At 39.4% G+C, this 121,896-nt stretch overlaps 3 protein-coding genes across 8 annotated transcripts; all 3 read right to left on the reverse strand.

Annotated features, from left to right (window-relative positions):
• Nucleotides 1-14,596: 14,596 nt before the first annotated feature.
• On the reverse strand, nt 14,597-34,630 carry RBM46 (RNA binding motif protein 46). The gene is made up of 5 exons (XM_087736703.1): nt 34,604-34,630; nt 31,363-31,524; nt 25,674-26,141; nt 23,501-24,283; nt 14,597-15,898 (listed from the first exon to the last, which is right to left on the reverse strand). The coding sequence occupies exons 2-5, from the start codon at nt 31,511-31,513 to the stop codon at nt 15,873-15,875; spliced, it is 1,428 nt and encodes a 475-aa protein (XP_087592829.1). The 5' UTR covers nt 31,514-31,524; nt 34,604-34,630; the 3' UTR covers nt 14,597-15,872.
• Nucleotides 34,631-47,318: 12,688 nt separating this feature from the next.
• LRAT (lecithin retinol acyltransferase) lies at nt 47,319-52,063 on the reverse strand. The gene is made up of 2 exons (XM_087736779.1): nt 51,411-52,063; nt 47,319-50,816 (listed from the first exon to the last, which is right to left on the reverse strand). The coding sequence occupies exons 1-2, from the start codon at nt 51,951-51,953 to the stop codon at nt 50,664-50,666; spliced, it is 696 nt and encodes a 231-aa protein (XP_087592905.1). The 5' UTR covers nt 51,954-52,063; the 3' UTR covers nt 47,319-50,663.
• Nucleotides 52,064-55,894: 3,831 nt separating this feature from the next.
• LOC104021354 (uncharacterized) lies at nt 55,895-121,605 on the reverse strand. Of its 6 annotated transcripts, XM_087736979.1 has the most exons (21): nt 121,402-121,605; nt 120,890-120,990; nt 120,428-120,497; nt 119,402-119,532; nt 117,598-117,686; nt 114,767-114,866; nt 113,354-113,397; nt 112,085-112,162; nt 102,323-102,519; nt 99,944-100,008; nt 97,072-97,178; nt 93,755-93,866; nt 87,556-87,658; nt 75,611-75,650; nt 74,507-74,558; nt 71,126-71,237; nt 65,956-66,039; nt 64,303-64,426; nt 58,988-59,078; nt 57,784-57,861; nt 55,895-56,875 (listed from the first exon to the last, which is right to left on the reverse strand). In XM_087736979.1, exons 1-20 carry the CDS (start codon nt 121,565-121,567, stop codon nt 57,787-57,789), a joined length of 1,941 nt encoding a protein of 646 aa, XP_087593105.1. In that variant the 5' UTR covers nt 121,568-121,605; the 3' UTR covers nt 55,895-56,875; nt 57,784-57,786. The 6 variants fall into 6 exon arrangements, 4 of the variants coding, with proteins under 4 accessions (XP_087593105.1, XP_087593106.1, XP_087593104.1 ...); XM_087736980.1 differs by lacking the exon at nt 55,895-56,875 and having other exon boundaries at nt 57,726-57,861; nt 87,556-87,655; XM_087736978.1 differs by lacking the exon at nt 55,895-56,875 and having other exon boundaries at nt 57,726-57,861.
• Nucleotides 121,606-121,896: the final 291 nt, after the last annotated feature.

Consider the following 121,896-nt stretch of genomic DNA (forward strand, 5'->3'; position numbering starts at 1 on the left):
CACCACATTACCAACTCCTCACCCCCCAGAGCAGTTAGGAAGGGATGCAAATAATAACTTTTTGGATACATTAGGAGGAGCACACAGATGTGATTTTACGTGCTGTCTTTAGATTTTAAAGATTGTGAAACTCACTTTAATTCAAGCCAGGTTAAGCTTAAAGCAAACAAAAATATTTTATTTGTGGAATTCAAACAGAGCTTACGGAGGTCTTTGAAGATGCAGGACAGAAAGGAAAGGAAAGGAAACTGCATGCAGTCAAGATGTTACATGATGGAATCTTTAAAGGCTTTTCTTACCGCATCTCGGAGAAGCCGACTTACCTGACATGCATTGCTGGGACTCCCGCTGTGCTGAACATCCTCTGCCCTCGGGCAGCAACCACAGGAGGTATGCTCGGATGGCGGGCAGGGGGAGGCCAGATAGATTCCCATCCCTTTGGTTCATGGCTTGATGGGAGAGAGGGACGCAAGGGTGTCCTTCAAACTTCTTGCCCTCACAAATGTTATATTTCCTGACTTAAGTTACCCTCTGGAAATGCTGGTGACGCTGGGCATGGCCAGCCATTACCATTTCCCATCCAGGCAACTAACAGATTTTGTCTGGCTTACCCCATGAGCTTTCTAGTTTCATGGTCTCATTCAAGTCAGATGGGACCTCTGGGGGTCTCTAGTCCGACACCTGCTCCAGCAAGACCAACATCTAAGTCGGATCAAGCACTGGGGATCTTGTCCAGGGGAGTTCCGAGCATCTGCAAGGACAGAGATTCAACATCCTCTCCAGGCATCCTTTTGCAGTGCTTAACAACCTTCATGAGGGATTAGTTGGAATTTCCCTTGCTCCTACATATGACCATTGCTTCTTGTACTCTCACCATGCGCTTCCAAGAAGGATCTGACTGTCTTCTGCCCAGTCCTCCCCACCCTAGCAAGTAGTGTCAGCCCACCATCAGATCCTCCCTCAGCCTGCACTTTTGCGGGCTGAGAATGCTCAGCTCCCTCTGTGGCTCCTCGTGCATCGTGTGCTCCAGCTCCTGACCACCACAGTAACTCTCCACTGAGCTCCCTCTCTCCTGTGCTGGGGGAGACACAGCTGGTCACTGTTCCAGGTGTGGCTTTCAGTGATGGCTAGCAGGGGAAAAATACTTCCCTTGACCTGTTGGCTAATTCTTACCTAACCCCCCATGTAGCTAGCCTTCATTGTCACAAGGATATACTGTTAACCTGCCTGTCTGCCTGCGCTCTTCTGCAGAGCTGGTCCCCAGCAGATCCTGTGCTGCATGCAGAGCCAGCATGCTGCAGCTACCCAGTAGGACAGAGTTTGCCTTCCAATTTACCACGTAATCCCTTTCCCCACATGCTGAATCCCATTTTGCATGAACCACGTTTTCATCAATCACGTACTACATCACTGTGTAGTTAAGATTAGTGCCTACCTCTTGCTAAGGACGACACTTGACAGTAAAGAAGTACTCCAGAGTGATACTGGGTGATTTGGGATGACTGAGCTCCTCCATCCTCTTGCTGGCATGCTATGTGTAAATAATATCCATTTGACACAGTATTCTTGTATACAGTGGTTTGATAGCATTCCCTCAGTAGATCAAAAAGCTGCGACTTAATCCTTTTCCTAATGTAGCAAATATTTGACAAGTTATTGCTGAAGCTGAGTACTATTTATAGGTTGTTTTACTATGTAGTTCTAAACTCATGGTGATTAATGATAAAAATGATACTGTACAGCCATCAAGTACTTTTAAATACTCTCTGGTAGGTCCCTCCTAATGCTTTACTTTGATTTTTTTTTTCATGAAGTAAGGAGGGGGGAAAGTTTAACACAGTTGTTCTTTTCCCTTTTGGGGGGAAAAAAACACCAAAGAGCAGATTTCTAATCCAGTGCCTCTTTAAAAAAATATTGCATAATAAAATTTCAACACTAAAATATCAGCTCACTGAAGTCAATGGGATTTTTGCCAGGAATTTTGTTGCTGAGCTTTCTTTACACCCTTTTTCTGCTGAGGGAAGAAGGTTGAATCGGTCAGAAATGCAAGTGCGCTGCCTGTGGGGAATTCAGTTTGTTATAATTCAGTGAAATTCTTCTCCGAGCCAGAACAAGTCACTGTCTGCCTTGCCTCCTGTTTTGAACCCTATTTTTAGCCTATTTTAATTGCATAAATAGATTGAAGTTGTGCAGGTGTGATACCAGAGGAGTACCTCGACAGTGGCAATATTTTTTAGACTATAAGATGATTGTCACCACTGGGATGCAGCCATCAGGCTGGGAGGACCTTTCCCAATTTCCTTAACAAATTAGTGGGGGGTGGGAGGTAGAGAAATACCACAGGATGGGCCCTGCCACAAAAAGCTGTATTACCCCCCTTTCCTTGCTGCTTGCATCTCACGAGTAAACTTCTCCACGCTACAGCGGCAGCTGTCCTCTTCCACAGCTGGAGGTATTTCAAGCCTGAGGAGAGTGGACTGCGAAGCAGGGAAAGGAAAAGAAGGAGGGACAGGCTTTACACCTCAGGGTACAACAGCTTGGATAGGTCTCCAGTAATTCATTTATGGCAGACTAAACATGTAGGAGGGGAGGCAAGTTATTAAGGGCACAGAGCTAGGACTCAGCAAGCTTACTCACATCAAAAGGCTGAATTTGCAGTACCTGTGCTAAAACCTATCCATCGAATCTTTTTGGCTTGTGTAAGTATTCCTGGTGAAATCTGAGGGGCAAGAGAAGTGGGAGATGCTGCTGCTGCTGCTGTACGGGCGGCCCCTTGGGAGCTGCTTCCTTCTCCCTGCCTGGCACAAGCTGGCACTCGGAGCCCAAGGGTGCCCCACAGCACCCACGCGTGCCTTGTTTTTCACATCACATGCTACTGCAGAATTATAAATTAAGTCAGATAATTAACTCTTAGCCATAGTGTTAGAATTAAGACTTTTTTTTTATTCATCTTTTAAAAACTCATTTTCTGTGCCTGTGTGTTGAGACCCCAGCTCAAAATAACAGCAGTGTAACAAAGAAAGCCAAGCTGTTCCTGCTGGAGAGAAGCCAGGGGAGTTATTCAAAACATAGTGAGAACTGATAGGATCTGGCTGCCTTAGTGCCTTGAAAGGCATTCTTAATTTCTTTTAAAACTGGAAGTTAGCCAAATCCCTACCTTTTGGGCATGCTGAAATTTATTGTATGGCTGGAAGGGGAGCTTTTGCATATTTACAGCCCTTTGTTGCCCCTGGGGTTCCCCACTAAAGCAGGCATGCCCACAGAGCTGCCCTTGGCTCCCCGGGGACCTGGCAGTGGCAGCACCCCCAGCCCCTGCTGAGGAGGGCAGCACCCTTCTCCATGCCCCGGGTTTCACCTGCGTAGGTTCAGATATTGCTGGCACTGTCCTGTCCCTCGGCTTTCTCCGTTAAATTTGTCTTCAACAGCAGCAAAAAAAAAATTCTTCAACCCAAGCCTTGCTTCTTTCCCCTTTGCCTCTTCTCTACCCTGCCTGGATATTTCAGGATATGAAAATAAAAGCATATGTCTGAGGTTTATTAGGTGTGCACACCTTTCAAAACCAGCTGTTATTTTAAATGTTTGATACTGAGTTTTGGCTGCGGAGGTGTTATACTGAAAGCAGGCTCTGGTCCATCACAGCTGAACAAAGCCAAGGCAGACTTGGGACTGATCTTGTCAACCTTCTGTGGTACACATTCACTTGTAAAAAACAATGAATTAGTTGCAGTACAGAGGCTTTGTTCAGTGAAAATCTGTTCTGAAAAGTTGTTATCGCAGTAAGTGTCTTTGATTATGATAGCATGAATAAGTGCTTTGGAAAAAAAAAGGAATATTAAATAAGAAGCTCATATTCACACAAGAATGTTTCTTGAAAGCCTCTAAAATTCTTCACTTATTATCAGGTATTGTAAAGTTGGAGATAAAAGTAACCAACATTAAAAAAATTAGAATATGTTTCATTTCATAAAGCTGTAGGTTAATTTAATAATGAGAGCCTTCGTTGTCTCAGTAATTCAAATTACCATTAGTTGTCTTGTCATCATAGGCTGATATTAATAATGACTGTTACATATTGCTTTCCATCTGGTACCTTGCACGTACAAGGATTCATTGTGATACCACATTTCATCTTTCATGTAAGTGCTGCTATTAGTGCTACTACTGAGCTCGGCTGCCTTCAAAGCCTGACTTGAGCCACTGACTTTGTTCCCCTGATTTCCATTAGGATTTAGTCCGATAGGGATAGCGCAGTCATATCAGAAATTCAGTTTAATGATAACGATGTTTGGAAAGCAGTGTTGGTTGAAAAGTAGAAGATGGGTCTTTCCCTTGTCAGGCTTGTGCTCATGTTCTTCCCAGCCAAAGTGTAACGTGCCTCTCCAGCGCAAGTCAGCATGTGGTGTGAAACTTCTAGTACCAAATAAACCAGGAGTAGAAATTTCTAGAAGAACCTAACGCAAATCACAAGCAAGCCTCCACTTTCTTCCCTCATGTTGTAGTTTAATTGCTCAAGACTTTAAGATCTGCTTCAGATAGGATTTGATTAAGAACTGGTTTTAACATTTCGATGGGATGTTTAAGAAATCAGTGTCTTCATGTTGCTCTCCAAAATGTTGATGTGTATCTACTGGAAAATAAACTTCTCAGTGCTTTAAAAAAAAAAAAAAAAGTCTGCTTCACCAATGACATTAACATTCTATGAATTAAAGTTGCAGATTTATCTCTTGATCCCTTATTAAATTAGTGCTTAGCCAAATATTCAAGTTTAGTTTTCATAATCTTTCCTCAAACGTTTGTCCCCCCAGAACCACAGTCTCTTTGACGCTTTTCTTTGAGCTCCGTGTGAATGCCTTGTTTTGGATTATTTTCTCCCAGAGGTAATAGTTTTCATATTTTCAAGCCAAAAAATCATGTTACTGTCTGTCCTGGAACTGTACATTTTTCTCATCGATGACTGGAATGTTTCCAGGTTGAGGACACTTTGTAACTCTAATAATGTATTTATTTTCTCCTATAGGTCAGGGCTTAAGACACGTGTGTAGGCAAATACATGCACCAAATATTTCTTTCTGGTTTAGATTGGTGTTTGCTTTAAATGTTACTTGTTTACAGCCCTTTTGGTTCTCCACCGGTAACTTACTTAGCAGAACAATTACAGAGGCTGATCTACCTTGAGGGCTGGTAAGGGCTTTGCAGGGCCTCTGTTATCTCCCTCAGCAGGGGATCTGGGATTATCCCAGCTCCTCAGCACCCTGCCATTCCTGCAGTCAGATGTTTGAAACCTCTCTCTTCCCTTCTTTGAACTCGGTGCATCAGGGACTGTGTTTAACCAGGTCCAGGTAGCCTAACCTAACGCCTCTGGGCGTTGGGGAGCATCAGACAGGTCCAAAAAGATTGGAAGCTATAAACGAATGAAAAGGCAGAGGCAAATAAATGCATGTCTTAATGTGTACTGACTTGTTAATTTGTACATTAAAAATAAAAATCCAACTCTGCCTAGTTGGACATCATGCAGGAATGTACATGAAATAGTTCGGAGATGGTGCTGCTGCTCTTGCCCAGGCGAAGCAAGAGACTGGCAGGGGCATTTACAGTGCCGTGGGGTCAGCTCAGGCAGGTGAAACTCTGCAGGATGGAAGGGAAATCACCATTAAGCTTTCCCTCTTCCATAAACAAGAAAGATCTTGCCCGACTGTCATAACCCTGTGTCTACTTTTGAAAAACTTTGATTGAATATCACTTAGCCACTGATTATACAGGAACGAAGTTTACAATACCAAAACTAAATAGCTGTTCCTTTCTGTTTGTTAGTACGGATGGTTCTTCATTAAAATAGTTCTCTGGAAAACGGATTCCCAATGTGCTGCAAAAGCTTTTTGATGAGAGCAGCTAACGTGGATGTTGTGGAAATCTGGGTACGTCCTGGGTTAGGGAATCCATCCTGGGAGCGTTAGCAGTGAACTGGGCTTGTGCAATCTGTGTCTTTCTGCACCCCTTCCTCAAAATCTCATTTCAGAAAGCTGTTCTTCGCTTTGGGGATTTTTACCCCATATACCTCTGCCACCTGGAGACCAACTGAACTATCAATTTTCAAATACTTCATCTGTACTTCGCTTCTAACTTCCCCTTGCGACCCCCTAGTTCGTTTTCAGTAGAGAATTTGGCTGCCATGGCCCGAGTTTGTTTTATCCATCCTCCACTCCCTGTATCTCCCAGAATGGACCAGATAATGAACACTGAAAGTTTGCCAGGTGCTTAGCGAATTGTGTTTGCACACTTGAAATGATCCTATGAAGATACTGTACTACCACAGTACCTGTTTATTGGATATATTAACATAAAATACACGCAATGACCATTTTTCCATTGAGTAGGTATCTTCTTGCCAAAGAATTAGAGATGTGGTAGATGCATTGAACTCTCCCTTTGTAGAACAACATCTGTAAAGGATTACTCATCATGAAAAGGACTGAGATTATATTTGATACTTAGCAGAAGTCTGTAATGTAAGCTTCCAACAGCACTCTGTTGCAGGCTCTGTTAAGGATATGCGAAAACATAACCAGTGACAGACGCAGCTGAGCTGGCAGGTGCCTGTGTGCTAGTGATGCTGAATCCATACTCAAAGGGATATTCTGGTACCTTATCCCAAAAGCACCCTTAAAGATGGACATAGTCTATTTGGAAACAGACAAGAGGAGAATACTTTGATACCAGTGTAACTGAGAGCAGGCAGACATGTTTTAAGTAAAAGAATCAGACTAGATAAGCTTGAGGAGTGTGCTGGGTTTTGGATTTCTTTTTGAAGAAAAATCAACGTCAGCTGACAAGGAAAAAGCAGCAAATAGTTTTCACTTAAATACAGTAGTAGACTGAAGCCTATTGTGGAAGGATAATCGATGACCAAGGTCAGGTCGGATGGGGCTCTGAGCAACCTGATTGAGTTGAAAATGTCCCTGCTCATTGCAGGAGGGTTGGACTAGATGACTTTTAAAGCTCCCTTCCATCCCAAACCATTCTATGACATTGAAAAATATTTGAGGGAGGAAAAATGCCAAGCAAGGTCCACAAAATGATGAAGTAGCAATGAAGCAATGAGAATCTAAAGAGAGCCTGATGAGAAAGGCAGTACAGTTTGAGATACAGCTTGCTGAACTGTCTTGGAAATTAGGCCAAAACCAGCAAACGTACGATATAGTAAAAAGTTGATCATAGTTAACTTTCAGGAGTTGTAATACATCTAAGTCTTATCTACACTGACTAAGATTGTTTGGGTAGGATATTCTCATTTATAGTCAAACATCTGCTTATCCTAGCATTATGAAACCTAATAATCCAACAAGTTTTTCAAAAGTTATGAAACAGTTATCCATGTAATGCAATTAAAAATGTCTGCTGGTACTTAGATCTTTATCCCTACTTTTCTCATCGTCTCTGCAACTCCTTCCCATGCAACAGTAATTAATTTGCCCTTTTTTTAATGAACTGTTAAACTGCCAAGAGTATGAGTAAATTTAACTTAAAGTGGAATTTTTAAAATGTTTCTCAAAAATCCTTCATAAACTCTTTCATAGACTTTCAAACAAGATACTGACATGATGCTTCCTTGAGTTATACTGTTCCTCTTCTTCAGGCTGCTGGTACATTCTTCCTTCATTAGATGCCTCTCCTTTCTTTGCTGGCTCCTGTTTGACAAACAGTGCACTAGGATGTAAGCACATAAAATATGAATCTCTCTACTTTGGCTGGCAAAAAAAAAAAAAAAGAAAGAAAGAGGTTTTTAAATTACTGCTGGCTAGCTTGTAATAATGAGGCTGTTAAAACTCTGGAGGAGTTTCTGATCAGGTTATCCTCTGCACCAAAGGCTATCACTATCCAGAAGTTTCCAACATCTTGGAAGTCCAACATGTATTCACTTCTTCCTGAAGTAGAAAAGCTGCAGAACTAGTACAGAGCGAGGAAGGGATGGGGCAGGCTTAGCGCCAAAATAAGAACCCTCAAAATACGTGATTTTTTTCAGTTTTCTTCCCCTAATACAGTATTCTCCCCATCCCAGTGGATTACTAAAAATTTAAGGAAGAATAGCTTAGAAAAAGTCAAGTCACACCTATACAGGAGAGCAGCTTCTTTCCATTATGAAACACTGGTATATCGTGCAATTGAAATGGATTTAACAAGTGCAAATCCAGTATGAAATGGAAAAACTGCTTTTCTGGAAAATAATTCTGGAGTAGGAGAGCAAAAGTTGGGCAGATACTCTACTACAGCAGGATTCTTGTGCCAGCCTTTCACCAGCCCTTAAAGCAGCTACGCCTGCTTGCTTTTATCGGGGTTTGAAGTTTGGGGGAGGAAAACAGGAAGCTGAGCTTCCAAAAGACGGCAGCGTTTTTCTGTTAACTGGCATTTGAGAGTTCACTGAACTCCTGCCCTAACTGCTGCAGCACGCGCTATACATCCCTTACTCCGAGCATTAGAAGAGCCTAAATAAGCATTAGTAGAATTGTTTACAAATATGACAAGATCTGATGCTCTTGAAGAATTCCTGTTCTACGTTAGGATGAAAATATTTCACATGTTGTTAGATTTTTAAATACCCGTATTCATCCAGATGATCCCCGAAAGACTTTCTCTGACAGACAGACGTACTGTCCTTCTGTAGACACTTGCATCCGCATTTGCCCCCAAACTCTCCAGTGAGAGCACCTAGCTCCAGCTCCTCCCAGAAACTCAAGACCTGTGCTTCACCAGCAGCTCAGCTCCAGGGGCCCCATGAATTGGAGGCCGTGTCCCTCCTCCAGATCGGATAAACCAGAATGAGGGGAGTGAGCTCTGCTCATGCACAGCTCTCACCAGTTCAGCTGTGGAACAGGACCAGATCATGGGCTCTGGTGTGCAGGTTCACCAGAGCTAAATATGGTTGAACTCCATATGCTTCACAGCTCACTGGAGTCCTCCTATAGTGCTATTCACACAGTTATTCAGTAGTTACTGAAATATTAGACAAACTTCACGTAAGGTTGTGAAAGAGAAGCAGGAAAATATAGCTGACAGCTATTAATAGCGACAAGCTGTTACCAGTATATAGAGCTGATAGGTAGCTTTGAAAATTTCTTGAGCTCAAAGCAAGAGGAGATATCAAGAGCTTAGGAAATACCCTCTGTGTGCGGGAGAAATCAAGTGTTTCTGCAATGAAGAAGTACTGCATCTGCTCAAAGTTAGGAAACCCTGATCCAATTTATGTTGCAAGAGTCGGCACCTTGTGGACTTTGATGCCTTTCTGGAAGGTGTGCTTTCATCAGCTGTTACTGGGCTTGCTCCAGCGGCATGTAATGAAATTCAGTGATGTCTTTGGACTGCTGGACAAACTGGGTGATATGACTGTTTCCTCTGGTCTTAATCTACCACTTTCATAGCTTAAATCCTTGACTAGGATGAATGGATAAAATAAATATGATTTCATGGTAGCTGAAAACTGTATGCTTTTTTTAAGGAAAAATATGTAGTGAAACTTTCATCAGAATACATGCCTTAGTGTTAAAGAGAGTCCAGGTAGCTTTCTCTCATGAATGCTGCTTTAGATAGTGGAGGTGGGGGTGTTTTTCTGTTGGTTTTTTTTCTTTTTTTACAGTTTTTTTCTAGTTTAGAAGAAAAAAAAACAAAAACAAAAACAACACATTAATCAGTGTTTCTAAGATTGCAGTTTTCCCCATAAGACTTCATGTGTGAAAGATGCTCACCATCTCCCCTTAGAAAGCTAGTGCTACAAATGAGCTGTCACCCATCTTCCAACATACCTCTGCTCCCTGTGTGAAAATAACATACTAACAACCAAACATCTCCTTGGATTCTATGAAGAATTTCAGCTTTAGTCTTAGTTGTCTAAAGCAAGAGAGAACTGAAATTGGGCAAGTTAGACATTTTTGTGTGGTCCTCGAAATCTACGTCATCTCGCAGGCATCCTGACTTGATTTTTTTGCATGCACCCAAGCCTTCCCTTGCTATTGAAGTTTCTGAGGAACCTGAACAACTCCTCCTCATCCAAAACCTCTTAATTCCTGAAAGATCGTGACAGCTTCCTGCTCTGAGCCCAGTACGACCTTCCCAAAAGATGTTATTGTGCCTAATCTTCCTGAGGCCGTTTCACCTATGCTAAAGGTGCATGTTAAAGTGCGTACCTACAATACAATGATCACTGCCAATTTTAGGTTAAAAAAAAAAAAAAAAGGAGGAGGGGGCATCAAGGGCCTCTTCCTCCATCAGTCTGAATCCAGCTTACTACTCCGTCTTCTCCAGGAGTGTGCTGCAAAGTTCTGCCCGTGAAAAGGTACTGGGAAATCAGAAGAAATGTTCTTCCCCTCCCTTGCTGTTGAATCTGTAGAGCAGAGCAAGGGAGACATCAGGATTTGGGACAGAAGGGCCCTGTTGCTGCACAGACCAGCTGAGGTACTTGGCACAGGTAGGTAAGGTCCCACATGCTGCTTCAGGAATGCCTGCCCACCTCAGGACAGCCTGGGATCCAGGAGTTACGTCCTCTCTTCAAACACAAGAGGCAGAAGTCAGTTTTGGCAGAAATAAGTACAGAGCTGAGACGGAAGCACACATCCAGGGAAAAATAGGAACCTCCAAGGCCGCCATTCTTAAAACAGTCGTCTTTTTTTTTTTTCTTCACTAGAGTAAGAACATCGGTATCGCAGTGCAGAGGTAGGCTCCTAAATCACAAAGGGGCAAGATTTAAGATGCCCCTTTTGTACTTGCCACTGATTTGGTAAGTTTCCTTTGCTCAGAGAGCTGTTTTATCACTTGAAATGTTTTGACTTCTCCTTAAAAGCTGTGTAACCCAGTGAATGCCGTTCTTGACATTCTAGACTTTTGCTTTGCTTACATATAGAGACATTTCCAGCTTTGATAAAGATCATTTGACTCAGTATTTGTTTTTCATACACTAGTGAATACTTCCCTCTGCAGGAAACTGTAAGTCAATAGCAGCCATAGCCTGTGGCAGTGTAGAAAAAACATTCAAGGCCTGAAGTGGTAACTCGTATAGTTAAATTTACTGAAATGCGTACTTGTTTCTTGGCAAGCTGCCCTAGTGGTATGGTCACGTTTTACCTTAAGTTTTCCATCAAGGTATTTCCATTGACTTTCACATAGATTTCCCGCCCCCCCCCCCAGTGGATTTTGACAGCAAATAAATAATCTGCCACTATCCACGCAGAATATTCTAACACTAGTGCTTACCCTCTTCAGATTGTCAGAGGAGAGAGAGTCATCTTTCATGTCAGTCATACTCTGCCATGGCTTTCTAAAGGAACTTGACTTCCTGCCTAAACTGAGCTGTACCAGCAGACCAGCCCCCATGAGCTACAATCTGCCTTTGTAGGTGCTTCTGGTTCCTGCACTGCCTAACTTCATTTTCTGGGTCAATCATTTTGTGACAGTCATAAATTCCCATACCTCAGTGCTTTCCCCTCTCCATCTAAAAATGGCAGTATTATGCCTTCCTTCTGAAGCACGACAAGTTTTAAAATGCAGAGTACGATCACTACTGTTTGATCTACCAGCCAGTACTCTACTCAGTTGTTATTACCCTGGATTATTCACCTCTTTCAAGTCTAAAACTTTATCTGGTAGCTTAGTTAAAAGTATCACTGCATTCTCAAAATGTAAGACTGGAACAAGCTTGGTTTTGCAGCCTTCTTTTTGAAGATATTTAAGTGTCCTTACACTTCTTGAAATTTCACCCACCTTCAAGCAGTATGTAAGATTTTCTTTAAATTCCCATGAGCAGGTATTTGCACTCTAAGGTCCTAAAAATTCCACCTGGTTTGAAAGTGGTTGCATCGTTTAATTGTTCTATGGCTGTTGTTCACATTTTTGGAGAAAAGCTTCAAGAAAAGGACCAGCCTTACAAAAATTAAGCCCTTCTGCAGTAAGGCCAAAGCTATGCCAGTTGGAAGGAAGACCATCTAAATAAAAATTAAGCTATTATTGGGGTATACTTAGATAATTCTTGTCAATTAATGCTTCTCCATGGTAGTTTTGCAGTGCCTGTACCTTTGGAAAAGGGCTGCCTTCATCCCAGTCTCATATGCCTGGTGCCATTCCTGATACCTGGTGCCATTCCTGGTGGCTTGAGCGCTGCTTTCACGAGGCAACTGCCTCCTGAGGAGGTTAAGGGTGACAGTTACTGACGCAGCCTGTGACGTAGTGAGGAGGGCAAGCCTTTTTACTCTTTCTTTTCTTTTCTCTTAAGCTGAATAGTTCAGCCACAGATAACTTGGAACAACGATTTCAAGTTGTGGTGGGCTGGTAACAGCCTTGTTAGCATGGTGAAAAGCTATCAGGAAGGAGCTCTAAATGACTGCTCTAAACCTTCCCCTTTCTTGGCTATTTTGGGGCCTATTAGGGCTCTTCTAACTGCAGGAAAGTTATATTTAAGACTGCTGAATCATTACCTCTTTTCCTTCCTCTGGTTGTCCATTAAGTTGAACATTAAATAGCGTGAAGAGATGCTAAACTGGTCATTCTTTGTTATACGCAGCACCTGTGCTAAGAAATTCACTGAAAGAGACGACTTGTAACAACTGACTTCTTGGGGGTTGCTTTTACCTCAAGAGCATGTGTTAACCTAGTAACTCCCAGCTGACTTGCGCTTTAATACTGTTTCCTATTTTAAACAAATTTCCATTAATTTAGTAACTCTTGTTCGTGTTATTAAATAGGATGCTAGCTGTTGGTGACCAGCAGCCGTAGTTCCCCCCCGCATCTACTGTTTTCTTCCCATGAAAAAACAGGGGTTGGAAGACAGAGACTGCTGCCCACAACATGCTTGCTCCATAACATTGGCTTTGCCATCTGTCACCAACCGCAAGGTAGTAATAATAATATTTAAAAAAAAAAAAGCAGCAAGCAAGCAGATGAAAAAGATAACTGTAAGAATAAGGACCACCTTTTCTTATTTAGGGCAAGTTTTTAATGTGGTGGGTTTAGTGCAAAGGAACAAACTTTGTTTCACTAAAGTCAGTGACCTCTACGTTCAGAGGGACTTTTAGTTTCTACACCAATTATAGAACATCATGGTATACAGATTTATCAGTTATACAATAGTAACGTAAAAAATATGCAACACCACGTTCTTCCTTTGTCACAACATTTTTAGAAGAAATACATGGGGTTTTTTTTCCAAAAGTTAATAAGCTCCAGTGAGACTTTTCTAAATATGAAAAATATGCTTGCAATTTTGCACACTGATTAGAGACTTTTAATTATGTGTTCTAAATAAACTTCAAAAACCCTGAATTACAGCTACTGAGTGCTACTGCTGCTTCAGCTGCTTATTCCTTACACCTTTATTCTTATCTGCAAAACAAAGACCAAATTCTGTCTGAGGGCTGTATTTGGCTTACATCCACCCAGTACTCATTACATGCAAACGTTTGATCATGGTTTTGTACAGTCACACTTGTTGGGAATACTGAAAATAATTGCCAATACATGCTCATGTTAATAATGGTGGGAGCTGCTAGTTTGTAGCAAAACTTTTTGCACAAGACTACTTCAAAGATGGGACATGGTTAGAAATCTGAACGAGGAGGATGTTACCCACCTGAAAAATACAATCCCGTAGCTTTCTACGGTACTGGTCAGTACCTCCTTTTGTTCACTGGGTAAGTCACCTCTCCTACAGGTATTCATTTCAATGCTATGCAATCTTTGTACAGCTCATCACACAGTTCCCTTAAGTGCTAACAATACCAATTCTACCTAGGTTTGGTTGGCCCAGATTTCCATTGGAAGTACTACAGAATATTGTTTTATCAAATGTTTCTTGCACATGCAAAAAGTCTACTGTATCTTCAAGGTGTCACTAAAGATGCCTATATAAAAAACTTGCAATAAAAAAGTGAGTCAATCAAGACACCTGAAAAATAAAAATAAAGCTCATTTCAGCACTCTGTAGACTCGCATGTCAGGCTGCCGGACACGAATACTTTTAAATTTGTTCCCCCATATCTTATCAGCATTATACTGTATTATTCGATCTCAAGCATTGACTTTTGTCTTGGCCTCAGGGACCACTTAGTTTAAACATGAAGTAAAGCAAACCCCTTCTTCTTTCCTCCCAACAGTTTTTCTTAGGAAATCGTAACAGTTTAACAACTTTCAAATGTGACAGACACTACTAAGCAAACTTGCTTTTTAAGAATTACCTTTATTTTTCAAGGTTTCACTAAGCCATTTAACTACCCTTCCTCTTGTTCAGCAAAGCACCTGCACTGGAGCCTCTTGTCAAAGCTTGCTAGTAGAGAAAGCAAAGTGAATCCTGCAAAGTTAGTCTGTGAAAGTACCATGTGTAAAATAAGTATTTTTTACACACACCAAATACTAACAGCATAAATTTAATATAAGTGTGAATTCAAGTACAGAAGTCAAACACATGATTTCAACATTAAAAATTACAACACTTAAAACTACTACGTAGCTAATATCAAATGCAAATAAAATTAAACTGCTATAACTGCACCTAAATGAACACCAAAAGGCTATTTAATATGCTGATGAAACACGTTTAACTAAAATATGTAACAGACCACAATAGTTGACTGTTTTTAAGAAAAATTATTCAACTTTAAATCTTTCCGTTGCATTGTTTTCTGTCTACATAATATTCCTTTTTGACAAGCACTTTTCAGACAAAACAGCTTACATCCAATACTTGCATAGGTCAGGCCCTTAGACTCTTCACATATCCTACTTGGCCCATTCCTTGACCAGGAACTGAAACTATATACCAAATTCAAGAAGCCGGATGATCTACTGCATTAGTTTGAGATTTTAAAAAAGAAAAAAGGCCTTTATTTTTTGTCTTTCAATAAATAAAGCACTTTACTGAGAAATGCTAAATAGTCACAGTAAAAATAAAGATGGCTCATTCAAAATTAATTACATATACCCGATTTAAAAACTTGAAAACTATTTTCAGTTTAATGCTAAACGATGTTTTTTTAAGAAGAACATGGCCTGATTAGAAAGTGAGCAAGCTGATGTTCAACATGGCTACCACAAACAAGTAGAAGTGCTGGTTATAAGGGATAGCCTGGATAAGAGTAAAGCATCTGTGAATACAGAAGCACACGTCCCAGCAGAAAGGTGCTAACAACAGGAAATGCACCTTAGTGAGCTGTATATAAAACTACATGTAATTGTATGTGTCAAGATTTTTTCTTGCCATTTTTTGTCTCAAAGAATTATCTAAGGTATTGAACTTCAATGTTATGACTACAGCAATATATCTCATGTAGCCTGATGGTACGTTGACATAAAGCCCTTCAAAATACCACTCCTCCACTGATGTAACGCTATACCAGAAGCAAAGATTTTATTGGACATGTTCTTCCTACAAAATTTTGCATCAAGTTACAGAAACAAATCTGAGTGTGGTATTTAAGTTTCATATTATGTATGTTTATGTATGAAAAGGCACAGTTGCCAGGGTGGTGTGTTTTTGATTGTTTGTTTTTTTTTTTTAATGTTTGCTTAAGATCTGCTACTTACAATAGAAGCTGTAAAAATTCTGTGTGAAACTCAAAATACAAGAGTAGGAATTGTAGCAAATTATTTCAACACTAAAAATAAGCTACTGCTGTATAAACTATTCCAGGTAATAAAAATCTTCTAAACAAATTATCTTTTCAAAACAAATTTAATCAAGCTAACCAAAATAATTTAACATTCAATTTCACTAGTCTTTAAAGACTAGTCTTCAATAAACATGTAATGTGAATTTCTGGTAATTATCACTGTGGTGGTGTTCTTTCTTTCATGGCAAGATCCAAAGCAACAAATTCCAAACTTTTTTTCTTCAGGGCAATTCAAGCCAAATAGGGAGTACAGTTGGCTGCAGAAAAAGAGGGGAAAGGGGAAAGAAAGAGAATTTTGATTTCAGCAAGCATATTGCATTACCTATTCCAAGATGGACTTAACTATTAAGGAACTTAAGATAATGGCATAAAGAAAGCATTCACAGTCTTTATGCCAATGCTGCATTCTTCCCTTTCCTCTGCACCCCTAATACTAACTCAAATCATTAAGAAATTATTTAGTCAGCAGTTCAAGCAACATCAGAAAGGACCTAGTAAAAAAGAGAAATGAAAAATAAGAACTTATTACTATCAGGGTTGTTTTTTTTTCCTAAAAGCCTTATACTTTTAAAAAAAACATTCTTCGGTACTGACCATAAGTATTTTCTCAGCCTATATATATATGTATATTTAACCAAACTTTACAATAATGACCCTTTGTTTCACCTCCACTGAACACAAAATATTAATGAAGACAACTTTGCTGTGCATATTAGATCACTGTTCTGAGTTGTATTAATTTATTACACATATCATACGTATCATAGCAGCATATTTAATGCTCTAGAACAGGGTGTACTCTAACTAAGTACCAAGTTCTGCCAGACACACACAGCATAAACAAAATCCAGCTTCACTGTGGTCATCAATGGACTAGAAAAGGGCAGTGAATTCAGTCCTGTTTTGAAGTGACTGACTCTACTGAAGTCAGTCAAGTTATTTTATGGATAAACATAGTCCAACATTGTTGTATCTTTCTTACTTATTTTTCTCCAAGTTCTTTTACACAGGCCCAGATTTACAAATTTATGTTCCCTGTCCATAAGCAGCAGCAGCAACAGAAAAATAGCTGAATCTTCAGGACAAATCCTGGGTGACTCAGATTAGAAGCTTCCAGCAGTAAAGTTAACACCCAACATGGATTTAATGCTATTTTCAAACTGCCTTATAAGCTTTTAAAAACCAATCTCATGACACTCTGAGAAGATGGTAATCCCCATTTTAAAAAATGAAAAAGGCCTCAGAAGTGACAAACATCCACACTTAAATTCATCCACAATAGCATATTCAAAAAAAGAGAACATTTACCCTTGTAGTGTAAAACGAAGGAAGTTAAAAAATAACACTTTTTGCAAATCAGGAGACATTAGTCTATTTCTTTTACATGAAACTGACTACCCAAAGAAATAGTCCAAGTCACCAGTGTAGTAACAGTTCCACTTCTGAACATAAATTTAAACCCAAGCAGGAAATGCAAATAATTCAGAAATGACTGAAAAATGACTCAAGAGTCATTTTAGGAGTAAAAACCATAACCTTTCTTTGTCCTGCACAATCCACGTGAACATCAGACGGGGTGATCCATCAGCAGGTCTACAGCAGTAGAGCTATGGTCTCCTTTGAAAAAAAAAACCTGGACAGAATATTTCTACAAGCCTTCTCAGAGGTGTGTATGTGGAGAAATAACCTTGAAACCAACTTCTCTAACAAACAGCCCGAACAGTGCAGCTAAGACAATGTCTTTGAGGGGGCGAAAACCTGCACCAAACACAATCCTGGGAGGTTCACTCACCTCTACTATCCCACTATGCTGCATTCAGGGACAGCAAAGTTATATACGCTTGCTCGGGGGCTGTGATAAAAATCATTGTGTGTAAGTCATCTGATAAGTATTTAAGACTTCTAAATTCATACTGATAAAGAACATCTTATACTACATTCTGAGCCTTTCTAAAAATCACTAAGCCGCCCCCCCCCAGCAATCACCACTTACCATTTGTATTTGCTAAACAAAGCCAGCAATTTCTGTATTTTTTTTAAACATCTTTCTTTCTGTACCAGGCTGTTGCTTGTTCCAACAGCAAGACAGTTAATTTTGATAAGGCAAACCAACGCAGTGTTGAAGTAAAGAAAATCCTTATAATGAAACAGTAAAATAAAACATTTTACTTGAACTGTGACACCTTTAAGTTTAATGTCCAAAATCTAGGACAGCAGTCTACTGATACGCTTGTTCCAAGACCCAGATGCTGAGTACAGACTCTTAAACTAGTTTATACAAGTTTTATCCTTGACTTGTAAATTGCTACTGCATGCAGTATTTAAGAAGCTTAAACAAGTGAATTCATAGTAGTAAGATGTAATGCTTGCTCCGCATGTTTCAGTACAGTTTACTATATACATTCTATGTGGTGAACTGGAATTAAACTGTTATTTACATGGTATAGTTAGTTATTAAAATGCTTTTCTTTGATTCAGAGACTTATCAGTATATTTTTCTTTTAAATACTTTCTGTTAAGTATTTTAAAATACTCTTTTTCTACCTAAAAAATAATTTCTTAAATTGTGTCTCAGTGAGACACCACATGCAATAGCATATGTGAGTGAACAAAGAATACCCTACTGTGGAATACATGTCTAAAGCCTGGCAGATCTCCAAAACTGAGGAAACTACCGAAGCTTCTTCCCTTCTTCCCCATCACCCTTAAGTCAGACTCAGTAGGGAGAGAACTCCCTAGGACTCAGTCTTTGCTACAGACAGTGTTATCTTAAGGACTAGAAAGAGCTTCTGACATCTTCTGGTATTTCCTTAAAGCAATGGAATTCCACCAGCAGTAAGTGAAAACAAACAAACAAAACCCCCAAACACCCCCCCCGCCATCATTCTCAGAAGAATGTTCTGCTTTTCCAGGGTTCAGATGTCTACTCTTACTAAAGAGGTGGAAGTTCTCCTAACATTCAGAGCACATCCATGCAACTTCAAGTTCTCTTCTGCCTATAATTCGAAGTCACCTGGATAAGCCAGCTTGATTCCGTAAGATACAAAGCTAAATTACTGATGCAGAGGACCTGAATGATAAATAACACCACCTATTTTGGGATTGACTCTGCACTAACACTGCTTCTGGACCAGAGGTGGAATACAGAGTCCGTGTTAATTAGCACAACTATACCATCTCCAAATTGGAGCTGCCTTACATCTAGTCAACCTCCAGGACAGGCAAGAGTAGGAAGTCTCCCATGTTTTTCTAACTGGATACCACATTTAACAGCCAAGCACCATTTTGCAAACAACACCAAGGTGTTGTGTAACTTCTAAAGACACAGATCTATTTGTGTTGAAATGAGATTCAAATTAATGGAAAAGGTATTAATTTCTTCTATGGGGCATTCAGGTTTTTTCCTATTCTGTTCCCCCCCGCCCCCAAACATTCACCTTCTGGAACTTCAACATGTCGCTCTGCTCCCTTCTCACAAATGGGCATCCAGACATGTAATTTCCATATATTTAAACAAGTCTGAGTTTTTTCACTTCCTTGATCTGTTCATGATTTACCTAGTAACATTAAAATATGGCTTATTCATCTTTCAGTGAAATCATAGCTTTCTGTATTTTCTCCAAGCATCGTTTTCAAAATATTCAGGTGACCCCAAGTGGTTAACTGTTGTACTGCTGTCTGTTCAGGACTACTGTATGCAGTAACAACCAAGTATTCTGTTATGAGAAAGTACATACAGAAATACATATCACCAAGAAAAGCCAACAGAGTGCTTTGAGATTATTAATCACAACAGTCCAATTTAAAAATTCTATCAAAACAGCCCTTTCTCATTCGCTTACCTTAGTCTGTTTATATGCTTTAAAAAGAAAAAACCCTGTACACATCATCAAAAGTTAAGTGGGGAAAAAAAAATTAAGTTCCTGTAAGAGAGGTTACTTACCAGAAGGAATTATTCCCTGTGTCTTCTTTGTACACTCATGCTTATAGAAAGTTGCTTCCAAGAAGAAACACACAGACTTTTCTCAAAATCACTGCTACTTATTAAAAGAAAAAAAAAAAAACCAAAACCAAACACAACAAAAAACCCCACAACACATGCATCCATGCTGCATCATTCAACATGCCAAGCCATACAACAGACACTCCAGTCAGAAGGAGGGATCCTCTGTCACATCTAGCAACCCTTCTTTAGCTTCAGATGTTTCTTTCAACAGTGTATATATATTAAGTTGGAACAAAAACAACTTCTGTAGATTAGATAGGGAAAAGAAATTCTGTTTCTAGACTCCTTAGGGCTATGTTTCAGTATCACGACAATGCCAACATCAAAAAGAAGGTTTTCATCAACGTGAAAGAGGTGTATCTTTCAAAAGTCAGCCATGTATGTCTGCTTTGAAATAGGGCTCTGCATGGTCTACACAGGGCCAAATCCTCAGAAACAAGAATGCACAGAGGCTATCAAAAGAAAAGTTTTACAGTTCAAAGATAACAAGACAGCATTACTGGCACTAGGCTGTTAGGTGGACAGTTTTTAAAAAACAAACCTGGGATTTGGGAATTCTGCTAAGTAAGAATTCACATTAATTGTGATCATACGGCACATTGAAGTGCTAAAAAGCTTTAAAATACTGTTAATTTAAATTCACCTTAAAATGTTTTCCCTATAGCACTTGTAACTATAATTGCAGAGATGAAAATCTCAACACATACTTTCTTCTTCTTTTTTTTTTAAACTTGTTTGCACTCTGGATTTGACCACAGCTGTGAATAATCATTCTTAGTCTAACTTTTTTTAATTGTTCTGCTGATTCTTTCCCAAAGAAGTATAGATGAGAAAATATTATTTTTAGATAACTCTATCTGTAAGCCACAAAATGGGCAGGTATGCATGGTCAAGCATAGAACCTGAAGCTGTCTTCATTCTTCTTTAAAGAAGGAGAGGCTCACACCACTATTCTGAGTTCAGCGTCCTTTTTATCTTTTGTGTGCAGGATTACACAGGTTATAAAGGTATGGCCCTAATTTTCATAGCTAGAAAAAAGATGGAAACAGACGCTCAACCAGTAAAATGCCCCCTACAATGCATACAAAACCAGGCACAGATACTTAGCTGTTTTATTATTAAAAATAAATAATTCTGATCACTTCGACCACCTGAAAGTATCAAGAGGTGACCTACTAAGGCAAACCAAACATATCACTGCTAAAGCGAAGACAATGTATAAGGCTTTGCGTTTTGGAGATTCTTCTTCCTCTAAGACCTTCTGGGCATGCAAAAACAAAACCAAAGAGAAGCAAGATTCTAAGGAAGAAGAAAAAGCTTGTTTACATTTCAGTCATGCATTGCAAACAAAGGCATCACAGTCAAGCCTGAAATAAGTCTGCTACAAACTGCATCCAAAAGAAAAATCTCACCACAGCCTAAGTATCAAGAGACTTCCAGAACAAGTGCTAAGTAGCAGTATTAGGAGGAGAAGGATGGCAACACTATTTTAACAGTTTGCTATCAGCAGTAGCTTTTCCAATCCACCAATACTGTAACAGGTGAGGAAAAAAAAAGGGGGGGGAAAGAACGGGGAAAAAAAAAGAAGAGGGAAATAGAGGGGAACAGGAAAGTCTTTCTTAAAGCATTTCTCAGGAACAGAAGCAGTCATCATTAACACAAGACTCCACTTAACCTTTCAGTTACTCTTTCTGCTTCCATTTCCCTGAAAATTTAGTTTCACTGGGCCAAAATTATTAAGTAAAAGCATTTTAATAAACACTTCTTTATCTGCTCTCATTTCTCCTCCTTCCACTCCTAAAGCAAAATCAAGCTTTAAATCTTGTGGATGCAGTCCTGGGCCCTGTACGCATGCACAGCTAATCAGAAAAGGATAATTTACTGTATTGTATGATCTCATTGTGCTTCTATCCAGAGCTGCACTATACACAAATCACCAAGTCTGATGCCTCAGACATCGCTGGGCCCACACACAGTAGGCACTATCCACAGAGAATGCCACTCCTTTCAAACCTGGAAGTCCATGGCTTAAGAAGGCCGATATTCTAAACTAGAATGTGAAAAAACACAGCAGTCTATTAATAAACTGAAATAATAGTAATTCATAGAATCATAGAATGCTTTGGGATGGAAGGGACGTTTAAAGGTCATCTAGTCCATCCCCCCTGCAACTGGCAGGGACATCTACAACTAGATCAGGTTGCTCAGAGCCCCATCCAGCCTGGCCTTGAATGTCTCCAAGGATGGGAACGTTTGAAGCACAACCTGTTTGAATTTGCTCTAATACTGAATTTTAAAAACAAACAAACAAACAAACAACAAAACAAACCCAAAACAAACCAAACAACAAGAACCCCACAACCCAAAAATTCCCCAACTTTCTACACACAATTAGACAAGAAACTAGTTTGTATTATTTAACGAGCCTACCATCTCCAACGTAATTCTTCACAAAAAGAATTCTACACAGAAAGAAAGAAAAAAAAACAAAAACAAAAAGAAAACTAAACACCACAGACCTCTCGCTCTAGGATTCATTAGAATAATTTTTTTTGTAATGACAAAAATATTCATGTTGTTCTACAAAAGACTAGCAAGAATTCATTTCATGATACAGCATCTACTGATCTAGTCATGCTGAAAGAAACCATGCAACAAATACACAAGAATGTTACTCAGGAGATCAGAGAAATTACGTGATGATTCATAATACTTGAAAAATTACGAAGATCAGTCCTATCTCATCTTCAAATATACCAGGATGCAAAGGCCCAAAAGAGAAAAAGCTAACTAAGCAGAAGAGAAACTGTTCAAAAGAACAAGTGGAATAAATTATACAAAGTTCTGCCTGAAGTATGAGGAGTTTTCAAACTATTACGGTATGGCTCTGTAACAGCCTTCAAGTCTGAGCACCGAAGAGCCAAAATTCTCATTTCTTTGAGGATGAAGTTTGATCAGATGATGACTACAATTACTAATGAAACAATCTGGTACTAGAAATCAGTTCTGTGTTCTGAATGTTCTGAAAAATGCTGGGCAGGAACTTGAAGGCAAGTGTGTTACATTTTGTATTATTTATGTATTTCACTTTACAGAGCAACAGGGATAACACTGTCAGAACTGCAGTGATCCGTCTTCTTAGTTATGAAAAGAACAGATTTTACCATAGCTTTTTATAATATAAAAACTTTCCTTTTCCAGTAGCTGCATTGTAATTTTAAGAAATGGAATATATATAAATGAAGATGCTAGACTTAGGAAGTAATTAAGAATAACTGTATCCCTATTTTCTCCCATTTTCTGGTTAAAAAAAAAAAAAGAACGAACACTAAATGACAGCACTCTTTACCCAAAGATAACAGATGTAGAGCCATGTAATGATACTCTGCTATAGCCTTAAGAATGTCCATAAAGAGGAATCAAAAAAACTTCCCAAAACTACTTGTTCATCTCAATATGGATCTACCACTTCTGTTTTCCCTATTGATAATAAATCAAGAACACAGACAGCCTTTCAAATAGATTTTCAGCACCATAATCATCACACAGATGACCTTATACCTAAGTCACTTAACATGTCATCTAGTTCTTCCTTATAAATCATTATGGTAGATAAATGAAAGGAAAAATGACCGTAGCATTGCACTGAATAGATGTTTACACAGTGTTTCTTCAGTGCTCTCACCTGATGGTCCAGACTCAGCTGACTATACAAGAAACAACGCTTCTGTAGACTAACTTATACTTTATATAAAGATACACACACAAGCCAAGATATATACACAAAGAACAGTTTTAAAGTAACTTTTCTAGCTTCAGTTCTTAAGAACTAATTGAAATCATTTATGCTTACCTAGATGTAGAAGTGTGAACTGTGCTGCCAATTCCTTTGCACCTTCTACTGTTGTGCAGAGTTTGTCTGGCATGAAATAACTCTGGGAACCATCTGCAATACTAGGAATAAGCACCTTGTATACCAAGAGTATTTTCCCATCCTGACTTGTGGTTGAATACAAGTAGTATTCTGGTGGTGCCCAGTTATTTTTATTGCAAAAATAATCCAGATGCATTGCTGCAGAACTGAAGTGACTGGATTTTAAAGAATACATGCTAATTGGAGTAAGCTTTATTCCTGGAAAAAACGGGTATGTACATCTTTCAACTTCAGGAGGGCCTGGACTGTGCTGACCATTAAGACGGACTGAAAGACTTGCTGGTTTCCCTAAGGATTTTTGATGACCATCTTCTTTGGTAGGAAACCCTAAGAGATGTTCAGAACCGGGAGCTATGTGACCATTAAAATGTTGCTTCCAAGTACTTTCTTTGTTAACTGGCTTTGCCAGTGTCACCTCAATACTAGCTCCATCAATGCACTTTCCATTCATTACAGACATAGCAGCAACTGCATCTTCTCGGTGGAAAAAATGAACAAAAGCATAGTCTCTCAGCTTCTTCACACGTTCAACTACTCCTGGCTTGAATTTGTTGAATTCAGCTTTAATTGTGTCCTCTGTAGTAGATATCATTAAATTTCTTACATATAATACTTTAACTCTCTGCATTGTTTCTTCATCAACTTCTTTCTCTGGGTCTGCCCAGTCTACTTGAATAGTATGACCCCAGAGTTGGAATGTTCCTACAGCAAAGAAGCATTACATCAATAAGAAACATGCAAAGGAAAACAAAATCATTCTTATCAACTACCTCTAGAAAAAGCAAACATGATGCATGCCACTTGAAACTGGTTTTTGTTGCCTGCATCTACTTAAGCAAAATACGTAAAATATTACTACTTGGAATTATTAAAGAAAATAAGACTCTGCAAAAATTAAAAATGTTCTATCTGTACACCCTTTGGGTTCATTAAGCACCATAAATGTCAAAACACAGACTTCGTGATTTTATGACATGCATATGCACACGTGTATAAAGAAACCAGAAGCAACATATGATTTTACTAGCTAGTAAACACAGCATCTTCAATACTACCACCTTAAAAAGTAAGGTCAACACCTGGAAAAAGTCATCTAAACGTATATGCACTAGTACAAGCCTTACTCTATGTTGCAGCAGACACTGAAACCATAAACTAAAATAAAAACCCACCTTGTTACTCATTTCAAGCCAAGATTTTGAGCATCACAAAACTAGTTTATTTTACATTCAGTGATCTGGCCATGTTTCTCCCATTCCTTTGCAAGGCCTATATAAGTCTTAAGTAACGCTCCTTCCTAAGACTCTGTCAGCGATTTATGCAAGACTTGCCTAAATCTTAGCCTTAATAAATACAGGGAGTTTTGCCATTCATTTCAGCAAGGCCAATGCTGTATTATCTGTTTTAATGACTTTGCTTCTCCAACTATATTGTTTCATTTCCTCTCTATTTAATCTCTCTTCCTTTCTCTTCCAGGATTTCCCTTTTTAACTGTACCTTTACCTATTCCCTCCTCTTTTGGTATATTTAATTCCTTCTGCTTTCCCTCCCTCAAAAGGTAGAAAATAAGGTGCAAAGAAAAAGTTGTCTTCTACTTGTTAAACTCTTAAAATTATTTTCTAGTAAAACATTAAAGACCTACTTTCAAACATTTTTAAAGTACAAGACATCAACATCACTCACAACACTCAAAGAAAATAAGGGACACATTCCAAGCATTGTATTTTCTAAGCTCAGGTTTAAGACAACTCATGGGCAGGGACTAGTGCATGCAAGTGAAAACTGGATGTGTGCCCAAGCAAATACATATCTTGGTGTAAATTACAGTAACTTGTGTTTATAAAGATGTCTGCTCTTTCATTCTCAGAACTGCTTAAATTTCAGCTTCTTTAAAAAAACAAAAACAAAACAAAACAAAACCCTCCAATTCATGACCAAAAAAAAAAAAAATCCTCTTTAGCTGAAAGGCACTACTGTAGTTTTGTAACTCTCAAAATACCTTAAAGAAAGGAAAGCAGGGATGATCCACCACCTCCCGCAAAATGGAGACATGGTCCCCCAAAAAACTCAATTTAATTACAAAAAGGTTTACCTGGGATTAGCCGCCGTCTAGCCATCGCAGCTGCTCTGTGAGATTCGTATTCTACAAAAGCAAAGCCACGATTTTTAGTTTTGTCAGTGGCATTTGGATAAACAATGACATCCACGACTCCTTCTGTAACTTTTTTCATTTCATTCAGTATTTCTTCTTTCTTCTTTTCTTTTGGAATTGCTCCAATAAATAGTCTGCAGTTGTCCAAGCTTACGCAGACACCAATAAATTTCCCTGGACGAATTTCGTAATTATTAAGAATCTTGATGGCTAGCTGGGCTTCCTCTTTAGTAGTGTACATCACAAAAGCATAGCCTCGATTCTCACCACTGAATTCCATCATCAGTCTGAACTCATAGATCTTCCCAGCTCTCTCGAAAACAGGAACTAATTCATCTTCGTACATATCACGAGGAATCTTACCCACAAAAACTTCACATCCACGAGGTGGTGGAGGACCTTCCCAACCTTAAAAGAAATTGTTCAACAACAATCTTAGTACAAATGCCAGACAGGTACACCTTCCCCCCCATAATTTGGAGGTGGAAGCTATTTATTTTTAGTCTCAATTTAGAACTGGCATATTCTCATCCATTATTTAATTCTTGGTTTTGTTATGTTTAAATATAAATTGTGGGCTTATGGCATTTTTTAATTTCTTTTAATTCTGTCTTCTGTTTCTTTCACTGGAATCTGTACAACAACCCACTGAACCTGGCATTATTTAAAACAGTGATAAGTTCACTCTAAGAGTCTACATTTCAATCATTTTTTGCCCCTTAAAATTATATGTCAGTTATTAATACAACTGATAGGTGATAACAGAGGAAGAACCTAAGATGTATTATTTTCTACTCTAACTTTTCAAAGTTGCAAATGTTTCTCTGTACATCTTGCCCATATTTTAAGACATTTTGGTCAGGATCCCCAGTGCAGTATTTTTTTTCCTTGATGTCATTAAAAAGGTCCAAATATTTTGCTTCCACCTTCTCCATTCATCCACTAAAATAGGACTCCCTAAGGAAGGCAGGATACAGAGCCATCCTTTCTTCAATAGCCAAAAAGATTGAACACTTTTCCTGTAAAAACAGGCCACAGTTTTCACGGGCTGGAGCTGGATGGTAGGAAAAAAGAAATAAAATAAAAATCCAGAGAACAAGTAAGTCCCTAGTTCACATCTGAAAGTTACAAGAAGATCCATGCTTCTGTCCTTAAGCCAAGGACATTCACACACTCTTTTGTATCTCTGCCATATACGCTGAAAGGTATGTTCAACAGATAATGTAAAAAGGCATACGTACATTTAAAAATATGGAGTTATGGTCTGCAAAAATGGTGCTCCATTTTCCCAAAATATGCATTTTAAAAACAAAAAAAGTTTGGTTGTTTTTTTAAAACAAATGAGGCAAACGAATCAGGCAGAAGCTTCAAAGGCAGCCAAACAGTTAAATCACAACTAACAACTTTTTCTAAAGCTTTGACAAGAACGGTTCTCTGCAGGAGAGAAATCAAGGAGTACAAAGCTGGTATAAAAAATAATACAAAATTTGGTAAGCAAATACTAGTATGAAATTACAAAGCATAAGATGGCAAGGTGAAAAAAAATTACTGTTGACAAGTTAAAACAAGATAATTAACTATTTTACTTTGGCATGAAGTTCAGAATAATTATATTTAGGTGATTTTGTAATTAACTTAAACCTTTTTCCTTCATGTAAGTATCATCAAAGAGCACATAATTTACTCGTGAAAAAAATTTTTAACACAATTGGGAAATTTTTGCCTTCTCACAGAATAGATTTTCATCTATAAGCTGTACACTAAGAACTATATGGTACACAAAGAAACTACCAAGGCATTAGAATTGACATGCATTTGGAGCCACACTGCCATGGCTTATCTAGGAAAAAGTTTGGCTCTGTTCCACACAACATTCAACATCTTTATCATTTTCAGCTTCTAAACATTTATGACCACTTCAGCTGAGGTCTGACAGGACATGGCAAGTAACACAGTTTGCAAGCTAGTATTGCCATAACTCACACTGTGCCAGTCAGTTGCCCACATGAAAAAGCATAAACCAACAGTACACCATTTAGGAGCTCCAAAGACAAAAGCAACTGCACACCCTAATCAGGAAAAAAGGGAGATGGCTTTGCTTGATTGTGCAGGGAAGTCATGAAATGAAATAACAGTATTCATTTATTAACTAGACAAACTTTTACCATCATCCTCAGCGTGGTAACTGATTAAACAGTCATTCTCAGTAAGTAAAAACCATCTATCATTCAAAAAGCCCACCTTCTAATTTTAAAGCTGCATACTAACTTAGCATTACAGCACATTACTGCCAACTGGGAGTAAGTTATGACTCCCGACTTAAAGAAAACCTGGTCTGTGGCATATTTGCCAATGAGCGACACGTATTTAACAGAGCAAACATGGAAACAGTTCACCAAAAGCACAATGCCTCAAGTGGTTACCAACTGACCAGAGAGTTTCCTTGACTGCGTACTTGATTCATCACTGGACGACAGATTATGGGATTCCTTTTTTTGCAGCAGTTCAAGTAATCAAACTGCAATCAACATTATAGTTATAATCCTCCAACCGTTAGTGAGATCCATGCCATCTCAAATTTTCTTCCATGTAATTCTAACGGTTTACATACCTAATGTAATTCTAACAGCTTACATACCTAATGACATCATTATGTCTGCAGCAATCTAAGCAGAGGACCCAACCAAAGCACTGAAAATTCGCTTTAATTCCCCCCGCCCCAGCCTCTGCAGATAACGTTTTCCACGAGTGGCATAAGTTGAACAAGAGCCGTGCTGCTGCCAATTGAGGTGGGGGGAAAAAAAAAAAAATTAGGGTAATTTTGAGCCAGTTCAGCTGCTTGCTCTGGATAATGTGCCAGTCAGATAAACAAGACAGTAACAGGAAAACAGAGCTGACAGTGAGACTATGTCCTTTGGCAGCAACACAAGTTTATAGAAACCACATTTTAAAGAAGCAAAATTCCCAGTGAAAGTCTTCATTTACAAACAGTAATTGTAATTTCTTACAAGCCATGTCAAACATTCAAGTCTAATCTGGCCTAGGAAACCATTTATAGTAACTTAAGGTAATTTCCAGCCTAAGCAAGTATGAAAATACATAAGAGTTAAAGGCGAGGTGTATAATTAATGTCAATGAACAGATTTATGGAAGATACACCTTGTCAAACACATCTAGTTTCAGAAAAAATTAACAAATTTCATTAATAAAAGTAACTTTACCAAACAAATACACTTAATACTGTCCAATGTTCTAACTAATTGTAATTATAGTGTAAAAAAAGTATTAAAATAATTTAAGAACAGGCTGAGCCCTCAGATAGTCACTGATGCCCTGTAGTTGTTTTTTCAGTGTCATTTTCAAGACAATTTCACGAGGTTTCATTTGCATATTTTATATAGGCTAGTAAAAGTATGTACATAATTTTAGATGGGAAAAACCTCTGAAGAGAAATAATTTTGATGCAGCTGTATCTTAAACTACATATAGCAACAAGCAATACAGCTCATGCTTACGAGCATGACTTACAAAGATACAGGAACACAGGCAACAAGTGAGAACAAACTGAAACAGCAGCACAAAGAATGTTCCTTTCTGCTTGTGTAAGTGCATAATCTGACTCAAAAAGAAGAGTTCTTGTACCCCGTGTGATACAATCAGGACTAATGGCGACGTTCCGGTACATTGCTGATGTCAACACCACCACTGGAAAAATTATTCAAAGTAAAAGAAATGCTTCATAAAGATTTAAGGCATTTGATCCATTTCATCAGAATAACAAGAAATGTTAAGATAAAGGTAACTGACACAGGGTTATTACACAGAATTACAGGTACAAGGCATCTCATCAAGAAAATTCAAAAAAACTATTTCAGACTAGAAATAAAGCCCAAATTCAGCAGGAGAGGTGGTATCCATCGTAACAAGCTAAGTGTAGGAGTAGATAATCCCACGTTTTAGAGTTCTCAAAATCAAACCAAGATACTTTTCTGAAAATGTGTCTTAGCCAAAGTCATAAGGCTCAACACAATAGTAACTGAGCAGGAAGTAAATGTGTAAGATATGCAGAAGTTCAAACTAAATGATCTAGAAGCCACTTATTTTCTTAACCTAAGTTTTAACTCTTGAATAGGTGAATAATGACAAAAAAAAGAGAAGTAGGAAAAAAAATATAGACCTACTAAACTATTCCTCTTCCTCTGTTCAAGTGTCTTCACTCAAAACAATAACAATCATTTGAGTTTTATCCATTTATTTCACAAACTTTCGGCCTTTGCAGCACGAGATAAACCCACTAGTTTCCAGCATTCGTGTAAGCATGAATTAAAGTTGAACGATCTTGCAACATCTTCAAACAAAAACACCCTTTATCAGTTGTACTTAAAACTAAAAGCCATTTAACTTTGTTTTGCAAAGCAAATTTAAAGTGCTGAACAGAGGCTTTTCTTTGCACTACCTGTGAGTGTCACTCGTTTTCTATAAACTAAATCCACAGCAGCAGTTTCAGCATAAGTATTGTAGCAGGGGATAGGGCTATTACAAGAGATTTATTATTGCTAAGTTACTTAATCACAGTATCAGACATGTTTTTGAAATAGCATTTAATACACAAGAAAAAATTAAGTCTTCCAATGCAGTAACATCCTGAAAAGTGTTTACTAAATACAATACCCACTGTTTTCAAATTGCAATGTACATATTTCATATACCACAAGACTTAATGCTACTTTCTTTTTTTGTCACTGACTTCAGTGGAAATATAATTGGGCATACAGAAAAACATTTTAGTGACAAAGTTTGTTTTCATTGCAGCAGTAACTTTTCAGTTCAAGTGCATAAGTCTTCCATTTGCATCACTACAATACATCCCAAACCACCATAAATTAACCAAGATGATTGTAGGTTTTTTTTGCAGCATCAGTAAAATCTCTCTTATTCTCTGGGACTTTTATCAACTGTTATTATCTGCTTACACACGGATACATACTCAAAAATTTCTGTTTTCCAGTGTATTAAGTGGAAGAACAATAATACATGAATGATAAACTCCAACTGTTGTACTTCACTGTTAAAAATACATCCAATGAATGCTAAAAGCTCCAGAACCTCAGCATTTATAAATTTTTCTTCTCAGAATGAAGGGGGGGGGGGTGAGGTTATACAGAGAACAGATTAGTCAACTCTGAAAACGAGTTAGATTATCTTCACTGGTACAAGTGGTAAAACAAGAAATGAAGTAGATTATGCCTGCTATCACCAACATGTTTGTCCCTTGTGTGCCACGAAACATTTCCAAGTGTGTTCTCAGTCATACGGAACACACTCAATTTTTTCAACTCCACATTTGTTTTGCTGTCAACTTTAGCTGCTTTTAAAGCTGTGACTTCTTAAATCCAGCAAGAGCAAACGTTCAACATAGTCTAGCACAAGAAATCTTAAACTGCTGGAAACTGCAAAGCATATCAGGACCCTGTACGTGTTGTGTTGCTTAGACTCTTTCCCTAAGCACCTACTACTGGTTACTGTCAAGATACAGGACATGGGGTTACACACATTTTCAGTCTGATTCAGCATAGCTCTCCTTACAGAAAATAAACTCCACCTTCGTAATCTCAAAAGAAATGCTCACCTGGTGGAGGACCACCAAATTTTCTTTGCCCATTTTCTTGAACCATGCTGTATCCAGTCTTCTCCATCAAGGCCAGTAAAGCAGCCTCATTCTGAGTGCCACTTCGGATTTTGCCACATCCATTTGCTGCAGCTTTATTTTCCTCATGCATATCTGCAATAGCTTCAACAGAACATAGCAGATATTTCAAGTCAGATAATTCTAAATTGTTATATGTATACAGAAGCTACCAAAGCACAGAAAAACAACTTATGCTATGCTTGCCTATTTGCTGTGACTTTGTTTAGCATAAGGCTTCAATCCTACATCCAACTACTATCATCTATATATTTGCTTTCAAAACACTGTTCTGTAGCTGTCATAATCTTGAACTTTAAATTCTACCTGCAAACTTTCATAAGTGGTATCACAACTATTTTCAAAGTATGCTGCCCTTCAAGTACAATAATGAAATCTTTCATAAATCATGTTATCACAGTTGTGTAGAGACCTATATGCTACTCAGTGACAAGTTCCACTTTCTTATTACTACATTTCCTAGAAATACCAATGATTTTAACACTGTATTTTAGTACAAAAATACTTAAAAATGCATTAAGTCCATGCCTAATTAATATAAAGAATTCAAATAATTCAGGAACAAAAGTAATTTAATTAAAACCAATATATAATAAAACTAGGCAGAACTGCCTGGCAAAAGTAAGGGGTTGAAATAATCCCACATCTGGGGTCCTTACTTTCATGCCTTTATCCATTTTCACAATTTCCAAAACTAAAAAAAGTTTATCAGTACAGTTTTTGCAGCTCTATTCACTATTTCCCTGGCATGCCAAGATCTCATACAACAGCTTTAGGTTTCCGTCATCTAGGTGATGGGAAACAATCACACCAAGGAGCCCATTTGGTAATTACCAACTTTACTAGTCAAGCATCTAAAAAAAATTAACTTTTCAAGTCAGATTTTTTTTTTCACTGCCTCTTTTTCCTTCCCCACTTTATGTCTTCTTTTCTCAAGATTTTATACCTTAAAGTCTGCAATACTTAGACAAACAATCTTCAACACTTCAATCCTTTCCCCAAATGCTATGTCCACGTGCTATGCCACTCATTCTCCAAAAGAAATGCTGCCCAAAAAATCACCACCAGAAAAATAAGCTACAACTCCTGCTTGTTCTTTAATGTCCCTTATTTTCAGCTTGTTTTTTCTTCAGGATCAGGCTCCAATAAATAATGTCCTGAGACCTCAGCAGTTTATTTTTTCCAAGAAAAGCAGTTAAAACCAGCTTCAATTTCACGCAAATGTTTCTTGTCAACTCACTATTATTTGCTGAACAATGAGGCTTCCTAGTTAAGGCCTCAATTAATGAAGTATCTGGAAAGCAGAGAATAAAGGAAACTAAATCAAGGACAGTAAAGAGTGCATAAGCATTCATGTGTCTGTCTCTTCATTAGACTTCCACTACTCAAGATCCCAAGAAACCAATTATCTCAAGCACTGCAGTAAACTCAAACTTGTTGCACTGAACACTGCCAAAAAGGAGGGAAGAAGAGTTCAAAAACAGTTACAACTGCACCCTTTTTCTACAGTCTTAAGCCACCTTCTCCTCTTCAGCTTGTCACTTCTGGTGCTTTTGTACAAACAAAACTATTACTTTTATCTTGACTATCCAAATGAGCACAATCATGTACACAAATTATTTATTTCACCTGACAGCTGACTGTGTAACTCCCTACCACTAGCAGGAACAAGAATTAGTAAAAATAAAGCCATACATAATAGTTAATGCAGCAAATGTTATCCCATCCATCTTTACAGATAAAGGTTTTCAGATGATTGCTGGTCACACTAAGCAAGCTTTTGCCTCCACACTCAAAACATTAGCCATCCCCATGGTTCTACTCCTTTTATTCTTCACTTACACGTTCCACTGAAACTATGCCAGTATCTCAAATTAAAATGATTTTGTAGAAATTGAAGTTTTTCAAAAGGTTATACACTGTATTTATGGAGTGATTAAGCCCTTTCCACTGCCACATTTATGGATGTTATGCAATCTTATTACTGTCCAGCAGTGGACTTTCCCCTTCCCCAGCAACTTAGTCATTTCAATGTGCTTTGATTCTGAATCAAAGTAATAATGAAACTAATCTTCAGTACATTCTTGTCACAACAGCCTTCGTATCACGTGATAACAGACTCTACGCATCCCATAATTAGAATGGTAATAGAATAAACACAACTGGAATTTTTTCCATCCTACAAAAAAAACCAAAAAACAACTACTTTTGGTGGAGATGTATGTATTTTATCTTTTCTATCAAGCTGCTATTCATTTTGGGACAGGAATCCATGCAAGCAACTACTCTGGAGAAGATAAGTTTATATGACACCCATCACTGGTCATTAAAAAAGCCAATCCCCAAACAACTCCTGGCTTCATCAAAACGAGATTCCAGAAAGGAAACAGGGCAGAGCACAAAAAAATCCCCAAAAGACAACAGCAGTAACAGCATGACTCCTATCTGCTACAAACGGCATCCCATCTCCTTTCAGCAAGTGAATTACATTTACTGTGTTTCACAGCCTACAAGCTCCATGAAAATTCCGTCATCAGGAAATCTCTCGGCAGTTTCAGGCCTAACAAGGTATGGAAATAGACAACAACAAAGTTGGGGCAAAGGAGAGGTAAATTAATTTTCCCTTTATCTTAGTGAGTTCAAACATGCAGCCAAGAACGTTATCTGTAAGAGCAGCAACGGGACACCAGATTAAAAATAGTGGGAGTTGATGAGGGTGCCTACAGTGCTCCCAGAGAGGTGAAGAAGCATGGAGTAACGAGTTAGGACAAAGGACCAGTGGAGATATCAAGCGGACCAGGGGCGGAGCCCAGGGCGACAACGCCACCTGAGGAGGCAAGACAGGCATGTGGGACACCGAGCGAAAAGAAAGGGAAACTGCAGCCCCGGAAATACCCTGCGCTACTCCCGCCGGCTTGCACGTTGAGGGCGGCCGCCGCGACCCCTTCTCCTCACGCCCTCGTCCCTCACGCTGCCTCCGCCTTTCCCCACGGCACAGCAAGGGCCCGAACCCGCCGCTCTCCCCAGGGAGGCGAGGCCGCGGCGCGACTTCCCGCTCTCCCGCAGGAGCTCTGCGCCACACCGGGAGAACAGGCCGGAGGAAAACACCCCCACCCGCCCCTGACCCCGATCCCGATCCCGACACCTCCACCAGCCGCCTCACCCGCCTGGCCCCGCCGCCACAGCTTTCCCTCGCTCTGCCCCCGTCTAGCCAATCACAGGGCGGCCAGGGTGGGCACGGGCATAATTGACAGGCGACGCCAGCCAATCATAGCAAGGGAAAGGGCGGTGCCCGGCACGCGAGCTCTTTTAAAACAGGCGACCGTTGGAGGAGTGAATACTGCCGGTGCGCGTGGCGAAGCGGCATGGGGCGGGGCGGCGCGGCGTGGGCGCCGCCGCCGCCGCCAAACCTGTTGGAACGTCGCGTGCTGGCGGCGCCGCGTGACCGCTCTGAGAGCGGGGGTAGCGCCGCCGCCTCAGCGCCCCGCCTGAGGGAGGGCTGCGGGCTGCCCGCCGCCGCAGCATCTCCCTCCCTCCCTTCCCTCTCTCCCTCCCTCCCTCCCTCCCTTCCCTGCCGAAGGAGGGCCCGTCGGTGCGCTCACCCTTAGCTCTTCAAAACCTGGCTGGCGTGTTGTATCTTCTGGCTTATGCCCGCTCTTAAAGGGCGCGTTTGGGCTTTTAGGATGTGCTCCAGTGTGCGCTTGTGCTTTAGGGAGCGTTTATGGGCATGCAGGTCCGTGTTGACCAGTAGTACCTAAGTGAAGTAGGTCTGTTTTCAATCCCTACTGTTTTAGTTGGAATTTCAGTTTCTTAAAAATGAACCACATTAGCTTAACAACAGGTGCGCTTGCAGCCAGTTGGGCTGGAGGCCTTACAGTTTTAGCACTGCTCCTGAGCTGCCATCGAACCTCCTCAGGGGTCACAGCTGTGCAGCTGCAGCGTGGCCCTTTGATGGGCCCACATCAAATGCACCAGGCTCAATAAAGAGTATGGGATCAGTTTGCAAGTTCTTCAATTTGTTTTTATCAAAGTGACGTGGCCCATTTTCCCCACCTAGCAAATGAAAGTTTCTCCAGGCCAAAACGCTTTCACCACAGGCTTCTTCCCCTCCCTTTTCCTAAGATTTAAATGCTCAACTGTACTTGTTAACAAGGCAGAGAAATTTTAACTTAGGGACATGCAAATTCATCTTTATGATGAATATGTTCCAGAGCTTTTAGCAATCTAGTTTTAAATATGTACTGTCATAAAATTGTCGCATCATATTAGACGTTCACCTAGTCAAGTTTGCTTATTTTTCAAAGAGAAGGCTTATCCTTTTATTAATAATGGCATGATACACTAATCATGTATTTTACAAATGATACGTCTCCATTTAAAAGTTCTGAACGGCCAATGTACCAAAGCTGTTGCCTTCAGGATTGAATTTCACCACCTTTTCATTTCAGGCGTCTGCTTGGTTTTTTGATCGCATCTAAATCAGCCACAAAGCCTCTAACAGAAATGAATTTGGGGTACGTTAAGTAAAGTTTGGGGCATTTTGACTGCAGCTCAGTGTCACTGTTACCTTGGAGACTGCTCGCTCCCTGGCAGAGCGCTCCACGCATCTCAGCTGTTATTGCTGGTGGGAAGTACTGAAAGAATACGGACAATCTCTTCTAAGTGGGGAAAATAAAAAAAAAAAAGCAGCTCACAACTCCTCAGCATTTTCTTCGTATTTCATGTAAGTGACATCTTACTGGATGGGTTACCACGTGCAGCCATTTCTGGAGTACAAATGACTCTTTGCTGCTCTAGGATAGAGGAGCTGAACAGCTGCTCAGCTGGAAATGTTAACCGGTTCCAGCACTTAACAGCAGCAGGTCTCAAGGAAAACATTCAAATTTGCTATCAGGTTTGTCACTTTATGACATGACATGAATGAAAGAGAAAATCAAAATAACCTGAAAGTATTCAACGGCTACCTTATTATCTCTTATTAAACATCAAAGTCAGACGTAGGAACTAAAGACTCATTTGGTTTGCTCGCTGACCCCTGCCTCTCTAATAGAAATTAATGGTCCTTTTCTTCCTTTGTTCCCCACGTGCTAATTGGGTATCAGAGTTCTCACTACCCCTTGCCCACAGGTGCTAGCTGCTTTTTTCTCTCTTGACAGTCTAATTGTTCAGTATAATTAGGTTTTACTAAGAACAACTGTTTCTAACCTGTATTTGTCTTGGATTTTGCTGTGAGTCGTGATGAAGTCTGAGCTGAATATTTCTTTTCTAATAAGACAAGATTTACAGGGGAATACAATATTTTTATTAAATCAAGCAGTATATCTGATAACTTCAGGTCTCCAGAAAAGAATTTGCACACCTGAAAGCTTTTCAGGGCTAAAGCAAAACTATTTATTCGCCTCAGCACTCTCTGAAACGTTGCTTTTCTTGTACTACGACAAGCAGAACCCTCACCAAGCACACCCCTCGGTCAATCTCCCTTATTAAAAAGTTAGGCTGAGTTACTTTTAACCTTCAACACAACGTGTAATTCCATCAAGTTGGAACGGTTGTAGGGAATAAGCCGCCTCTCTCCTCCTCCAGGTAGGCACTGCCCCCAGTGAATTCCACCTTCTTTTAATTTCTTCCTCTTTCTCTCACATAGTACTTGATTGCATTGTGCGTTCAAAAGACATACCTCGCTCAGTTATCAGTAGCCACTGTTTGCAGAAGTGTGGTAGAAGGAGAAGGACGATTAACATTTTAATTCCCATTTCTAGTGACAACTGTTCACAGCAAAGGGACAGTTTGTCACAGCTGTAATTTCTTTCTCTCTCCCCATATATATATAAACACCACTCATCCAAATTAATGCCGTATTTTAATTCACTTATTTTTAATGAAGATTTACTAAAGGATGGGGAAGAAGTCCAGACCCAGAACAATGACTGTTATTTATCAGGGTATTTAGTTTTTTACTGCTTTATTGAATCAGTACCTTAGTACCATAACTGTTTAACTTTTAAACCTGATAAATAGAAACTTACTTTAGGATTATTTTACAAGAGTTACAGGATAATTTACAAAAAGCATTTGGCACAAATTCTGGTTAGAAAATTACTTTAAATTGCAAATAATGTGCTATTTGCCCTCAAGCTTTATACGGTTCCTATTAACACTGTGTGAGTTTCTGCACAAATATCTTTCTTTTTGAAACTGTCACAAATCTGATGGATGAGGAATGAGGGCAGAGTCCTGCCAAGATTATGACATTTATTCCTTTGGCTAAATTTGAAAATGTGAAAGAGGTCTTTTTCTTACATGTTTTATTTTATAGCACTGCACCAGACAGTTGCTTTTCTTTTCCTTCTAAGTTATTTTAGGTAGCTGTAACACAGAAGTCCTTGATGTTTTTTAACTTCTGTTTCATTGGAACGCTAGCAAGCCCCAGCATATATATTCCTGGAGTGGGCTATTACGGCAGTCGTAATATACTTTAATAGAAGCAGAAGCTTTTTTTGCCAGTGTAAATTTTACTGTAGCCTGGAGCGGGAAAAGAGGGTATGTAGTATTTCTGCACTCTGACAGGTTTGATATGTAGGTAGTGGAAATACTTTAAAAGGAAGCAGACATCCTTTGAAGTTTAGACAAAGGTCTCTGTAGAAAACCTAGACATAATATGATTGTAAATCTAATTATAGTAAGCTGTCTAGAAAGACTTCATTTCAGTCAATCAGTCCATTTTATTCTGGGTTTCATTTTATCAAGTAGCTGCAATGCCTGTTTAGTAGGATCCTCCTAACCAGGCATCCTAATGTCTAAAGGGTCTTTTTTCTTGAAAGGTGCTGTTTGCTCTCGTTCAGCTTTCTGCCTTAAAAGAACTGGAATCTTTTTTAATTATAAAATTACAAAATCTGATATTGCTGGAATAAGCATTTGGAGGAATAGAATATTAATTGTAGAGAAAACATCATACAGAATTGCTTTCTTTTTTTTGTAAACCACTTTGAGACACACATACCACATGATTTTAACATGCAGATATGCAATGAATGTGAAAAAATGGATCCTGAAGCACGTTCTGTCTTCACTTAGATATGAATAGCAACAATTTCACCGATGTAAAGTGAATTAAATCAACTTCAAGCCAATATTGCTGAGTGCAGAGTGATGTAAAATGTGCATAATGAAGTGTATAAAATCTCTTTGCTTGTTTTTCCCCTCATTACCTCCAGAACTATTGCTTTCTGCTCCCTCTGTATCTCACAACTGGGACCCTGTGCGACAGAGCCATACCTTTAATCACTGAGCGAAACGGCAGAGCCGTACCTTCAATCACTGAGCGAAACGGCTGCTTTCTGGCAATACAGCTAACCCCCAGAGGGAAGGAGCAGATGGGAATTGCTGAAAAAAAGTAACACCGCAAAGGGTTGGTGGAAGAAGAGGTGAATGTCAGAGAAGGGAAGAAAGGACGGGAAGGAGGGAAGGGCCAAGGGAGATGGAGAATCCTGTCCTGTGGTACTGCGGTCTTTTGACGCTCCGCCGTTACAGAATGCTTTCCCATCTGCTTTTTAGGCAGACCTTTTAAATGAATTCTGAAATGGCGGTATAGCCTCCGCACGTCTGTACAGGGGCAATTAAAGAGGTCTGGCGTTTTTAGTGCTTCTGAAAGTGGCTACTGCCCCAACAACCCTGAAACCAAAGTCTTCTTTCCACAAGGATGTGAAGCACAAAGAGCTGCGGAGCGGGCTTCCTTTCATCACACCGCTGGCGGCTCAGTCCTCACCAGAGGGCTCGGAAAGATGGCAGACAGTCCCCTCTCAGTCACTGCTCAGTTTTTTATTTCTCTGCAAATATTGTCAGAAAGTATTTGAATTTATGGTAGCTTCTGTGGAAGTCTTAGAGCATGTTTCAGCACTGGAACCAGAGAGGCATCAGACATCAAACTGTAAAGTCTTTGGTCATACTTCATCTGACGTGGACATTAACTGGAAGTTTACCAGGGAGGCTAAATATTTTTATGTCACATTACCTTCTGAATATCTAATAATTCTGGAAATAAATTACATTGAGTGCAACAGTGGAGAGCAAGATTTAATTTTTACTTTTTCTAGATTTAAATATTTAAAATACCGTAACTGTAGTCTGAAAAGTGGAAAGAGTCCACTCTTTCTTTAGGCGGTTCATACTTGGCTTCAAATTCCAGCTTCTTCTGAGAATCCTAAAAGGCATCGATTTATCAAGCTCATATCCTTTTAATTTATAATCTAGCTGCTGTGAGCTGCTAACTGGCTTTTAAGTCAGGAGACTCTGGACTGTCAATACCAATTACAGTTAAACAACTGTCCTGGTTTCAGCTGGGATAGAGTTAATTTTCCTCCTAGTAGCTGGTATAGTGCAGTGTTTTGGATTTAGGATGAGCATACTGTTGATAATACACTGATGTTTTGCTTGTTATTAGGCAGTGCTTATACTAAGTCAAGGACTTTTCAGCTTCCCATGCCCTGCCGGCAAAGAGGTGCACGAGAAGCTGGGAGAGGGCACAGCCAGGACAGCTGACCCAGGCTGGCCAATCATAGAATCATAGAATCGTTAAGGTTGGAAAAGACCCTTAACATCATCGAGTCCAACCGTTAACCCAGCACTGCCAAGTCCACCACTAAACCATCTCCTCAAGCACCATGTCTACCCTTCTTTTAGATACCTCCAGGGATGGAGACTCAACCACTTAAAAGGTGGTTCCATTCCAAAGGGCCATTCCATACCGTATGACGTCATGCCCCGTATGTAACCTGGGGGGAGTTGGCCGGAGGGCAGCAGTTGCTGCTCGGGGATGGGCTGGGCATCGGTCAGCGGGTGGTGAGTGCTTGCATCACTTGTTTTTCCCGGGTTTTGTCTCTCTCTCTCTCTCTTTTTGTTTTTTGTTTCTTTTAATTACAATTGTTATAATATTATTATTGTTATTATTACTATTTTATTTTATTTCAGTCATTCAACCGTTCTTATCTCAATCCACGAATTTTCTTACTTTTGCCCTTCCGATTCTCTCCCCCATCCCACGGGGGGTCAGGGAGGGTGAGCGAGCGGCTGTGTGGTGCTTGGTTGCTGACTGGGGTTAAACCACGACACAACTTAGAAGGCTTCCATGTAATTTTCTTTATATTTTTCCTGAGGCTTTAAGGATATAGTGCTATGCTTGGAGACACAATTAAGAAAGTCTGAAGCAATGTAACCCGTGGTTTTGTGTGTTTCTTTCATTTACACACACACGCACACACACGCGCACACACGCACACACACGCGCGCGCGCGCTCTCTCTCTCTCTCTCTCTCTCTCTCTCTCTCTCTGATATATATTTGTATATTATACACACATAGAATTCCATGACTTATCTTTGGGTTTTTTTGTGGTATTCATTATGTACAGCTACCAGAATGATTTTTAAATGCTTTTCTGTATCTAGCTATTGTCTTTCCTACAAAACCGAGTGACACAACCAAAACTGCAATGAAAAACTAAAACAAGAACCACTACGTTGTAGGCAACTATAAACAAAATCAGTGTTACGCAGTTTAACTGTTCCTGATTTCTGGTTAGATGTTACAACAGTGAAACTGGAATTCTAAATCAGCATTTCTAAACCTACTGAGCAGTCACATCGACTTAGTAAATATCTGATTTACCCATTCTTTACGTGCGAGTTTCATAGTTGACTTCCCCGTTTGCTGGAGACAGTGCATTTTCCGGAATGTACGAGAACCACTAGGTGGGAGTATGTTATCTTAAAAGAAGGTTTGTCAGCCCCGGCTGTTTTTATTTTTTTATTTTGAAGGGGCTCCGCACCTCCCTTTTCCCAGCATCCCGGAGATGCTGCAACACTGCCCACGCCACGTCGAGTTGGTGACCCATCAGGGATTTTTGGATGCTCGTGTCCACACTGGAGGCTGGGGAGACACCGCCCGCCGTCCTGCTCCTTCGGCCCAAGGAGGACGCGAGCTGGGGCACGCAAGGCCAAGGCTCACCAGAAGTGCCACCCTTCAGAAAGCGGATCTCTTACCCAAACAAGGAGCGCAAGCACTCTGCATAAGCTAGTTACACAGGAAGCCCCAAGGACCCAAGCTCAAATAGATTCAGGTGATCACCTTGCTAACATAAAAGCTAATAATAATTAAAAAAAAAAAAGCCATGTTAAAATATATCAAAAGCGTGGCATTTGCCAGAGAGAGAACCGAGAGATGATATAGAAAGGGCCTTTTGAGGAATTAGGCTGGGGGGGGAGTTTGTTGTAGCAATATTCAACACAAAAACAACAGATAAGTTTTCAAAGTAAGCAAGTAAGCCAGCTCTTTTTTACAGGCAATAGAGCTTCACATTAGTCCTAAACTGCAGGGTCAATAAAAGGCATTTTAGGACAGATGAGTAAACTCAAAGTAACAAGCTGACAAGGCTGGGTGTATTCAAGTCTAAAGAAACTGCAGGATTATATTGTTGGATTGAAAGGTGTAACGTGTAATAAATTTCTGAGGGCAGCTGTGGTACTAGAAGGATGGTGCCAAATGAGCCGCTTTCCAAAGAATTTCAGCACAAATTTGTGGGAACTGCAAAAACTCTGACTTCCACATCAGGAATATCTGAGTAGTAAGACTGTAAGTGGAAAAAATGAACACAAAATGATTATTCATTGTTCCCTGTAGTACAAGAAGGGGAGGGACAGCTAATGTAATCATCGGGCAGCCAATTTAAAATAAAGTGCTTTTTCATATGTCATCATTAATTTTGCCATAGTACCTTTCAGAGGCCAGACAGATAAGCTAAAAAAGGAGTAAGACAAGTTCACATAGGGTACAGGTATTAAACATGATGAAATGAATGCAAGCATTAAAGCTGGAAGATCGTGAATTGTTGCTTACAGAAATTTTTGAGAATATATCAAGACTCTGTCTGTACCCATACCCTGTCCCTAAGTGCTCACTGGTGGAGAATGGTACGGGGCTAAACTGACCTTCGGATATTGCCAGGTTCATTCCTGTGTTCCTGTGATGCTGAAAAATTTGGCCCTCATCTATAAGCTCAAGGCTCTCAAAGGTAGTTAAGTTGTTAACAGTCTCTGGTTGACTTGCTGCAGCTCTGGATTGAGAGTCCAGTTTTCCTAAAAATTAATGGCAGTAGTTGTGTTCACAGAAAAAGATCTCAGAAGCTGAAGAGTGCATTGCCTAGACCAGCAAAAAAAAAAGTAGGTAGAAACACTGGTGGCAGTGCAGAAAAAACATCTGTAGGCAGCTGTCTGAATAGATCTGAAAAACTACAAAAAACTAAAAAAGCTGCACAGTTTATGACCTGTAAGATTCTTCAAATCATAATTCAGTGTAAAGTTCATAGTGATCGAGAGTTCATTTCTGAACATCGTTTTTAAGTTTCCACAGGTACAGGATTTTGGAGAGATCAGGGAATGGGTGGAAATACTTCATACTTAATCTTGCTCCCTATGAAGACAGCGACAAAGCTCCTGTTGATTTTAGCTGGAAGAAACGTAACCCAGTGATGCTGTTGCAGTAAAGAAGCTTGTAGTACTACATACTCAATGGTAGATCTGGTGAATGACTGAGAACCTGCCCTAATGGGATAAATTTCAAATATGCAGTGCTCGTAAAGTGATTTTTTTAAGTAACTTCTCTATTTTTTTTTATTAGGATCAAATGGTTTTTGTATAAACCGATGTCTTGCTCACATCTTGTGTTCCCTTCCTGCTCAATTATACAGTGAGCTCACAATTTATATCATAAATCCAGTGCCTTTCCCATAAGAACAGACTGTCGTTGCAAGCACAAATTTGTGTTTAATTGCAGGACTGAGTACTGTCTGTAAGAGAGCTTTTAACACAAACATTCCCCTAACTGAAAAATGCAAACTAGAAAGGTACTGAGGGAAAGTAATTTCTATAACTGGTTTGGGTGGATATTTTCAGTTTGCTTGTAAAAAAGCTCTTTGCAAGTCGTAAAATCCTCATTATAATTTTGAAACACATTTCATGACTATGCATCAGGTCTACTGCCTGTGCAATTCTCAATGCTTTAACAGTATTAGAGTTACTGTAATTGCTCAAAGACATCAGAAATAGAAATGCTCCATTCCTCACTGGAATTTCAGTTCATTGGCCAAGCAGAATTACTGCTTTCTCCAGGCAAGTTTTTGAAAAGACATTATTCCCAGTCTACACCCTGTCTGTCAATACGTGATCAAATTGTCGTTCTAAAATAGTTACTTGTACAACAGAGTGGTTCTGTCTTACATACAGCATGACCAAACCTACTTGCTGGCAGAAAGTGGTTGTAAGGACTAAAGGAAAGTAAAAAGCTGTCTTTACCATGTGATTATCAGTACTAAACAGCTGATGTACTGGATGAAGAGATGTTACTTTTGCCTCTATTTGTCAAGTCCACGTCCTGGTTTATTACACATTTGGATTTCCAGAGGAGCTGAGTTTTGTGCACATCCTGAGCTTGATGAAAGACTGAGGAATGGGACGTGGCAACGTGACTGTGGGTATCATGGGCTACATCTTCTCGTATACGGTAGGCATTGCAGCCTTACACACTTGCCAGTCTGGAGTGATTCTCAGCCTTGAGTGAGGCCTTCAGGCTCCTCTTCCAAAGCTTGGGAAGAGTTAGATACCTCGGGAAGGACTCCTCAGGAACCGGCAGAGCTGGCACCTGCGTAAAGTAACCCGTGAATAAAACGAGGCTTGGGGTGGAATTTAAACAGTCTGGGGCATATCTGCATGATTCAAAGCTCTTGCTTCGGGGGAGGTGGTATGACTGCAAATCAGGACAGGATCATGAGGTGCTCTCTGTTCAGGCTCCAAAAGTGACGGAGGTGTAATAGTGTGACGCTGACCCAAACAGCCTTACTTCCCCTAGGGCTAAATGCAGTTCTATGTTTTTCACAGCTATGCTGTTTCCGGTTCTGGAGGCAACCAAGTCATCGTTGGCTCCAGGCTACTTACACAGCGCACTACCATGTTGTTTAGACAGACTCTAAATGAATGTGGTTGAAACCAGCTGCCTCCCTCCTCCTGAGCATTTGCTTGGAGCTACGTACAATCTCGTCTGCAAACAAAAGTGGCAAAAGTTACTCTGTTTAATGTCTAACTCTAATCTTTCCACCAGGGGTGCAGGAGACCTGTCATTATCTTCACACCCACATTTCTTCACTTTTGATGAGAATTAATTACTAACTTTTTACCTACTGTGTGGCAGTAGCAGATCCACCCCTCCCTGTGTTTCTATGCAGTGCTAAATGGAAATGTGCAGGTACTTTCTCCAAAATTGCGAGGAACACAGGTGCAATCTGAGTCAGGTCTAAGACTACGCAGAAGCAGAAGATAAGGTGGCTTGGCAAGTTTAGCAGAGCATAACCCTTCATTTGCATGCATTCTTAATTATATAAAATAGTATACCTCCTTAGCCTCACAGAAAACTCTGGGTTCACAGGCAGGGAAGTTGCCTTCTGGTAAGGAACCATGCATTTTATTTATTTGGTGTGTCCAACCCAAGGAACCCACAACCTTATGCAAACATTAACCAAGTCTTGCAGCTGGCCAGAAAAAAAGAGAGATGATTATTGTCCCAGTTGTAGAAATGGGAAAGAAGTAAAAAAGAGAAACTATAGGCAATAGTTAGAGAGGTATCTGCTTTAACTAAAAGCATTTGCTTTAACTAAAATAACACTGCAGCAAAGCAGCAAACCTTTGATCTAACCTGATAGTTTCTCCCTTATTGTTACCTGAAAGTTTTCTGAATGGCTGCAGTTTGTGTCGTGTCAAAGTCAGAAATGTCCCAATCTTACCATTTCTAGTTCCTGGCTGCACCTAGGGATCTGGTTCCCACTCAGAACCTCACTGAGGCCCATAGACCATGAGAAGCAACACCCGCCTTGGAGGAGGCAAATAGATGGAGCCCAAACAGAGCCTGTTCCAACACAGAATGGCCAAAAAGCCATTTTCTGCTTCTAACTCAAAGCCACAGGTGTTGCCCGACTTAATTAAAAAATTCAATAATCACTGTCCTAACCATGAGACAGAATTAGAAAAGGTGAAGGGTAGCCACCTCATAGCCTTATCCAAAGTCTGGTGAGTCTCCTGCAGGATGGACTGAGAAGGTCATAGAATCACAGAATCATTTAGGTTGGAAAAGACCTTTACAATCTCAAGCCCAACCATTAACCTAGCGCTATCAAGTCCCCCAAATCCCCAGAAATGCTGTAACCATCACATTTTTGCACTCTTTGTAAAATGGTATTGATATTTTCATTCAAAGTGCTGCTCAGTCAGCAAGGGGCTCAAGATTTTGGGTAACAAATGGAGATGCCTGCCTTAAAATTCTGGCCAGGTTAATCAGCTAAACAAGGTTACAGAATAGGTTCATATATTTGTACGTGGTCATCCATACTTCTGTTTGCGTGATCCCAGATGCAGCTCCTGGTAAGCAGCGCTCTCTTGGAGCATGCCTTGGCACCAGGCAGGCCAGGGAACACTACCAGTAGCCACTAGAAGCGAAGCTACGCTGTACTGGTGAGGGAGTTCAGCTCCAAGATGAGTCGTAGCGTACCACCACATAGTCAAAAGATGGACCCTAGCCTATTTGATTTAATGGATTAGATTACAGTTTGTGACATGAATGGCGTACCTCTCAATTTAAGGGAAGGCCAGTTAATCTGTTTAATCTCAGCCCTAACATGCAACCCCATCTCAGGCCCCCTAAACTCCAGCCGGGGACAGGAGAGCAGGCACATCACTGTGCCCAGCGTGCCCAACTCAGCAGCACCCGAGTCTTCGCAGGCACACGCCTCTGCATTCCCTGACTGGTTCTTCAGCACACTTAATACGCCCTGCCCTTGCAAGTAAAAGAAACCTACGTTATCTACCTCCCCCACTTCCACAGCCTCGTTCAGACCAAGCACCTAGTTGTAAGTGTTGTGATGTGGTTGTAGGGGACTACGCAGCCGATTTGCTCCAAATCACACTATCACAGAGCAGCCAGCGACTGTTCCCCAATTTGCAGATATGCTATAGAGAAGAGGCAACTACTAACACAAGGTCACAGGGCTAAATAAAGTTCCCTAATAAACAGGGAAAACAGTAAAAAGCTACAGAAGATCTCACAGAAAGGTTTCTACCCTATGAGACACAGGAAACATAAATCACCAGTTTTGTCACAGACAGAACTGCGGTACTGCAATCAATGTAATTCCGATTTAAGTCTCCTAAAGATCACGCCGCTTCCCCCCTTTCTCCCACAGTCTCTGAGCACTCAGGACCATATCTTAAATGTTCCCCTGGCTTCAGAAGCAAAGCTATGCCATGGAACACAGCCCAAAATCAATTTTTGAGAAATTATGTCAAAAAATAGCCCTCAAATACTTTTAGTGGTATATTCCTACCGCAGAGGAAATAATTTATTTTACCAGCACAGTGTTTTGAAAGATTTCTGTAAGGCTTACAGGAGAGTGCAATGCACTACAGCAAAGAGCCTCAAAACTAGTAAGCTAGTATCTTCATTTCCCATCAGTAAGCCCATTTGTGACAGTTCAGTGCGCAGAGGGATCAGGTCGTAAGCTATTACAAAGCATAAGGAGCAAATGGCTCCTAAAGTCACCTGAGAACTTTAAAAAAAAAAAAATAAAAATCAATGGAGAAAGGAGATGCTAACTAATGACTGTCTAACACAGTTCTGTATCATTCAGTGGTGTGTGGTGCTTTATTTAATGTGAGAACATGCAATAAATAATACAACACCATATCATTTCTAGAGATCACAGTTCTAATGTTTCTTGTTGCTGCAGCTTGCTTTCTAAAACCTGTCTGGACGATGTCAAGTCACACACGAGTTTAATTCCCTCTTCCCCATCCCCTCAGACTTTAACAAGTACTGCTATGATTTTGTTTTCATTAAAAGCCTCTATGGTATTTATATGTAGCATTCTCCTTCAGCACAGGAGGACCCAAAGGTGAAATCAAGAAGCAGATGACCGTTCACCACAAAATGAGTAATCATTTATGTTCCAAGCTAAAATAAATACAAACAGAAAGCTCACTGTTCTAATGTCTTCATTTAGCAACTTACTTTTTTTTTTTTTCTTTTAAACACAGGTTTTGTAAAAACACTTAGAGCCTTGTGAATGGTCGTTTTATTTTTGTTTTCTTTGGAAAGCCTGAAGTGAAACATCTAACCTTTTAACTTGATGTCTTCACTACTTGCTTTTCCCAGTGGCACAGGGGTGATGGTTATACTCCTCCATTAGATATTCTGGTTTAACCACACAACTTTTCAAAACAGCCCCACCACTAAAATGAGCTGCAGCTCTAGATTTACACTCCCCATCACCATCACTTACAGTTACCGATGAACAATTTCACTTCTAAGCACACCCATTTCCGAACGGCTGAACTGCTCTACAGTTTTCTGGGTTTTTCTTATTATAACTAGCTCATTCATTTCGATGGCATCACAGTTGAGCTCAAGCCTGAAATGCAATGCTCCACCTAGGGCAAGTGCTTATTTTTACTCAAGTAATTACAGAAAAAAAGTTGACACTGACATTTACCAAAATATTTCAGAGCACAACCACCACCCGCTGAGCTGAACATGAGAATTCATGCCTGCTAGTCTTGTTTTTCCCTTCAGAGTACAACTGATCAGGCTCATGCCTGACTTCAACAAAATTTCCAGATCTCTGCTAGAATTATAGTTGGTAGGAAAAACTCCTAAACATGCAGTTGAATTTCTCTTCCCATGCCCATGTTATTACTTGTCTCTGATGAAAGGATACAGCAGGACGTTCTCGACCATTTCATAAGCTTAAAACTTTACACTTTGAAGGAAAATTCTCTACTAATACAGATGAAAGTCTGCAAGGAACTGCCTTCATTTCTATCATAGGCAACCCTACAAAAATCCCAGCTTAGTCCCCCAATCTAATCTAGATGCTTCATGCTCAACAGCATTAGCAAAGCAGGAACATTGGCCCTTTGATACTGAAGCTAGAGCAGGAACGTTTCTCTGCCTTCCAACAGTCCCACTTACGATTTGGTTACTGGTCATGACCCTGTTGTTTATTGTGTAAGTTAATCATAAGAATTACTGGAATTCTTATAAATCCCAAGTAAATAAAGGGGGAAAGAAAAGCCCACCTGTAATCAGACACCATGTAACTACATGTTAATGGACTGTTCAGTGCCCTACTGGGATATGTTAGAGAAATGCTATAGCATTATACTCAATTTCAAGAGGCCGGTAGATGTTTTTAAATGAATAAATTCTATTTATATAATTACAGTAATGACTACAGTTCATACCTTATGCACAGCAAGTAAAAAAAAAACACACTGGAATTTATGTAAATATTACTAATGTGTACACTACGAAAACGCTATTCACGTTAATTAAAAAACACCTTAATTTTAAAAGTTTACCAGAAACAGTTACATGGAGCGTTGCAATCTTTGAAAGCAGAACAGAAGCTATTTAGAAGGATCCAAGAGTAACTGATATCCAGCTGCTTTGGGGCTGGGCTGGAGGCTGAACACGTACTGAAAGCTGGGCTGAAATCCCCTCTCGGTTGATGGCAGCAGCGGTCATGCTGTTGTTTTCTATGAGCCTGGAATTTCACCCCAGTCTTTACATTCTTCGTCGGTTATAGTGGAGCAGCCAGAAGAAAGATTATTAGAGAGCAGCCAAGTAGACTCACAGTTCAAGAATCCAATCTTCAGGCGGCTGTAAGGTCAAGGGGAAGGAGAAGGGGGTTTACAGCACAGTCAAAATGAGTCTCTCTCTAAAAATGGGGAAAAGTGGCCACTTCAGTAGCAGAGCTGATGACGTACACATGACATACGATACTGAACACCTGAGGTTCAGTCCTTAGCGAAGACACCATCGTATTCGCCTTTGACTAGAAAGGAAGGCAAGCATAGTGCGCGAACGCGCAAGTGCACGTATCACGTGCAAGGCATTCCAGGAGCTGAACAATTTCTCTGCGTACATCAAGACATTGCTAAGAAAAAAAATGGCAAAGGTTTTTAGCACTCCAACAATTGGCTAGATGACCTTGATTTCAAATCCAACTTCACGCATTCTTGATAAAACAGAAAGGCCTCAACGTTGAAGACAAAACATTTTTAGCACCAACTGCTGGCTTGCAAGTGAATACTTATTTGCAAGAGACGAGTATACAAAGACGTGTCATCTTTCACCAAAAGGCATCTTGTTTTAAGGCAATATCCAAAATGACAATATAGCCACCACAGAAACTGCTCTAATGACCCCTGATGCTTTATGGCACCCACATGGGTCCCATTGCTGAGGGAAGATAGGAACTAAATTGGCATCTGTCCTCCTCCTCCCCGCCGTGTGCCCTGGAACGCTGGAAATTTCCAACGTTTCTATGTCACTAGTTGTCATAAAGCAAGCTAATTTCTTCCTGTATCCCCTAAAACCCTCTGTAGCCATTTATATTAGTCATACTAACCACTATTAGTAGCACACTAAATGCTGAAGAATCGCTGTATTTCCTTACCTCTAACCCAATCAAGATGTTGTTCGATACGGTAGCAAGTGTTTACGCAATTAATACAAATGAGAGATTTGTGAGCATTTCCCAGAAGGGAACTCAGAGGACTGTAGCCAATCCAGCCAGACATGCTACTGCAGCACAGAGCACCCAGCCCAGGGCTGTTTTTTCTTCTTTGCTATCAAAAAGAGTCAGTTTACATACTTGTATCTCCACTAAAGAGTATTTTAGGAATGGAGACAGTAACTTCTGAATGTACACTATATCTATCAAAGAGGTAGGCATTTTGTTCTCAATACCTATCACTTTGTGGTACTCCATCATCAATTTTTCTTAATAGCTAGGGCAGCCAGGTATGCAGCTTAGAAACTGAAGAACATAAAGGATATTACCAGAATCACTTATGGCTAAAGGCAAGGAGCAGAACTGCATCGCAACCCTACTTTTTCATGATTTAAAGGCGTGTTAAAATAGTACCAACTGAGATTTTCAGGAAATCTATTATTTGGCTTACACAGTAAGCTATGCCTTGTGCACTGTGCTCTAGACAAAGTTGTACTTAAAAATGGCACACAAGGTTAAGAAACTTTACATGACGCCAATGAGTAATCTGTGCTTTCATAAATACAGTAGTATACATCCTATATACAGCTGCTGGCCGCGAGCCTCCGGGAAGGCTGTTAGCCAGCCATCCACAGAAAGAAGGGAATAAAGATAGTGGGGAGCGTGGTGGAGGGTGCCAAACCCAGGCAGACTATTGATGCTAATCCCACAAGCGCTGAAGCAAGAACGCTCCTCTGGTCCCGAATAATCATCTTCACAGTCTCACAGAACTGGGGAGAGGAAAAAAAAAAAAAAAAAAAAAAGAAGATCAAGGTTAAAGAGGAAGGCTTTAACCGGACAGCTGGAGACGCCCGCTCCCCATGACAGAGCAGCAGTGACACCCCAGCTCTCCGGCGGGCTCTCCGCAGCACGGGACGGGGCGAAAAGCGAGTCGGGCACTGGCTCACGGCCTGGGCTGTAGCCCCGGTACGGCCGCCGCCTGCGGCAGGCACCAACAGCCTCAGGGCGCTGTAAGAGCACGGTCATTGCCTTACGAATTCAGCCTCGCTCTCCTCGCCGCTCGGAGCCGTCAGAGGCCGGGCTGCCCGCCGCTCCCAGCGGCTCCGCACCCGCGGCAGCGCCCGCTGCGGGCAGAGCGGCCCTCCGCTGCGGCCGGTGCCGGGCAGCGGCTCCCGGGGGGCCGCCGCGGCGGCAGACCCGGTTTCGGGGAGCGGAGGGCTCGGCGGGGCCGCCGCCGCCAGGCAGGGCCGGGCCGGGCCGGGCAGGGCCGCCCCAGGCGCCCCGGCCGCCGCCTCTCCCGCAGCTGCGCGCCCTCCCGGCGGGGCGGCTCCCGCGGGGCTCCCAGCGCCCGCCGGCGGCGGTACCTTGTCGGTCTGGAAGCTGACGGGGGCTCCGTATCGGCAGTAGGTGACGAAGTGCTCGCAGTTGTTCCAGAGCAGGCTGTAGGCCGTGGCGCCCACCAGCTTCTCCGCCCGGCGGGCCGCCTCCTCGCTGCCCAGCACCTGGTCCTCGAAGAGCCGGTCCATGTGGTTGACCAGGATGCTGCCGCCGTAGGCGAAGTCCTCCACCGTGTCCACGCGGATGCTGGCCGTTTTGGTGATGACGCCCAGGATGAGCCGCTTGTTCGTCACCACCTGCTGGATCTGCCGGCGGTCGCCGGTGAAGGCGGGCAGGATGTCGGGCATCAGGTGGGCGACGCGGTTCTCGCCCAGGTAGATGCCGAAGTGGATGAAGAGGGTGCGGGGCACCTCCAGCAGGTCGCCCCGCTTGAAGCAGCTGGTGTCGTAGTAGCCGGGGGCCGGCGGCGGCGGCTCCCCGCCGGAGCCCGCGGGCAGGGGCCGGACGTGGACGAGGAGCAGCAGCTTCTCCAGCAGCAGCGAGGCCGCCTGCGGCATCGGGTTCTTCATGGTCGACGGGGGGAGCCCTCGCTGCCGCCGAGGAGGCCCCGCCGCCCGGCCCCGCTTTTCTAGGCTACCGGGCGGGGCGGGGCGGGCACCCGGGCCAGCCCACCGGCTGAGCGGCCTGCGGGCAGCGCCCGCCCCGAGGAGCGGCCGCGCTTTATTGAGGCGCGCACCCAGCCCGGCCGGCGGCCCCGGCCCCGGCCCCGGCTCGGCCGAGGGGCGGGCGCGGTGCCCGCAGCCCGGGCGCAGGGCCGGGTGCGACCCGCAGCTCTCCCCCGCCTCCCCCCGGCGCTGCCCAGGTAGCAGGGCAAGAAGCAGCGCGTCCGGAGCCCTCCATCCGCCCCAGGAGCGCAGCGGGAGGCTCCCGGGGCCGCAGCCGCTTTCCGTCACCTTTCCCCGCCGGTGGGAGCTGAGGGGCTCCCTCCCGGCCGGAGGCTGCCGCCCCCCTCGCTCGGCGGCGGGGCAGAGCTGCTCAGCGCGCCTTTCTCCCGCGGAAGAAAACAGGTCCCCGAGGAAGAGGGGGGAAGTCACAGTTGCAAATTAGCTCGCCCGAAGGGTCCGCCAGCTGAGAAAGAGCGGGAAAAGGCGGAGAGGCATTCCCGTGCGTTTTGTTTCATGCTAATCCATTATGTAAATGGATAAATCCTGGCAACAGAGCCCACAAAAGAGCAGCCCTGTCAGGTCAACAAAGCCGCCCCGTCTGAGGCTAATAAGTTTCAGTAGCCGAGCAAACTCCCGCCCCCCCGGGGCCTGCGGGATGATGGATGGGCCAGACATTCATCTCACCTGGAAGATGACAGGGCCCGGAGAGCGGCAGGGGAGGGGGCCGCCCGCCGCGGCTGCAGCCTCGCACCGAGCCCCGCCGCCGCCGCCGCCTTTTGTTGGTGCCGCAGCCGCTGCGGCGGTAGGGGGAAGCTTTCGCCTCTGAGGGTGGCAGGGAAGCAACGCCGGAGTAGTTGTTTGTTAGGGCATCTTCCCCCAAACCCGGGCTCTGAAGCTGCCAGCTTGCCTGATCTGTCTTCTTGCAGGTTGTGGGTGCTCAGGCAAACACTGCAACGGACCCGAGACCAAGTACAAAAGCAAGAAGTGCTAGTGCACAGGAAAGATGAGGCTTATCAGTGAGCCAAAGCAAGTTTTCCTCTCCTCAGCGAAGAAAGTATTTCAGGGGAGCGGGTTACCTCACTGCTCGCCAACAAGAACCGACGGCTGGTGTTGCCCTCCTATTTCCTCCTGCTCGGGGCAGAGAGCGGCCTCCCGGGGAACTGAGGGTTACCCTCACCTTGCTTCACCTGCAAAGAGAGGCCCCCAGTAACCTCTCGTTTGGTCACTGATTACAGGTCAGAGCCCCAGCACTTCTTACCAGAGTGATCAGGCATTTGGGATTTTCTCTGGAGAGTCTTAGCCAAATTTTTACACAACAGAGGCTTAGTCCGCTCAAGACCCCTGCTTCAAATCGCATCACTTACAAAAGAGAAAATACCTTATAGATGCAGGTCATGATGCTGGTAGGAACCCTGTGGATTAGCCACCAGCCACATGTAATTATACAATTAAACTAGCATCTTTTCAAATCCAGATGTTTAAATGTTATCTATGTATTTAAATGTATGTAAGCTTTTGCTTATGCTTATTAGTAAATAAAAACAGGGGGAGAAGGGGGAGCTTTTCTCATTTTTAACTAGTGCATTATTTTTAAGGGACAGGGGAAAAAGAAAAAATTAAAACCCCTCATCATGGTAAAGGGTCTCACCCGTTTGGTGATAGTCACAGCAGCTGGTGCAGAGCTGAAGCACAGTGCCACAGCCAGGAGGTTATCAAAGGCTGCACAGAAAGTCCTGGCACCGAAAGGTTCCCGTCACCCTCCTTCAAGGATAAGCACTGGTCCTGCCCTGTGCTGCCATCGGAAGACCCCCCCTCTCCTCTCCCAAAGCTGTCAAGGGAGCGTCTGGATGGTCTTTGTTGAAATAGGTGTTAGAGATGCTTCAGTCCCACAGTTCGGGTTTCTCTCCCCTGCCCAAAGGAAGGTAGAGGAATTCAGCTGAACTCCCTGGCAGGAACAGACATTTCCCAACAGGGCCTTTTAGTGGAGGCATCCTTTGTTTGCTTTCTTAATGCCAGTTACCTTTAATCCCAAAATCACCGGGGTCCATTTCAAGTAAATCCGGAAAGGAAACCAAGATGAAACCGAAGAAGAGGAATTGCAATGAGGAGACTCCAAGTCTTAGTGCATGGGAGGCTTTCAAAGAAACGAGGTGAGAGGTGTGACATTTCTGCAGTGTCATTTCCTCATACCTGAGGCACCAAGGAGCCTCCTTCTCTGCCCCCCTCCCCAAACCACTCGCTCACTCTCAGGCCTGGAAACCCCAGGGAACAAGCACAAAATGCGTTACACAGCAGACGCGTCTGTGAGACGGCTTCGCTCCTCCAGCCAGCGCACACAGCCAGTGCAGCAAGTGAAATCCCCCCAGGTGATGCTTTCCCCACTACCTCGCAACTGTTGTGAGCCTTACCGTATGCAAAGCGCTTAATACAACATATCAAAGTCATTTCTGAATGAAACCATTCATATTCTTGAAAGGCAATCTGCAACCCTACATTTTCTGCTTTCAGACCTTAAGGGCTGCACTCCTATTACTTTCAAACTGCCATGATGCAAAACAAAATTTAAAAGGTAGACTTACAATTATTTTTCCTCTGCTCTGAAGGGGAAAACACACCCCTGTTTTAGTGGAAAAATGCCTTCATTGGAGATGGCTAAACTGAAAATACACTTCGTGCCTCAAACACTCTGGCACATTCTTTATCTTGGGTCGCTTTTGTATATTAACTTTTGTACCTTTAATACACAAATTGCAGTGGGAAAACACACTTTGAAAGATTAAATATAACACAGCGAATGCTGAAAAAGTATTTGTTTGGACTGTTAGCTGCTATAGAATAATTTCATGATAAAACCCATGATTTAGTTTCAAGAGTTGGGGGAGACGCAGTAAGAAAGCTGCGAGAGGCAAGAGAATGCAGCCTTTGTTCTGCAGCGCGGATGAGCCACAGCACAAAAACTTGCCAGGTAAGAGGTGTGAGCCAGTTTCCATTACACCGAAACGCTGGTATATTAGATGGATCCTTCTTTTATACGCTAGGCATTACTACTGCCATCCTGCCTGCGCAGCTAACACAGTAGGGAAAAAGCAGGAAAGAAAGGCAACTGGAAGGCTAAGTTCTTGCCTATCTGAGGAACAGCCCTGGTTTAACAAGCAGACAAAATGCATTTTTTAACTGACTGAAGTTAAACCAATGCTGACTGCATACACGCTTACCTTCGAGTACAATTTACATTTTACCAAACTTTTCTCCATTACTGAATCTCTACCGTAGATTAAGAAACAAATGCAGCTTTAACAAGCTTTCAGGTCAGCTGGGATTGCTGGAACAAGTACAGGTTCATGAATGCAAAACATGTTAAGGAGGTCAAGGAGGATAAAATCTTTGGACAGGGATTTCTGGAGGCTATAATTTGCGAGACAAGTATCTGAAAAGCAATGCCACTTGGTTTTAGCTGGTGCACTGAAAGAAATAGTGGACAGAAAACATGTTTGTGAAGGATGGTTTCACAGCATCCAAAAGGGCAATTCCAGAGATAAAAAATAACGGCTTTGTATTCCCATATCCAATCCATTTGAACACTATACCGTTCTTTTCGGCAAATTACAGATTCCATTGTAGACCTGTAAATGACCAGCTCTCTGGAAAATAGTATCATTTACTTTTTCAGTTTTTGTATTTAACAAAGACCAGGGACAGAAGAGAAAAAATCTGAAGGAAGAAGGGAACCAGCACAACAATGCACGAAATCGCAGGCAAGTGTAACAGCCTCAGAACAAAAGAACCTTTGAACTACAGATCACACTCTTTCAATAGAAGAAACAACATAATTGACTAAATTTTATACTTTATAAATGTTCACTTTTATTCAAAAATTATTGCATATGCATTTACAGAGTCACTTAAGCAGCATATTGAGTGAACTGCAATTATTTACTGTAGCCTTTTTATCCTTGTAGGTTTGCTACTGCGGTCTACCACTTTTTTTTTTTTTTTTATTTCCTCTCAAGACCTTTGTCTGTTTTGCTAAACTGACAGGCTTCCAAATTATTAACAACAGTTTTCTAATGAACAATGACTGTAAACATGATAAAACCAGCATGCTATTTCCCCTTTAAAGTTACAAAGTTGGACATTTTTCTGCACTGAAGTAATGACTCAGTTTTTGACAACTAGACTGAACCACGTATACACAGATAGTACTTATGACTCCCTAAGAGAATAACATGTTTAGATGGTTAAAGTGTTCACTTATGATACCTTCAATTCGAATGAACAAAAACATAGAAAAGGTGGGAACAATTCGTTGTACAGTCCTCAATAGCAAGCAAGAGGCTAGGAAATTAGTAATAACAGGAGCACAGATGGAGATTTAGGAACAATTAACAGATAGGTATTTTGTAACTGTCACCAAAACTACTTTCATCATTTTATCTGATAGTAGAAATGTCTCATTTTGTCAGCACTAAACAATTAATACAGTCTCCCCAAAATAAAGGAAAAGATTAACTTCTGAATGTAAAATGTCTGAACAGGTAGAGTAATATTTATATGGCTTCTGTGGAGGAAATACAGACAGTTACTGGGCCAGAACTTCCACCCTGATATTGTCCCAGCAAGCATGATATGGATTTTTAAGTCTCTGCTTAATCAGGTGAAGAAGTTTAGGAGTATCCTAATTTGAACAGGCTAGTAATATTGTGCAGGAAGGGAGATGGGGAAGTGCTAACTGGGAGTCGGAAGAGAGACGGAGCATGCTGCATTCAACAACAGTATTCCTTCACAGCAAGAGACGAGACTTTCCTGTGGAAAGTTTGTGGACCTTTCTGTGGGAAGGGCAATGCAAACGACAGTCAAATGAACTTAATCCAGGCAGGGCCGTGCTGCACAAAAGGAGGACTTAGCAGCCCTGAAACAAAAAACGAGGTATCCCTCCACCGCCTGGCCCTGCTTCCTCCCTGCCAGGATTGCACCATCCCAAGAGCGAGCGAGCAGGCGGACCAGCTCACAGCACTCTCCTTATCTTCAAATTTATTCCCACACCAAGATCTGCGATTTACTGCTAGTCAGTGCTTTCAACCGACGCGTTAATTAGTAATTAACAATTGTAATAATAAAGTCTGTCACTAATTGGACGAAGTGCTGGAAGTTTGGTGGATCACCACCAAAGGTCAGCATTTACTACCAGTCACTCTATAACAGTAACGATTACTACTTTTCTTTATTGCGCAACGGGGAAAGCTGTTCCCCAGTACCAGACGTGCTGGCTTCATAGCGATGCACGGCAGGTTACCCAGCCTCGCTCTATGCACAGGACAAACACAGCGGACAGAAGCTCAACTGTATCAGTCCAGTTTGCTTTCAAATAAAGATTGAGAGAAGGGAAAGAGATATGGACTGAACAGGAGGTAATTTCCATCTTTGTTCTAAGATTATCTTGTCTCATAATTAAATGTTATGTTGCAATTTGATTAATTCTATTTTACAGGAAATAAATTAATTCTTCATCCAATGTATTATCTAAACAGGAAATGTTATCAGTCACAGACAAAGCTATTAGTCTGGTATTACTCAAAACATTTGCTAATCTGTGCCATATAGCTAAGCCTCCGAGAGATAACTGTCGCTAATTTCTACTCTTTGACTTTAAAAAAAAAATCTCACTCAAGAAGCCAGTTCTTGTTTATAACATGTTTTTATGCCACTCAGTGATAAAAGCATATGTATTAAACACCTGTTACTCTATCAGTGATTTTAAATCAGGAACATTTTTAATCTGGAAATCCAACAGCATCTGTCCAAGTGCTTTGCCCTGTAAGAAACAAACAAACAAACATTTCATTTTACTATCTAAATATACCACCTTTGTAAATTAAGTTTTTAAAAATGGTTCAATAGGGTATTTTTCCTATAATCAGTGTAAGAATTCAGTATGCTTTCTAAGTTTTATGAGCATTTATCTCTACATATGCTTATATGTAAACGTTGGGTGAGTTTCATCAAGCCTTGGATTGTAGGTTATCCAAAGTTATATTTACCTTTTCCAATTCTTTGGCTTTCTCACTTGTGAATCAACATAATTAAGTACAGAAAGCTATACAGTTCCAGTTTCAAGCATCTAAACCAGAACAGATTGAATAGTTTCTTCAATTTATTTGGTACCTAGTGCTAAAATCAATTTGTTTTGGCTTCAATTCTGCTATCAGATTCATACATAGCATCATCTTATTTTGTGAACAGTCTTCTTGACTACGCTGAGATTATTTGTACACTTAAGCATTTCTCAGCCTATGGTGGCAGAACTGTGCTTTGCTGTAGCCATCGGATTGCCACATTAAGGGATCTCATCTCCAGGTTTAGAGGTTTCAAATATTTAATACTCAAATTGTACACTTGCAAAAAATATTAGTTTCAGATTCACATAATGTGGTCAACACAGAAGATCTCCTATCCATCTATTTTTCTCTTTCAGATTTATATTAATTGTCAGTATTTTAACTATAGAAGTCATAGGCCAAGCTAGAGGAGTTGTCGTAGAGTTAATGGTTCCTGTATGTACTAGGAAACACTTAATCAGAATTCTCTACCAAATCTGCATTCTCCAAAACATGACAGCCTTTTTGAGAAGCTAATTTTGCTGGTCCATCTAAAAACACAGGTAGCACACCATAAAGAACATAACTGATTTGAAGACTCTCTTACTAGTTTCTTGTGCACGTCTTTTTCAGCAAATATTCTAAATCAACTTTCTACTTCTCTGTATTGTTTTCAAACCTTGAAACAATTAAGTAGATAATGTATATTAACAGGAAATTAAAAGGAACTAATGAGTCAAAACCAAAAGCTTACAGTTCCAGCCCAATAGCTGTTTATAAAGAGACCGTGTAATACATCGTTATAAAAGACAACTACATTAAAATCAATGCTTTGATACATGCCTGTGGGTCACTTCTTAGGGATGCTATGCCACCACCACCAAGGGAATTCTTCAGAACAAAATTTAATCCATGGATGCCTGGCAACTCGTATCTGTAAAGTAAAATCTACACGTTGTTTCTCAGAAGATTTTGAAAGAAACACTTGTACAGAACATCAAGCAAAAGACAGCATGCAAAAACTTTGTGCTGGTGATGGCACCCCCCACTGCCGAGTCAAGTCTAAAAGATAACTGAAGATTAACCTATGGCCTGCCCCGCCTTCTTGTTCCTTTCTCTTACTCCAAATCAACAGTCCTTAATAGTTTTAAAGTAGGACCATAAAGTAATCATTCTCCTCTTACTCAACTTCAAAACTCCTTCATTTCTAATGAGGTTGTTCTCTACATTTTTTTTGGTAAGAGTTAAAGCCCATATAGAAAGCTCCATAGGCAAGAGGTTCAAGATCCAATATGAACACACTGGGCAGAGGGAAGTATTTTCAATATTTCCTAGTTCTGATACTGAAAAATACAATCGCTTGATTCCTGGAACTCACTTTTGCTAACAAAAGCTGCCAGCTAATTGGGCAGGCATCCTCTTTATCGCTGAGAAATAACTATGAGTCACTAGATCAAACTCTTACGACCAACTATAGATAACAAATGAGAAGTAGAGATACATTTCAATGCTTTCTTCGAGCCATGTACTTTGTTCAGATAATTTATTTTAGTGTGACAGGCCTATTTTTCTGTTCCATTGCCTCCGTACTTCCATTTGCCTCTCCTTGCACAGTTTTTCAGTGTTTTGTCATCTTCCTTGTATTCTTCTTGTTTTATTTGGTTTTTGCTTTCCTCCAGTATTTTCTTTGTCTAAGGACTTGATAGCTTTCCTTTTTCCTACAGAAAAAGGATTTAATCAGAACATCAGCAAGACATGAGGAATAACAGAAAGATGATATCCAATTCTTGCTCTGTCTCCAGATGTTTGACTGCTGCAATTTAAATCATGCTTCCTCTAACACCACCTATTTTTCTTTAGTCATCTATCTGATCTTCATCTGTTTGGGACAGATTCTTCAAATCTGTCCTCCGAAATAGCTGGTATTTCTTGCAGTGCTCTTGTACTGCTGATTTTGTCATCCTGAGGTTTATCTTTTTCAGCTCCTTCTTAGCATTGTGAAAATTATGGCTGTTGCTGATATTCACAGCTCTGTATGCCCTTGTGTCTTGGGCATATGACCCAAACCTTTCATGGAAGATGTGGTCAGCCTATGATTCTGCTGAGCGGCCTGGCAAATACTTTAGTTCTCGTTATGCTCTTGCAAGCAGTAGTCGTGGGGTGTGTGCGCCCGTCTCCCAGGTGAGGAGTTTTCACTGCTCCTTCTACTCTTTCATTACCACGCTCTACTTTAGTATTAACATTAGTAGTTGTTATTCAGAAGAAAACGGGTGTTAGCATTCTGTTGACCTTCCTTGAAAACTAGTTGCCAGGCAACATTATCACGCTTAAACGCAAATCCATTGCGAAGTCAGGAAAGTTTATTAATCCAACAGTGCTCTACTAGACAACAGGAATATGGAAGATAAAGCCATTTCCACAATTTCATCTATATAATTTACGAAATTTAATAGCATAAATCAACTACATAGCAGGATCACAGGACCCCACAAAATTTTCAACTAAAATCTCAATATAAAATACCAGTAACCACATACCATGAGAGCTAGAGGTCTACCAAAATACTACATTGTAAATTTTATCCTGAAAAACTGGCAGAGACTTCCAGCCAGCAAGCAACTTCAACTGACAGATCTCTCCATGAGAACTAGTCTAATGGAATATGTATTCTGGAAGCCAATACCTCAGCTCTCAAAAGAATTTTCATTGAAATCAATTATTAAAAAAAAAAAAATCAGGAGAGAAATTGAAGAGTGTACAAAAGCAGAAGCAAATGACAGAAAGAGTAGAAGAATTTCATTTCACTTTCTGCAGTAATTCTGGCAGAGGGAGTATGTAATGCAAGCAACAGATCTTAATTTCGAACATCACAGAATGGCACATTCACTTCACGTACTTTGAGGAAATCTTTTCAGTGAGATACTCTAGCTAAAACTAGGATTACGAAATAATATACAAAGAGCAGCATTTTCAATATTTTAAGGCCTGTTTGAAGCATCTGAGCATCCAAAATATTTCTGCACAAAAAATACACTCCCACAATTAGAAAAGAAAACCCACTAAAACCATAGTCTTAAGCGGCAGCAATACGTCAACCAAAATATTGGCATGCATTTACCCAGCATAATTAAACAATGTAAGTTTAATTAACTGAGATCTAAAAGGAAGAAAATATTAACTAATTGTACAATTCAATCAAAAGTTTTAAGAGCTGCTTTTAAAAAGCACAGAAAACAAATAAACCCTTCAAAGAATACTAAGGCTGGAACAGCAACCAATAAAACAAGGAAAATTCACTGTTCTAGCTGAACTCCTATGCTTATGCACAATGGGGTGCCTGCTTAACTACTTCCGTTAAAGTGCTCTCAGTACATATTCAAAGAAGTCAGGTTTCCCTGTGAATTTCCTGTTAAAAATGCATGGAAATAATAATGGTCCAAAAATTTAGTGCATTTAAATCAAGAAAAAGATAGTATTCCTCCCATCAGAGGAAAGCAGGAACCGAACTCATAGGCTAAAAGAGGTATTTACATATGCTGTAAAGTAGTAATTTTTTTCCCCCATGATAAATATACATTTAAAAAAAAAAAAGGAATCTAGAAGCATCGTATCCAGATTTCTTGTTCTTCAGCTTTCAGTAAAAGTATCCCATAAGAAGAAATCAGCTGTCATTTTTATTTCTGAACACTGGAATGCTCTCAAAACATAAAGAAGATAACCATATTTCAGAAGATGAAACCAGCAAATTCTCACAGGATAATTTTACTATCCTTCTTAAATGACTGACCTAATACCACTAAATGAAAAGTTTCTTATTCCATTTCTTAAGATTACTAGATCTCAATTTATAAAAGTCTTGTATACAAACACCATACAGATAACCTAATAGTAACACAGAGGGCAAGATGGCTAAAGGAAAAAAAAAAACCCAAACATTAAAAAAAAATCTTTCACATGCAGTATGATCTTCTAGCTACTCATCTTACTACAGCATTGATGCTATTTTCAACAATGGTACCAGTCAGAACTCAAGAAACTGACATCCTTTTCTAAACTTTGAGCAAATTTCTGTCTGAGTAATGCTATCTCTTCCTTACCCTCACTTAGATTGCTCTGACCTTTCATGTTGAGCTTGTGCATCACTCCTATGGCCAAGAAAAACTGTGATTAACTGTTAAGAACGTACTCTACGTAGTGGGGGAAGCAATCACATAGGCTTGGGGTATGGAGGGAGGGGTTTGAAAGACCATCTTTTGTTATGATGTTACCTGAAAATCCAGAAGTTTGAGTTCTCAGTGTTCTCTATCAAAATAATCCCATCTTTTCTGTTTAGTATACCTATTTAATCCCTTTAATGAAAAAGAATGAAAGGCAACTGGCTGACAGTCTCAGTTCTGTAGTGAGGCAGAGCCATGGTTGGTATGATTTTAGTAGCAAAACTAATACATCTTTTTTAACCAGTGACAACTGGTTAAAGGAAATGAAGGAAAATGAAAGAGTAAGATAGCTCTTTTTATGACAGGTAAACAAAAAAACCCCCCAAAAAAACAAGTAATTTAAAAAGAAACTATACAATCTGAAGCACATGAGCATAATCCTTATAATCCTAAATATTTCCACAAAAGGACTTATTCTTTTTCCCCAGTAGTTTTTCAATTCACTCACAGAGCTCCATTATCACATCATTAAAGGAAGCCAAACCCAGGAACAGATAATCTAATTAATCAGAATAATTGGCTTCATCCAGACACAGCAAATTTCAACTTTTATTTATGAACATAAACAGCATTAAGGAACAACAATGAATCAATTTCTAAAAGTATCATTAGGAGGCATGACATTTTTTATTTCTTCCCTTCTCTGCTCTGTTTCAGAGGAAATTCAATTACATTTCTTGGTATCACAATTTATTAGATACATAGATTTGTTAGCACTTATGAAACAGTGGGTGAGATCTGCACTGAGCCACTTATGAAGACAAAGAACGGCACTTACAGCACAAAGATCAAGGGTTAAAATAACTCCAAGATATCTCTGAGCTTTGAGCTGCACTTTTCTGACTCAAGCTCTTTGAACAAGCAAAAAGACACTTAACAGTTTATCCATCACCCACGGAAATACATAATGATTTTGGCAGAATCTCCGTATTTGCAGAATAACTGACTTCATATCAAAACAGGTTTTAGAAGACTGAATGGTCTGTTGCAATATTAAGCTTTTGTTTGTTTTTAAAGAGAGACGAAGATTTAAAATCTCTTGACTGTTTTACTGGACATCCTTAGAAGAATGAGCCCTATTAACTCATGCTACAAGAACAGTATATGTCTCATTTGCCAGTCCCCAGGAAGGACCCTGAGCATCTGCCAAAGATACCATGAAAACAAAAACGTATGCTGTCTGCTGGCAGAGGATATTCTTTTGTAGATGAATACCAGGTGAAAGTGTCCTGTTCAGGATGTATTCTCTTTCATATTTTAAAAAGGGAAATTAGCTGTGTTTTTTTCTTTAAATTCTGGCTTGGTATACGTGGCAAAAAAAGTGGGTGAGAGTGGGGTACTCAGAGAATACTTTAGAGAAAGTGAGTGAACTTCATAAAGATTAAAACGTTTTGAAGAGATAGGGATAGGATGAGGCATGTTTCTGATGGAAGATCAGGTAAGTTTGGGCTCCAGTCTATACTGGCTGTGTGAATGTCTTTCAGGTAGTGTTTTAGGGATTTCAAATTCCCAGATCTGCAGTGGCTCTGAGGCTTGGGAAGCTTCATTTGCTAAGGCTCCTGCAGTCTCCAAATAGTTCAAAACCACTGGAAAGATACATGTCTCAAAAGGACACTGGAAGTTATTTCTATTTTGTAGAGATATTCTGTACTGTAACAAAAACCACAGAAATAGCCCCAACACTAGTACGCTAATTCTGGGAATTTAAATGCCTTCACTAAACTGATTCACTGCCTTTGTCCCGACTTCAGGAGAGGCCCAAGTTCACATTCTTTTTCAAGGACTACTGCTCAAGTTGCTATTTTAAAAGGCAAAGAAAGATACATAAAAATATCGAAGACAATACACACAGGTATGCAATATTTACGTTAACATACTTTAAGATAACTTCTGATATATGTATCTACCATACAACTGTGGACTGAGCAGCAAGCTACTCACCTTGTTACTAGTTCTTCTTCAGGTTTTTCTCGCTCTAAAAGGTGTTGGAAGTAATTCTCCAGGGCTTGAGCAGTTAAAGTTTTCTTTAGGTATGGATAGTAGAGGGGATGCCGTGCTATCACACCTGTTAGGTATAACTGCTGTTAGTTGGAATACGAGCTGTTAAAACCAATTTGTATTTATCCTTTCAAAACTGATTTTGAGATCCTCCTCTCAACTGAAACTGTATATATGGATCCTCTTTAATGAGCTCCTGAATAAAAAACAATAGTAAGACAGATTTCCCTCTGTCAATAGAGAGGTAGTGTGGAGCATGACACAAAAGAACGCTCCCAGACTAAGTGATTCTTGGACTTTTTCTGGCTGCAAAAGTCCCTGCCACTGAAAGACACCTAAAGAACAACAACAACATCACAACAAAAACCCACATGCAGTTCTCTTCCCCTAAATGGTTTGCAAGACTTAGACAAGTAATTGCAATTAACCATAACCAGGCATGATCAGTGACTGAAGGTTTGATCCCTGCCCCACTCCTTGCATGAGATCCTGACGTAAGTGTAGGAAATCACAATTACATTTTTATTGCTGTAAATATACTTTCATAAGCTTCAGGTGACTTTATGCTGAAGCTGAGGTTCCACAGCAGGATCAGGAAAGCAGATTTGTGTCACAGGGATCTTTTTATCTGTGGACTTCAAAGCTAAATTAATCTTAGAGGTCAAGTTTGTTGCTGTTATTGTTGTTCCTTAATAAAGCTGTAGTGTCTTTATATCTGAGGAAGCCTATTAGAAATCATTCATGATTTGGCAACAGTACAACAATGGTCAACCATGGGGAAAGGGGGGGGGGGGGAGGGAAATCAAAATTCGTTCATTCTTCAAACCAAAAAACAGTTTCACAAACAAGGACAAGAAAACTATATTCCTAAATATAAATGAACAAAATTCATCAGTTTTAGCACGACAGCTAATAGCAAATCAAATCCCAAACGCACCTTTAATTCATACTGAGCTTTGAACACCACACGCTCTCATCTTCCAACAAGAGAGCCAATTGTTGCATGCAGAAGTAAGGAATAGAAGGAATTATTAAACAATGCAAGAAGCAGCACAATCAATGTAAAGAGACTGCACACTGAAATATACCATTTGGATTAACAATTAAAAACGTTCTCTTACATGCAAAAACAACTTCGATATTTCCTAACACTGTCAATGTTTCAGCCATATACATGTTACAAAATTCATGTATGGAAATATTATACATGACCAGACAACCAAGAGATTATATTACATAACACACACACATGAAGGAGTAGCAACTAATGTGTAAAGGAAACCATAAAAAGGCATTTCTTAATTTTGGGGAGCTCGACTTTGCAACCCTAAACAAAGAGCTTTCTTCATAGTATGACATGCAAGAATTTTTTTCTTAGTACCTCAGATTTCAACAGCTGCTCAACAGAAAACTACAGATATTTCATTAGTAAATCCTTGTTCTACATGGATTATTTTTTGTTTCAGCACAGAGATAATAAAAAAAAAAAAAATCAAGTGATGTGAGAGATTTCAAAAAAATTAAGAAGAGCACTTGATACGTAACTCTTATTTAAGAATCTTGCATCACTTCAGAAAGCAAGAAAAAGAAAAATACCTATGTTTGCAGAGTTGCCTTTGTCTCCACTTCTAGTGTAGGCAAGATCTTCTAAGCGATAAGTATGTGGACCACTTGGCAGATCTATACAATATAAAAATGAATACATTTTAATGATAGCTACAAATAATAATGCATTTTGAAGAAGTAACCGTCATTTCAAGTGTATACTTTCTGCATTGTTTGTAGTACTCCTGAAAACATTTCCAAAGCTTTCTTCCCACAGGAATACCTAGAGAACGAGAGGTGAGGCTGAGGGCCAAAATTATGAAACTGATCCCTCCTGCTCCGTCTCCCAAATCCTTTTTACCTTTTTATAGCCCAATACTATGGCAGGCATTTAATATGAAATATTCAGATGAATATGAAAATTCATCTTGGCCTTAGCAATGTGGTATCTCTGAAGGAGGCATAGCAGCTACCTGTCGTTTCTTGACTAGCTGACAACTTTTGTCGCCTTAACACACAGACCCCTCTGCTTCCAGTGCAGGTGGAAAATACATGTAGCTGCTACTGTCCTGATAATTCCATAATGTCTGTAGAAAACAGTTACAATCTAAAATTCCTTTTCAATATAACATGTCTCTCCCTTTCATATGCACTGTTATAACAGTTATTTATTCAGCTGCATAGAAGAAACACGAGATTTCTTTTACAAATTACTAATTTTGTAAATATCAGTATTATATAAGAAAAGGTCATAAATGGTCATAAATGCATGCTCTATAGAAAGCCAATCTTAATTTTTTAACTTGTTGATGTCTGAGTATTGGACTTTGAAGCCTTTAGGAACATAAAGGTTGTTGCACTTCATTGAACAAAGTTCACATTAAGTATTATTTTTATCCATTTACATACAAAAAAAGCAAACCCACTCCTGCCCAAATCCAGAAATTCAGTCTTGTGGGATCCATACAGTTTATATATGAGGTTTGATGGTTAAGTTACATGGCACAGACCTCTTGCAATCATTGATTATTAAGAGTAGTAGACTGTCACCATCTAGTTTCTGTTCCCCAAAGCGAGAGACGAAGCACTCACTTTGCCACCGAGTTTCAGTTATTCGCTGATAGCAGCATAATACTGAAACTTGAAGCGTAGGTTATATCCCAGTTTTCAGATGGTAAGAATCTAGTAATTTCCAGCCAGTTTTGCTTCTGATCCAACTTTTCTATGGCCATATCAGCTCTCCCGGCACCCCTGGCTTTTCAATCCCAGCATCTCTAACAGACTCATCTATGCTCCCGACTCGCAGTAGTCTTCTCACCCCTCAGTTGCCCTCTCCTCTGTCCCCTTCCTGTCGTTTTCTCATCCTTCTGCACTCAAGTGGCAGCTCTTCCCCTCCCTGCTCCTCGGACACCAGCAGGGGGAACATTCAGAGCAGGGAAGCCACAGCCTGCCTGCTTTGCTTTCTGTCGCAGCTGCTGCTGCTACAGCTACTGCTGGCAGCCACTGGAAGCAACTGACAAATGGCCAAAATACATATATCTATATATTTTTTAAACATCAAACAGTTCAGCCCTGGGCACATGCTTGTCACAGAAACCTTCAGTCTAACATGTTAAAAACTGTCAGATTTTAAGGAATTGAAGAGACGGTCTTGTAAACCAATTATGTTGGACAAACTTCATGTTGCAAGATACAATGCAATTTGAAAATGCAGTCCACCTTTTCTGTATTGTTATTACTTCTCCTGAGGATATAAAACTGTGCCGTTTAGGTTTTTTTTGTTGTTGTTGTTGTTTTTTTTTTTATTATTTTAGTGAGTAGAAGACACAACACTAAAGATATTATCCTCTAGATGTGCCAGGTATGGAATGCCAGCGAAAGGCAGACTATATTAAAAAGTGCAACTACACTGATTTAAATTCAACCACAACATACCAATGAAAGTCTAAATTACACTTAAAATCAAAATTAACACTGTGCTAAGTTCCAGTATGATTTAAATTAAAGTGCACCTACTATTAACACATGGATAGATAGCACTTTGTGAACTGTGTCAAGTGATGAGGTAAACCCAGCCCTAGCCAAATCACCTTTACCTTCAATTCCTTTCTGTCCCCAGAGAATTGCTAACCCTCAGACACGAGCCAGGCTGACATAAAGAGCTTTAGCAAAGCTGGGTAAGAGAGAAACTATGTCCAAGTCCTACTAGCTGCAGCTTTTACTGTCTCTATCAGAAAAGGAGGCTGCAAGTCTATGGCAGTGGCAGCTGGACAAATCCCAAAAGTTAATTTGGGTATAGGGTGGTAGATACTGTGAATGACCAAAATGCCTCACTACAACATTGACACATAATTTGTACAGTGTGTCTTAGTTTATGGTACTTATTTGGTTGAAACAGATCAGGCAACACTTACAAGAGTAGCTTTACTGGCACATTTGAGTGACAATAACAACGAAAACAATAACGAACAACTGGGGGCTCACCACGCAATTTCTGCTGCTGGCATAGCTGGATCAGATCTTTCTGATCCATCTACTCACACCCCAAACACCAACGTATCCATGTTAAACTGCTTTAAGACTTAAATTTTATAATGTAGATCAGGTCGCTGTCAAAGATGAGCTGAAAGACTGATTATAGATTAGTCTCACACAGTGGTTCTTCAGTGTTAGTCATGATAGCATGAAATTTGAAACGGTGAAAGCATGCAATGAAGGAGTTAACACAGGAGGTTTGAGCTTGATGCTCAGTCTTTTCCATGTTCACTTCCATGAAAAATGCAAGCAGAAATGTGCCATGAAAACTGGCAGAAAATATTAAAGGTTGTATTTATTTATTTGGGGAATATTATTTTTGATTAAACAGCTCCATCAGGAGAGGATCTGAAAAAGTCAATCTAAAGTTCATTGTTCATTTTGGACAAGACTACCACACTTCATGCACCACAGAAATCGCCTTATTCTTTAAGAGTTGTTCTTTCAATATGATTCAAGAAAAAAAAACGTAGTGTTTCTTCAAAGGCTGAAGTATGACACCGCTTAAACTGTGTAAGCTGTAGAAGTCTCTTCTCCATCAGATATTTTACACAGGCAGTCTTTGACAGTCTCCCTTTAAACAAAACCAGTTCAAGACAGTGTTCTGGTGTTCCCATTTATTATTACCCTAATTGATTTATCCTTCATGATCTGTTTATCAGGAAATTGTTTTCATTTAATAAACATCTTAAATAAATCTACAAAAGAATTCCCTTCAAAGCTAGGGCAAATGGTAAATTCAAATTCCACCCTCCCAGAACCACATCTAGCAGCATTTTTGAAATCCGTTTTTGCATATTTCTCTTATCTGTTCAAAGACAACTAACAGTCCCTCACACTTGGAGATAACCATGAAACTAAGAAAAATACTTCCCTCCTTACTAAATGCTGACAGAAAGCGTTTTAGCAGAAGTTACTCCTTTTACAATCTAACCCATTTGTCTATTTCTCATCCATGCTGTCCATGCATTAAGCCACAGAAGTAGGTATTTAGTCACATACAGAAAACATTTCTATTCACAACTAAGGGCAAAAGTTTAGAGACCCTTCTCAGGGGAAACAACCAGAGGAGCTCTGCTGTTCCTCAAAAGTGGGGTTTTGCCTGAATAAAGCCTGAAGAATTCAGTACTTAAATGCTGATGCCAGGCACCTCAGAAAGTTTTCTCAAATGATAAAGGCAACAGGGAGTCTAATAGCATTTTGTTTCTCCAGCATTTAGCACTGTAGTCACCTTTGGGAAGAAAAAAAAAAAAAAAAATACCAGGACCTTTGCTACCCCCTTTCTTAAACAGAACGATGACTTCCTATTCCGTAACTCGCCCAGTCTGGTGGTGCAAATCCCCCACTGCCCTCCTGGGAACTCCCAGGTATCAGAGAGATTCTGCTGCGACATTAGATTTGCAACAGACATAAGACCTGAAAATATACTTAAAGAGTTTAACTTGTTTCTGTGAGACACATAAATCATTGCACTGAAGAGAGGTTTGAATAGATGGGGAAAATCAGGCATCCAGTATCAGTGACTTTCAAATGGCAATAAACACAGTCATATGTGTATTTCAAAATTTCTCTACATGATACAGAACATTCCCTACTGACTTATGATTAGTTGTTACACTATTCTATTACCAGTTTTGTGAAATACTGCTCACCTATACCTGGAATCCAGAATAAATCTTAACATACTGGTGCCTTCACGGCATTAATTTTTTGAGTATACACAGATTTCAATACCTGAATTACTCTTTCAGCATTAGTATTATTTTTAGAAATATTTCTAACAAGTAAACTTTAGGTACAGTCACTTGATTTATATTTGAAAATATCTATCCACAGCTTTAAATTAATTCTCTCATTTCTCCGGTGAGCAGCAATAAGGTAATAAAGATTCTGTTTAGACCAAAAGGGAATTATGAAGTGTGCTATACCTTAAGAAATGCTGTATATAGTTCTGCCATTAGAAAGAATATAAAAATTTTCAAGTGCCTAGCACTTTGAATAATCCGTAACCTAGTACCTAGCTTGTATGAAAAACTGATTGAACATTTCCTTTTCATTGCAGACATCCTGACCTGCTCCATTCAGCTCACTGGTTTGCCCTTCTCAAGTTTCTTCTTTTCTCTCTGCAGAGAATTTAGTTAGGCGAGTCTAACAACAACACAGCAATTATCATGCTGGATCATTAGGCTAGTGTGTTTTCTTTAAAAGCCACCAGTTCCAGGTTGATCCCACTCTTGTTCATTCTGTGAAGGCTGCCATATGGAATAGGGACAAATTTTAATTATCTAAATGCTAAGCATTCTGTAAGTCCGTCCTCCATTCTGAACACAACTATTTTGATGTAAGGTAAAACCAACTATTTCCATGATTAACAAAGTAAGATTGCAGTATACTTTGAAACCATGTTTCAATTTCAAGCCAGTGTTTAACTGTCTTCAGTTGTGTCTAAGGCTTAGTTTTTTTGAATCACAATTTAATTACATACTTGTTATAGTCTCAAATACATTTTATGCTGTGCGATGCTAACCTCCTTCCTTCCAAGACAATAGCTTAAGTGTTTTGCAAGGGATTTTAAAAATAAATAGTATAAAGAGGTAAAATATATTTCACAGACAAAATCTAGCACATGATTTTCCAGGAAAAAGACAGCAAATGATACATTCACAAATAAAAAAGATGAACATACCTTTCAATTCACTGCTAATCTTAGGTGGATCAAACGAAACAACCTCATCTGATGTAAACGTGAGATCCTCCTCAAGTGTCTCAACATGCTGCCCATTTAAAAATAGGCTGATCTGGAAAAAAAATACCCATTTTCAAACTGTCAAATTACAAATCCTGTGTGACATGAATAAATAAAGCATATTTCTAATTAAGTATTGATCTAGCACATTTTCAGTAACGGCTTTACGGATAAGGTGCTCTTTTTCTCTTTTTTTAAAAGTCACAATAGCGATCCATTATAAACCTAAAAGAAATCTTTGTGTACGAAAAAAGCCTAAAAATCAAAGGAATGCTCTATCCAGTTGGCTATGTTTTAAGGGAAGACAAATCTCTCTCTTTCCATCTCTCTCGATATACAGCAGCACTACATGGAATTTTGTGTCACAACCCTTGACAGCAGTTGGATCCCAAAACTTGAAAGCTTCCAGCTCTTCCGTGATATAACCCCCTTTTCTTCCTAATGTCACTGTCTGTATTAAATGACAAACTTCTCTTTGGATCCTATATTCATCTTCAAATAAATTTTGTGAAAGCAACTTATAAAAAATAAATTAATACTGGATATTTTGTGTTTATGTTGAGATGAAAATATGAAATAAAAAAATGCCATGCTGTTCATCTCGCATGATGAGCTCTCCCTATCCCCTCTCCCCAAAGAAATCTGAAAAAATACAGTCTCAAGTGTGCTATTTCATTAGCTGATTGGGCTATTCACTTAAGATGTAAGCAAAGGTTTCTCTGGTTAAATCATATAGCACAATCGTGTAGAAAAATCAACTGCATCCATTTCATCTGCACTGCAGGACTCCCAGTACTAAAGACTCAGACATACCATCAGGTTACACTGCCACAACAAAAAAATATACACCAACTTAGCTGCAGCAGTTACCAGTGTTCAGTTGTCAGCCAATGCAAGCTAATTCTACTCAGCCCTCTTTCTTGATTATTCTTAGAGAATAGCTAATAGTGACAAAGGCCTCCAATGCTTATGCAAGAAGATGATTTAAAAAAAATAAAAATATTTCAGAAACGCTCTTCTTGCCTTCAGGGGGTTTGCTAGAATTTTTCTCCCTAGAGAAAAGTTTTCGGTTACTTTTTAAACATGAAAAAGTACACATGGAAAATAACTACTGTTTGCACCGTAAAACTACTGGTGATCTATGATAAAACCGGGACAATTGCATAAGAGCAGTGGAAGCAACAAACGAGACATTGAATCCAAACTGACACCCAGAAAGGTGTTATCAAACACAAAACAAAAGAACCCACTGTGGCAATGGTAACATATCTGAAAATCTCCTTATGGAGTTTTTTGGGGGTTTAGGTCAAATGCTGAGCTAGAGCAACTAGACTCTTTGTAACTGAACTTCCAGTCTAGAAAAGTAGTTAATTCATACCTTACTTACTCTGTAATCTCTAGCTAGACCATTGTTGTTAATACATGGCTAAAACTTTGACTCCAGGACTTGAATCACTTACACCACACTTTTACGTAACCTTTAGTATTACTGCAGTACAGCAGTGATAGGTCACATGGCATTTTGTTAATAGCTTATCACTGCATTCATCAGGTTAGTTACCTAGATCAAGGATTTTGATTTTCTGTATTGAAAGGGGTAGACGAGACACTGTTTGCTTTCCCTGCTAAATTAGGTTACTATTTAATCTCAACAGCATTTTACCAAACCTGGAACACAGTGCTAATTAGCAAGTTTACATTTAATTTGATGAACAAAACAGTGGTAGGCTAAACTTCCATAAAGATAATAATTTCATATTAAACTTGGCAAAGACAAGCCATTTGTATACAGCAAGATGTAAGTGACAATAAAAATAAGTACTTGAACTTCTTTAAACAACAAAAAAGGCGTCTGGGGGTTTTAATGCTTTTCCACTATGCAGAGTTTATAAACTTAAGTTTTAATAACTAAATAGCATCTCCTCTGTAAAATTAATCTTAAATTATTTCCCACTAACGCAGAGTACTACTCAAAGAAAAATGTAACATTTGGGCTTATTTGTGCTAAGCACTGCATGCATGTTAAAAATGCAAATGAAACAGTCCTTTTCCGAAATGCTTAGAACACTTAAAGTGATTACTGATAATCATTTTACAAAGTTGCTTTTTTGATCAATTAGTTTTTGTTTGTTTTCTCTGCCCCCCCTTCACTTGCTGCCTGTGCTCCTAAGGCTTCCCTTCACCACCCTAAGCAGAAGCCTGCCACAATACCTGTGGTCTAACACAGAGCAACGTTCTGGCCTTTGGCCACTTTCCTGATGGTGAATGAGTGAGAAAGCTCTCACTGAGTGAGAAGCATCGTTATTAGGATGCCTTGGCATGAGATGCACGCAACAGCTATAAGTCAGTTAAAGGTCTCTGAAAAAGAAGGCCGTATATGCAGTTTTGTCTGCAGTCTCCAAAGGATAAATTAAGTATCTGATGGCATTCAGAAAAGCAGAGACCAACATTCATAAATCTAAACATTTCACGTTTTCAGTAAAACCAGTTTCTTCAAGTTTATCTTGAAGACTTCAATCTACACAGAGGTACATGCTTAACAAAAGCAGGGCTCTACCTCAACATTTCATCTTACACCATAATTTCTCACCTCGGACTGCCTACTCATCTGAACCATAACTTGTCAGACTGAAAGAAACTATTGTTATGAACTGAATAGGGCCACAGAGACAGATCTCATCCACAGGCTCCGCCATGATACTCATCACAGTAGTCTCACAGGCTTTCATAATTTTACAGCTTTTGTAATATAGTTAAGAGCAGAAATTACTACTCCCATTTTCATAGACAGGGTATTTGGAAGGAAAAGGCCAAACTCTCTGTTAAGGCAAAACAGAATCAGAGGAAATTCACTGATTTTAATAGTTATTTCCAGTAGTATATATAAGAAAGTAGACTCCCCAAAAGTCAGAAGATGTGTCCAGGTTCACAATATTAACGTTCAACTCTCTGAACACCCAATTGCCTTCTCTTAAAAGAGGGACCATTAACTTTCAAAAAATACATCATTTTCATAAGGACTCTCTGCAAATGCAGTAAATGTAACTCAAACCTACAATTCTAGGAACACAAAAAGAAAGGTTGAGTTTTGATGCAAGATATTTCAAAATTCACAGCAATTAAAATGCAAGGTTGACAAGTTCAGCTGTTGTAAGACATTCTCTGTGAATAACATTAGTCTCTGGGAAAATATTTTTTAATCAAAGTTACCAGAATACTTTGCAGCTTTAGGACTCAAAGTCACTGAAAAATGCTAGAGTCAGCAGTATTTTTCAAATTACTTCAAAGAGAACAGAGCAGGCTTTAAGCAGTAAGTCTTACCTGAACATTGCTTTTGGGATAATAGAAGAAAAATGGCTTCAAAACTGGAGACCTAGACACACAAAACAACAAGCATCAATACATTTAACCAGAAATTAATGAAAATGTCAGATCATGCATCTTTAGACTATTCACACATCATATACCTGGGAAATTAAAAGCTATTTAGCCATGATTAACAATGGTTTTCCAAACAATTTTGGAAAGCCTGAGAAGTGCAGAAATTCCTTAAATTTCATTATTAAGAAAGGAAGATTTTGTTTTAAAAAAAATAAATTTTGTAGGGGGGGAGCAGCCAAAATAGCGAAAATATTTTCTTGAAAAAGGATGCACTTCATGACATTGAAGTCTGTGCATTTGCACATTGCACTGTGATTAGCCCCACATTGATACCTAGGCTAGTTATACAGAGCTACTGGAAATATATTTACAGTTTCTTCCCACATCTCCATATGCAAGACAGACATATCAAAGTACTTGCTTAGGGACAGGAAAGTTTTAGATGCTCTCATGAATCCGCATGGAAAGGTGAGCATATAAGTCACCAGCAGATTTTAGCCATATCTAGAAAAACACTGAATCAAACCAGGATATTTTTTTTTTTTTTTTAATATGCTCAACATTATTCTGTTTGGCTCGCTCACATAATGGATTCATACTAACATTCTGTGTGACACTTGACCTCACATTTGTAAGTGAAGTGGGCTGGTACAGACCTAAGTTTGCTGTGCCCAAATTCCAAACCAACAGGTACAAGAAATCTGGTCCAGAAATCTGCATGCATTGCCACATGTTTGAGCTACTGCCCTGCCATAAAGTCACACTTAAAAGTTCTCCCTACAGGTCATTAAGCAAAGACATTGTTATGAGCTGATTAGAGATTGACGTAACTCATATTCCATAATTCAATAATGGATTTTACTATTTGCATACATATCTTGTAGAACTCACTAGTATCTTGTTATCAGTTATTAAGCATAGCGTGCAACGGAAAGACTTTAGTTGCTTCTGTGGTTGCTGTTTCAAAGTGGGGAACCTTGTGATGGTGAGTGGTAGGAACACCACCATCACACATTACAAGTCAATGATCAGAAGTTAACTTACACTCTGGGGCGCCCTCCAACAATTCCAGTGAGGCCAGGTGCTGGAAATGGAAATTAAATTCACAAAAAAACCTGTTAAAGCCATCGTCAAAACACTAGAGCTCATAGCTTATCGTAGCTTGAATCGTTCCTATAATGCAGATTTAATGAATACTGAGAAATATCTAGCAAGTTACAGATGTTTTGCATATGTTCTCATTAATTAATAAAACTGAACATTTTATACAACAGTTAAAGAGGCAAAACATGTAAAAGGTACTGTGACTTTTAACAAAAAAAATAAAAAGAATTTGTTTCAAAATGTGCAAAGTATAAAGTAACGTGGAAGAACCTAAAGATTATTTTGTATACCAATGCCAGTCAGGCAATACATTTGGTAGAAAAAAAACCACCTTAGCTTTGGGGTTTTTGTTGCTGTTGTTTTATTTACTTTTAAAGAGAGCAGAGAGACATTTCTGACCTGAACTATGGTTTGTTTTAATACTTGTTTAAAATGACTTTTCTTATTAGATTAACTGTTTCAGAGCAACTTACATCTTTCTTTTTAGCATTATCACTGGCTAACTTTGCTTTTTTAAGGTGCTGGGTACTGCAGAACCCATTCTCTCTCTTTGATACAGAAGTAATTTAGGGGCTTAAGTCACTAGCATGATCCTAGATTTGCACTAAGTCAGCACTGTGATTGGACTCTTGTTTACTCTCAATATCAGGTTGCCAGGCTTTACTACCATTAAACCCATCCACCCAGCTCAGTATTTATGAAAGAAACGGTTCTGCTCTCCTCATCCTGAGCATAGCTTCTTACCCTTCCTTCTAGCATGGATAGCATGCATACACGATACATCACAGCTCCACATAGTATTGCAGGGGAAAGAAACTGTGAAGTGCATACATTAAATCAGTCTAGGAATTAAGAAGTGTGTTAAACAGTCCCTTAGAAACAAATGCTGTGGAAAGCTGCCCACATGGTGCATTTACCCGAATTAATCCTGGTTAAAATGGGCTTCATGCTTCTTCCAGGAGTGAATTCTCTTAGTCTGTTTGGAGCACAAACAGAAAGCCATGTAACCACGCCGCTGTGGTACTAAGCTCACACTGATAACCTCTGCTTCTCAACAGACTGTTTTAGCTTGGATCCAGTGCCTTGGTAACATGGATGCATACCAGTGGCAGCATAGATGGTACAACATAGTGTAGATTACAGAGTCTTGCCATATTCACATTCATTGGAAGTGATTTCCCCAAAACAGTGGTTAACAAGGTGTTCTAATGAAGTTTTTGAAGAGGGATGCTGTTATGTAGTCCCTACCTCGATACTGCTTTATAATCGGAAACACATTTGGAATCAACAAAACTAATATTCAGTGCACATCTGAATGATTGATTCAGAGATGGTAATTACAGTAACTAAACCTGAAGTTATGGAAGAGGTCTTTTGCCTAAGGCTAGTCCATAATCACTCTGCCAGCTTGGCCAGTGTGCTTCTATAGCATTTACACAGTGTAACTAATTCACAAGATAAATAGACTTCACTAAGTATATTTTTAGCCAGAGGCTGAAAAAACAAACCAACCAACCAACCAACCTCAAAACACAGCAACCTTTAGAAGGTGCTACAGTTGAGAACAACCGGTATTAACTCCCCCTCTTTCCCCAAAAAAGCCTATGATGTTTTTTAGTACAGGAAAAAAAGAATGCCTTCAACAAAAAACAAAACAAAACAAAAAAGCCATGAATAACCACCTCCCTACCCGCTAAGTTCTGCTGCAAAAAACGTGGTAGTGGATAGAATGTAAAAGAACCCGTTAGCGTTACACAATTTTAAATGATCCGGTGAAGATTCAGCCCTATACATATTACCCGTGCACTCTTTCAAGCAGAAAACTGCCATTCAACATTAAAAGCAACTGCAGTTCTTTTATTGAATTATGCGCCTAGTTTGTTTATTTAGGTTGTTGGGGAAGGAGGCTAGATACGGTAAGGTCATGTTGAAAATATAGGTTCATAAAGTTAGTTAATTTAAATTATCTGTGGACTGTCACATGGCTCACTTCCTGCTGGGCAGCTGAACTGCTCATTAAGGATACCAGATTTTGCTCCGACATCAATTTCAACTTCCTGAAAGCTCTCAAAGAAAGCTCTTCACTTGCCTGCTCTCACACAACGCAACTTGGCTCCTACAACAAAGCAGTCCGCTGAACACTGACGAGGAAACAACCCATCTAAGAGCAACCAACGCTCACACCTCAAGGCTACAATAACCTTCCACTGCTGCTCGCTATCGCTAGTCTTGCAAAGGTCTCCAGCATAAGCTACTGTAACAGCAGATCTGTCTCTGGAGATACTACAGCTACCCCCGCACATAAATGCAATTGCAGAGCAAAGCTACACCGATATCCCAGTTGCAATGTTATTCATTTCTATCTTACAATTATCTGATCCATTTTTTATGTTAACGTAAGTAAGATCGGAGCACTCGGGAGTACAATTTAATTTTAACTATATGCAATTCCTATTTAGACTTCAGGCAGAGAAGATGAAGCAAATCTTAAACCGATTCTGGCTTATAATCAGTGATTTGTTATTTGTGTAAATAGCACTAGAGCACAACACCTCGCCTCAACCCAGGGCTCAGATCCCCATTACATTCCTCCAGTAAAACAAAGGCGGCAATGGAAGGTGAAGCACAACCAGGTAAGAGCGGGCTTGTCACTGTGGCCAGACTTACTTCTGCTAAGTCAACTGCGATCTCCTTAGATCAACTGTTGTCCCAAGACATCTTTAAAAAGATGTACTCATGCTGTACTTTATGCTTACTTTACATTGATTGCTTAAATATCTGCACAGATGCTCTCCCTCCTGCCTTTCTGGAAGAAGACTTGTTACGTACAATGACATGAGTAATTTGTCATACTTGTAGAGGGTATCCATCAGGCTGCAGTATCAAGTTGATAAGATTATCAGCTAAACCGAAGCTGTTGATCTCCTTCCCCAGAAACTTTACCTGACCACTTTTTGGTACCAGAGCTCCGTTCATGAGTTCTCAAGGCAGATCAAGTATCACTAAGTACAGTGTCATCCTATCTGCCACCAGTCACCCTCTTGAACAAGCTGCTTCACTTCAAGTTGATGAACAACTCACCATCACTATCTGCCAGCGTCTGTGCCTCAGAATGGCACAAAAGGGATGCATTGCAAAGCGAGCAGAATGCCTTTAAGTTGGAGACCTTCTTTTCAATCTATTTATATTCTGTTCATGTTCATCTGTAGGTACAGTATTTGTCTGCTGCAATCATCACACTGAATATCATGATATTTATTTTGCTTCAAGTGTATATGATCCAAAAGCCCACCACTGCCAAGAATGTTTTCCCTCGTACCGCCGGAGGACCTAGCCCGATAACTACCAATTCTCCAGGTGGCTGGGCATTTAAAAGGAAGGAGTCAGTACTGCAGATTACACCACTTGAATTCCACTGATTTCATTAACTCCCAAATGCATGGCATGATTGGAGAAATGTCAGGCACCAAGTCCACTAAATTTACTTCTTTCTAGTTGACTAAGCACTGGTATAGGACCTTTCCTTTGGATTCTGTGCCTAAAGGTTTAAATCTACATGGAATCTACAAAATAAGGAATTATTTATTATTTAGCAAGTGCTGCTCTTTGGTTCATCTGCGCAATTCTTCATGCAGTCTTAACCTGCCTTTTCATTTTATGACTCTTCCCTCTAGCCTACTTTCAATCTTATGCATTTTCAGCCCAACTACCTTAGGAAAACTAAACCATCATCCTCTGAGAGTACATGTATGTATATCTGTATTTGTCAGTTTTTTCCCTTTGTGTTCATGATTCTTCCAGCACACCTGCAAGACCCCAAATTTTGGGTCCAATGGCAAATTTCACCCAAATCTGAAGGATGGAGAGGAATCTCAAGAACATCAAAGCACGCTAACACCCCATGACCACCACCCCGCCCATGAGTTGGCAGCCGTCTAGCGATGGATTGCATGTAGATAATACAACGTAAAGTCCACTCAAGATATACTCCTTGATACAGCAGTTCCACCGTTTCTGATCCTCCAGAATGCTTTCTCTCTCCAGCTGCCTCTCAATCTTTTTTATTTTCTCACCCTACAAAACTCATCCAAGGATGATGAGTTTAAAAGTTTAAACGTATTGGTTTTAAAGCTTTTATACTTTTAAAGCTCATATACTTTTAAAGCTCATATACGATATGCTGGAAAAGACAGCACGTTTCTGATAAATTTCATGAACAATGGTAGCAGGCAAACAAAAAAAAGAGTACTAGGAAAGCCAGTGTTGCTCTCTGTCAGGGCTATCACAGCTCCCCCCTCCTCATCCTTTGTCACTCATTCTTCTCTCCTCCCCTGCACCAGATCTGGTGTTCACACAAGCGTTCCAGGGAGTGGATCCACTGAAAACCAGCCCTGGCAAAAGGAATACTTAAAATCAGCCCAACCAACCACCATGTTCTAATACGTTATAATCTATGCCACAGATACGGCACCCTGTAAAATGCCCCACGGCAGGAAAAGCTCTGGTTAGAACCTGCAATCAACCTATGAGATGCAAATTCCCAGCAAAACAAGCTTCATTCCTTCCAGCTCTCGTAATTCCCCACTGGATTTTCTGATGGTGGGAAGCCTTATGTTTTCCTTCCTTAATAGTTCCTCCGTTTTATTCAAATCCTACTTTAATGGCCACACCCAATTTTGGCTTATTACTTCTTATTCTTTAATCTACTTCTGTCAAAAAATAATGAATGTTTCTGTACAAATCTGTATATTTTTCATCGGATTAAAACATTATGCAATATATGAAAGATGCTAGACTGCATGAAACATTTTGTAAAATGTTTTTCAGTAAAAAAGCATGAAAATGCTCTGACTAGTGGAAACCTAAAAAGCTTTAAAGTACTTTAAATTCAACAGGTGACACTATTTTCTTTGAAACTTCAGAGTTCCAAAATACAATAATGTCTCTTGCTCACCAACTTACAGTTTTTGACCCTAAATGGTTTGTCCCTTATATTTCTGGTGACTGAATTAGCTCAACCAAAAGATTATTCTATTTACCGCATATTCTAAGGAACGATATATATGATGTGTTTATATATAAAAAACAGACATCAAAGAAGTCTCTTTCTCAAGCATTATTTTAGCTGATCGAACTAGACAAATCTGAAATCCAAGGTTTTATACTCAACACTTCTTACAATATAGCTGAGTAGAAGTACAAAATACATACAATCTTTGTCTACAGGGGTCAATTATATGATCTTAATTATTCTATCTATGTCCTCTGAATACAGCAGATAAACTATCTTCTGCAATATTATTTTCAAAAAATAAGGACTGCAGTAAACTGTTAGAACCAGGACGTTTCTGGAAGTATCTTCCAACACACTTAGGAGATCAGTCATAATATTTACATATACTCAAGCACTTTAAAATCTCAAGTTGTATTAACCAGCTGTCATCTTAGTGTCAAACTCCGGTCATTTTAATGTGAAATAAGGGTCAGCACATGATTTCAGCTATTAGTAAAACATTTCTTAGCTACTGAACCACTATTAAACTATAAATGCCAGTTTCCCACAGCAAGGCACTTCTTGAGCCTCTTCTACACTGCATTTTATTCAGAATAAAATATCTGAATTAAATAAGATAAAATAAATACACCGCATCAACACAAATTATTTAAATGCTAACCATAGGGCTGACCAGATGGTATATAATCAAGATACTTTCACTGAGTAGTACAAACCTCGTCTGCGTTTGCTAGCTTTTATGAAGTGAGGGTGAATTTCTGTAGACTGGGCAATGCAGAACCACAGCAGAACTGGACTGAACTCCCACAGGCTACTACCAACTTAAAAATCTGAGTCTGTGTGCCTAGGATTCTTCACTGCCAAGTATAGAAAAGCTCACTTTATAGAACAGGAAAATAGCTGCGAAGATCCCATTATTAAGACTGAACATTACAGATACATTTAAAGTTTTTATTTTTTTCAGGCGACCATACATGCATAAAACCAAATAAACTTGCTAGTTGCTGTTAAAAAAAAAAGGCTATTATCAACTTTCAGAGTATTGAGAAATAAACAGAAAGCATAATTTTACTAATTGAAAGTTTAACAAACTCAGGTGTTAATTGTAAAAAAAGATAAAAAGATTGGAGTGTGTTTGGCTTTTTTTTTTTAATAGCTTGTATCCGTTTCAGCCCATCAGAAGAACATAAACCAAATGAAAACTGAATAAGTGTTCAAACTGGCAAACTAAATACCATGCTCAACAGAAGTTTACAGTAAAAGACTTCCATTCCAAACAGAAAATAAATAACAAGTCACTCTCTAATGTATGGCATGTCTATATACAGTAACTTCAAATTCTCCTCAGGGCTTAAGAATCTCATCTGCAGTTTTGATACTACTTGCGAAAATTTCTGTGCAAGTACACTCATGTGCCCCACTGGTCTTCAACAAAACCAATGAGAATTCAAAAAAAGCATTCAAAAAAGAAAAAAAATGTTAGGGAATAGCTATGAAAATCTCAGTCTTTCACTCTTGGTTATGGAAGCTTTTTGAAAGATGCCACCTTCCCAAACTTTTCTCTTGCAGGTCTAACTCCTTGTCTATATTGCAGAGCACAAGCGCACACATGCTTCAGCCCATTCCAACATATAGGTAACATTCCTTTCTGTCACAGAGGATGAGATTTCAAAAGAAATAGGACATTTCAAATCAGCACGACGCCTTGAGATTGTTGTCTGTCTACTGATTATCAGAAGTGAAGATCTACCGTAAATGGGGTGGGATGGGGGAACAAGCACTCTAATTGATTAAAAGTTACAGTGATCTCCTTTTATGAGGTCTAAGTTTTATTATCCTTTACATATACAAATACACAAAAAAACATATAATAACCAAAAATGTTTTGACATAAAGCTGCAAAATTAGTCAAAAGTTAAGAAATACTGACATTAAGACTTTAAATTCACTACAAGAGCTAAAAAGCACATCTCTGACACTCAAGACCTAACATCCTAAGTTTTAACTCTCTTGCTGTGAAGCATTAGGAAGATAACTCCTCAACAAAATTGTTACAATATGCCTTTTAATAACAGGAAGAAAAAGAATTCTTTTCGTCTTACTGTTGTTCCTTGCAATGTCTTAAATTAAAACTGTAACTGAAAACTCCCTCAAAAAGTTTATCAGGCAAATAGCTCAAAAAATTTTGACTCAAGTGATTTAAATTTAGCCTAAGTGAAAGCCGCAAAAACTAGGCTTTTAGTACTGGCTATTAAAAGGAATTAATACCTATTTTACCTACAATTTATAATTCTCATATTATGATACTATTGTCAAAATAAAATTGCCTACCAAATCTAGCTCAGGGCTCCACAAGTAGCAACTAGCAGGCTGAAACAACCTGACGAAACACCAAGAGTGACAGCGCTCCTGGATTTAATCTCAAAAGATGTAGCTCATAAACACAGGTAAATCTAATAGCCTAGGCTTGGTCCTGCCTCCCCCTCAGACAGGCATACTGGAAAGTCCCACGGACCAGAGCAGGAGCTCTTAGGAATGCCCACCCTTCTTCTGAACCATCAAATCTCCTTTCTCTATTCCTCTTCTCCTCTACTCCCTGTTCTTAAATTTTAGCCAGCCTGGTACCCTTAAATATTGGTGGAGTTCCTCTCTAGCATTTCTTACAGGGAAAGCAGAACCAAGGACTCAATTAAAATTCTTTTGTGGTTAGGCGTCCTTCCACTATCTCAGGAAACCATCTGTAAAGCAGACAGAATACTTTCCGATGTTACTAGACGTTAGAAAGCTTAGTCAATTGTGTTTACACAGGTTGCTAAAGATTCTTGGATGAAAGGTGCTAGATATGAAAATTATTATCTGTACCACTGTCCACACATCTAACAAACACCAAACTGCTACTGAGGTGAAAGAAGAATATAGTTAAAAACCATACTTCACCATCACTACATACAGTCCAAGCAGAAGAGCAAAGCTTTTCCTTTTTTTCTTTTTTCCTTTTTGTTTGGTACAGACCAAATAAGCGTTCTTTGTTTCTTAAAGGTCACTCTCAAAATGTCCAAAAAATAATGGAATGAAGTGTTTCAGTTCAGGCGACATCACCCTACAAATCAGCAACTCCTCCTTTCTCCTTGCTGCTGGTTATGAAGGATTTATGATTTGTTCCTGCTTTTCCTCAGTTTTTCATTAAAAGCATATAGAAAATAAGAAAGAAGGGCTATTTGCAATCATGCTTATAGTCACTACTAACACAGGAGAGCTGGGGGGGCAAGACCAAGCTGGCAACCCTTGAAATGCAGGGCTTTGTTGCTTAAAAGGTGCCTCTGTTTTCAACAGGAAAAGCCACACATGCTTAAAACCTCACCTGGTGTGCATCCCCACAACTGCCACCATTTTGGCAAACCAAAGCCACACAAGGTTACATCATACATAGACTCATGTGGGATGGGCAGAACAGCTGTTTTCACTCAATGCCCAGCAAGGAAAAAGTGGTGCAGCACTGTACAAAAAGGGACCTCAGGAGCTCACTGCCCAGAGCACTTACTCAGGGTATGGGAAGTTCAAGTTCTGGGTTCTTTGTCTGTGGACACTCCAGCCCTCCTGTAAAAGTGACCAAACTCCCGTAGGGCATGCTCTGCTTCTCGCTGAAGCTGTTACACTTTGGAGAACAGTAATCATTTGCAGAAATGGCCCAGTGAAACAGAGGGGGAGAAAAAGCCGAGGGAGAAGGGGTGGGAACTGAAAATCAGGTCCTGTTATTAGAGAATTCACCTAGGACAACAACATCTTGGTTCTGGCTTCTGTTCCCAAGATCACTTATACATCTATCCAACAAGAGTTTTAATTTAAGTCTTGTCTATGGAGCTGTCTGTTTTAAGACAATTAAGCAGCGGGCGTTCCTTGTTCTGCTCTTCACAGCAAGTTCTGGCAGCCTACACCACTGTCAGAAACTAAGCATCATTAAGCTGATTCAGTTCGTACACCACTAATTATTGTTTGGCAATACTGTGCCTTTTTTTTTTTTTTTTTTTTTTTGCTAAGTCTCACTGAAGAAAATAAGAAAAGAAAAAAAGACTCTTCATAAGCACAAGTACCCCACATCAACAAGCAGCCTCCTAAGCACTTCGATCCCAAATCTGACCCTTCTCTGCATACACAGAGTTTACCTGTGTAGGTAACATGGAAATCTACCAGACAGCAGCAACTGAAAGAAGTGACTGTATGAAGCAGTCTCAATATATCTTCAACAAATTAAAAAAAGACTATTTATGGGGTTGTTCAAGCACTCGGAAGCATGTCAGTAAACAGCTCTGATATCCTCTGACACTAGTAATTTACATCACGGAGGCCAAAATCCTTGTTGCAGTCCTGTACCTGGCAAGCAGAAGTGCTATTTGTCACCAGATGTCCCAGATGATTCCAGAAATATGCTCCTTGCCATTGCTGCTCATTAGCAGTGGTTTTATGAATTGAAACAGATATTTTTTTTTTTTTTTTGAGAATAAATGTTACAGGATGTTCTACAAAGTTTAAGCTGTCCCTTTAGGAAACAAAACCAGCACGCCCCCCCATCATCCACATGGGCTGCCTAACCTGATTCTACACAGGAACGTATCTGTTTCATCACGAAGAGCACTGATAACATGAACTGAAAGCTTGCTTATTGAATTGTAACTCAATTTCAATACTGGACATACTCCACCCAACCCAGGTAGTGCAGATTTTTGACTTTTTTCATTCTGTGAAGAATGGTGGTGAAAGGAAAAAACTGAAACCTTAATAAACCTAGCACTTCCAGACTTCAAACAAGGTTTATATGCACAGCAGTTGCTTTATGAAAGAAGAGGCACAGATTAAGAATTTGGAGAGACAAGTACACATCCATTAGCTTTGGATCTTACAAATAAGTAATTGTTTTAAAATCTACCCAGGTTTCCTTTGTTCAAAAAGATAATTGCTAGGGGATTGTCTATGCATATGTAAAATAAAGAGTAAGTATAGATCGTTACTTTCAGGTATGTTACATAGTCTACTTGAATAATGAAAAAGGAGAAACTACTTCAATTATGAATCCTTAACTAATTACAGAAATGGTAATTTGGTCCAAGTGTGACAATACCATATTTCATTCATTACAAAAACCAGTCTTCAAAAGCAACTTACATCTATGCTAAATGCTGACCTACTAACCAGCCTTCAGAATTGCCAAATCTCTAAAAATTATCTCAATGAATATTCCCAATTAGTTCTACATGATCATATTCTATGTTGTAGGAGGGGAAGGGGGGGAGAAAAAAAAAAAAAAAAAAAAAAAAAAAGGACAATGCACTGACCTTGCCTCTATAAACACAACTGGGAAAAAACCCAACAAACAAACAAAAAACCAAGCAAAAAACAACTTACCCTGCATTAACTATATCTCTGCTACCACTGTAAAGACTAAAACACAGAATGTGCACGCTTCCATACAATTTTGAATCCACTGAAAATAAAATGTTTATTAGTTCCTTAACTGCAAGGCAATACCTAACCACCCCTCCATTGATCAGGATTCTAGATTTGCTATGGAAGTTGCAAGATTCAGATTAAGCTCATGTAATTTAGTTTTGAAGATCTATGTAAATCCTCAATATATTCTTCCATAAGATATGTAGAAGCCATTGCAAAATATCTAAGCTTCAGTCCTCAAAATAAGCTGTCCAAATTTTAAATGGATAATAAAAGTGGGATAAGTATCCATAATGCAAGCAGGAAATCACAATGCATGAACGTGCTTCTTACAACTGAGATGGATACAGTGGTGACACTTAAGTGACTTGGAAGGAGAACAGAAGGAAAAAAAAAAAAAAAGAAAAAAGAGTTTGCTCAAAATAATCAAACAGTAAGTCCTCCTAGAAAGTGAAGAGAATCCAATGACATTTATAAAGAACAAATGTAAAGGTTTTTTGGAACAAATATTTGATAAAAAATAGAAGCATAGATCATTTCACACTAGGTGACCCTTATGCGAATACTTAAAATATACACTCGAAACTAAGACAGACATAATTAAATCACAGTATTTTGACTTTACCTCACAAGCCAAAAAATAAATTTTGCAATAGCTGCAGTACACCACAAATTCATACAAAAATCAAATGTTAAAGACGGATTAATTTGAAGTTAGACTTAATAGTGCAGGACCAGAATTTGAGTAGTTAATTTACACTGTGAATAAAGAACTAGATGCAGGTTGTTAGCATTCTCACTGCAGTATCATATTAAAAAGTTTTTAATTATATCTGAAAGTTGTAATTACCTACACAAGCAGCTACACATTAAACACGTTAGAAGTATAGCAGTATCTATAAAAACCTTTTGCAGTAACATCAGATAACTAAGTGCTGAAGAGAACCTTCAAAACCCTCAAACTGTACAGCTCTTCATAAACTGCAATGTTACAGCCAGACAGTGTGGTAAGTTTGACAGCTGAATAACATTCTTAATGTTTATTGCCAGGGAGGTCTAATAGCATTACTGAGTTTTAATAACATGGTGAAATAGAGTAAGACACTGTTGCAACTCAGTGTAACCATGGGTAGGAAAACAAAGACAAATGAGGAAAAGGAAAAAAAGGCAGGAAGGGCCAGCAGCAGCAACAGAAGGATAAAGAGTTTCAAAGGAACAGAAAGGTGGACTTCCAAAACTTTCATTTTATTATTTTTCTAATGTCTGCAGGTCTCATTTCTACATCAAACATAAATACCTTTTAAAAAATTACCATTTTACTACACACAGTGCAATCAAACTGAACACGACTAGTCATGCTGGGGTGGGGGGTGGGGTGTGTGGGGGTGTAACTTCAAAATTCTTAAAAGACAGTGTGAATATTTACCCATGCCAGTTCCAGCTGGTGCAATCTCTCTGGAGAAGATTTCTACAGCTTCTTTTCGCTTATGGTGTACAGCAAGCCAAATAACAGCTTCCCGAGGACCCTGCTTCAAAAAAGTCAAAAGTAGATTAGCTTAGATGCAGACCATCAGTTAAATTTACCAAACTGAAAAATAACTGTAGCTCAGCATTCAAGTTAAATCTAATGGAAATGTTTAGTGCTCACTGCTACAAACTACAATTTTCATTCAATGACTTTTCATCCAGCATCACTATAGTTTTGTTAATGTTTCATTATCTTTTTTATTTTGCTACCATGAAATCAACTATTCGATATTTCAGACTGCTAGGATACTGTGCTGCTTCTCCAGCGTTCTCAAAGAATCAAGTACCATAACTAACAGTACGTCATAAGAAACTAAATACTTCGCTTCACTCTCGGTCGAACTGGCAAACAAACTTTCCTCTTATTTTAAGTGCACCGAGGAGTACTTTGGGGTCAAGTTAGAAAGCCAGGTTTACTTCTCTTAGCATCAAGAATTAAGCAGACCTACTCACAGAAAAGAATTCAAAACCCAGTCCTGGGGAGTTAAATGGGAGAACAAAACTTGTAAAAGCCACCACGTTTCCAGAGAAGAAAGCAGACACTCCTCTAAAGGTCAACCCAACCAGTACTCTGCTCCCTACTCTACAGTCAACTAACACACCTGCCCTTGCAGATAAGCACTCTCTCTCTCTCTCAAAGATTTTACTTCTCTAAAAAATCTCTTTTCTGCCACTGAAAGATCTACCAATCTACCAATACACTGGCAAAAGCCTTAGAGTGAACATTAGGTCCCACTGAGGGCAAAGACTATTTCTTCAAGAATTTGCATCCACCAGTAAGAACCACCTTCGGTCTACCTTCGAATCGCTAAAAATGTCAAACCTGCTCAAAATACAAGTCTGTTCCTACGTGTCTCTTACTTGTCCCAAAGCACAAGCACAACTATTTCCATCATACATATGAAATAGGACTGCACAAGGTATCAAAATCTACTGGTCAGGCGTTTCTCACACAGCACTACTCCCAAGTATGGAGCTCTGCAGCAGGGTATTTCTTCTCTCTGGAAGTCAGCTTTTTTGTTAATGAGCGTGAACACAGTTTCTAAAGGTTCTCTGGTAACCTTACATGAAATTCTTGGCTTACTTAAATCAATGTAAAATTCAAAAAAAGCAGGAGTCTGACTAAAAGATACTAGGGGATTTCTTTCAGTGTTTGTCTTTTTTTTTATGCCAATAGGAAGGAATATATTTCATGAAAGCATGAAAAACATACTGAAGTTTTGGGTTTTTTTTTTTGTTATGGACTTCATAACTGTCTAAATGTGCTGTCTAAAGAATTCTTGTAGATTTGGTAGCTATTCTACTAAAAATGTAGAAAAGTAAAGGAAAATTGAACATATAGCTACTTAGGATACTGAAGAGGACATTTTCCTGGAAGAAAGGAACAACTGGATTTTGGAAGATCCAAGCCAGATGTTTGCTATACCAGGAAATTAATATACATGACTGAATAACCCATTTTTAGTTTATTCCAACTTTTTTCCTTACATATAATACTTCTGAAGCATTAAATAGCTTCCCAATTGTGCGTGAAATCATGAAGACCATTTTAAAATATCATTTTTCCTCCTAGTGTAACACTTTTAACAGATTTTAGCAAAAAGCCTATTTCTTTACAAATACAGTAACCAGTGACATTTTTGAAAACATCGGACATTAAATACTCAGCAGACAGGAAGGATACAGACGCTGTTAGAATTCAACTGCCCCAACTTCAAAACACAGGGGTTGACGTGTGGAGCAGAGCGGACACTTTTTTTGGTCAGATGAAAAGAATGGAGCCATGACTCCTTAAAGGAGTCCTCCCTCCTCTGGGCGAAGGAACAGCATCATCCTGCACAGCACCATATTTTTTTATGACTTAGCACTGAAAAGACAGAGGAACCTTTCTTCACACTAACGGCATCTTTCCTCTAATACACAGGAACAGGAGGGAAAAGGATAACACCTTGAAGTTGTTACTACATGCAGGCAGTTGTTAGATGAACTGAATTAAAGTTGTGATCAAACAAAACCACGTCTCGTCCTTCTTGCTGTATGTTTTGATGTTTATTCACTACTCAAAGTTGAATGCGTGTCCCTGATTTCAAGAACTAGAAGACATGTCAAAAAAATTCTAAAATTACTTGAAGCAATTGTTAATTTACACAGCCGGCAGTGAAAAATGCTAGACTATTATGCCTAAGAAAATATAAATTTATTCATTAGAATTCTAGTAAGTGTAACAGACCCATAAGAAAACAAACTGTCTCCCCCTCCCCCAATTTTAAGACTTAACTAAACATTTTAAACTCAAAAAAAAAAATGTTTTCCTCTTCAAAATGACCTGAGAAACTACATGCTGGATCTGAACTCTCAAATTGCCCATTTAACACATCTCCGTACTCTAGTGCTACTTATTTTAATTGCCCACATTTCTGTAAAGCTGCATTTTTAAAAAACATTACATCAACCAGCAAATTGAATATTAGCTTTTGAAATACTGATGTCTTGTATATTAGTACCATTTTCCTGCGTGTATACAGTACATTTTTCCCAAAAGCAATACTGTTGAACATGTCAACATTCAAAAACCTCAGGTCAATTTCAGGAATTTAAGTAACTTCAGCAATGTAGGAACATGGATGTATGTCCTAGTGGCAGCTGCTGAAATGGTGTTTATCACAGAAGTTGTAATACGCTGCACCAAGCATTCTGGCTACTATAAGAGTATCCCAGAGAGACCATTATGTTAACAGACTACTAAATCCTCCATTCCAACTCAAATACACGACAAAACCCCAACACAAACAAGCTCACCTACGCCAGCTTATATCAAGGGAGGAAAACTTCCTGACTCTATAGCTGGCGATCAGCACAACTCAATAATGAAAGGCCTTCTTGTTTTAGCACGTTTAGACTTAAGTCCTAAATCTTCATGAAGTTGAAAGACGATTTTACTCTACTTCCTATTCCAGTGGCATATCCACACAGAGGTACTCTGAGGTACCGTAACAGTAAATATAATTGCTTTCATCTTTCTTAAGTGCCCCTATGTAGTCATACTCACACAGAGACACACACAGTTCACTTCCCAGCCTCCAAGCTCCCAGCCTGGAAAATACCTGCCACAACACTGTAGGAAATCCTGCAGACTTGATTCACGTTTTTATTAGTTTATCTCGATACTCGTGTAGGCAAACCCTAAAATAAAAGGTTTAGCAGAGCCAAGGTAGGAGAGGTTGTATTATTCCAGCAGATCATGTATCACTGAAAGGATAGGAATTTCCTTCTATGAATACAGAAACAGATGTCCTGATCAAGATAATATAAATAAGAAACCAATCATGTTTCCAATAAAAAAAGTTTCACTAGATTGTTGTAAAAAAATTGTTGCTACACAGAAAATATGCAGCCATGACACAAACTCAACAAATCCTTTTTTTTTTTTTTTTTAACATTCAGCATTCCTAAAACTACCAAGAGATTAATTAAATCACTACAAATAATAGGAAATACTCTTGCAGAAAACATACTTATGCATTCATATTTGCTTCCCGGTTCTAAGCTGTACCATGTCTTCAATATTCCATTTAAGTTCTAGGTTTACTTCCCTGCCCACAGATGCAAGATACAAGGGTCTATGAAAATAATAAGCTGAATCCTGTTCTGAGTGGGTGAATCCAGTATTAAAACTGGGTATATAGACTATTTTAAAGTAATTTATCTTAGAGTATCATAATTAAAACTAAAAATGGCAAAACAAAGTTATAGTTCATCAAGTCGTAACAATGTGTTGTAAATTGGTTAACAAAGGGTTAGTAGAAAAATAACAGACACAGCACATACAGTTTTTATATAGCAAACTCTAATACCTGATGTACTATTAATAGATACCTTTCATATGAAAAACAGCCAGTACTTCTAAACCATGAACTCACTGATGCTGTGACACTGTCATAACCCCCTTCTTCCTCCTCAACAGAAAACCACAAAGCAGGAGATATTAAAAATTAAACACCACTGGGGTTACTCTGCTGATTCAGGTCCCTTTCTTGCTCACGCTGGGCTGCTGCTGACGAAGCAAGCTATCAGTGGCAACAACCACATAAACAGGCGAGGAAGAGTGAGAAAGGAGGCAAGCATTTCTTGATTTTTCAAGGATACTTTGTGTTGTCAGGAACAGTCAATACTCCACACAGCAGCTCAGACTACAGTATATAGGCCTACATAAGCCTGGGATATACGGCGATTTCACAGTTGCAAAAGCAAACCTTTGCACCCAGTTTGACAGACCTGTGTGAGAATTAGTCCAGCCACACCAGACATCTACACTGAGCTCCAAATATTTTTCAACTCATCCTGTCTTGGTATTCATGTACATATTTGGTTCTCCTCTTTAAATTTAGATGGTAGAATCTTCAAAGCAGGAACTGTTTTCCTTATGTGTTAACATACTGCCTAACATAACATGGCTCTGGTTTTGAACACTACTGCTTGCAACCCAAATGACCCATGTCTAATTTTGTATGGAAAGACATGGTTGGAAAGAGCGTTTAAGAGACTACATTATTCCTACCTGCAGCCCTAAAGGGCAGATGTTTTCCTTAGGATTCTATGACTTTGTATTTTAAATGGAAAAGCAAACCCCACTCCCCACCCCTTTTTCTCAAGCTACTGCGGCTGCTTTCCAGATGAAAACTCCTCTGGTGAGTTTCTTCCGAACTGCTGGAGGAACCAGGTGACGGGGGAAGGCAACAGAGCGATTTCCTGTATTTCAGCCTCAGCTCTCACATCCTATTTCAGGCATGTATGTGCTTCCCATACAATGGAGATAACGCTCTATTTACTTTTAATGTAAGACCTGGGAATTGAGGCTGGAAATACAGAAAATACTACAAATACTCAATTTCATTTGGAAAATTTACTTAACATACCATAAGCAAGGCAAACTGAACAACAAGGAAGAAGAAACTGCTCTTTTTCAAATCATTATTCACTCTATACAACAAGACAGAAAACTTTCTATGTAACAATTTAATTAAAGAATGTATTACAATGCATAATCATAAAGAGCTGGTATGAACAGAACACAGACAAGTTCAACATCTGTTCCTATGTTTCAAAATTTTGATTCTGCAATCTCAGTAACACACTTAACATTGCAGGGTTTATGGTCCTAGAAGGAAAGACCACATTACAAAGCTGGTTCATCAGGAAGCAACTCCTGCTGCTGTGCAGAATGAAATTGAAGTTCAAGCACTAAAATGAACAGCTGCAGATATAACTTACCCAATTTCTAAGAACACTTAATTTGTATAGTAAGAAGTTCACTGTCTTTCTCCACATCACGTTCTTGTTTCCTACACATACAAACTGTCAGCTATTTTAAGCGTTGGCACTCCTCAGATCAAACTCAAGAGAGCTGAGTTTTGCCACGTGTACCTTAAGAGTTTTGCAAGACTGCCATTGACAAAGAAGAATTAGATACTACTGCTTTGGAACAAACTAACTGTCTAAATATTTAAAGTGCATGTAAGTGAGGACAAGATTTACAGTCTTTTTCCTTTAAAAAGGACTTTCATATTCTAGATTAGGAAAACAGACCATGGATATCACAGCTGTAGTGGCTATCACCATCATTCATATTCTTACATATGAATTTAACAAGTCCCAGAATACAATGCAGGACTATATAGTTGAAGATGGTTTCACAAATAGTATTCACAGACAGTTTTAAAGTTGCACAGGCAACAATAACTCTGCCATTTCCTGACTCTGCAACCTTTATAATGTGGTCTTTTAGAGTTACATCTAATGCAATACGTCTAGATCGTAAGAACTTGTATAAGAAGATACTTCTTCAGACGAATAACATCAGAACCGACTACAACAACATTTTTCTAAGATTTCGTACCAGGGCTTCTGGAAGACCCAATACTGCAAAGACCTTGTCAGTGTTAATTTTGTACACTAAGTAGTGACACAGTTCTTTGCAAGATGACGGGGCGAAATTCCCAAGATGATAGTGACTTCCTTTAAAGTTGTGGAAAAGATAACAATACGGAGAGATTAAAACAGGTCAGTAAAAGTTTAAGAACACTCCACTGAATACTTACACCATCTATACTCCTTCTAGCATGAGGTCCATATGTATCTTCAGACCCTAAAACCTGTATGTTAACTGCACTGTAATCTTCATACCCAAGCTGACTGAAAATAAGACGAGTCCTGCAACAAATGATTTTTTTTTATTAGTAAACTGCCTCAAAATGATTATCTGAAGTAGCCCTGTGTGGTCCACAGGAGTTAGCTCTGTCACGTAAACTGGACTATGAATACTTTACACTAAACAAATATATCTGAATACTACAAATCAAGCGATTACCGACAAGGAAGTTATGCCTCTGAATTTATCCCTAGGTTTCAAACTGAGCCTTTTGTTTATTCAAATTATTTGAAAGATGACAGGCAAAGACAATTAAATGGATTTCCGCTCTTACTTTTATCTCTAAAACAAAGACAGCTTGAAATGTAATTACAGTATATGCAGTCTTCCTGATTTTCATACTGGTAATTCAGTTCTTACCTCTGTTTCTGCTATAAGGCATTATAAACTACCAATAAATACATGCAACTACCTCATTACATCACAGGCACCAATGAAGAAAAATCAAACTGCAGAAGGAACTTTTATTCAAACCTTAAAGGTATTTATTTGGGATTAATGAACATAAGACTCAAATGCCAAAAAGTAGATGAAGTTTTTAAAGAGAACGTTTCTTCACTACTCATGCCTTTCCAGTCTGGCACTGAAATCCCTCAAACTCTTTCTATAAGGATATTTCCACCAAAAGCATATTGTGTCAAGAGTGCCAAGTTTGTCCAATCGCAATTAATTATGGGGATGAACATCACCTTCTTTTTATACACCATGAAAACACACACTGCTTTAAGAGAGCCAGGAATTAATACTGTTTTTTTGACAAATTAAATTCGGATTAAATAGACTGTTTGCAACAACTCTTAGAAAAAACAGCCCGACTCTCAAGCACTAAAACTGAAAATGACTGCTATAGTTTAAAAAAAAAAAAACAAAACCACATATGAAATCCAAAATTAAAAAAAAATCACAGTAAAAAAAGTTAGAAAAAAGTTTTAAAAGAATCCAACCATTAAAAATAGTCCAAGTTATTAACATGTTGCAGGTTCAAAAATAAGTTAAATTCTGAAGTATCTAAACTGGTTTCCCAAATAATCTAGGTCTGGCATCCTTCTAGCTGTATAGAAGATTTTATCAGTTGAAACATTTGAATTATGTTAGGATGAGAAAAATATTTTGCATCAGTGGAACATTTTGAAGACACTGTTAATATATCATCGTTGTAAACATTAGCATGGTACCTGAAGCATGAAGCAGTGTACAGGACTTAAATACAAAATGTAATTTTCTAATTGTTGTAAAGAGATGAAGGTGGTCCATGTACCACAAATAAGGCCATCTTTATTTTGATGACCACAGAAAGCCAGAGACTTGATTTAAGGTATCAAAACTTGAAAACCATGTCTGTAATCAGGTATTTTAAGTTATTTATCTACCAACATTACAGTTAGAGATACTAGAGTTCAAAATACATTCTGTGGGCAATTTTTAGCCCTTTCATGTGTCTTGGTAATGCAACAGAGAGCCATCAAAAATAAAAGGACACCAAAGACTACTCCAAAGAGACTTCTTCACACACATACTGCCAAACCTCTCCTGCTTTCAAAAATGAATAAACAAATAAAGGAGAAGCATGCAAGAAAGAAGTAAAAGAAGTCATATTACAAGCTGCCAAAGCTGCTTAATGTCTTAGGCTGCCAACTAACTTGACCTGTACAATTGAAGCACCTTAAATTTGTGCATCTTATTCTGTACTACTTGTCCTTACACTACTGGGCAGAATTTAAATCTAGAACAGATGGGAAGCTGGTTAGTTCAAAGATCACATCCTTACAACATTCTCTTGCAACAGGAATTGGTGGAAACACTGAAGTCAGAGCTTCCTAAAGAGATGTAGCTGCTGGTAGAACATTCTCTGGCAGTGATCAGAACAGCTTAACTCTTATTCTATATCTGAGTTGACATACAAAACTTTCAAACATGCTGAATAAATGATTCATACATTAAGCTGTTTAGGACTGTGTTTGAGATGGAGAATATATTGATGAACAATACTGCATATTGTGATTTTTAAGACACAGAACAAGCCACACCTGCTCCAGGCATGCCTCATGGGCTAGAGGCCACTTATCAAGCCAGTTAACCAGCCTCTGGCTATCTCCCATCACCTCTCCTCCAAGGATTACTCAGGACAGCCCAGTAAGCAGGCTGAATGAATTAATTTTCTAGTGGTCACAGAGGCAGCAGCTATCACCTAGCTTCCAAAAAGATTGCTTTTTGGGGACTTCGGAGTCCCTGAGTCTTTGTATTTAACAGCTCTTGAAGGGTTTTTTTCTTCACTGATTTTCTCAGTAGCTCTGGGACATGTACACTTTTAGCATTTACGCCACTCTGAAGAAAGGGATTCCATAGCTTAATTACACATCCCGTATCAGCCTGCTCTCATCTGCTATGTCTCTTGAGGGAAGTCACACAGCTCCTCCTTCACCACAGTGCTGCACATGGGCACATGAGCAATAAGTCACTCCAAGTCCACAGTAAACCTTGCATTTCTGACAGGTGTCTATCCTAGTGTACTTGCTGCATGGGTCTGTAACAGGATGGGGGGGAAGTTATATATAAAATACGGCACAAAGAGATAGATCTCATAACTCAAAGAGTGGGGCTATCGAAGTAAGTGCTCAGAGACTTCCATGAGGAGATGGAATTATATTTAAGAGGAATCCCTCCTTGCCCAAACACACTGGCATGACAATACGACTAAAGGTTTATCAGTCTGTCTTACAACTGTAAAATTGTTCTAGCAAACAAAATCATTAATCACATTTTACAAGGTAATAAGATAATTTTGTTTAAAACAAACTTGGTGAACTGCCTAAATTTCATAGCACTAAGATTTTTTTTTTATATAAAGTTCTGTGAAAATCAGTGAAAACTAGTTTCACATGGGTTTCTCTCTGGCACCTAATAAATTCTAGTCTGAGCCACAGCTTTTCCCTCATTCATTTTGGTTTCTCTCCACTATCCAGCTACCTATTTTCAACAATATTTGAGACCTTTCTCGCTCAGTCAAATGTAGCTGAAGCGTAGTTATATGTTGAAAACAGGTTTCCTAAACAAACTACTAAAGTCTCAAATGTCCTCCCAATTGGAAGATTATAATCTTCTAGGGTTCTTACAAGGTTAATATGATTGCCATCGTATGTCACAGTTTTATTTTCACCATCTCTGAAAAGAAAAAGTCAAACCCCCTTCCAAGACTCATATACTAACCTTTGCAGAATACTTTCCGCAGTGCGTTTTCCTTTTTGTATTGCCTTTGGACCTCCCACTGGACAGACAGCAGTAGCTCTGAAGCCATCAAGGTAAGTGGCATTTACCTAACAATAAAAGGATTATGAAATCACATGGGATTCAGTACTGATACGCTATAAACGCTCTCTGACAATCATTATCCATACGTTAAGCAGAAGTGGAATAGCAAGAAGCCATCATCATCACAAAAATTTACTCCATTATTTAAAATTCAAAATTCTATTGGAGGAAGATTCAAATCTGCAAAACTATGAAACTCTGAATCACTTCTCACTGTCATCCTTAAATTCTCCTGTACTTATCTATTTTGGTACATAGGACACATTCTGATGTTGAGAAGCTGAATAATCTATCGCAGTGAAAATAGATCAGACATAAGTTTCCCAGAAGTATTAAAGTAAATGTGGAAAAAATATCACATACACACATGTGCACACACAGAAGAACACACTACACATAGCAAACATTTAACTAATAAGCATTTTACTAGACTTCCAGTGCTACAGCTGCTTAACAGAGCTCTAATACAGTGAAAGTAATGACCATAATGCACGGCCATAAATGGTAGAAAAGCTTTAATAGGTATATCCAAACAAAGCATGATGAACATTTTCAACATTTGTTACCTAAAAGAAAAGCAAACACAGAAGTGAAGAACCTGGTCAGACATTCAGCATAACTCTCCACAACCAGAAATGTTTTTCCTACAGTGAATTTTCAAACATTTTACCCAATCTACTTTTAAATGTCTCAAAAAACAGTGTTTCAGCTATTTCTTTTGAGAAGCTATTTCACTGGTAATATATTTCTCATTATTTTCCCTGAAATTTAACTTATATCTCACTTTCTCTTATTATTGTTTTACTACCTACACTTCACCTTTAATGCAGCAATTAAATAATTTTCCTCTACACTTACTGCAAAGTTACTGAAAGATGTAACACAGCCTTAAAATATTTCTAGCTTGTTATAATGCCCATTCAGTCACTTCCTAGCCAAGCTGAACATACTAAGCTCGTTTCCTAGAAATTACTCTGAAAACAGGTGCGCAAAGCACATGTCCATTTATCACTGACAGCCAATTAAACAGTTTCAAAAAATAGAAATATTTCACAGGAAGTCTAACTTACATGTTTTAGAAGATCATTACACTGTTTAATAGGCAAAACATAAGACATCTTAAAAAAATATTCCCGAACACATACATTTCAAATTTCCTACTTAAGACATAATAATAAATAAATAAGAAATAAATTCAAACTTATTTTTATTTTACTGCTATGTAAAAAACAGTCACTCTGTTTTGTTTATTCCATTTCATGGTTCGTCAACTGAAAATCTCAAATCTCTGTTATTTCCTTTAGATATACAGAAGTATGGAAATGTAAAGCCAAGAACAAAAACTGCAGGAGGACAAGGCTGCTGAACAGAACAGTTGCGGAAAGTTGCTGAGAAGCAGCAAAACATATTCTGCTTCAAACTGCACACTCGGACCAAGGAAGAAAAAGTAATTCCTGCTTCATACGTTCACTGCCTTCTGTATTTGCCTGTATCAAATTCCACAATTTACTACACGAATAATAACAGCATTAGCATAGCTATCATTTTATTGATGGAATTTGATATTTTGTACAAAAGTATACTTTGTTCTATGTCATTTCCAGGAATTACTTCTAAATTGACTTCTCTGTCAGTTATATGACATTGTAGTGACACTGTAAGCCTGATATTTAGAATTAAACATCTTTCAGAAATGTGCTTATAATTTATGTTTTAAGACTTTTTTTGTTGTTTCAAACACAACAAAAATGTATTTTCAGATAAAAAAGACACAGTTATTCCCAGGTACAGATAATGCAGACACAGATCACTCAGAGAAAGGAAATTTGTTGTTCCAGCATTATGTAACTAGAACTCTTGAACTAAATTAAAATTCTGAGGAAATGCAAAAAGCTGACAAGAATTTATTGTACTGAAATTGTAGGCTGCCTATCAAATAAAAAACAACAATGCTTCATTATATTAGGTGAAAGTTTAGGAAAATTCATGTTCAGATTACATTCTCACAATACTTTTAAAATATCAAACCCCCTTTTCATAAATCTGATACAAAGATGATTACCAGAGAGCTGACAGAAGTGAAAAACTAAGGGCATGAGAAAAGAGACCTATGGTATACTACTCGATTCCAAAAATGTTTTGTCAATATGCTTCAATTATGGAGCCTTTAGAGAGCTCTTCTATTCTGACTTTACAATTCACCAAAATCAAACCTGCTTTGGTGATATTATTAATCATCTTTGAAATACTGTGTCTTTTAAAAACTGAAACTCTATCTTATATAAAACTGATTTTAAAAGTGTCAGCAATATTTTTAAAAATGCATTAAAAAGTTTCAAAGAAAAATTATGCTCAAACATACATTATATTATTTAAACAGAAATATTATCACAATTTCCTGCTTAGGCTAACTCACTTTTGATATGGCTGTGCTAAGCAGTTAATTTCTGACCTCAGCCTTGCTTCTGTAAAAGTCAGTTTTGCCACTAGTTTAAACAAGAAAAAGGATCTAGACCTACTGGTACTTCACCAGAATTGTATTACCTTAGCATTCATTCAGGGAATGGAGACCACTAGAAGACCAACATGTTTTTTATGTATCAAATGTTTGTCTTTTTTTCTTTTCCCCCTCTTTCTTTTACTCTCAGGGCAGGGAGGATGAGGATTTTAAAGTGGTAACAGGTTTTGGCAGAAAATATTTAGTATTTTCTCCAAAATATAGAATTTAGTAAATCAAAAATACCTTACACTCCACAGAAAGAGAGAATACCTTATAAAACGTTGAAGGAGGCGATCCTTTTGCTCCATGAACTTTCACTGCCCCACCATCAAAACCTATAGTGGTTAAAAATCAATATTTAAGCTTTTTCAATATAACTTCAAAGACATTCTTTTGTGATACATATTAATCAAATGCACTTAATTAAAAAGCAAATCATCGATTGCTGTACTGCCACAGAAGAGAGAACCTTTCACGAAACAGTCCTCCCTACCTTAGAAACACAAACAGCAAATTGGTGACTAAATTTATGACTTCAATGAGCCTTTTAATAGAACGCTTGAAATGTTTATTCATGTACTTAAAAAATACTTAACACAGAAAGCAGCCTTAGGACTTCAGACCCAATAGTTATTTTCCACTTAACAGCCAGTTATTGCACACACACGAGAGCATACAATTTACCGCAGTTGGCTGGAGTGGACTGCAGTCTTTCACTTGGTAAAGAAACAAAACAAGAAAGATGAGAAACCAGTGAGAGCTTATTTGCTGATAGCTTAGTAAGTGAAAGGACAACTTAATTTCAGCCTTCTTGTCAGTAACAGGAACAGAACACTCTGAATGTATGTTCCAGGGCAACTACCATGTTCAGTATTAGGAACGTTAATGCCAAAAAGAAACTGGAGAAAACTGCTGTCATGGCATCAGGTTCAAACCTGAACTGGAGAAAATCAATAGGTTCAACTCCTTGAAAATTAGCAGTGCGGGTTCAGCACCTCATGTCAGACAGACAGAATTATACTGTAGCTCACCTGTACCTAACCTGTGCTTGCATATACTTAGGAAGCAGGTCAAAGCTTTACACAAATACTCTGAAGAGATCAAATCAGAACATATCTGAAAAAGTGTATGTGACTAGCAGAAATTCTACACGTCACTCAAATAACATCATCACTCTCTCCGCTAGATTGACATAAGGTTAACTTAACTCTCTTACTACAGAACAATGTCCCTACAGGCAGGGTGACCATCTGGAAGAGTTTAATGTTCCAAGTGAACAAGTAATACAAATTAAAAATCACACAAAACAAACTGCATAGCATCCATTGACAAAAAGAAAACAGAAACACCTCTCAGTTCAAACACTACAAGTAATCCAGCAGGACAATAAAATTGGCAACGTAAACAGCAAAAATAGATAGCTTGCCTGTTTTTACTGGTGTACGTGTCAAAGCACTTCAAACTGAAAATATTTACGAAGTCTGCCCATTTTCCATCTGTTATATTTCTAAGAGGGCTAACTGAAAGTTCATGTGAAAGTTCATTTTAAGTTCAAACATGTCATATCAGGTCATGTGCAAGCTAGAAGTTCATAGGAAGGTTAGGGTTTCTTTTTTCAAAATAAAAAAAAAAGACTAGTGGCTAAGAGTAGCAAGCTGGCCTTATCAGACTGCCATTTGGTTATATTACATGAGCAGAAGGTTCACTGTACAATTTTATGGTACTTTTATTATTGAAGCAAAATATTTTTGATGCTACAGTGTTTTGAGTTTTATCACAGTTAAGTTTTTGAGATTTCAATTGTGCTAAGTTTTATAAAGACACTCGCCATACTGTCAGAGATAACTTCCATTAGCATGAAAAAGGATATATAATACAGATGCAGTAGAAAAAACAAAACTTCAAATGACTGTAACTAAACATTTTTTTCAAGCTGTCTTATCCAACCTACAGATCTTCAAATCTATTAAGCCTGGGGTTTTGGGGTTTTTTTTTGCTTTTAAAGCTAAATCCAGAACATACATTATAGCCATCTTTAGTCCACTGGCTGTTGAGAGTTTTGAGGATAGCAAATGGACTTTTTCGAACAGGGGTTGTCTGGTGGAAATCCTGTACCTAAGCACGCTTCTACCACTTCAGATGATTCAACTAAATGTCTAAGAAAAACACCATTACCAAGTGGTGCTTTGAAAGACACAGCTTTCCATTGTTACCAACATTTCAAACGCCATATGAGAAAACATGTACAAAACATTCTTTGCTCAGAAAAACATAACTGAGCTGCAGTTTAAAAAAAAAAACCAAAAACAACAACACTGAAATCATAGGGGATCTGTCTCAACATTGCTCACAAAGAATACATAGTTTAAAGACTTGGTAGGTGCGAGGTGTGCATTAAGAAGTAAAGCTAAAGGAGTAGTGATCAAAGATTTAAATTAGTCAGTCAGCAAGGTAAGTAAGAGGATGGTTAAAATTTCTAAAGGAATTTCTAGCAAGAGTCTTTGAAAAAATTGGTTTAATACAGTATCACACTCTAAGGAACTGATTTAACAAGAAATACGCAGAGAAAACATGGAAATTAAAGTAACTGCTTTAGTTTGATAACCCAGTTCATTGACACAGATCTCTTAACACATTAAGAGGACTAACCTGGAATTTCGGTGATGGAAACTTCGGAAAAGTCACATGTGACATCTGGTAAAAGATAGCGCTGAGGATTGCCCAATTCATACACCAACTGTTCAGCTACAGTGCCAAAAGAGATTAGTCCCCCTGTGTCTGGTGGTTTGGAAAGAATAAAGTCTCCTTCAGAGGAACATTCTACAATGGGAAAGCCTATGTTGTGCCTAGAATATGAAAAACATTGAAAAAACTCAATGAATACAAAGGGAAAGTGAAAAATGAGTAACAACATACCGGAATTTTATGGTAATGACTCATTAAATAAAACTGATCAAGAGTTAGAACATATCTGGTTGTTTCTGCAGAAACATACACAAGAAAAAGCACTGAACAAACTGCTCAACCAAAATAATAAGAGGATGCATTTTATTGCCTGGCAAAGGAGTGCAGATATAACAACAGACACCAACAGTAAAGATATAGAGGTGGGTAAGGGAATAGAGAAGGACACTAACAGAAATGGTTGAAGTAAAAAGAAGCTGAAAGAATTAGAGGACTATGATTAAAGAGGTAAATTCAGAAGAAAAACAATTGCTAATTCTAGCCTAGTCTGGTTACAGCAGCACACGCAACATGAAGGTGAAGACATGCAAATACATCCTTGCACTCTGGATTTGTAAAAAAGCAGTCAAAGCAGGAAGAACAGACTGTGCTGGAAGCCTAGAGGGGAAGGGAAGTAGGAAACAGGAATAATCACACCTATTAAGGACAATTTCACATGTTAATAATAAATTATACACAGAAAAGTTATGATTAGAAAACAGCAAGATATATGAAAGATCTTCAGCCCAGAACAATAATAAAAGACAGAATGAACAGAAAATTATGAGGCATAGCAAAAAGAAAAGCACTAAACCAGAAAATTATAGATGTGTTTGTAAATGAAAATATTCCTCCTCCTCACAAGAGTAATATCCAGAAAGTGACCAAATAACTCATAGTAAGAGGCACATTCTGGTCATTACAGTAGCAGAGCAGAATTTTCAGGGTTATGTGGATGAGATCTAGCCATCTGCTTTCCCAGCTAAAAGGCTTTTATTTTATTCACAGAGAATTTGAGCAAAAGTAATGACTTAAAAAAAAAATGTAAAAAAATTTAAAAGTACCTGAAAATTAAAATAGAGCCTTAATATTCTTCTAAAAAGGCTACCTGGCTCACTCCCCTCTCACAGGAGGTTGGAAATTTGTGCAAGTGAAGTGTCCCAGAGACACAAAAAGAACACAAGAACAGGAGTTCAGGAGCTACAGCCCCTTGCAAAAGCAAAACTGTTCTAAGAAGGTCCTAATAATGAAAGGTGGTGAACATCACCATTCTCATTAAAGTCAATGACCTTCAGGTCCTTCATACATATTTAAAATCCGACCATCCCTGAAATTAATTATTTTTGGGTGCTAGTGGGAATAACGTGCTGAACATACAACCAAATTAGTTATCAGCAAAGGTTAGATGAACATAGTTTGTATAACATAAATCCACAAAGTTTTGAAGGAAGTAAGCAAAGAAACCAGTGAACTCTTAAGTGACATTTGTAAAAGTTCATGGGAGTTTGAACAGATTCCTTATCATCGAGAAGCTTCAAACATAACCCTGTTATTTAAAAAAAGGATTAAGAGACAAGCTGTGTTACCAGAGATCAGCAACTTTAATACTGATAGCATATAAAACTTGGTAAGTATGGTAGCTGGAGGACACCTAGAAAAGTCCACGTCGAATCAGTAAAGATTATACTTCATTAGACTGGTCTTTCAAACTATTTAAACCACTAAACAGACAAAGGGAAACAAAAAATCCCACCCTGGCGAATACAAAGAATTGAATGGAATCAGCAATTTTTTATACAAGTTATTCTAGATTTTTTTTTTTTTTCTGAGGGGAAGAGGAGGGAGAAAAGCTGGTGGCAAGAAGTATGTAACATTCAACATTTTAAAGTGTGACACAGAAAAAACAACACCCAAAAAAACCCTCTCAAATCTTGGCCTTGAACATTAATGTAGGGTAACAGACTAACATATGTAATTATCCCAATTTTACAGGTACGGAGACACATAGAGGAAGCATCATGGTTTGGCCAGTGTTACACAGCAGGATCAGTAACTGCACAAAGCTAGAATTAAGGAGCTCTCACCCTCTTGGTGCCATGCTTGTGTGCTTTGACCCTACCATCTATCTGTCTTGTCTTAAGGCAACGGCACCAGGTGCCTTGCTAGCAGGCTCAACACCGCTTATTCAAATCACTTACCCAAAAGTGAAATCACTTCCACCAAGACAGATTACCCAGTGCAGTCTATCCCACTGCAGTGACAACTGGTATCCTTGCTGCAGACCACTTTGATCCACATCATCAGCACATGCAACTCTTACAACACACTCCTGCACCTACTCTCCAGTGATCTTCATTTTGAAGGAAGAAGAGGTAAATTGTAGACACTCAACTTTCTACTCTGAACCACTGAGTCTACTAACATCAATTAAACTTCAGTTTGCCCACGCTCCACTCTCAAAAGACCCAAACCATTGAAAAAACAAAAGCCAACAACAATATAGTGAGGCAAAGAGAAAAATTTCACTGCCTAAAATGGTTAAAATCTGGCAAACACTTAAGTCATTAAAAGCAGACCAATCCTGGAAGACAGCAGATAAACAGCATCAGTATAAACAATACTATTATTCAGGTCCCTTAGTATGCAAAAGGAAGGGCAGACTCAGATTTTCCTGTTATCTTAGGGCTGAAGTCAGAGGATCTTTATGATGGAATTTTTTATGCTGCCAGAGTAGCTGGAAGGAGACCATATAGGTACAAATGTACTTTCTGGAACAGCTTCTAAACAGCCTCCAAAGTTGAGACATATTTGCTATATAAAAAAAAGACACTCAGCTCTTACCACTTGCAGCAAAGTGTTGACCTAAAGCTTCTAAGAAAATTGTATGAAGGCGAGAAGACATTCTAACACACACACAAAAAAACCAAACAAAAAACCAAACCAAACAAAGACACACACACCACACCCCCCCAAAAAAAACAAACAACAAAACGAAGGGGAAAAACAAGTCTTCCTAGGAAGGGCATGCTGACACAAGACACTAGCATGTCCTAGCATGATAAGACTTTTTAGCTATATTTAAACCATTCTGAAATCAACGAGCCAGAAGGTCAATGAAAAGAACACTACAATCAGTGACTTAAGAGTAAGTCATCTCTTTCATTGTTACTCTGTTTCAACAGTTAGTGAAGGTATCAAGGAAGACTTTTTGCCTTCATCGGAGATAAGCGTGAGGGATGTTTCTTCCTCAAGGTCCAACACCACCCAATGAACGTTCCTGAATGCTCAGTTAGTTGCAGAAGATGCATGTTCTCCCAGGTCACATCAGCTCTGAAAGCTTCCCTCACTTTTCAACAGTTCAAAACACACATGCAGCGAATTGAGCAAAAAGCCCCCGGATTCCATCTGTATTGTTACCGCATGACTGGGAAAATACATACATCCTATATTATCTCGTAGCAGCTGCTAATAATAACCTACATTAACACATGCATGCTTAAGAGAAAAATGTATTTTGTATATTGCTAAAAGATACTACTTAAAATTAATTTTCAGCTCGGAAACAAACTGGGCTAAGTCACCCCTATGGCATGATTCAGTCAAGTGACAGCTACTTAAACCTGGTGTTAGCGCTCACTAGCAGCAATAGCTACCTGGATGGGGTATCCTAGCACATACCACAGGTACTATGATCACACCATCACCATGATCAGCACTTCCCCTGAAAGAAGTAACTCTTTGCCCAATTCACTAGTAGGTTTTGCTGAATGAATACCGGCCACACGACATCCGCTCTGTAACACGCCAGCTTTATGCTGGCCATAACCCATAGCCAAGTTATTTTGTACAGTGTAGCAAGGGAGTTAAACCACAGAACTATGTACTTGAACTTCAGCAGCAACTACAGTCATGGCATCCAAAGTGGCACCCTTCAATAATAAAAGAATTGCACCAGTTTAGTGACAAAATCCTCTAGTGGAATGGGGCAATATCAAGCAATGTAAACAATTCTGAAAGGAAAATACTAACATGAATTCTAATTAAATTATATGATTGTGTAATTAATAAAATACAACACTAAAGATAAATATGAAAGTCCCACTTTTAAAACATTTTGAGTAGTTCTTTTAACATACAGTTAAAATACAGAAGCAATATACATCAGTTTGCGAAAGGAGATGACAACTACCGTTCTTTTATCCAAAATGTCTGTTTCGGGTTGCATGCTTGGTATTTAACAATTAAATAAATTACATTCATTAGTAAACCAGAGCGCTGAATAAATCCAAGCTAAGATTAAACCTCAGAAACCCCCTCCAAGTTGGGGCTAGGTGAGGAGTTAACAGTTAAAGCAGGTCCTCACTGACTACAGCACAAGGGTAACAAAGTTCCAAAACTAGTTTTGCTGCTGAAGCCACCTTCTCATCAACCACCTACAGCTGCTGTCCAACTCTTAATAGCAATTAGGGCTCTGAAACCGAGTCTCCTGTCAGTTCCCTGCCTGCCAACGACTTACTCTTGGACTAATTTTTTCCATGTAAAGCACTGTTTCTTCTTTAGTTTTGGCTCTCAGAAATGTTAGTTTATGGGCGTGTCACAGGTGACAACATGAACTGTCTAAGCAGAGTCCTCCTCTCTGTCTACTCTAGGACAATGCACTATTCAACCTCTGTGCAGCTATGAAGATAGTCTTCCGTCTTGTTTTGCTGCATTATCTTACACCATTTGCATTACAAAAAAAAAAAAAAAAAAAGTAAAATCCATGATCAGTATTGGGTCCTGTTTGGCTTAGGGAGAAAAACATTGTCCAAGATAAAACGGGTATTTCTTCCCTCATAAAGTGCCAAACCCCTCAAGTATCTCATTCTGGCCACGACTGGTAGACTGAGGAGATTACTGGCAACAAAAGATGGGACAGTTCGTGTAGTACGTTTACTTGCGGGGGAAGATGCTGCAAGAAAGAAAACAAAAAAGCCACAGCAATGCATGTGACATGGAAGTGAACCAGGGTCCAAGAAGACTGTGGTATGAACTTCTAGCTTTATAGCTAATGCAGTTTCCTGGGATGTGACTCAATGAATGTCACGCTGACGAGAGCTCTAAGCCAAGCTTCTCAACTCCCTGGCAATGTATTTTAACTGCAATGCTATTAGGCAAAAAGTAGAAACTGCTACCACTTCTAGCAGCGTTTTTACAATCAATTCAAAACTGCTAACATCTGTCAGGCAAGATCAGCACAAACTTATGGGAAAGGTATATGCATCTCTTTACATGTAGGTACCAACACGTTTCCTAACTTCTGCTGCAATTCTGATTTAGGCAAAATTTATTAATTGCATCACTTATCTCCTCCGACTACGGCATTTCAGAGTATGCATTGTATGTAAACTCTTAATGCCTAGAAAATTTCAGGCCAATCAGACAGGCTGCCTGGTGTTTTCAGCTGCCTGTAATAGATGGTGCTACAGAGAAAAGGGCATTCCACATTGCTGAGTGGGACTTGCATGCTGGATTCTGTTCAAGTCTCAAATTCAGCAATCTGGATCCAGCCCTTAAGAGACTACAACTATTGACTTACCCTTTTGGTCATCTCAGGACAGAGGAGTATGCAGTCTCAACCATTGTACACTCTTGGCTTAGGGCAAAATGTCAGTGTTTATCATCTCCTCAAAATGATTACTCTACTGATCAGCATTAGTTTATTCTCTCCTGCATTTCAAAACAAAACAAAACAATGTACTAATCACCCACTGGCACTACATAATAGTAAGAGACAGCAATGTCTGGGGTTAAAAGAAATTAAATAATGCTGTGCATTATCAATATAGTTCTGGCATCATAGTTCATTTTGACACATTGCATGAATTCCCTATCGAGTGTTGTGCACTAGGTATTAAATAGAGAGCAGTGATGTATTATCACTTCTTCTGAGCATCTGCTGACATATATTACTACACAAATAACAGAAGAGGACTAAGTGACTTTTTTGATAACATTTACTTAAAATCAGTCATTTAAGAATGCACATTTACCTTCTATACACTGTGAACTAACGGTTTCTTACATTTTTCTCTGCTAAACATCAGAGAATCCACACATGAGGTGAGTTAAGCAGCCTTCCTCTCACTGGAAAAGTAAACAGCATCTATCCCCTCTACCTGCCTGCCTGTTTTCATGAAAACTGGACAAAACTTTACAGCTTCAAGATTCCTGCCTTTAAGTAAAATACATTAAGGAGATACACGCAGCACAATTAAAGAAATCCCAGTGCCTTAGGTCAGCAGACAGAAGTCAACTAAGTCTGGCTTCTATCAACTACAGTAACTTGGAGAGTAATGAGTTGGAACATGCACTTTACTTTGTTTTACATTAAAAAACTTACTTTACCAAGACAACAAAGAAAAAGAAAGAATAGCTTAGGTTTTAACAGCTAACCATTCAATGGCCGCAATATGCCCACATGAACATTCCTGAGACTTAAAGCACCCTTTTGCAGAGGAATTGAGCTCCCAGAAGTCGCCTGCATCAAACGTTTCAAGAAAAGTTCAAAAAAACGTAAAAAACTGTGTTGGATGAATGAAGTGGGTCCAATTCAGTGCCTCAATACTCATACAGACATGATAATATATGCATGGAATGTGAGCTGTGACTTGCCTGGCTTCACTTAAAGTGCTCTTGTTTACAGAGTTAATTATTTTTGCTTATGTATAAACAATAGACAGGTAAAGGTTTACAAGCCTAAAATTTGATAAATTCTTCCTTTTTTTGTTTACAAGTTAGAAAAACTCATACCCATGAGTCCTTCTTAGCAGTACACTTACACCTTTTTCAGCAGCCAAAGACAGAAGAGCAATGTGGACTACTGTTCTCAGGAAGAAAAAAAAACAACAAACAAATTCAAAAAACGACTTGAGTCTAATCATAACCAAACCTACCCTCTGCAGTAAGACGTACGGAGAAGAGAGAGATTGCCCTCTAGTGTTTAGTCACCAGAGAACAACATAAATGCCGTGAAAGGTTTTCTTCAGCTCTAGTCTAAAGGTCCAGTAAACGTTCGCAGAGCTGAATGATAAGTGGTCTTGGCTGCATGAACACACTTATGGCAGTGAGAAATTCGTATGTGAAAGGCACTTTAACGACAAACACAGAGATATGACTTGGCTTCGTCCCCCCACATTTACTGACTTTCTTGGGCTGGTTTGGATTTAACTTTATGTATCATAGACACTATGATTTATTGAGATCTAAATTACACACACTTACTTTCAGGAGACTGCTAAAAATATACCTTTTCTAAATGAGGGAGAAATCATTAATAGACTATAGTCAAGTAACTTCTGCAAACTCTGTCAGAGCTCTGTTGACCTACTGGCAATATAAGTAATGTTGGTGGGAGCAGGTATTGCATGTTTTGGTCATTATTGAAATTATGAATGATCATATTATTACTATGCGTTATTACGCAATGCATTGTCTGCGTGCATTGAAAACGGATTCAGACTGTCTAAATAACAAAAACCCCATCCCATCAAGTTTCTTTAACTTATGGAGTCAACAGGTTACTACTAAAGTATGAAATGGAAGATGCATTTTTCTGCAGCCCAAAAGCTTTCATAATATTTCCCCTTCATGTATTTAGGCCTAAATACAGTAAACAACTATTTATCAGGGGGAAGCAGCAAATCAAAGTAAATCTCCTCCCCCTCCTCCTTCCCCCTGTATCTGAAACAGATGTGCTGGACCACAGGTCCACTTCAGTTGGTCTGCTACTCTGCTTCTCCAAATATAAAATTAAAGCTCACACGTTATTTTGGGTTTATTTTGACTAGTTTTAGGAGTTTATCATACAGCCCGACTTTTCCAATTTGGAAACAAAAACACTAGTTTTAAGGCACTGTGATTAATTCTTTAGTAGACTTAACCTGAAGGTGAATAAATTACTGTTATATTAGCACAGATATAATCACGCATGGTTCAGATCAATGTGTGCAGATCGATGGGGACAAGGTAACAGAGCAGTATTGAGTGCTAACCTTCTACATTCTTTAGCAGCGATTCAAGTTAGCACCAGCCAGCTCTAAGCCACAAGACTACTATGATTTTAGACACAGTTATACAATTTTTATACGTAAACACAATAGATGTACATATAGTTGTCCATAAAATTAGCTACTCCCCACTCCAGTATCTCATACCTTAATATACTCAAACTTTTTTTTTTAAACCAAACTGCCATTCCTCACAGAAAAATCCTTAATAAATAAAGAACTACTAAGCATTTTAATAAGTAAAGTAGTAGTCTGTTTTTTCTTTCATTCTTTTATAGAGCGAGGTCTTTTGGAGTCTCAGTTACAGAAGATTTTAAGAAATTTCATGATACAGCATAATAAAATCATCAGGAGATATACCAGAATAGGAATAAGGTTAGCAGTTATAAATTTCCAAACTGAACAGAGTGTCGTTACTATAAACCTGCTCATTTGATTTCCCACTGAACACAACAGTGAAGAGTGAGTGTAGTTTGTTCAGGGCTAGTAGCCTTCCAACAGGTGAAAAGAAATGTCTGACCCTGTTTCTTTCAATGCCGTATGGGCCTTCACCTGTAAATCAGCAGTGTTCAGGAACTCAGAAAAGTAGAATATCTCTTTCAGGATCATGCTCTGAATCAGAAATGGTCGCTACAAGTAGGAAAAAAAAGCTTGGCAGTCCTAGGGAACCAACTCAGGAGAGCGGCTCTTCAGGTTGCAGGGCACAGTGTCCTGCTGGTTCACCCACCTGGACTACAGGCCGCTCCCGGTGGCCTCCTTCCCAGGGTCAGCTTGGGAGCAGGAACACACCCAATGAAAGCCACTCTTCTCTCCTGCATCTCTCCCACTGCTCTTCAGCCCTTTCCTCCATCAAGTAAAGGAAGCACCGCCTTTCTCAGTATACAGCACAGGACAAGGTTCCTCCCTCTCATCCCAAGGAAAACAGGAATAAACTGCAGCCAGAATCACTCATCCTATGCAAAACACACTCCCTGACTACTTTTAAACTACTCTGAAAAACAAGTTGGTCAAAAGCGGGCTACGTTAGTCCTTCCTTGTGGTAATTCTCAGCAGGCAGAAGGACATACCTATGTGAAAGTCTAATTCAGTAAGTCTGAACACAAGGCACACACAACTTTTTGAAAGGACTGATAGCTCAACACATTTGTGGGGATCAGGTCATATGGCCAGAGAGGACTGTGGCATACACTCATCCCTACCAAAGCAAATGATATAAAATTTGTGATTGAAGAGTAGGCAACTCTGATTAACTGAAGACTGATGAAACAGCACCCAAAATATGCATAGTCTTTTCCATTACAATCATACATGAAAGCCAGTAACAGATCTTTCCAAAAAGCAGATGATAAAGAAAACAGAGACAATAATCTAAAAGAAAAAACATCAAAGAGCTAAAATGTTTTTCAAATCATCTGCTTCTTAAGTTAACAAAGCAAGCCCCCAGTTGACCAGAAAGGAAAACTGCAGATAGGGAGAACAGACCTTGCAGAAGAGTAACATTAAGGCAGAAAAGTATCAACAGGCCCATATTGCCTCCCCCAAAAGAATAAAGTACAAGCAGTTCTCACAATACAGATACAGCAGGAGACCTCATCTTTGGTCCACTACAAACATACATGGCGATGTCATGGTTACCTACCAGTCTGGTACCGCATGCCAGTCAGTGAATATTCCACCTGTACATTGAGCACCACATTCAATGAGATGACCTGCAAGGCTGGGAAAATGGCATTCAAATAACTAAATATTCTGTAAAATCAAGTTTCACAAATCCAGCTTTAAAATATAATAGTACACTGGAAATAAAGTTAAATAATAGAACATGCTATTTTTTTTCCTCCACAGGCATCTAGTACATTTATAAATTACGCATTAAACATAAAGGATTCTGAAAGATTAATATAAGGAGAGTTGAACTTTTTCATGAAGAATCAAATTTATTTCCTGAAAAAAATGAACACCTAAAAGATTATCTGACACCAAAAAAAAAAGTTTCATTGGTCATTTCGGGAAGTCTTGACCTAAATTCAGTATCTTAGCAGTCTGCACGGTGTGTAACTACATATGCAAAGCCCATTTTTAAATCAAGAGTTATAAAATCTCACTTCCAATGTGAAGGACAGAATGTATTGATTATGTATTACGATTTCCAAATCTTTGATTGTGATAGTCCATAAACACTTAATAGAATTATGGGGAAAACCCTCATCTCTCTATCATCCCCAATTCAGTGGAGCTGTAGTTTCTCTCCACATTTATTCTCAAGCAACAGGAGGTCCAAGCATACTACTGCCAGGTGTACTCAGGTTACCTAAGTAGTCACTCATTTTTATGGACTTCAGAGTCAGATAATGCAGAAAGTTAAGTTAGGTGAGAGAATTTTACCCTACGCTTTCTGCATCAGATTCCTAACCTTAGGACTCACAACTAGGGTTTGTACATGGGAGTACTGATGCTGAGCTTCTGCAAAACCATACAAGGATGCTGACCTCTGACTAAATCTCCTTCTGTGCATCTTTGAGGATAAAACCTGCTACCATCTCAAACATCAACAGTGATGGCCAAACAGAAAAAGCTGGGCATCAGTGGTCTGTACTGTAAGATTTCATCTCTTGACACAAAATGGACAGGAAGAAAAAATTAAGCTGTTAAATAAGATCATTCACTCCTTTCCGCATTTTGTTATTTTAGGTTGGTTCCAGAAAGAAGTTTCTATAATTTCAATTCCAAACAAGAGTATTAAGTGAGCCTTAAAAAAAAAAAAAGGCAAACCAAAACTTAACAAAAACATTCAAATAAATGAATTCAATAATAATACACAAAATCACTAAGTGCTTATAAAGTTCTGTTATCCTGACGTTATATGATATGAAATATAAATTTACCCATTTCTTCTTATATCATTTACCTTCCCGCAGCTAGCAAGTCAAATTCATCCCTATTCCAGCCAAACTGGAAGAAAAATACAAATATGTTACATATATAAAAGTTTCATACAGTACAGAAAACTACCCATAGTATGTTCACTGCTTTGAGTAACAATGCATTGGATATAGTTTTACTTAACTCCAGAAATCTGAAAAACAATAATTGGCAGGCGCTGTACGTGGATTTGAGTTGCTACACAGTAAGTTAGTAAAAGACCTCTGATGTATTTCAGTTTTCCTCTTATTAATACAAACAAATATAAATTCTCAAAGTCACACCCTCTTCAAAAAAATGTAAGTGCAATATTCATATTATTCAAAATTTGCATAACCCAGAGCTTTAAAAGTCTAGCACCTATTTTGTATCATGTAAACAAACCACTCTGTTTTTTCAGGTTTTGAAAATTATCAGTTCCGGGAGCACTTCCAATCATCCTTAAAAACTGGAACTATGTTTTCTGTTTAAGTAGAAATTATTCTTCCCAAGTTCAACACAGTGCAATCAACATATTCATTGTTTCTTATTTAGAACTCAGCAGAAATCTCCCTAAAACCTTTCAATAAATTAGATACGGTCTCTCTGGAGTAGATAATACACACTGATAGCTATTTTGAGAATATAAACAGCTAGGAATAAAAGAACAAGTCATAATGGCAATTATAAATGGAAAAGTTTAATTCTAGATTAGGCAATGTTTGACGTGCATGAAGTCAGAAGAGTACGAAGTTTTCGAAAGGATGTTTGTAACTAGACACTAACACATACCCTTGTATTTTTTTTTAAACATACACCAAAAGAAAGCTTCCATATGTCACGGTGTGTGGTCATTCACAAAAATGTATAACCTATTCAAAATATTTCAGAAAACCACATATCCTGCTTGTATAATTTGTTGAAATTCAAGGAATTTGAGAAACATTGCATTGAAACTCAATTACTTAAAATAAAAACTGCTTACCCATTGAAAAAGACCAGTGCTTTAGACCACCTCATGTGCCTCCCCCCCGCCCCAAACCGAAGTGAGCTCTACTATCGCCACCTTGTGGTAAACAAAAATATACTTGTTTCTTAACCTTACGCACCAAATTTTAAAGAAGGGGAAAAAAAAAAGAGTGAGTGTGAAATACTGGTGAAACATGGTAAGACTTCCTTAACTTCACCAAAATGCTTTCCAGCTTCATGATACACAAGTTCATAAATATCCCTGCTATAAGTTTAGGAGAAGTGAAACCTAGCAACTTTTCATGCTTGTAAGGAAAAAAAAAAATTAAGGTGTTCATTATTTTAAATTTAGTATCTACATTTTCATAAGGAGCAAAAATCGTCTGACAATGATTGCTGAATATTCATTCACATATGTTCATTATCCTATGGAAATTAAACTTGTACTTACAGAATGAATGAGTGGCCCTAATACAATCCCACTGTCAACACATCTACCCGTCACAACAATATCGGCTCCAAGGTCAAGAGCCCTGCTTATTGGTCTTGCACTAAAGATGACAAAACACAGCAGTAAGTACTTTTCACTTTTTAAAGCATCATTTAAAAAAAAATCAGTTCCCTGCCACACACCAGATAAAAATAACTTTAAAATCCCACAGGAAATCAATGAAATCAACTTTAACAACCAATTTATCATTTTGTATATACAACAAGAATATTTTAAAAAGCAATCATCAGAACACCCTATCAAATTCTGGTACCTAAAGGATATAATTGAAACACTTGACTTGATGCTCATAGAAACTGCCTTGAATATAGTGCATAGAGGGTCACTTCTATGATCAGTAACAGACAATAGTGTTTTTCAGAGATTCATTACTCTTATTTAATTTGTAGATGAGTGTATAAAGACCAATACTCATCACAGCAAAAGCTTGATGACTTTGCTCTCCAATTTTAAACTTTCGGGTCAATTTCTGGAAGCGTTTTTAGAACTTGCAGTATCAACCAACTTCAAGAAGGGCACTGTGCAGTCATTATTTTTGAAGAAACTTAGGCAACAGATTTTCCAGATTGGTCAGGTAAGAGTCGGCCCAGTCAAGATTAGTCAGGCTTGAAAATATTCACTCAGGTGAACCACTCAAGTTTATACACTTTAGTGAGCAAGCTTTGACCACAGCGTGCAGCTCCTGGGTTCTAAACCCATGCTGTCTGCTGGATCTTTTTATTCTTCATGAAACAAGCAGTTTGAAAACACAAACCACGTAAACCATGAGCCTTCAAGAACAAAACCAAAAGCAGTGTTTTCCTGCAGTTTCTGTTGACTTAGCCCTGTTTTTGTCAAGAGCTAATTTAGAAGACACACAAGTTTTCTTACCGATGTAAACATAAAATGCATGTGTGTACTTTTTTTCCCCAATGCTACATGAACCGAAGGATGCTAGCTAGAACAACAAGCAAATATACAACATACAGGAACAATTTACACCTCTGGGCATAGTGTTAAGTAACAGTCACAGGTAAAAAGCACAAATAGGGTTTCTACATACATAGAGGATACTGATAGAAAAACTGTGCAACTATCTTTAAAAAGCAGTAACAAAGCCATTTGGCTCTTACTGTTAAAAATGCATGTGAACTCAGTCCACAGAACTCCTAATAACCCAAATCAGGACGGACAGAAGAAAACACTTCAGGATCAATGCCCCAGTGCAAATTTTTCAGATGGCGTTTACACACTTGAATCAAGAATCAAACTGTAAACATCATCAGATTTAGGGAATCTGGAGTGAACTATCTACAGAACTTACAGATTTTTCCCAATACACTCTGATGTTGACTTGTTTTACAAGCATATATAAATTTATCATTTGCTTTCCAAATAAGCATCCACTGCTGATGCTGTCAAAGAAAAATGTAACTTATGAAACAACTAATCTAAGAGGCTGGTAATAGCTTTACATTTCAATGCAACTGAGATTAAGGGGCCCATAAAGAAACACCACTTTTAGTAGAAAACCAGGAGTCTGCTGTTCTAGCATCTGTTAATGAAGCAGAGACAGAGGTAACGGATTTTTAAAATGCCTCATGCTCATACTAGCCTGCTTTTGTCCTCTCTGCTTTGATTTGCATTGCTTTTTTAATTCGTGAATAAATCATGTATCACCAGAATTGGAATGAACACTTTCGCACAATTACAAATCTTAAACATTATTTCTTAGATTTCATTTACAGTTACTCATGATCTGCAAACGTTGCAACTCGAAGTTTAACAAACAGAAAATCCAGCAACAACAGAAAACACTAAAGATTAATTTAAAAAGACTCATCTATCAAAAGGTTCTTATTTTACAGAGAAAAAATACATACTGTGCTAGGTACAGCCATACCCTGCTATCTGCCAGTGACACATTTTTGGAAAGTGCAATGATAATGGTAAAAGAAAGAGCACAGCAGTTTTTCCCATAAAGATTAACGTAAAAGAGGGGGGACTGCATGCACAGACTTTAGAAATACACGGAACAGAAATACAGAAGGGACGATATAAATGACACAGAGGATGGAAAAGCAAAAACAGGATCACCAGGATCATCAACTGGAAGAGATGCTGGATTTTGGGAACACCTGACCATCGTCCCATTTCTCAGTCCTTCCCCCCTGACAGACGTGACTGACATTGATTCATCTGAAGTTGATGGTGACAATGAAAATGTGGCTGCTCACGAACAGGTAGCTAGAATACCTGCACTTAGAGATTTACAGGAGGCCTTTAGTATCACAAATGAGGCAAGGGAGATCTTTCAAAACAGTGATCTGTCCTGGAACGCCAGCTTCCAAAATTTCAATGGTACAAAGCCTGACACGCAACGCAGCGCAGCCTATTGGAACCACCTACAGCACTCAGAGCATGTCCCAGTACTTGAATTCCTCAGCTGCACTTTTCTGGTGACAACATCCTAAACAACTGCTCCATGCAGCAACAGGATACTCCGCATATGAAAAGGACTTTTGCTATTGCTATAATTAAACTAGAACTATTTTGGCTTGAACTAAAACCTGAGGATTCACAAGAGATGTAATGCTAAGGAGTGACAACTGGCAAGGTTCTAAATTAGAAGTTTATTTACAAGATACAAACAAAACTTTTTTTTCTGGTTGCCTAAATAATGCAAAGGTGAACCTCACATACTAGGTGGTTCTACTTACAAAACAATTTCATGTAGTCAATGTGTTAAAATTATTTTTCCATAATAAAAACAGCTTGTTAAAATAACTCACCCAAGATACACATTCATGCTATGAATGCTCTCTGGAAATTGTTTGCCACTCTCTAGATCAGTGATACCAGCTCCTTTTAGGTTATCTTTCTGTTAGAAAACAAACAAAACACCAAATCTGTAAGTATTTTGTAGTATCTACTGTAAGTCTTTTATTAGTTTCAGACAACAGATCCACTTCATAGCAATGCTAAGCAAAGTACCATCATTAAAATTAGCAACAATATAAATCAGTCGAATGGCTAAAAGCTCTAGACTTTTAACCATAGTTTTCCAGCACACAGAAAAATAAGTCAGTCTTTAAAGAATGTTAGTCCGTTCATAGATGATCAACTACAATGAACTGGTATATTCCCTAGGCTTTTGAGCTGTCTTTAATTGCTGTAGGAGTGAATAAATCAAACCCTGCGAACAGAAATGGGTCTGCCATAACAGCAACAGTGGCACGGCCAGAAAACAACACCAATTCTGCAGCTCCAGGTGATACTTAGAATACATTGTGTTTCCAGAGAGGTAGGTAGGGGGGCGGGTGTTTTTGACCATGCATCAGGCAGCTTGGGAAACCAGTGGATCCAGGGGCCACTGACTGCATAGACTCAATGTCCAGTGCTAGTTACAGGGGGGGATCTATAGTGTGGGAAAAAACCTTCCACTTTGAATGAATTTAGTATTCTATGGTAAGGATTGAAATCCTCCAAACTACAAATAACATCTCCTAGTGTAATTTATGATGTTTGGTATCAACAGTAAAAGTCATTTGTAGACAGTAAAAGCTGTCTCTTCTTTGTTCCTATTACTTATGTACTGACAAGAACATAGAAAATAATACATTTCAGATCAGAAATGTCCCCGCCAAGTTCAAATAATGACCATTTCACTGTTGCACCAGTAATGAAATTCTGGACCACTGATGCTAGGAAGGAATTTCAGTAGGGCAGAAGTTTCTTGAAAGAAAAGTCCAAGCACTGCACGTAGTTTGCAAATAAAGAATCTTACTTGACCATCATCCATATTCAATAGCATGCAAGGAGTAACAGAGCCTACACAGATAAATAATTTTCCAAGTTACAGGCAAAGATTTAACCATAGTGCAAACCTATCCTCTCTTAACCACTATCAATGTATAAATTGTTTTCACAGTATCTTTTCAGGTATGGCCAATGCTTTTTGCGGAACCAGACTTCACAGATAAAGCGTCATCCTTTAAGTCAAAAAAAGGCATATATTTAATCTCTAGATTTCAAGGGTTTTTTTAAACATTAAAACTTCAATCCTCCCACTGAACACTACCTTACTGGCCATAAACGAATTACTTAAAAACAGAAAACAGCTACCTGTAAAGAAAATAACAGGAAATGCTTGTAAACTACTAAAAACAGCTAGAAGGGATGAACGCTTGAACACATGGTAACTACACCACATTTAAATTTAAGAAACTTAACACTCAGGATTATTTAGTTTAGACAGAAACAGTAAGTAACAGCACATCGTGGCTTCTCCTGAAGAGCAAGCAGGTTTTAGATCAGATTCACAGTTTGCTTGAAAAAGATAAACAGCAGATCCACAGTCTTATAAAATTCACCCCCATCACATACCAAACATAAGATGTGCCAAGAATTGTTTTCATGCATAAAAAAAAAAAATTAAGAAAGTGAAGCAACAATTTTAGATGCTTTTAACGGTAGAAGGCTACTGCACAAAGATACACAAAATAAGTTCCTACTGGACAGTAAATGCCACCTTCATGCTATAGAGACTAAAATAATTTCCCCAATGCTACTAAGCCTTAAGAGAAAGTAAAATACCTCACTCATTAGGTCATCTCCAGTAACAACAGCTATTTTCAAATCAACATCTGCTTTCTTTGCCACCTCCTGAAGGGCAGCTGCACAAGCAAGTGGATTAATTCCACCAGCATTACTGATAACACGAACACCTAAACAGAAAAGACAAATTAAGTTCAGCAGCGCCAACAATCACTTGTATTTTAAAAACTTAAAGCATGCTGAAACACAAAAAAGGTATCATCTTTGCAAGGTGTCAGACACATAATCAACTAAAGTACTACAACCACATTAAAATACGAACACTATCTAATCTGTGAAAGGATCAGAATAAGCCAATGCAAAATTGTTTACAGATAAATAGTTGTTATAGATACTTCTCATCTTTCCTTTATGCACGGAAGGAGAAAGTGACCAAAAAGACATGCATGATGATGCAGACAGACAATATCAAAACAACTCCTACAGGAACAGTATTTGACACCAGTCTTTCGAGCATCCATGCTCTCCAAACAACTGCATTTTAGCAGAAATATGCATCTATCTCTATAAATTCCAGACTGTGTTAGCAAGGTATTGGGTACTTAGAAGTAATTCCCTTTCTTCTCTCAAACTCAGAAGGCTGTGAAGCTATACTAACATAAACAGAAAAAAGCGATCAGAAAATAAGTGATGTTCTAGAAGTATATGGGGATGTGGAAAGACTTTCAGATTGTATTGAAAACATCTAGATCTCATGTTTTAACAAAGATCTGTAAAGCAATCTTCCATTCACAAATTAAAGCTACGATAAAAAATACCTGGAGATATATGTATATATTCATACTTATAGCAAGCATTTCAAATTAACCCAATTTAAACGTCACCATCAGACCTGCACTTCACATCTATTAAGATGGGATTCTTGCTAATGTTTAAATCACTATTCCCAGAGCACAGCAAAACACTGCGGTGCAAAACCACTGTTTAGAGGAACAGTAAGTACACGAAACCCACCTAAGCAACTGAATTTCATTAACATACAAATTCACACGAAGAGTAGCGTACCTTTTCTGTGAATGTCTTTTATATAGGGAGCCATGGCAGCGGAGACAAAATCCGGAGTGTAACCTAAAACCTGAAATAATGAAAAGCTGCAACCATTTGTAACGGTTAAGTCAACCCAACCCCTCTTCTCGGTTAACAGAAAAGAGAAAACAGAGAAGAACAACGAGCTCTCAAAATGTTTGGATAATGCTATAGAAAAGGACGTGAACGCTTTTACTAGATGAAACCGAATATATAAAAATAAGTAAATACATGCAAGTAAGAAGTATACAAAAGCAAACGTGTCCCCATAACCTGACATGTTTAAAACAGGCTCGGAGCGGGATCTGGGCCGGAGGAGGGATCGGGAGGCAGCGGAGCCCACCCGCCTCACCGCCGGGCTGCACCCCCCCAGCCCGGCCCTCCCGCCGGCGCCAAGCCGGGCAGGCGGGGGCCGGGCAGCGGCTGCCGGCGGCTACTCACGGGAGACCGGGCTTTGGCGGCCGTCAGCAGCGACATGGTGATCTCGGAGAGATAATCGAAGACGAGGAAATCCAGCTTCCCTCCGTAGAGCAGCTGCGGCACTGGCGGGGCGGGGGAGAAGCCGCCGTTAGCACCGCGGTACCCGTACCCTCACCCCGCCCGGCCCGGCCCGGCCGCAGCCCGGGGGTTGCCCGGCGGTCCCGGCTCGTCCTGGCCGCCGCGGGGCAGGGCTGAAGCGAGCCGGGCCGCCCCGCCCCTGCCCTTGGTGACGGCCTTGAGGGCGGCCCGCCCCGCACGGGCGTGCGGCGGCAACCCCGGCCCGGCCCGGCCCGGCCCGGCCGCTTACGCAACGGAGCTGTTTGCGGCGCTCGCAGCCGCCGCCCGCCCGGCGGCCTCGCCAGGCCTCAGTGCCCCAGCGACCGCGACCGCCCCCGCCGCAGCGGCCGGGTGCCGCCGCCGCCGCCGCCGCCGCCGCGGGCGGCCACAGCCGCCGGCCCCGCGCCGCCGCCTACCTGCGGCCGCCGTGTCCCCCCAGAAGCCCGAGGCGCAGCCGATGCGCACCGCTCCGCCCGCCGGGGGCTCGCAGCCGCCGCTGCGCCGCCTGCTCCAGCGGGGCGGGCGGGCGGCGGCCCCCAGGAGCCGCGGCCCCCGGAGCCCCAGCAGCGCGGCGCAGCTCATGGTGGCGGCGGGCGGGCTGGTGGACACCGCCCCTGGCTGAGGCCCGGGCCCGCCCCGCGGCCCGCCCCGGCCCCACCCGCGGCGGCGGCCTAACCGAGTGCTGGGGACGTGCTGAGGGCCTGCGGCGGTGGGTGGGGAAAGGGACGGGGGAAAGTTGATTAAACCCCGAGTTTGCTTGGGAAAAACGGCAGGAGCTGTGGGAGCCGCCGCTCGGCCCGGCTGGCCCGCTTTGTTCAACGCCGGGCAACGGAACGGCTGTGGCGGCGGCGCTCCAGGGCGTGCCTAAGTGGGGCGTCGGGTTGGTTCTGGTTTTATTCAGGCCCACGCTG

Source organism: Nipponia nippon, unplaced genomic scaffold, assembly GCF_047370975.1.
Source record: "Nipponia nippon isolate SJK-2023a ecotype South Korea unplaced genomic scaffold, ASM4737097v1 scaffold_6, whole genome shotgun sequence".
Taxonomy (NCBI): domain Eukaryota; kingdom Metazoa; phylum Chordata; class Aves; order Pelecaniformes; family Threskiornithidae; genus Nipponia; species Nipponia nippon.

Bases quoted from the DNA above. Each gene is read 5' to 3' on its own strand.
- RBM46 (XM_087736703.1), bottom strand. From the start codon at position 31,513: ATGCATGAGGAAAATAAAGCTGCAGCAAATGGATGTGGCAAAATCCGA. The intron at 26,142-31,362 runs GTGAGCATTTCT...ATTTCTTTTAAG, and splicing joins ATTTGGTGGTCCTCCACCAG to GTTGGGAAGGTCCTCCACCA. The intron at 24,284-25,673 runs GTAAACCTTTTT...TCTTTGCTGTAG, and splicing joins TAGACGGCGGCTAATCCCAG to GAACATTCCAACTCTGGGGT.
- LRAT (XM_087736779.1), bottom strand. From the start codon at position 51,953: ATGAAGAACCCGATGCCGCAGGCGGCCTCGCTGCTGCTGGAGAAGCTG. The intron at 50,817-51,410 runs GTACCGCCGCCG...TCCTCTCCCCAG, and splicing joins TCAGCTTCCAGACCGACAAG to TTCTGTGAGACTGTGAAGAT.
- LOC104021354 (XM_087736979.1), bottom strand. From the start codon at position 121,567: ATGAGCTGCGCCGCGCTGCTGGGGCTCCGGGGGCCGCGGCTCCTGGGG. The intron at 120,991-121,401 runs GTAGGCGGCGGC...CCGCCCCGCCAG, and splicing joins GGGGGACACGGCGGCCGCAG to TGCCGCAGCTGCTCTACGGA. The intron at 64,427-65,955 runs GTATTTTTCTTT...TATACCTAACAG, and splicing joins AGGCAACTCTGCAAACATAG to GTGTGATAGCACGGCATCCC.